General features: G+C 36.3%; 1 long non-coding RNA gene across 2 annotated transcripts; it reads left to right on the top strand.

Annotated features, from left to right (window-relative positions):
- The first annotated feature begins 26878 nt into the window (after positions 1-26878).
- Positions 26879-121475, top strand: LOC121659705. 2 transcript variants are annotated; one of them, XR_006014422.1, is made up of 3 exons: positions 26879-28797; positions 31237-31315; positions 32583-35062. It is a non-coding gene; the product is annotated as an uncharacterized LOC121659705 (long non-coding RNA). The 2 variants fall into 2 exon arrangements; XR_006014421.1 differs by lacking the exon at positions 32583-35062 and adding an exon at positions 120878-121475 and having other exon boundaries at positions 26882-28797.
- Positions 121476-144179: the final 22704 nt, after the last annotated feature.

The raw sequence follows: 144179 nt of genomic DNA, 5'->3' as shown, positions 1-144179 counted from the left end.
AGGTCAAAGGCCATGTCAGCATAAATCTCTTTGTGAAACTGAGGGAACTCTGGAGAACCATATAATTCAGAGGTGGCTCCAAATATCTTCTTCAGGCATCCATGTTATTCAACCAACTGGTTTGCTGCTGAATGTGAAAAGCCTTTATGCCTCAAAACATCCAAAAGTTTCCATAGTGGTGCTGTTTAGCTGCTTTGGGTGTTACAGAAGCTTTTGAGAAGGTGCTGGCTGGATTCCATTGCTGTAGGTACATCCTCAAAAAGTCTCAATCCATGTAACAGCTAAAAAAACCAAAAGTTTTACACTGATGTGTGTGTCCTCATCAGTCAATGGTTATTTTAAGACCCCAGTTCAAAACTTTACATTCTTTGATGTCTGACAACCACCAGTTCAATCTGCAACAAGCCAGTAACCCAGATAATGGCACATTGTTTCTCATCATGATGCAATTTGTCGGTCTGGTGTGAGTGTCTTTGGATTTTCACTGCTGAAGAGTCTTTAATGTGTAGAAATCCTATTTATTTGTATTAGCAAGACAGTCCTTCCAGATTCTAATGGGTAGAACATTTATGTGGATATATGGCATATAATTTAAGTCTCTTTCAAAAAAGAAGTATCCATGTGCACAGAATGGATCAGTTTAAACATGAAATTTCTACACACACGATCTTGGAAGGATTAATATAATAGTCACATTTTGAAAGGGAATGTGAATCTTAGTGCTTGTCCTCAACATCTCCTCCTTATGAGTTTATAAGATTCCTTGTTCATTTTGACCACCTCATTAAGTGCCTGCCTTGGGTATGTTTCTCTTGTTATGCCTCACAGCTCAGGCGCCTTTCAGTATTGCAAATTTTTTTGCTTAGTCCAGTCAATGTCCACAGTTCTTAGCACTCATAAAACACACTGACAACACTACAGCTTTAAGTTCACTTTAAAGGTATAATTGTCTGTTCCTGAAAAATTTCTGCTTTAACAGGATGTGGCAAATCATTACTCTTTGATGTAACTAAGTGCACACAGCTTTCTCATTTGTTGAGAATGCTGTCATCAGATCACAGAATCAGAGAATCTCAAAATATCTGAGTTGGAAGGGGCCCAGAAAGATCATCAAGTCCAATTCCTGGCCCTGTACAGTACCATCCTCAAGAATCATACCATGTGCCTGACAGGATTGTCCAAACACTTCTAAAACTCTGTTGGGTCTGGTGCTGTGACTGCTTCCCTGGGGAGCTGTACCAGTGCCCAAACACCCTCTGGATGAAGAAGGATTTTTAAGTATCCAACCTAAACTTCTCCTGGCTGAACTTCAGGCCATCCCTCAGGTTCTGGTAATCACCAGTAAGTTTTTACTGTCAATTTGTATTTATGCTTGTCACAGTAATCAAAGTGAATTTAGTCAAGTAAGAATGTTGAAATAGGCTTCAGTGATAGACTAACGTTGGTTCCAATTTGTGAAGTTGCAATCCTTACCTGTAAGGCTTTTCAGTCTATTTTTCATAATTCTGCTTTTTATCCTATTTGTCTTCACATACACTTTCTACCACCTAGACTGTAAACATTAACAACTCAGGCATTGTTTAGATATATAATTTTACCATATGATACAAGCAAGATAATATAAAGCTGACATAATCAATGGAAGGATTTATTTACCTTTATTTACAGATTACAGGAGCATCCATCTAGACTTGCACCCTTTTTTAGAGTTAAACATGGTAATCACACAATTCAAATTAAACTACTGAAATCTGTTATCATACCGGTGTGTTTTAAATCCAGTTGGAAAATGTGCTCCATGTAGCCACTGCCCTCCACCCACCCCCTTGGGTGAGAGACAAAAGGCAGAGATTCTGAGCTAAGAACAGTGTACTGGAAACAGCAATGAGATAAGAAAACAAACAGTAACAGCAACAATACTAATAACAACAGTGTATAAAAGAGTGTGTTTACATGCAAAAATGCCAATTGAGACTAACCCAACATGATCGAACTGCCACTCCATGCCTCCATTTGCTGCTTGTTTCCCCAGAAAAAGGAACAAAATGGCCACGACCCCTCCAAGCAGCACCTTTTTCTTCCATCCAAAGCAATGCCCCCTTTCATTGCAGAACTGAGATTCCCTTACCTCTGCCCCCCTACCATGAGTGAGTGGTATTGAATAGCAACCTAGGCATACCCACCGGGCTCCAAGCTCTGTCCCCTCACAGCAACAGTGAGAAAATTAACTCCATACTGGCCAAAACCAGGACACACATTCAGAATTTTAAAAGGACATGAATTCTGAAATCCAAATATGCTTTATAAATTAATGAGTTCTTCTAAATTTTAATTTGTTACCTCCATAAATGTTCATGAAAACAATTAATGAGCTAACATATCTAGTCACTGTCTGTCATCAAGGTACATTGCAAAAGCATTTCTCTTGCAAATTGAATCACCGCACTATTAAAGTTCTTATTGATACAAATTAAATACATAGGAGGCAAGCAGCCTCAGTTTCATAACTGAACAGAAAAATCACAAAGATGTTGATTGTATCTTTTGAGAAGAAAAGGTAAAGATTCCACGGAAAAATGCAAGCTGGTGATTGTGTCTCATTTGAGTTTTGTTTATGACACCTACATTTACCTCCAGAATACAGATGGAATAAACATACAGGTAACAGGATTGGGTTGTTCTCTAGCATTTTTGAACTATTCTGATAAAAGCTGCCAGTCAAAAAGCTGACAGAGATGTTTTCAGCTTTTCAAAATGCACAGGAAGTATGGGGGGTGGTGTCACTGAATCTGTGTAAGTGAGATGCTTTTCTGTTAAATATTTACTGGTCCTGATAACATTCTGAAAAAGGTTTCAGTATAACATTTTAGAGAACATCCCTGTTTTTCCCTGCTTCTACCCCCGCAAATGATCAAAGTGCATAACAGGATATTAGTGTCTTCACAAACTTTTACTGGTGGAAGCTTTACACCATTAAAGGCAATGTCATTAACATTATTCAGTCTAAGAGTGCACTCTAGTTCTTTAGAGCTTCATCTAATGTGCCTTGCGCTGTTAGGTAATAGCAGAAGCGAGGTGTCAGATGCCCATGCTTTTTCCCCAGCATGAATGGCATTTTGATAGAAAGGGGCAGCAACCCATTTTAGGTCAGGAGAAGAACAGTCTGTGTGCTGCATTTGCAGAAGTGCTTTAGTCTTGTGAAACACAACCTTAGTAAGTCTGTCTTGCTTGTCTCTTATCTGTTAAGGCAGTCTGCTTGTTCTGCTACTTCCTTTTAAATGTAACTGTCATATCTTTCGGTGTTTAAATCTACATGTTCACAGTCAGCCTCTTTCATGCACTCACACAGGCCCTCAAGCTAATTGAAAATCTGTGCTGTAAATAAGCACTCAAAATCAAAATTACAAATGCAAATTGCAGTCTGCATCTTGACCAGGTATGCCTTTTCTTTTCTAACAGAAAACCAGTGGTGGCTGCGCACCAACCTCCTAATATACTTACATAGTGTGATAAGAAAACTTGGAAATTTGCATTTGAACACATATTTGCTGGATCTTTTCTGGTCCAGCAAAATTCAAATAACTTTTTAAAACTGAAACAGTGATGAACCACGCTGGGAAAACACTGCTCTTGCCAGACACCGTCACTTCTGCTGAGTTGCCTTTGGGATTTTCACCAGGAAGCGTGGCTTACTTGTACAGAGGAGAAAAAGACTAAAATGATTTCACAGAGACACCTGTCAATATGCAGACTTTATCTTAATGTTTTAAAGTGTTTAAAAGATCTGAGGTCTTCATAAGTACGATATATGTTAAAATACTGAACTGAGAAAATTGAGATATAAGGAAGTGAATGGCAACAGAAGATACCATTTTCACCCCCCCCTCTTTCCCCCCTGGTTTTATACAGCAGTTTAGAGGCACATGTAACTATTGTTTTCATATGAGCACTCAGTAGCAAGAGATGATGTCAGAGCCAGGCTGTCCTGCTGTGGTTTCCAAAAGATATTGACAAAAGGAGTTGCAAAACATGAAATCTTCTGAATGAATCTGAGTGATACTTCTTTGTAGTTTCAAACATTTTAATTGACTTAGTGTTGGAATTGAAAAAAGTCCATGGACTCCAGCAGGGGGAGAAATTGCAGTCCAAAACCAATGTGGTTGATAAAAGCAAGCTCCATTTATTAGCAATCCAGAGGCACTTATATAGTATACCAGCTTGTTAACTCTTAAGTGGCTTAAAACTTATCAAAGCACATTTCTACTTCTACATAATTGGACTTACATTGGCAAGCTTCTACAGTTATGTTATGATTAAAAGAATTCAGAGTTCACCCTCCTCCCTCTGGGTCTTATCTCCACAGCTGTACCTTCTCAAACTCCCTTCTTGTTCCCAGCCCTGTTTTTACACAGGGATTTTCTCATGGAGAGTTTTTCTCACACAGGCCTTTTGCTTGCAGGCTCTTGCTACAGTTCTTTTATTGATCCCATAATTCTATCAATGATCCATGTCCCTGATCCTCTAACATTCCCAGCAACTTAGGTTTTAACCTGAAATATTATTTTCTGTTTGGATCAATAAATGGTGAAATTTTTTTTAAAAATATTGAAAGTGTAATATTTTTGTACTAAGTTGGCTGTCTAAATTGCTAAAAGGAGATTCTTCTCCTGTCAGTTTTATACCAGTTCTAAAAAATCAAAGCAGGAAAGCTAGAAGTTTTGGAAAAATATTTTATTATTTAGCTTAATGTGAAAATTATAACCAAGCTCTTCAGACTTTGAAAGCTAACTGATCAGGAAGTGATGGAGAATGCTTTTCCCCCATCTAGACATTTTCTTTAATTTAACCTTCTGCAATTTTCAACCTTTTCCCATCCTTTACTGTATGTATTTATAGATACATTCACATTCATCGCAACTTTCATTTCTAATATAAAACTATTCTTTTTACTGCATTGCTAGAATTCTTAATATTTCAATATCTTTTTTCCTCTTTTTTTTATTTCCTGACAGGTATCCTATCTGCTGCATGCAACTGTTATCATCCCTTAGTTTAGCAGTCTGCCTCCTGGTTCTGATGAACATTTTTCCCATGAAAAGGTGTAAAAGCTTATGATGCCTTTCAGAAAATAGAAAGAAGCAATCCATTTTTATTAGTAAAGCATCACCATCTGTACTATCTTCCTATAAAACAGCCCTTTTCTACATCAGAATTTTGCACCTTATTTTCAAATAGTGTTTTCCTCAGCAGATGTTGAGTGTGAAAAAATGACAGGTTTATTTTGTTATAATCAATGAAGAGGGAGGGAGCAGTGAGAGTTCCCATGTATTACTAATTTTTAGATTGCCAGTCTGCAGTAATGCTAGAGCTGGAGACTGCAGACGGAGCTAGGTGTTATCATAGTAAAACAAAACCCAGATATTCACTTTGCATCTCTTTTGTCTTTTCTGCTAGAGTATCAAAGGACTTGTGTTCAGTCTTCAATTTTCAGCAAATCATTTGCACAACACTGTTAACCAGCAGATACACTGTGACAATCGCTAAAATCTTATTTTCAGCAAAACATGTTTTGCTCCCCTCCACATGCAAACATTTCCACATATGCTTCTGCTGTCACATTTACAAAAGATATAAATTAGTGTAAAATTAACATATGTTCCTGACCGGAGGCAATCCTTCCTAGTAACTTTTCACTAGATTTTCAATTTTTGATACTGAAATCCAAATAATACATGTCACAAAGAAGAGACATTGTTTTACCTGCTGTTTGGCTTCTCAGATGTAATCCCTAATAGCTCAGAGGTAATCCCTAATAAGCTAGAAGAGAGTTCCATTGTAAATTTGCCATTGCACTAAAATAGGGTATATCTGGGTATTCCAAGACATTGAACCATATAATTCCATTGCCTATATCCTAAATGCATTGAATCTGAATATTTAGTCTTTTCTCTAGATATACTTTTCTCAAATTTGCATTCTGAAATAAGAAGGAAATTATATAGTAAAACTAGGGACTGAAGCCATTGCATGAGTCCCTAATTCTCAGCAAGGAAATTAAAAAAGGGCTCAATAAAAGGTAAAATAATCAATTTCCAGTCACTAAGGGCTATAAACAATCTAAAGACACTACTGAATATCATTACTGCATAAAGTCATCATTAAGGACTTAGCTGAGCACCTAAGAAGCTGCTATCCTGTTAGAAAACTGATTAGAAGAATTAAGAAGTCACAAATATGGCATTAATTAATGTTAAATGTGTGTTAGCAGTCAAGTGTTCACCTGCAATTTTGTCTGTACCATTATGGTATTTATGGCTCTGTGAGGATTCAAGAATGCAGTTAATTGTCTCAAAACCCTGACACAAAGGGGGATGTTCTCATAAAACAAGGTACCACAACAGGCACAGATGGCAAACAGGAAGGTGTAAATTTCAGGCCTACATGGAGGTGAAAAGTTTGGAATGAGCACACTGGACAGGATTCCACTGTGCAAACTGTGGGAAAAGTGCAGACAGCAACAAGAAAATGCCAGGCCTGGTGAGGCAGATCTGGGTAGTCTGTCTGGACAAAAATTCCCACTTCGGGAAGCTGTGAGTAAAGGAAGAAACTGCTTATACTCATGCCATTCAAAGTTAAGGGATTGGTGCCTTTGCCTCATGGATTTGGATAGTATAAAAGCGGTACTGCCAGAAGAACACTTTGGGATCCCCACCACCAAGAAGACAAGGACCAGCAGGACACTGCAGGGACCCACGTGGGATATCCTTTGCTTAATCTTTCCCCCCCACCTCCTCTCTCTCTTCCTCACCCCACCCCCTACCCCTTTCCTATTTCTGTCTGTCTCTCTCTACCTCACATTTGCTGTTAAATGAAATCTGTTCTATTGACTTCAGCATATGGTCTCATTTGCATCTTAATTCAGGCAGAGGCATCTCTTAACAAGTGGATCCTAACATTATTTCAGTGTATCATAACATTATTTTGGTGTCAGAAGTGGGATAATAACAAGCCTGAGTTTCACATTTCAGTCCTCACCAGTGAATAAGCTGAGGCTCAGCTGAGTCTCAGTTTACTTGAATATAAACTGCCCCATGTAAACCATGGGGACAATTTACATATAAGTCCAAGTTAATGAAGGGCTCATCAAAGAGAGATACCACTTTCATGATGCAATGTCATCCTCAAAACTAAGGCCCAAACTGTAACAGAATAAGGAAGCCACAGGTAGAGAAACTTACCCATTAATTCTCACTGCCATTTTCTGAATTTATTCTTACACTTCCAGTACAAATCATTCTTTACACTGGGTGAAAACTATAAAAGCCTACACTATATTTTACAAATGTTTCAGCACATTTTTTGAAAAAGCCAAGGTTAGCCATGCTTTTCCTGCAATTTCTCCCTTCCTCCAGCCCGCCTTCCCCACCCCAAGGTCCAGGTAAACAATTTAAGGTAATGTCTTCCAGTGAAATTTTTGTTAGTTCCCACTCTCATGAAGCCCTGTGTGAAAGCTGCACCCATTTAGTTGGTACTAAATAGAATCTAATAATCTCCTTTCTCCCTAGCAGCAGCAGCAACATCTTCCAGCTTGGTTTGCTGCTGTTCTTACACAAAGCATCCAAAATACAGAGAAGGTGGAAAGACAGAGGGAACAAAGCAGAAGCAGTTTTCACTGGTGAAAGCAAAGGCAAAAATGAGAAAAGGAAAAAAGAACTGCAGTTAGAACTGATGCTAAATGATACTGTACTCTCTGTCTGTACCCTGTGTCTTCCATTCCCCCTCAAACACTGATGCCACTCATCACTTAGTGAAGTAAATGGTTTATTAATAAACTAGACTAATTTGCTTGCTTAACTTTACTTGTTGCAAGTAATCTTATACCTAGTTGTCCTGTAAACAGGCAGCAGAATCATTTGTCATTCTATAGCCACATACAAAAAGGAAAGGAAGCTAAAACAGAGGAAGATATTATCTACTCAAACAGAATGGAAGAAGGTGGAGCTTTACTGAGGTCTCTGAACACAAGCCTGCTTAAAGCTAACAAGGCTGGATTGAGCTACTCTGCTCTTGTTAAAGAAAAAACTTGTATTTCTGAGTTAGTATTCAGAGATCATTTGCCATTTCAGACCTCCTCTGAATTGTACTGATCTTTTCCCTTGAAATTAAAAATATTACCATAAAATCTTCCTTCTGAAACATAGAAGTTTGGCATATCCCTGGTGAATCAAAAATTCAGATGAGAGCATTCATCAGCTGGCTTCACTCTATTATTTTGTTATTAAAACCAACAATACTGGAAAAAAACCTTGTTATTTAAATAAGTAAAATAATGACTTAATATTATCATCCCTTTGTAATTATTGATGTGAGATTGCTAAATTCTAAGGTGCCATCAACAAATGTAAAAATGGATGTTCTTCATACCAAAAAGAGCTTCCTGGTGCCCATTCTGTTGTCTCGGAATTAATTCCAGAAGTAAGACATTCCTTTAATTAGCTATACCAATTGGGAATTTGTTCTGCTTCAAAAACATTTCTGATCCCATAAAATGCAGATGATCTTTGTTGATTCTTCTTTTATCTTTTTGCAACCCAACAGATCTCAGCTGAGGCTTCTTGTATGGAGCAGTTCTGACTAGACCAAAATGAAGAGAAGGACAAGGTGGCAGCAGTCCATCACTGGTGTTACTATAGCTTACATACATGCAACTGCCTCCAAAACCCAATTACCCCAGGCTTTAACATCACTTAAAACTGCAGGAAGTCCAACAGTCTATGTTGCTGTTGACGTGTTCTGGCTTTTGTCTGAGTTAATTTTCAGTTTGTTGTTGGCCATTAATATCTGACTAACCTTTAAGGAGAGACTAACCTTTAAGTTATTGGGCAGCTATAAGCTGCAGTACTTTTTTCTTAGCCGTTGGCAGATCTGAAATAGATGCCACGTCACAATTAATACAACATGATGATGACACTTCCCCAGGGCATTCCCAAACAGTATATTCAAAGTTCGCATTGTTTAATGGAACAATTAATGCAACAATTTTGGCTCATATATCTTCACTTGTAAATCATGAAGTCATTAACCTTAAAAAAGCCAACCTGTTGTTATTCATCATGCTCATCAGAAGGGCTTGATACTGCAATAACAGAATACCTCACAGTATTAAATGTTTGAATGCCCAAATGAAACCTGATAAATACAACCTTAAAATGCACTGGGAGTATTTTGTAAAGAACAAAGGCAAGGCAGAAGGATATAAAAAAGAAAAAGGCAAAAAACTCCCTGGTAATATTAAACATAAAAAAATGGAAGGTGCTGATGGTGATCTTTGTGCATTATAACACAAACCAGATATGTAAAGTACAGGAAATGTAGGTAAAAAGAGTATCTTGGCTCAAAATAATAAGTTGAATCAAATAGCTAGGGGGTATAGACAATATGTGTAAGTATTCTCTTGTGACTGAGCAAAACAGGCATGAAGACAAATATGATTCGGTAGCCAGAGTATGCTGTGTTTGTCACATTATAAAGCAGTGCGAGACAATGTTGGGAATGATCTTCTATTACAGTAATTAGTGAGAATTTTGGCCAGAAAATTTTGGTCGTAAGAACTAAATCTCTTAATTATAATGTAGCTTCTACCTTACCTCTTATCAGGTAGAACTCCTTTTTACTGAAAATGCCTAATCACAGCGCAGGTTTTCTATTTCAGTTGCTTTCCTAATGATGAACTAATTCTTATTGTGTTTTGTCTGCCAATAGTTTTTGATTTATATATTCAAAAAGGACTAAATAATTCCCAAATGAAATAATTAGAAGCATAACAACACATAAGAAAAGCAATTAGAATTTTTTTCAGTAAGTGGATGGATAAAAAAACCCTCGAATACTGTAAAGAATTTAGGGACTACTTAACAGCATTCTGATAAATAATTTCAGAACTAAATGACCAGAATAAGGTTTAAAAAAAAAAAAAAAAAAGTTCAAAAGAAATGAGCAGATCAGTACAGGGATGTATGTCTTTTACATACAAAAATGTCAAAGGTGGAAGTGACTGTACTCCACACTGGTCTGAGGGGAAACAAAGCTCTGAAAGCGAAAGTAAAATGCCTTGATCATACCTTTCATTTTATCTCCCCTACTCATCAACTGTCAGCATTATCTAATTTCATGCTCATAAGGCTATACTGGTCATACACTAAGCTGAAACAAAATCTTGAATAGCAAGTTCTAGAGGACACAGAATACTATTTAAACTTACTGGCCCAGATCAGCAACTGGCATATATCACTGAAGTTCTGCTTAAATCAACACAACTTAGGTATCTGACTCAGATTTCCAGAGGGAAATGATCGTATATCTATGAATATCAGCCTGACATTGTCTCCTGGTTTGTAGGAAAGGTCTATAATTGAGAACACTCCCAATTTAGGTATTTTAAACTTTCTGAGATACTGGCTCAAGTTAAAAGTACATCTGCTACTATCTATAATAGCACTTGGCAAACTTATCTCAACAAAAATAGCAGATTTAATATTTCATGTGAAATGGTGGTTTGCAGCAGTTCAAGGCAGGATAATCCCCATAGTAGTAGGAGAGAACTAATATGTGAGTTTCATTACAGGTTAATTATGTGCAATAATCATAAACAGATCTTATTTTAAGCTATATATTTCATAATATTTGGTGCTCTACCAGCACTGATCTTCCACACTTGCTCCGATCTAATTTGTCCATGTGTCTTAGTTAAATAATGTGTGAAAAAATAAAGTATATAAAGTATAACCATCACCCATAGACATCCAAGCAGACTGGATTTTTGTCTCCCACATCTCTTATCACCAACAGATTAATAGAATTCACTTCATAAAACATATGGGGAGTGTGGGGTGTAAATTAAACCAGCGTTGCATACATAGCTCCTTTTCTTGGCAGTTCCCAAATCTGTTATTGAAACCCTTGGTCTAAGTACTTAATCTGTGTTAGAAGGCACAGTGAGAAAGACCCTTTGTGGGGTTAAAGCCATAGGACTTTTTGTTGCATTAGCCAGTTGTACCACACAGTTCTGCTTTGGCAATGTAATTTAGCATTACACTAATTATAAATAAATGGTTTCAGAAAAAGAGGCCCTTCCCAGTGTTCTTCAGTGATTTCACTAAATTTCAACCAGAGTGTCAGAGAGTTTTCTCCAGCCCAGCATTGGCTTGGTAACAGTATTGTAATGATTGTGCATTTGGAAAAGTTGTGTTGCTCTTGCAAGTGACTTTCTACATTTTCAAGCACCCATGAAATTAGATTAGAGGCATAATGCAGACCTACTCTCTTCAATGGAGTAGGATGCAAAACAAGTATTGATTTGGCATACTGCAGTGCTGTGCATGCAGTCCACCTCAGTCTGGAAAATATCTGGATTACCTTAAAGCAGAACTGCCTGTTCTGCTAACACAGACATTTTCTTTCTGGCCAGCTTAGTGTGCGGTATCAACACTGGTAGGTCCACACATCTGAAAACCTGCAGATACAGCCTAGATCTGCTTATCAGGGCACCAGTCCTGGGCAGGGCAGGATGAGTTCAGGCTCTAAGTCAAAGACATTCTGGGCTGGTGAGGGAGCACCAGAACACCAAGAACCCTGGAGCCAAGAGCCGACAAAATGCTGCTGGGTTCCCTGGACCAGAAACATGGAGCTGGAAATCTCCATTTTCCTGTAAAAGTTTAAGATCTTCCAAGGAGATTCTAATTTGACAAATGAAGTATTTCAATAAGTATGTTTCCAAACCTGGTCAAAACTTAGAACCCCATAAGTATAAAACAAAAACAGATGTTAATTCTTAAACAGAAGTTTTGGTCTGGACATCCATATTTTTGATATACATTCCTCTACTTTGCCTGTTAAAATACACAAAATGTAACCACTGATAAATATGTGCCCAAAAGAAAAGTGAGAGGCAAGTAAATAAAAAAGAACTATAAAATTCAATGTGTAAAGGTGTTAAAATGGAAAGACAAAATCAGAAGTTAAAGAACAAATATTCACAGTTTATAAAACATAATAAACATACATAATAAAACATCCATTTCACCACATTTTCTAGAATTTCTTGTGTTTATGGTGGCAATAAATATTATTTGTATTCTAATTATTATAGTGCCTCAGAGATACAATTTCATAACAGCATGGGTGATATTTAGATATTAGTTTGTTATATATTTATTTATTTTAATGGCAATGACTTTGATCTTTCTTCTTGTTCATGGCTTGGAAATTTTACTCCTAAACAGATATTGTGTGGGATTCATCATTCCCATTTATTTTACTCATATTTATATATGTTTGCTCTTTTAGGACTGCAGGATACTTCTACTAGAATGTGCATACCATGGGTATATAGTATGATTTATGTTTTGTTTTCACTGTGCAGCTGTCTTTAGTAAACTCCTAATTCCAAAATTGCTTCCACTTTCGATTTCCAGTTTGTTTCCTCAATGTCATTAGAATTAAAATAAAAAGTAATCATTTATTACAGTTAAAATGCTATACAGCTATGTAAAGAGAATGATCAAATATAAATATAAATTCTATACTATGTTGTATGAAAATGTATAAAATTGTATAAAAATATGGACAGTGTTTCAAAGGCAACTCAGAGCAATGACATACTCAGAATCTGATGAAATTCCACTGCAGCAAAAGCCCATTTATACTTCTGAAAAAGTTTCACCTTTGTGAATGTCACAGAGAACCTACATCTGCTCTTTTTTCATGCTCATGAATGTGTTAACTTCACAAGCAGTTCTACTGATTTCCTATTCCCTTGAGAAATTCTCTCCAAAAGTGCCTCATTCCTCCTATATTCAGCTGTCTCCTTCTAAATATCTCCGTATCATCTCCTATTTGCTACCCAGCTGCTCAAATTTTGGAAATCCTGCCAACTTCATAATATGCCTTGTTTCTTAGGACAAGTCTTGAATTTCCCTTTTGGTTTTTTTTCCATACATCTGCATTCATTTGCTCTTCTATGTCCTTTGGACTGCTTATACTGAAAATGGTAAATTCTAATAGGTATTTTACATTCTGGCTACCTTGTTTTGCCCTGTAAAATCTATGGAAGTTCATGTCTGATGATGGCAGTCTCTGACTTACCTATCAGTGTTTTAGAGATTATGATGATCAGTTTCTGTAAGATAGGAGTTTGCACACTTGAGGAAATAATGGGAAGTTAGTGGATAGCTCAAGCAGTTTCTGAAATCTTGAAGATACTGGCATTAAAAACAGAATAACTATAATAAGTTTAACAAATAAATTGATCATAAATTTTAATGAATCTGTTGATCAATAGTGTATTTTCTTCTATGATAAACATAAAACCCCACTAGTCATGTGTATAAAAAAAAAAAAATAAAAGGGCCAAAGCCCAACTAGAACTTAATCTGGCTACTGCAGTTAAAGAAAATAAAAAATGTTCATATAAATACATTAGTAGCAAAAGTAGCACTGACGAGAATCTTCATCATTTATTGGATGAAGGGGAAAACATAGTCACACAGAAGGAAGAAAAAGCAGAGGTACTTAATGACTTTTTTGCCTCGGTTTTTAATAACCAGACCAGTTGTTCTCAGGGTACCCAGCTCCCTGAGCTGGGAGACAGGGACAGGGAGCAGAATGATCCATAATACCCCATAATCCAAGGGGAAATGGTCAGAGACCTGCTACACTGCTTATATACACAGGAGTCTCAGGTCAGATGGGATGCACCCAAGGGCCCTGAAAGGGCAGTCAGAAGAGCTCACTGAGACTCTTTCAGTCATTTACCAGAGGTCCTAATTGACTGGAAATTAGCAGATGTAACACACACCTAAAAGAACGGTGGGAAGGACGATCTGGGGAACTGCAGGACTTTCAGCCTGACCTCAGGACCAGGGGAGGTCATGGAACAGATCATCTTTAGTGCCATGATACCACACATGCGGAGCAACCAGGCCATCAGGCACACGCAACACAAGTTTAGGAAAGGCAGGTCTGCCTTTACTGACCTGATCTCCTTCTATGACAAGGTAACCTGCATAGTGAATGAGAGAAAGGCTGTGGATGTAAAGTCTACCTGGACTTTAGTAACACCTTTGGCACTGGTTTCTACAGCATTCTCCTGGAGAAACTGGCTGCTCATGGCTTGGATGGGCACGTTGAGGAATACATTTAGTGCAGGTAGTTCAGTTTGCAAGTTGCCATGCAAGCTGAAAGTTGAGCTTAGGTGGGCAGGAGCCTGAGCCCAAGACTGAGCCCCAGGCCGTGAGCCACCAACATTTTTGTGCAAAGGGCACAGGGACCTGTGGCACTGGCCAGGGGGCAGGAGCCAGGACTGCAGACTTTCTGCACCTAGACTTTAACAGTATACAAGCCCAGGCATTCCTTTGTTTGTGGTCCCTCCCAGAAGCACCCAGCTTAAGCTGTTATTTTGTTATTTAGTTATTGCATCAAGATTTAATTATTTTAAGGAAAGAGATGTCTAGGACTCTGCTATGGGAAACCCGGGCTCAAACCAGTAAAAGAATCTGGTCTGACTGCGTGAGATGTAGCTACAAACAGGGCATGTATCTGCAAACAGGCCTCAGTCCTAGCTCAGGCAGTGCAAGTGTGACTACCAGAGGAAATGGTGGGACAGGGAAGTTTCCTTAACACATGCACTTCATTGAATAAAAATCCTGCTGGGTGGCCAGGTCCAGAGATTTGTTGTGAATGGAGTTATATTCAGCTGGCAGCCAGCCACAGGAGGTGTTCCTCAGAGATAAGTATTTCATCCAATCCTGTTTACTACCTTTACCAATGATCTGTACAAGGGGTTGAGTGCACCTTCAGTATCAAGCTGGGTGGGAATATTGATCTGCTGGAGAACAGGAAGGCTCTGCAGAGGGATCTGGACAGGTTAGATCAATGGACCAAATATGACGTATGAGGCTGTATGAAGTTCAGCAAGGCCAAGTGCGAGGTCCTGCGCTTGGGTCTCAACATTCCCAGGAAGCTCTACAGGCTGGGAGCAGAGTGACTGGAAAACTGCCCAGCAGAAAAGGACCTGGGGGAACTGGTTGGCAGTGGCTGAATATGAGCCAGCATGTGCCCAGGTGGCCAAAAATGCCAATGAGATCCTGGGTTAGATCAGAAATATTGTGACCAGCAGTACCAGGGAAGTGATCACCCCTCTGTACTCAGCACTGGTGAGGCCAAACCTCAGATTCTGTGTTCAGTTTTGTCACCTCACTGCAAGAATGAAACTGAGGTTCTGGAAAACATCCAGAGATGGGCAAAGAAGCTGGTGAAGGATCTGGACCACAAGTCTGATGAGGAGTAGCTGAGGGAGCTGGCGGTGTTTAGCCTGGAGAAAAGGAGGGTCGGGGGGACCTCATTGCTCTCTACAACTACCTGAAAGGAGGCTGTAGCCAGGTGGTGGTTGGTCTCTTCTCCCAGGTAAGAGGCAGCAGTACAGGAAGAATTGACCTGCAGTTGCAGCAGGGGAGCTTTCGATAGGATATTAGGAAATATTTCTTCACTGAAGTGTTTTCAAGCATTTGAAGAGGCTGCCCTGGGAAGTGGTTGGGTCATCATCCTGGATGAGGTATTTAAAAGATGTGTAGATGTAGTACTTAGAGACATGGTTTAGTGGTGGGCTTGGCAGTCATAGGTTTATAGTTGGACTTGATGATTTTAAGTATCTTTTCCAATCTAAGTTATTCTGTGATTTGGTCTAGCTGAGAGACAATGTGTGTTTACTGCAAGATTTCAGTGAAAATACCAAAAATCTAGATTAACAGGAAAGATGAGAGTCTAGAAAACTGTATTTGTCTTAAGTTCAGAGTTTTTTTTGTTTTCTGGAAGAATTATTTCATGGATCATTAATTTGAATATCAGCCTTTTTACAAGGTTTTATTTCCTAGACATTCCTACTTACTTCAGAGATGGTCTATGTTCAGCATGATAGCTCTGAATGTGCAGGATGGGATATTAGTTTCTGTGCATAGTCTTCTGCCTTCTATAAAAAAGAATAAATCATGTCGGAGAAAAAAAAAGTTATGACTTAATGTGAACCTCAGAATTAAACCAAAGTGTTTTGTGATGGGTGTTTGAACACAGCTAAGAAACAGTTTTCGAAGTTAAATGGAACTTTCTTTTCTTAGACTTTACCACAGTGATTTAATAATATGATACTTTAATGAGCAGAAATGTTCTGAAGCACATAGAAACAGAATAAGTAGTCACAGTTAGCAGTCTTTTCAGTACATAAAGCCACTTTGGATATTAAGCCATTGTCTGGGGTAAAAAAGCATAATCTGCAAAATATGTAAATTATTCTTTGCTGTGCGAATTAATGATTGGCTTAGAAAAAAGCTTGAAATTGTAATGGAATAATCCTACATATAGAATTTTACAAGTTGAAAAAGGCTTAAACTTTACAATTTAATTTCCAAGAAACTGGGTAAAATTTTCCTTGGGATATAGAAAATAATTTTCAGAGACTCACAATGAGTTTTCAAGATACTTTGCTATCCTGATTGCTTCTAGATTTTTGAGCTCAAGAAATTCTAACAATTCAGAAAGTTCAGTGACCCAACTATTCTATTTAAAATACACTTCACAAATATTGGAATATCTTCCCCTGAATCATAACAAATTATCATGAATATTAGCCTGAATTGATAGTTAAATGCATCCAATCTCTTTTTTAATGTTTAAACCTCTTATAACTGAGCTCAGGAGCTCACTTTCCATGGGTCTATTAACTGCAGCAAGGTGAAGCCCATTTATTTGCCACTACCCCACATAAATCTATATCTTTTAGAGATCTCAGAGGAGTTCCCTAATGACAGAATTGGGGTTACTACCTGCAGGTAGTAACAGTAACAACCAGATTGACCCAGGCTTTTCTGCAGAATAAAGCCAAAATTATAATTTGACTGACTCGAAGAGTATGTAGAATAGAGTTTCTATATAGCTATCAGTATTGATATCTAAATCAGTATAGAATCAGAGTTTCATAGAGAGATGATAGACCCTCATTTTTCCTGTCTCATGGAGAGACTGAACCATCAAATCCCCAAAGGCACAGCTTTTGTGCAAAACAGGACAAAACCACACATATTTCACAGCCCCAAAACAAAGTAAAAGTGACATCCTCTTCACTTGAGTCAGATTGATTCAGGAGTTTAGGCTTCTGAAAAAATACCAGCTAAAGGAACTAGATTTTCTCAAAAAAAGTCATCTTAGAATTTGGTCCTGTTCAAACAAGATGAGAGAACTTTGAAAACAACAGAACCCCAAAATGTGCAATGCTATGACAAATTACCCGGCGCCAAACTGAAATAGTTTTTCCTGTATCCATCATTACTCACTGCAATGAGCAATGGCATAATCAATCAGCTAGACAAATAAACATTAAGAATAGTTCAAATGGCCTTAGAGAAGATTTAAGAAAGATACTGGTTGGTATTTTATGCCAGCTTGCTCATTTAATATTCGAGAACACCTACAAGACCATAGTAATTTATATTAATTGACTCATTTCCATGGCATCTTTCTGAAGGCAATCATGGGATTCAAGGCTATGATTAAATCAAGTAGCAAGCACAAACAGATATTCTTAACCAACACAAGGTAACTGGCCCTTATTTTCTGAGCTGTTGCAGATCACAGAGGAAGCTGGCATCAAAATACCCTGGCTACCCAAAGACTGAAAATTTGCAGAAATTACTAAAATGGCAATGATTAGTCTAGTCATTCAGGTTTTGGGGCACCAGTGACTGCACTTATTTGCCCATCCAGATCTACAGCTGCAGTATAAATGCCTGAAGTAAGTACAGATCTGAATATGTGTGCTCAAAGCAGCCCACATCTTTCAAAAAAATCAGCAGCTTTATTCTGCTTTAAAAAAAAAATCTCTGATGGTATTCTAAAGTAGATCTAACATGAGTATAATACAAAAATCTGTTTAATATTTAGAATATAAAGTGACAGTTTTAAAGTCATCACTTAATAGGATTAGCTACATTTTTTCAAATGCAAACGACATAATCTAAAATCTTAGATAGTATAATATTGACTTTGTATCATTTACATGCCTGCATAGAAGGAAAATGATAGATGTTCCAAGATTTGTATTGGTGAGTCCACAAGCAATGTTAACTCTAACATCATCTTGAGGTTGTAAGAAGTTCTGTATATTGGAGGGTACTGACATTGAAATGTAATCGAAGCACAACCTCTGCCTATATATTCTCTAGAAAAATTCAGTATTTCTTTGGGATTTTATTTTACCTCTTTCTCAAGTTCAGTCTTATTTCTGTAGTATGTAGAAAGAAACAGTTTAATTTATTTACTTCAAGCTCTGCAACAAGCTGGCCTCAGTAAGATAGTACCAGTTATCTAATGACAAATTCTCTTGCGCTTATTTGACAACAGGTCTGATGAGGACCTAGAAAAATATGGTTGCTTTACTAATAGGATTAAAATTCTTATCTCTCCAAAATCAAAGAAACAGAACACAGAATTCAACTTAGTATACATTGTGAAAACATAGCAACTTTGATTTCTGAAAAGTCCTGAGTAGAGGCAGATGACACAGAATGCAGCTTGAATGACAAATTCCAAAACAGGTTAAGAAAATTAATAATGGTAAAAAGCTGTGGGGATTTGAGGTTGTTTTTCTCCAGGAAATAGTTAAAAAATGGTTTACACTGTGTATAACTCAAATGTCTACATTTTATAACTCTATATAAGCTTCAAGAACAAAAGGACTCCCCAGTAATATACCTCAGACTTAACAGACACTGAGATTAAGCAACAATCAAAGATTAATTGATAACTTAGCTCCTCCCTTCTTTTGGCTATATTTCATTTATAGAAGATTTTCTGCAGTCTGATACTCTGTGACAGCCATCCAGAAACTAAATTAGTATCTTGTCTTACATTGCCAGTGCCAGAACATAAAGAGCAGGATGTGTCTTGTAGGAAAACATGCTGTTTTGTGCATTATATGCCTATGAGTGTTTCAATTCTCATATTCTTCACAGGACTTTTCCACAACATTAATAACTAGATAATATCAATTAAACATTAAGGCTCATAGAGAAAATCCCGAATTTTATTGGAAAAAAGCATAATGCTCCAACCAATGATCCAGTCCAAGCTTAGTGCCATACCTAAAACATGAAAAAATCTTAACTAGTGTTTTATTTCTTAATAATCTGTAAAGCTCTGCATTTGAATTGTTAATAAGATTATTTTATGCATAATAATGAATCAAAATTTCAACACATTGCAGCTGTGGAAAACTTCCAATTTCAGGTATATGAAAGCAAATCCTGTAAGTTACGCTTAATTTCTAGAATTTTGAAGTGGACATAAGTCACTGAACTGGAAAATTAATTGACAATTCATTAATCTTAATAAGATATATTTCCCATGTTTGTCTGATAGACAGAAATTTCAGGGACTTGCATGCCACCATTCATTTCAAACATAATACTATACCTCCAAATGTCTTCATTTATTTTTGTGCTAAAAGCCATCACTGATGAACTGAATTCAATGATTTTGCCATTTTCAGTTTTAGACAGATGCAGTGGAATAAATCCAATGACTTTAAATAGTGAAATACAACACCTAGTGAAAGTAGGATGAAGGTTGTTTCAAGGAACAGATATCTTGAACCATCTGTGTGGGAGATTGATATTTTTTCTCTTTAACTATACTGGTAATTAATTGCATCAGTAGCCAGAAGAATTCCACATTCTCTGCAGAATGTGAAGCAGCATCTCAGCAGACAACTTGTTCTCTGAGACAAGTCAAATTCCTTGGGAAAACTTGACTGCACATGATTATTTACAACACTCCCAGGCTGGCTGGTTGTTTTTGTTCTATTTCGTTCAGTCCCCAGTGACTCAGGATATTGTCACTGTTGCCTGAAATTATAAATTCCATATTGACCAATTATTTTTTAAAACCTCTTTTAGGTATGACTCTTATAATTAGGAAGCTTTCTTTTATAAAAGCAGGCAATTTATATGTGAGGCAGGACTCCTCCAGATATGTACACCCACATTTTCAACCATCTCTGTATCATCCTTGTTTATCCAGAGTATCTGCATACATTTTTGCATTGCAAACATTTTGTGACTTCCTTGTGTATTGCAGCTGTTGTTGGAACTAGCAGCAGTACAAAGGTGGCAGTATTTTGGTCCATTTTGCTTGGAGCTATAAATATAAATATAAATATAAATATAAATATAAATATAAATATAAATATAAATATAGCTCTGCATATATGTGTGTTACAAGTGTGAGAATTTAATCTTGAGGCCTAGATGTGCAGAGAGTGGGATGTAATCTTCCCTCTTTTTTTGCCAAAGTTCTTAAACAAATGACCTGAGTTCATCCTACCTTCTCTTAGGTACTTAACGGAGACAATTAATTTAGAAGCTTGGTACTGAAAGTGTCTCCTATGGAGAGTTATAGACATCTTGACAGAATGATTCATATCTTACACAAGCTGACTCACTTTTTGGAAATTAATATCTTTTTGCAGTAATGATGGAGAGAAGCCTAAGGTGAACAGACTCCTAACTTAGGCAGCCAGCTAAAGACTCAAAATTAGATGAGTGAAGTTAAGTTCACATAATTCATTTCTAGCTATCTAAAGAGGTCTCAATCAAAATTGTCTCATACTGTTATCACAAAAATGAGGGCATTTTTAAAATCCAGGAATAGATTTAACACAATTTGAACAAGGTATTTCTGTTTTTGAGAATATTTTTTAGCTCTAAAATTCCTGACTCTTTTAGTGATGAAAAGGTTTCCTTTTTTTTCTTTTCTAGTTTCAAAAACTTGGATGAGAGAAAGAACAGTACTTTAGTTGTGGAAGTCCTACCATTGCCTCCAGTATATATCAGTGATTCAAAAGTCTCTGAGCTGTCAAAGTGATGAAATGAAAGTAGAAGAGCTAAAAAGGAGAATAGTATCAGGGGACTGAGTGATTTCTCATTTGGAACTGTAGAGTTGAGAGTAAGGTTTAAATACTTGAAAGCAGGAAAAGAGGGACTAATCCTTGATAAGATGTGCATAGGTACAGGTAAAGACAAAAGGATAAAATCATAGGAAAGAGAACTTTTCTGAGTTGTTCTAGAGTACATTTGGTTGACCATCTCTGGTTACTGGCAGTGCTACAACTCTGGCTCTAATGTCACAGCCTTTCTTGTTCAACTTTCCAGGGAAAGTTGAGTTGAGCACCAGAATGTCATAAAGATTCAAGGCTGTTTTTAAGGTTCAATATTATGCTCGACCTTTCGATACAAGACCCTGTATATGAGCAAGCAACAAATGTTACTATGGATAGGAGTCAAGGTATGGAGATATACTGTTCAAGCTTTTCCCCCCTTGCAGTCCTAACTTGAAGCCCATTTGCCATTGATTTGTAAGAGGAGACAGTGCAGTGTTAGTTCAGATTGCATGGTTACTCTAAAAGATGTGTGAATGTAAAAATTTATGCAAGGACCTGCAGTTATTTGCATCTATATTCAAAACCGCATTTTAAACTAATTTTTGGATCATTGTAAGAATTTCCAAACCACCTTTTGCTTACGTTTGTCCATAATGATCTGTAGGATAAGATTTTTAAATAAAACTACAAATTTTAACACCAAACTGGCAAAGAACTCACTGTGAAGCACAGTTCAAAGCAGTTGCAGAAAGGTCCTGAAAAAAAGAAAAAAACAACCAACCAACCAAAGTAAAACACTTGCAGTAGAGGTTGAAAATACATGCTTTTATTCCTTATTCTGTTACTCTGAATTATAAGGGAAAAATCAAAACCAAATAAAAGAGCAAATCAAAATTCAACTTACTTTTAATTCAGTGCTTTAAAGCAAACACTCTCTTCATCCAAGCAGCAGTGTTTCTTCTCTTAAACACATGTATGAGACTATTTTGGTTCTCTACTGGCTGGTCTTTTATAAAATAGCTATATTATTTTACAATTTTTCTTACAGATTCTTCTCACAACTCATCATTTAAAACAATCAATTCCCTTCTGTAAATGCATTCACTAAATCTTGGATTTTACATTCCCCATTACTTAGTATGTAGATGATGTAGGCTATTCAGGACATACTTTTTTGCCTTCTTGTCTTTAATCTAATAGTATAGAAACAGACTTAAACAAAATTATAACCTTCTAACCGGAAACTTTCTGAGAAACTAAACTATTATCATCTCCCTATACTTGCATACTCCCATACAGCAGTGTGTGTCATAAATTGATGAGAGCTAATTCTTGGGACACAAACTAATTATATTGTCACATCTAGCATGCATCTGTGATTATCTAAGAATTTAAAATCTTATTTACTATTTCCCTCATCTTTCCAAATTTAGGCCTTCTGTAATGGGAAAACAAATGCACTGCAAAGGCCAAGAAAACCTCCATAAACAGCATGTTTGTATTTATTTATTTATTGGAATCGCCTTTTTTTTTTAATATGCTATCAGAAATGTTATACTTATATCCATTTAAAAAACATTAGAAGAAGAGTAGTATTTTTGTTTACCTTAATAAGAACAGTACCAGGAACACAGTACGTGCAAAGAACACTATTGTTTAATATATGCCTGAGAATTTAGAACTCCCATTTGCTTGTAAGGATGTAGAAGGCAAGAATAGTCACTAATATTCACTATATTCACTAAATATATTAGGACATAATATTTCATTTAGTCAGTAGGTTTTCAATGATTATAGGACTGTCTTCCCCTAGGTACTTAAAGACTAAAATACCAGCTGAGAAGTATATTTTGGGGATCAAAATACAAGAGTAAGATAACAACATCGCATTTTCTGTGAGTGACTTGAAAAAAAGACAGACATTGGACTTGTATGCAAATTGGGGTTTCATGTTTTGCTGTTTCCTCTAGGGCACAAGACACAACCTAAAACACAAATACTTGTACATCAGGATAATTTTAGCCATATATAGAACTGCATGCAATGAATATCCATTCAGGAAAACCATTTGTGTGATAACAAGTTACAATTTGCAAAATGTCATGCTTGATGCTCCATAACTTTAGGCTCCAGTGAAGAATTTAGGTGCTCAGGGAGTGGAAATAGGTCTCAAGATGGGCAGAACTTTAAGGAACTGTTAGACATACTCCATAATTCAGGAGACCACTGCAGCAGTCTCTAAAGTTGTGGTGAAAGAGCAAAGCAATCACTCTCAATGAGAAAACTCATATCTCCTGGGAAAGTCTTTGCCTGTCTCTTGCCAGCTACAGCACTAAGTCAGGAATTTTCTTCCACTCTGTTATGATCCAGTTTTAAGGTTCTTAGAAATTCCTCTGCCCAAATTATGGTGCAAACAAGACCATATACTAGCAACAATAGTAAGGGTTTTATTTGATGATAAATATGAGAGAGAGAGAAAGAAAGAAAATAGGCAGTGGGGACAGAAAGAGTGACAGGGACAGAATAAGGAAAATATCACCACTCTGTGGATCCCAAGATGCTTCATTGATCCTCTCCAGCTGGTCTTCTTGGTGGTGAAGATCCCCCCAGAAGGCACAGAGTTCCATGGGTATATATGCTCAGGCTGGGTGGGCATGTCTGGCCGTGGCCCCCTGGGGTGGGGTCAGTCTCTCACAGCAGACTCTGGGTCTGTTGCACCATGTGCAGCCCTGTGGGGCCAAGCCTCTCACGTGGAAGTCCCGTGGATGTGCCCTGTGGGGTTGGGGGTTCCACAGCTGGGCCAGTTTGTGTAATGGAGGATGGGTGTTTATTGCCTCTCACCAGAGGTTGCACCATGCACCCAAAACCTCCTCCTCCCCCCTCGGCTGGGGGGAGTCTGTGTAAACCTGGCTTCTGTGAGCTGTGCTCTCCCCCCACCCCAAACTCAACCAGGGATAGTTGCAGCTGGTGGCTTTGGCCTTTTGTGGATGCATTCCTTTCCCTCAGCCTGAGATGATTGAAGAATGTATTTCCCTTTATCTAATCAACAGTTTGACTTTCAGTTCAAAATCCCTCTCTTCAGGGAAGCTTCTTCGGTTGTAGCTTCTTTATAATGAGCAAAACTTTATATCAATGTTTGAGGTATGAACTATTTTCAGTCTCTGACACACTCTGACTTTCTAATTGGCAGCTTTAGTAACTTCCTGAGTCAATCAAACTAGTAAATCCTCCAAGATCACTAGATCACCTCTTTCCTTGACTACTGAGAGCAATCTGTAAGCCTGATCTCTTCTCCCTGCTAATTCCCACCTGAGCCAACTCAGTCCCTCCCAAAAAAGGCATTTGCAGGCTCAGTCTGCCCACTCTGGGAGACCCTCTGTTGAAGTCTTTTCTCAATGACGTTACACAATGAGAATGATTCATACCTTCAGTCCTTGGGCATGTCTTTGTTTTGATGCTTGCCAATCAGTCAAATTGGCTCTACCAAGAAATCAGAAGTTACTTTTCCTATCTCTTTCTAGTTCCTTTATTGGTAGGTACACTGACAAGGTCTAACAATGAATTGGTTTCTTCTGCAGTACAAATTTTGTTCTGTGATACATGTTTTTCTTTTGCTTTGCAGCATTTACAATACAAATCTCCAATTTGCATACTTTCAGATTTTGTCTTTTATGCATTTTGTTGGTACATTTACCACTCTTGATTTATTGTTTTCAACTTTGATATAGTCTACATCTTGAATAAATCTATTTTTCTTATCTGGTTTGGCTGTTATTTTGAACCAAAATATTGCCTGTAATGGATGTTCATTCTTTGAATAACAAAGGAAAGTATATTTATTCTCTGCATTGTCATGCAAGTTTTCTCTGAAAAAAGGCTTTTTTTTTTCCTCTCTCTTTCTTTTTCAGCTGAGATGAACCCTTGATAAATTAACACTTGTATTGCAAGCAGCCTCAGGAAAAGAAACACAACAAACCATTATGATTAGACTTTTGGGATCAAAAATTAATAAATGAAATTATTTCAGTTTGTTTTTAATATTTATGAAGACGCAATCTGTTTGTTAGAGTGCTTAAAATGTAGCAAAAAATTAACAAAATATGAAAATGGTCTGGAACTTAAATTACTAGCCATAATTATAGTATGACTTTGCATTCACGTGAAAGGAGTAGGAGACCGCAGAGCAGCACACGGGGCCTTTTATCCTCAGCTAAATGCTCCCGCTGAACCTCCTTGCTATTTCCTTCAGGGATATGTTATCCCGCTGCTAGGTGGAATAATGGCTCAAGATCTAGAATACGGTGCTCATGTTTACTGGTCTTTTGTGAGAAGGATCCTACTTTTCTCCTTTACACAGATACTTTATGACAGAATTTATTACTTTTTATTCACAAATATAGCTTCCATTTTTTTTCCTAAGCAATATTCACATACCATTATGGTGTTTCTTGGACAGCAGCAATAAAAAAGAGATTTAAAAAATCCCCAAACACCAGAGCATAAGTTTTTCACATTCAGCTGATTATAAATGTGCAAATGATAAAATTAATCTTGTCAGTATGTGTGTGAATTTCACAGAGGAAAGTACCTTACATTCCATGAGGCATAGGTGTAAGTGCAGAGAAGCTGTCCCAGGAATCCTGACATCCATGCCCAGTATAAATAAAGGACATTAACAAGCCATTCTTCCACTCGGCCTTACTATAGGACTTCACTATGAGTGCACACATTTAACACTATATTTTCCCAAGATCTTTTTATGATATATACATTATATCTGTAGAATAGATCTGTATGTGGAACTGTGCTACTTAAATGGTGAAATATGAGGAAATGACAAGGTAATGTTAGACCTCTAAGCTGTGCTGTTCCTTGAAAAAAGTTTAGGAATCTCCATAACTTGAGTATTGGGGAAAAAAAAAAAAACAACAAGCCACCAACTCTCTATGAAAACTTGATAGTATTCTTTAGAAATATTGCAGCAAGTAGTTAAAGTAAATTTAAATTTTGGTATGAGATAGACTGGTGACTCTATTTTAAGTCCAAGTCTCAAAGTTATCTGAACACATGATCTGCTATCATTGCATTTCTAATAAAGAAAACTGTGAGACAGCATGATTAATGACTTTAACTGTTTATAAGGAAAAAGACCCCAAAGAACTACAAATTACAAGTAATTATGCAGTAATATTAGTATTAACAGAAATTGCAACATATTTTTCTAAGTGTTTACATGACTGAAGGAATTTCATGTACTCATGCAGTGTCCATGATCCATTTGCTAAGGTTATAGGTCAACAGCTTGGTATGCTGTTAAATACAAAGAGTGAAAAAAAAAAAGGTTGGTATAACCATGCAGTGGAAAGAAGATCTGATGCTGGCTTTAAAACACAGCCTCTGAAAAACATTTGTATTTTTGTCTCTGATAGAGTTTTTCTACATGATATTGTTTATTGCTCCCACCAAAAATGTTAGTCTTACTGCAAATTAGCTAGTTTGGTGGAATTATGCCAGCTGTGACTTTTGGCACTTTTTCTACATGTCTGTAAAATATGGTTTAATAACAGAGGTGCAGATAGTGTATTAAAGAAGACATTGATTATTTAACTGAAGATTTTCTATGACTTGCTATAGTTTATAGTAGTAGTAGGGATTCTGAACTGTCGTTTGAGATTACTTCTCAAGCACTCATTGGTCACTATAAAAATTTCTTACACTCCAGTTGAGGTACTCAGTGTTCCAGATTAGGTTCTCTTGTAACAGCAATATATATGTCACTGAAAATGGCATTGACTGCTTCTCAGGGAAAAAAAAAAATAGAACACCAAAAACCCAACCAACACACACACACACAAAAAAAAAGGCCCCCCCCCCCCAAAGAAAAAACCAAAACAAAATTTTAAAAAATCAAAACGCCACTTCCACTGGGATGCAGTATTTCATTGAAATAAAAGTCTTCTTACCTTATTATAATGTATTCTAGAAAAGCTTTGGAAAAATGTTATAGACACAGTGAATAATTGGAGTGAGCTCTTGGTAGCATCACAAAGCTGCCTTCTCTATGAAGTCACACAGGTTTACAGCCTGCCAAGTGCTGTAGGAATGACAGGGAAGAATAACAAATACTTGAATAATGAAGTGCTTGGATATTAAAATGCCTGAAAAAGGAAAATAATAAAAGAGATGACTAAGAGTGAGGCAATTTTAAGGCCGTATTTGAGCTCACTATTCCTAAAATAACCAAGAGTAATTTCTTCTGTTCTTTCCATCTTTGTCATTTACATAGTTTGAAAATTCCCATGGAGTATATGTATTTGGTATGGAAAGGGCTGGCAGGAAAAATAAGATTAAATAAATTATTGTACATGTTCCTGGATTTTTCCTGTAATTAGTAAAGGGTGTGATCGAGTGGTGGTTTAATGACATTTATTTAACTATAATGGCTGCTTAAGAGTAGTCATTTTACATTTAATTTTATTTGGACTCTTCCAGATCATATAAGAAGTGGTTTTCTTTGTAGCACTTCTGTTCTTCCTACATAGACAGCTAGGATACTCTGAGAAAGCAAGTGCCATTGTTTATCTCCATCTTCCATGGAGACCTAAGCAATAACTCCTATTTTTATATTTTCTTTATCTGTTTATTCCACCATTACACAGCAGAAGCTCTGAGTATCATCAGTGCTTACCAGCCTTCATTAGATCATAGCAGCACAAGGATGTAGTTTACATTTTCTAGTTATTTTAGGAGTTGCTTGACTTGCTGAACGTACCTCATTTGTACATCCAGCGTGGGATTCATCTGATCTGATGCAAGCATCTGCAGTACACATCTGTCTATGCCTGAGACAGAAGTATATATTCCCACTCAGACAAAGGAGACAAACAAGTATTTCTAGAATGCAGCTCACCACTGCCTAATGTAGATTCCCAAATTAGGTCATATGAATCCCACCTTAAAGATTGATGCGCCTCTCTGTTGTCTGTTAAGCAATTGTTTGGTTCAGATAGAGATAAATGATAAGCTCTATTCTCTTTCCAAATGTGCCAAGGCTTGTTTACCTTATTTATCACAAACAAACAAACAAAACCCAAAAAACCAAACAAAATCCTATGGATCTAATTTTTAATGTCATTATTTTGTAAAATAATTTTTATCTTAGCTTTACTTTCCACAATAGTGTTAGTTAATGACATTTAATTTGCTGACTGTCTGTTTAAGTCTGGTCATTATGTTAGGTCCAGAGCTGATACATGGGAAGAAAGATGTTCAATAGGCAATTTCATAGCCTAATTAAAGACATAAATAGGTATAAATTAGAGTGTAACTCTATAAATGTTCCTTGACGAGCCCTCTCCTGAGAGTACTCCTTTCTGTGGGATAGCACCTTCCAGCTAACCTTTCCAAAACTGGAATAAAGTTTGCTTTTTAAAAACAAAGAAATTATATCATGGCAATATCATTGTTTTTAAAATAATTTAGAAGTTAGGTACATAACTGATTAGATTGAATAAGTTCTTTGAAAACCTTCAGATTAAAAAGAAAATTGAATCTGGGTTCTCAAAGTAATAGATTATTTGGTAACAGATGGATATTGCTGTTTTCTAGAAAAGAAGAGAACAGTAAAAATTGTTCAAAGTGTCATTGACTGTTCTTATTCCTGGCACATGTAATTGAGGAGCCAACAAGGAAAGGATCTGTCCTGGACCTGATACTTACAAACAAGGAAGAATTGGTTGGCGTGTGAAAGTCAGAGACAGCCTTGATTGCAGTGCTGATGCTCAAGATCCTAAAAGGAGGGAGCAGTGCAAAAGGTAGGTCTGCAATCCTGGCATTTTGGAGAGGAGACTTTGGTCTCTTCAGGGACCTGATTGAGAATGCCATGGGATAGAGCCTGAGCGAGAAGAGGGCTTCAGGAGAGCTGGTTGATATTCAAGGATCACTCCCTCCAAACTTCAGAAAGAGTCATATGGAGAAGTAGGAAATAAAGACAGTGTGTGGGCTGAATGGGTGAGCAAGGGGCTTTGAACTTGCATAAAAAGGTATATCAGAGTTTAACACAGGGGCAGGTGACCCAGAAGGAGTTGACAGTTTCTGTCCAATCATGTAGGGATAGCGCTTGGGAAGGCAAGAGCTGGCTTTCCTGGAGCTGAATCTAGCAAAGCCAAGAAAGGATTCTGCAATTCTGCTGAAGTGGGTATTGGAATTTGGTGACAGATAACATGGAACATACAGAGGTACTCAAAGGCTTTTCTGCCTCAGTCTTTGCCAGTAAGAACTGCATTCAGGAACAAAAATCATCTGAGATCACAGGGAAATTCTGGAGCTAAAGAGACTTCCTTACCCTCAGTGAAAAATGACAAGATCAGGGAGTACTTAAACAAAGTACTCCCTGAAGTATATTGGAAGTTGTGAAGTCTCCATTCAAGAAGATATTAAAATCCTGATTGGACATGGTCAATTTGCTCCAAATGAGCCCTCTTGAGAAGAGGTTTGGACCAGATGAACTCAAGAGGTGCCTTCCAACCTAAAGGATTCTATGATTCTGTTATTCCAGCTATAAACATCAGATTTTAGGGATGGTGGATAGAATAAGTATATGTTTGAACCAAATCTGAACTGTAATGATGCAAAGAGTTCAGGGTGTGCACAAAGCACATCTTCTAGACACAATAACTAACCTAAATTGGCTGGACCTGACCTGTGTGGGTTTCTGACACAGTCAATGAAAAGGCAATTTTCTTCAGAGATAATTCAGTGTGGACAATTAGTTGAAAGTGTTGTGACCCCCTTCTGGAAGGACTTTCTTGCTTCTGTGTCAAGAAGACCCCCTAAGAAAACATAAAATAACTGTGGAGGTTTTACAGCAGCTCCCAACCAGGGCTTTTCAGCTGGTGATTTAGACTTCATTGTTAAATCTCACCAAGCCCCACTTCAGGTCCTTTTTTTGGATCTAACCCAGAAAACTTTCTTCAAAGCCTGAATGGTGAATGACAGAAAATCTTTGAGAACAGTTTTCTCATTAAGCACCAAGCTGCCAGAGTTTAAGTTCAGAAATATCAGTCTAATATTCTTTTATCTGCATAAATTCATTTTTACAGGACATTTGGCCTTTTTCATTCCCACAATTCTCTAATAAATATTGAACTTCACAGGAGCAATGAAGGGCTGTTCTGATTGTGAGAAAAGAGTAACACTGAGAGTGTAACTCTTTCTCTATAAATTGAATCCCTCTGACTCAGATTGTTTTATATATATATATATATATTATATCAGGAGCAGAATGATTGACTTTGCAAAAGGAGAAAAATCCAGAAACACCTCCAGAATACCACAGCAGTCCCTTGCTATTTTAAATTACATGAGGAGTCTTGCTTCAGTTAAGTAAGAAGCATGGTTCAATTTTAAAGGGATGCAATGAAAATGACTAGAAGTCAGAAGTTACATTTTACATTGCGATTGTTTCCCCCATTTAAAAATATGCTTTTCATTACTATTATAGCTGGCATTTATTATTGGGCAGAAAAATAGACAAGAAATACTTGGACCTATTCCTTTGCTTTGAGCATTTCTGAAAAAACTCACAGCGAAACATGCCTCCATCAGCCTAATACTTTTGCTGTCATAATCACCCCACTAGTCCTACATTATTACGGTGCCTTTATTTGGTGGTCAGTGTACATATTTTTTGTTTAAAATTGTAATTTTTTTTCCACAACAGTACTCAAATAATTTTAATTCCCCAATTTATATTTTTTGTCTTTTTCTTTTTGTGGGGTGGGATTTACTTGCCCAGTGACAGTGGTAGAGCTGAATAGGGACTTTAAGCAGTTCAAAATTGAATTCGTAAGTTAGCCATGAAGAAAATGAGGTTGAGGAAAGCATGAGTATCTTTAATGGATTTGTTTTTAACTTCTTTGATTTAGCAGACATGGAATTTTTTTAAAGAATGAGAGTGCTTCATACAGACTCTTATAAAGAAGATAATTAAATGAGAGAAGAAGGAAAACCAGCATTCATAAATGTAAAATTTACTTGGTGGTCTGTTGCTGGCTGGCAGCCAAGATCCCACACAGCCAATTTCCACTGCACTGGCATGGGTCCTCCAGAGAATGTAGTTCCTTCGGGGCTTGTCCATTGACTACGGCTCCTCTTGGGATGTTACCAGTTCCACTGTGGATCACCTCCTACAGCTCTGCTTGCACTGATATTTTTAATTGGTGTTCTCTCTCCTTTCCTAAATGTTTTCACAGAGGTGCCACCGGCCTGACAGAAGGGCTCAGCTGTGTCCTGTGGTGTGTCTGCTGAAAGTGGCTGGAACCAGCTGCAAAGGTAAGTGCCCAGTCAGTGACTGATTACTGAATAACAGAGTTTAAGAGTCAGAAGGGGATGGATCAGAACAACGTGCAGTAAGAAGAGAGGGAGGATGGAGTAGAAAGGATATGAGAGAACAAAAAGAGTGAATCCATAAAATTTTAAACTGCTACATTTATTCAAAATCTAACAGGAAAAATCTATCTGCAAAGAAGCTGACTTGTATTGCTTCAGTAAAATGCTTCAGAGTAGTGTTTGAGTAACTCCATAGCAGGATGCCATAGTCCATGACCCACTGAAATAAGCAGCATTTTAATGTTTCATGGACTAGTTTTGGCAGAATTTTCTTGTCCAGTGTCAATTTCATGTACTATGAGTGAACAGAGGTACAGGGAACCACAGGCACCATTCATTGCTGCCTTTCATTAGAATTCACACTTTTCTCATATACAGCAACACAAACACTTAAAAGCCTTTTCCTCAACATGGAAATATGTGAAGAATGTTCATTCACAGAAAGTTTATTGTCTGGCTCAGAAGTGTGGCTGAAAAACTGTGAGGTTTGCTTCATTTTGGTTTGATAGGGGAACAAAAGTCTGTTTTCTGTAGGATTTTGCTCCTTTCAAACCCTGACTTAGTGACTTTGTATTTTAAAATATGTCTGGTTGCCTTTTAGATCAAGTATTTCAGAGCCACTTACTGTCAGACACACAAAGATAACTTCTGATTATTAACCCTTGTGTTGGTAACTTTCAACAGCAGAAAAAAAATTACTGTTTAAAACTTCTTCATATACCCTGTTTATTTAAAAAGTGTTTCAACTCTGATGAGGCCTTGTGCTTCTCCCTTATTTTCCCCTCATTTTAATTTATTGCTAGACAATGTTCAGGACATGGTCAGAATCATGGTTTCTGATTCAGAATCATGACAGAGGTTTGCATTCCTTAGTAGGTGAATTCCACATAATCAGTTGTAAACGCTTACATAAAAATCAACCCTGAGTCATGTCAGAAGCTATATAACAAAACAACCAGTCCACATGATGTTCATAATAACCTCTCAAACATGCTCAGAGCAGAGTTGTGCAAAGCTGCTCAAAATGAAAATTCATGTATCATGGAAAGCACTTGAACTGTTTTGTGTTTGCTCTTGAATCGAGTTGACAAGACGACAAAAAGTACCTTTCTTTGTTCCTACCATATCTAGAGCTAGTAATTTCTCTTGTACACTTAAAAAACTAATAGAAATCATCACTTCCCCTCAATCTTCTGCCTGTACTAATCAGGTCACTGCACAGAATACTACAACAATGTTTCTACCATGCATCAAGTTAATATGGGCAGAGTTGGAACAACAGCTCCAACATTTACCTCAGACGAACCTATGGAAATGTTCCAGTGTTGTGTAACCATTTTAGACTGGCAAAAAACCCAAAAACCCCAGGAGTTATGCAAATACATATTCTGCCTGTTTGCATTTAAGCACAGCAATGATGCTACAAAGATACAATGGAAAAATGCTACGCTAAGCAGCTTCAACTGCATGTTCAAGAACTCTTTTGAAAGCCTCTTATACAGCTGCACAGTTTAGAAAAGTAATACAATTAAGAAGAGCAACTGAAGTTTTACAGTCTGTCTACCAAATTTTACTTTTCAGAATTAAGATTTCATAAAAGTGCTTGAAATCTCAAAAATTTAATGTTTTGCCAATTACTAAATGAAAATGACAAATAGCTAAGTAGAGCTATTTAAATGTCCTCAACTGACAGGCTAAATTTCAGTCTGAAGCTGCAGAAATATTAACATCATCTGAAGAGTGTTAATGAAGAGAATGTCAGTGGAATTTGGGCTGGAGTGCTGGTACCAATGGCAGTTTAAGGATTTTTCTAGTGGGGCCATTTCAGAATTAATACTATTGTAATTTTAATTAATGTAGTTTCAGATTTGTTTTTAAAATGTATTTAAGTGAGCGTACTTATCACTTGAAACTCCCTTATAGCTATACCATAATCTCTGTGATTTTGTTAAAGATGTTTCTAGGTCAGTTTTCTTCAACAGTCTCTACTGCATTAAGTGCAAGTAATTTCATTGTTTCTTTTTCATTATCACATATGAAATGTCCACGGACAGTGCTCTATTGATTTTAAGCAGTTTTGCACCTTTGACTAAATTTTCTTCTTGTTCAAAAGTCAATTTTATTTCCTCCATTACTGAAGAATAGTTTTACCTTTCAGAGACAGAGAAGGGAATAAAGTTGGGATTTTAGAGTTGACAAAGAAAATGGTTAAATGTATGTGTTATCATACATAAGATGTGTCCACCTTGTGAAAATATTAGGCTTATGTAGTGATAGAACAGCTGACTAGAGCAACTCAGTCTTCTGAAATAATAGGCAATTACTTCCATAGTATTTATTTCCTGTGTTGACCTTCAATGCAGTTGAAGTTCAGAAGGCAGGTCCTATCTGTCCTATAGGAATAATATTCTGGGAGGCTTACTGTTTTTTTATAGTCTATGAAATACCTGCTCCCCATTATAGTTGCAAATATTCCTGATATAGTCCAAAGCACACTCCTCACTGTGTAAGTAATTTGTAAAGTGCTGTGGAATACCTTTGGATAAATTTTATCCTGTTAACTTGTCCCATTTCCCCTTCCTTTTCTGCTCAGTATTTTTCTTCATGACAATTTCTTTTGTAGCTTTTTACTAGTCTCCTTTCACAGTGAAAGTAATGGAACTATACCGGGCTGGTTTCTAAACTTCCCTTCTGTCATACCCATTCCTGCAGCTTTTTCGGTTGAAGTGTCTCTGTTACAGAGGATACTAGCAGCTCATTGTCAGTTGCAGGAAAACTAATCTCAGTCTTGAGTGAACACACCTAGTGATATACACAAAACTTGGACAGAAAAATGTAGATTGTACAAAACAAGAGACAAAGGCAAGCACCAGAAAGCCTACATAGTTGCAACACCTTTGTAAACTGTATGCTTAATTTCTGAAACGGATTATATTTAAATAGGATTTGTAGGAGTTTTGGTTTGGTTTGGCTAATAGGTCACAGCTGGATATGTCACTGTCTGCCACAAGTTGCCATCAGCCTTGAGATTCCCCTTACTGTCTCCATCTCTCTTGGCCAAGGCATCTTTGCCTGTGGCCTGTCACAGCCTAGGCTCAGCACAGCAAGTGGCTCACTCCACACTGCCTTGGGGCACACTTGTGCTTAGTGACACTGACCTTTTATGACAGACGTTTGAGGAAGAAGGGATTTAGCTCTCTTCTCCGCTGAAAAAGTCCCACAATTAAGTCATCAGGGTTGGCCAATGGCAGCTATTGACAATTTCCAATGTGTTCAGATGAAGTTTGCTCATATTTAGTATCATGTGCTTACTCCTCAGAGGCACCAGACCAATGAATCTATCACAAAGGACTTTACTTCCAATTACCTGTTTCTATGTTACCATACATACTTGTGAAGAAATCTCACTTACGGTAACTCCTTAGCAATTGTTGGTTGGAGTCTAAGAATCTTTCTTCTCTGCAGTGCTATCCTTACTTTTGTTATCCTGTTGAGCAAACAGTGAGCTTTGATGCATCTATATTTGGCTATATTCCTTAGAACCTTCCACATCAAAGTTCTTTTTTATTCTCTTATCAGATTCTAGTACAATGTGAATAAATCATTGTAATAATTTTAACTTGTCTTGTGTGGTTTTTAAATTCTTTGATTCAAAGGATTTATCAGAAATACCCTCCAAACATGCTAATTTTTGTCTTTTTCCATCACTTTCCTTCTACAATTTTTTTTTCATCTTCTTTGTTTTTATAGTCTCCCTTGTCTTCTCCAGATCGTTTGCATTATTCACAGTTTTACAACTTACATATTTTTTACCTGCTTACCTATAAATACTACATTTTAGTAAACTCTATGTCCCTCTTTTCAATTATTGACATGAGTTTTACTTGTAGCTTCTGATGTAATAAAAATAAAAATATAAATACAAAATAAAAATAAAAATTTGTAATAAAAATACAAATTTTCAATCTATCTTTCTCATAAATTGTAGTTCCTCACAGTACTATCTCCCTTTAACTTTCAAAAATTTCAAAATTTCTTTCAAAATAACTTTCTAAATTTCTTTCAAAATTTGATTTTCAAAAGGGAAATATTTTTTTTTGTTGAATCTCTAAGAAATTATTAGTGCTGAAAACTGAAGAGTATGTATCAGAGATGGGCATGTAATGGTTAGTTTATGTGATTAAAGACACGTGTCCATGAACCCAAAGGAGCCCAGAGGAACAATGACAGTTGGGGGAACTTCAACAACCTCATCAGAGCAAAGGGAGACCCTGAGATGGCTGCTCCCCAGGAGAGTCACAGGAGAGCTTCAGCCCATGGCCCCAGACTGGCCACCAACCTAATCCTTTCTTCAATCTGTGGAAGGTGATAACAGCCTTTGGGAATATGGGAGGCATTATTAGATGTCAGGAAGACCCTTCTGCAATCAAAGGGAAGGAAAGTTTCAAAGAGTCTGTCTTGTCATTACACTCCATTTCTAACTATTTTCCCAGGTGCAGGGATCTCTGCCCTGTGTGCACATGTCTGGGGATTTGAGTGCAGCAGCAGGAGCGGGCCCTGTGTGTCTGGGGTGGGAGCAACTGGAGAGATCACAAAAGGGGTTCATTGTGTTCCAGTGTGTGTTTCAGTGTGTAACCACCAGTGTAAATCAAGATAGACCAGCCAGTAAATAGAAGAGGTTCAGCAGCTGGGGCCCCAGAGCCTGGGCTGCATCCTGGAGAGACAAGGGAGTCTGAAAGTTGGTTACCTCAGAGACCACAGGGTCCATGACAGGTATTGGAGAGACCACGGAGTCTGAGGTGGTCATAGTTGTGCACCAGGGTGGGTTTATAACTTTGAACCAGGTAGTACAGCATGGCTTTCATATGCTTTTGTGTGGGGCAGCTGGGTCAGGGGTCTAGGGCCAGCTAATGAACAAGCTGAGTGTTCAAGAATGGTTACTGGACCAATCTGCACTGTGTGTGGGAATGTGTCAGCATGGCTTTGCATGCAGGCTAGAGTACCAGCAACTTGAGCAGGGCCATGGTCTCAGAGGTTTCTGTGTTCAGGTGCCAGCAACAAGGAAGGCTGGGATCCAGGGCAGCTGGATCTACTACTACTAAACAAGTAGTTTGGATTGTCTCAAAGGGGTAGTGAACCATGGACACAAATTTCTACCTAACCTTGTTTGTGGATTTTATCCAGTGACTCATTAACCTAAAACACAGCAATCCTAAGGCTGGGAGTTAAATGGTGGTTTTTAGCTCCTCTAAAAGTCTTTATTATATCCAGTTATTAGTTCTCTGAACAAAAGAATATCTCAATTCACTTTTCAAGAGTGTTGTGAAGCATGAGCCCACAGACATTTCAGAAAGCTTTTGGTCCTGCTATCCATCTTTCTAAATTTTCATTTGCACCATACTCTAGCAGTCTATATTTTAGTGATTACAGCAGTTGTTGACTGGCTTGCCATGTGTTATACAACACTAAGCCTGGCCAGTCACCATTCACCTCTGTGAAGCAAGGTATGTGTCCACAACTGTATGACTGTGTTAGATTTCCTGTCCACTTCACATGACTACTCAGGACTCCATGATTAACAATCTAACACATACCTCTGCCTACTGTTTCTTATTTTGAGTGCCAGAATATTTTTATATTGCACTGCTGATGAATTTCTAAAATTTTGTGTCTTTCAGTAATATCATTTAAGGTTTGTTAATCTTTTCCTAACACTTAATGTTTTCACTTACAGTTAACATTTTCAGAGGTGCACTGATTTCATCATGTATGTGTAAGATGCTGGCACCTCGTTTTGAAACAGGGTTTTGCTGGATAGTGATTTTAAGGAAAGTAATGAACATACACCTCTCATTTCTGAAATCTCTGTCCTTGAATAAATCTTTTGCCTTTTTTTTAACTTCTGTCTCCCATTTCCTAGTGTTATCAGGGAGGTAGTTTTGCATCCGATTCTAAATGTATCTGTCCTGGCTAGTTTATTTCCTTAATGGCAGTAAAGATGAAATATGTAATGATTTTGCAGTTTTTAACAGTGGCGTGAGAGGCAAAAGTGTGGTACCCATCTATTAAAAGCAAAAAATAGAAGGATCTGGATATTTATAAATCCACAGCTGAATTTCAGCTCCTAGAAAAAAATACTTGCGTGAGTTATCAAACAATTTGGTAAACTCCTACAAGAGAAAAAGGTGATGAGCGAGAGCCTACATGGATCTGCTAAAATCAGGTAGTGTCAGACCCATGTTATTTTTGGGACGGGATAACACATTGTGAGTCCTGGAAGAACAGTGGATGTCAAATATCTTGATGTTAGTAAGGCTTTTGGCATTGTTTCACATGACATTTCATAAATAAATTTAGGAATTCTTGTTTTCAGAAAAAATGACTGCAAACTGGTAGGAAAGACAGGGATTATCAATGAGAGAGGCAGGTTACCACAACAATTTGCTCTAATTTTCAGCACTATTTTTAAATATCTATGCTTTAGATAACAAGAATTTAAGAGGGGCTGCATGTTGCAGAACACTAGTAAGATAAGTACTGGAGAATAGGCTGGAATATGAAATATTTTCAAGAAAGTGGAGATATGGTCTTGAAAAGATTGGATGCTGCTCAAATAAGGACAAGCAGAAGATCATTTACAAATAATAAAGAAAAGATCTGACTATTCTAATAGATCAGACTGTGAAAACATAAATGACAAGTGACATCACAGATTGCATCCAGGAAAGGCATTTTCAGATGGGGCAAGTGTAAAAGAATGTATATGAGGAACGCACTGGTGATGTATACAGAATTGGCCCCCCATGTTTTGAAAATATTTATTCATACTGAAGTAGATTTGACACAGTAATGCTTCTAGAAACATGTGGAGAAAAGGCTGACTATTTTGAAGAAGAAAAATGGGTTTTCTTTTTTTACCTGCAAAACAAAGGGTAAGAAAAGATATAACTGAGGTGATAAATCATTTTCCCACTGCCCACATTATAAGCATAAACGTCAGGGTTAAAAAAAAAAGCCTTATTTTAGGTAAAGGGTGATGTTGATACAAGAAAATGATGAATTTAATCTGCCCATAAATTCAATTAGGTTGTAAATTATAACAGTTCTAACCATCAGAGGAGTGACATTTAGGGGGAAGAGGGGAAGGCAGGGAGGGAATTCAAACCTAAGAAGCTGATTAAGTTCTATTGAAGCTAAAGGAATTGTGATGAAGCAATTGCCTGCTATAACAGCTGAGACTGGTCTTCATGCTTCAGGAGAGCCCTTCCTGTTCCAAATTCTTCATCTTAAATCGAAATTTAAAGTAAATATATACAGCAGCTGTTAAACTTCTTTTAGCAGTCTGCACCTAAATGCCCTCAGTAATAAAAATCTGTGCTCTTTGCTACTCCCTAACACCACCCTGTGAGATCAGTCTGGAATCAGGCCTCTGACATGCCACAGACTTCAGGGAAGCATCCTTTGGCATCTCACCACCATCCCTGCATTGACTTCAGCAGCCTTGAGTAGCAGCTCTGGCCCCCTGTGCACTCCGTCCCATACCAGTTGCTGCATTAATTGCCGTGTATGAGTTGTCAGATCTGATGGCAGCACTCCTGATTGTGTGTGCACCCTGGACATGAGTTAAATAGGAATATGGATCTGCTAGGTCTGGGAGAGGCTTGTTCAGTACCTACTGGTTCAGTAGAATACTTCTCACATTATATTTTGGTTCCAGTTGCAGCTAACTGGGTCCAGCTCCTGCTCCTGTCTCCTGTGCTGTGAGTCAGGTGTCTGAGTGTGCCTTCCTGGGCATAGATTACACACCATGGAGATCTGTGCTACTGCAGGTGAGCAGGATACACAGATTATAAGTGAGGAAGTGAAGGGTGTCATAGAGGAAGCTGCTTATTGATAATGTGACCTGATCTTCTCAGTTCACATCTCTGCTGTCAAATTAGCTGAACATTTGAGAGGGTTGGAACAAGTGTTGCCATTGCAATTAAAGAAGAGCTCCTTCAGCTGTCCCTTCAGGTCAGAAATTTACAGTCAACTTTTTGTTACTTTCGTTTCAATTTTGAGAAGAGTGACTTGTGCAAAAAGTATTTTTTTTATTTTCAGTTCAAGAGGCATTAGAAAGTTCTGAGAGATATGACACTTTTGAAGTTGAGAACTTTCTGAACATTAATGAATAATTAGTATCTCAAATAATATACACTTTTAATAAGCATTGATTGTTAAGTTGCTACAACAATGAAAATATTAACTCTCCTTTTTACATCTAAATGCAAAACTTCTTACTAGATATGTAACTTGCAAATGTAGAACTCAAATATATATTCTTGAAAATATAAGAAGTAAAGAAAATGCAAATACACTGGACATAGCCAAAGCATGTTCAATATACTCAGTCTATTTTTAAAAACAAAGACATTGAAATAAAAAAGAATATTCAATAAAATATTCCTGAAGTCTTTTGGAGGAATAAACTAATATAAATAATATAACTCAAAGTGGAGGACACTATTTTTGCTTCTGAGACTACAGTTAGAAATTATTCCTTCTTACATTCTATACCTCAAGCACTTCAAAGTTTCAATTGCAGATTTATCACTATTTCATGCAAAGTTGTTCCCAGTAATGAAAAATAATACGCATACACCCTCCCCCCCAGTAGTTATGTACATATTTCAAAGTATAAATGGAAAGCATAAAGAAACTTTAAACAAAACAGTTGTTCTGAACTTGTATTTCTGATGTTCTAGAACCAGGAATTTTTTTGACATACCAAACCTCTCTCTGATTGACAGAAAATGGAAGACTCCAAGGATATCTAAAATTAGACTAACCTCTTATATAGTTAAATACGGAAAGAAAATAATCATTTGGAGTACCATAATCTTCAAGGAGAATACATGCATATGCCCTGGAAAAGAAAGAGAAAGAAGTATCTCTTAAAACTGTCAGTAATGACAGAGTGTTGCAATATGCAACAATGTAAAAGATCAGATTAATGTATAATTTTATTTTCCTGTTTAGATTTACCATCTGTAGATGCATTGAAAGCAATGCCAACACCTCTGAGGATTGGTTGGTCACTGGAACAGGCTCCCCAGGAAAGGGGTCATGGCAGCAAGCCTGCCAGAGTTTAAGGAGTGACCAGATGATGCTTTTAGTTTTTAGTTTTAGGCAGTCCTTAGAGGAGCAGGGAGTTGGCCCTCATAATCCTTATGAGTCCCTTACAACTTGAAATATTTTATGATCCTATGATTCCATAGTGAATTCTTATGTTTTCCAGAGAATGAAGAGAAATTATTTTTTAATCTTTGCTAAAAAAAGGTTATCTCATTTCTCAATATATCCTTTAGTGCTGATAAAAACAACAAAGGAAATATATAGCTTGGAACATCTGAGAACACTGGTGGTATTCATATGGCATAAATACAGTGTGAATAACACCAACATTCTTGTAAAAACCACAGATAACTAAACACCTGTTATTGTCCTGTTTAATTAGTATACACTTTTCATCAAGAGTTAATAGAAAATATAGATGAACTGATTATTTTAACAGATATGCTGGGGTAAGTAAAGAATTGTTCTGTTATATACCACTTGTAAAATAGGTCTGAAAGGATAGTAAAGTCCAAAATAGTGTAACAGAACAGGGTGTAAATGTGGGAGACTGCATTTTGAACACATAGTGTATTTTCACAGACAGGTGGTTTTTTTTAAAAAAAGAGTACTTTGAAAAATCATTTGATTCTTGGAATGTTTATGCTCTTAAGACTTCCCTTGTTGGAATCCACGCCTGTTGAAGCAAATGATAATTTTCCCATTCATCCAACCATGTACTAAGAGTTTTTGCAAATCCTACTCAGAACACACTGTTCTCAGATGTTACTTTGAGGAGCTGCCTAATCTGGCAGCCTGACAGAGGGAAGGTGCTCCAGCTTTGTGCTTCCAAGTCCAGCTTCCCAGTAGGCACACATGCACACATGTACCCAGGACATGCACATATCTGTGCATCCCTGTGTACTTGCAGATCAAAACAGACAGAAACCACAGCACTCAGGAATCATAAGCAGCACAGAAGGACTCATCCTGCTCCCCTTTCTGGCTAATCAGGATGAAAGCCTGTTAGTGAAAAATGGGCATGTACAACTTGGAGCCCTCCAGAAGCTGGGCTCAAGCACTCAGCCTGCGTACCTGGACGTTCCCACCTTGCCCAAGCATATATTAATCCATTGGACTCTATGTTTTTGTGGGTGACCCTCACCACCAAGAAGACCTGATGGAGACAATCAATGGGATGCCATTGGGATCCACAGAGTGGTGATATTTTCTATTTAATCTGTCTCGGTCACTACCTTTGTCTCCCCCCACCTCTTTTCTGTGTCTTTCACACACTCTCTCTCTCTCTCTCTCTTTCACATTTACTGTTAAGTAAAATTCATTCTATTGACTTTGGTATATGGTCTTGTTTACACTCTAATTTGGGCACAGGCATCACTAAAAATTTTAATAACCAGATCTCAACACTGGGCAGGCTGAGTAAATGCAGCTGCTGGAGGGACCCACGTCGTACATATGGATATATATTTCTCATCACTGGACCTCCATTATACCCAGCCAGAGGGAAGGAGGGTGTTGGTGCACCCTGTGTTCATGTGGGTGCTCTGTGGATCTGTATGATCTTTGGCTGATTATGTATATGTGTATATATATGTATGTATGTAGGTATGTGTGAATGTCTATGTAGGATATATATGGTATGGGCTCTGTGTTTGTGTACACCTGCTGGGAACACATCTTCAGCCTTGCCACTGTTTGGACATAAGAACAGCATTGTAATAAAATATTGTTTATTGCCTGTATGTTTACATTGTTTTTAATAAGCCAGTTAATTGTGGTTACATTGCTCGTCTAACCATTTTGTCCCCTAAGACAAAGAAAGTAGCAAAAACAATAGTGCTTCAACTCTGGATTAGCATTAAGAGAGTTGTTAAAATTTATTTTGTTTCTTATTTTTCTAGACCAGTAAATTTTGGAATGAATTATTACTTGGCACCCAACAAAAACTTCTCATCTGTTCCTTTTAAGCCTATCTTAAAGACCATCTGTGCCTTTGTAACCCAAGGAGGGAGAGAAACAGTCCTTCATTTATCTCATTTTTCAGCTGCATAAGTCAGTTTTACTTGTAATGATTTTGTTATTGAATAAGAAAACCAATCTTTGAATTATACTGATAAGAAATTATATTTTGCTATATTTTCCACATTATTTTTTTCCTAGGTCATGCAGAACTAATAGAATTTAAGTAGAAGTCAATTATTTTCCAGTTTACTTCTATTATTCTGGAATATGTATTTTTGTTGAAAAAGAATCTGTATCATTTGATATAATCTTTTTCCCAGTAGATGAATGAAAATTCTTAAAGATATATAAGACTGCAACTCAAATATTACAGGTCACTATGTTCATTCATACAGCTGTTTTAATTTGTACGTGCAATTATCACAATATGGGAAGAGCAGAGACTGTATGTAATCCTCTGAGCAAACTCAGACCGCAAAGATGTCACAATTTGAAAGCCCAAGAGAACCAAGGCTGTAAGAAGAACTTAGGGAATAATGTATTATTACAGTAGCAAGTACATTCAAATGAAATTGGTGTTTGGTACAGCCACACGCCTTCACAGAGCTGCATGAACAAAAGCTGACAGTGTCTCAACAGACTGGAAGAACCAAGAGCTTCCCTGAAAGGAAGTTCTTAAAATCGTCTTAAAACAATCCCACATGTTTCATGTGTCCTTCTGCAAACTGTTGGTAGATTTCAGTTATTTTGCCTGTTAGTTTAATCATATAAGATTATTAACATATTCTGATTTTTCCCGTAGATAATTTCTGATATCTGATAATCTGATAATTTCCTATAGAATTATTCTTCCTTGGTTCAAAAATCTAATATTTTTCTTATATCCTCTATACATGTACTTAATTTTTTTTGCTCATCTGAGCAGTTCACAGTCTCACAGCTAATTGTTCATAAGCAAACCTTAATTGCCTCATTTTTCAAGCCATTGCTCAGCACTGCATTTAAAAAAAGAGATACTAGTTTATATCCATCTTCTGTATTTTGTCCAGCTTCCCTCTCTGAAAAAAAATTGTTAACTCTGTTACACATCAGATTTTATAGAAATTTGAACAGGCATGTTTGCAAAATATCTGTAAAAACTTGAATATTTTCATTACATATTGAGAAAAAATTTCTCAATGAACATCACCACCTTTCTATTGTCTGATTTCAATGGATGTGTCAAGCATTGTTACACAATACAACAATAAACTAATTTTCTGTTCTTCGTGGCAATAGATAGTGTAGTTTATCTGTAAATAAAATACAGTAAATCTAATTCAAAACAATTTTCTTGTATTCATATGTATTTAAAGGAATCAAGCAGATAATGGGAGTTTGAATTTTATTCTCCCAGAATTCTGAGACAAGGCTTTCTACAGCTTCTCAAGGAGTTTGTGTATCTCTTTGCACTGGATTTGCTCGCCAGGGGGTGCAGGGCAGTCTCCATGAGGAAAGGCTGGGGCTGCCTAGGACTGGACATGGACACACAGGGCACAGCAGAGCCTCTTGGACACAGTGGTGCCTCCTCTGTGATACTGTATTTGAGAGAGGGCAGAACACCAAACAGAGAGGGGAGGAGGGAACAAAAGTCATGCAAAACAGCAGAAGCACCAAAGTCAGACAAGGGGGATGAGGAACTGTTCCATGGCAGAGCGGTTATTCCCTTCCACCCAAGGAAAACCTGCTCTAGAAAAGCATTGCAGGCAGTGGACGAACTCTGACTGAAGCAGAGGAAAGGTGTGAGAAGATGGGAATGTCACAGAGAAAACTGCTAAGTATAGACCATAGGATGCCCTTCCTCACGTTTGCTTGCTGAAAGAACTGAGGATAACCTGCAGGGATAAAAGAGGGGTTGGAAATAAGGAGTGAAGTTAAACCTGGCAATGCAGAAGAAAAGGATTTGAGACCTTGTGCTTGGCCTTATTGGACCTCATGAGGTTTCCATTGGCCCACTTCTTGAGCTGGTCTAGGTCCCTCTGGATGGCTTCCTGTTCTTTGGGTATGTCAGTTACACCACTCAACTTAGTGTTGTCAATCCATCCACATGTGGATTTAATAGGAAGGGGGGAATGTCTATCTTAGTGTGTTTGTGAAGGCTGCTGCAGTGTTTGCATCTGAGTTATCTGGAATTGCTGAGTTTTGTTAGATATTAACATTTTTATTCAATTAAAATTTATATTTCAATACAATTAAAATTACAAAAATTCTTACTCTTGTAATATATTTTCTAAAATTATTGAAGGATATATCTTTTTTACTTCAGAGACTGGGGAAAAAATGTGAACTCCTTTCCCTTTTTCTCTCCCTCTGTCCCAATCACCCCTAGCTAGTATAGAGCTCTCCACAGAGTCACTCCTACATCTAAAATAGTTCAACTCCTTCCCTGAAAAATGGAAAGAATAGGATAATTGTCATCCTAGAAACCTTTTCTATTCACAGATGTGCTAGATTTGCCCTTACACAAATTTTTCATCCATGATGTCAATATAGTTAATCATTCTCCTACTCACTATTGCAAGACCCAAGTTATTTTTAATGGGTTGCACTTCCTACTTCTTGGTAGTCACTAATCAAAAATAATGTTCCTCAAAGTACTTAGAATTGCTAGCATTAAGTGGAAGATTCAAGAATAGGACTTGTCTTAGTCAATAATCTGAAACCATATCCTTTCTTCATCTCCTACTTCTTTTTATTTTGACAAACATATAGTTTAGCATATTTACATATTACTGAAATGTTAATTAGCATGCAGTTAGTTCCTGTGTTTGAGAGTTGACCTAAAATTCTTTGGAGTAAATGGAAATGGTACCGTTAATTTCACTGGATGAAGAGACATTGCATAGAGCAGAGGAAAAAGACAAGCCTGACAAAAGTAATAAAATTTAAAGAAATCCATCTTGGTTGCTATGCTTTGTCTACCAGGCAGACAGAATTAATTCCAATGCTGTCATTTTGGCACTTTGTAGTGATGTTTTTTTCACTTCTGAAAAAGAAAAAGAAGAAAATATATTTTAATAAGTGTCTGCTATGCTTTTAAATTAGAGATAGTAATCTGATAATGGAATTCGTATTATTTTGGTAATAATTTCATAATTTAAGTTCAGTTACTCACCTTTCTGCATGTTGCTTCTATAAGTATTTTTGACATACATCCAAGAGGAATGTACTCTGGAAATTCCTCTAAAACCAAATGACGAGAATTAAGTACAGGTTGGAAAAAAAACCCTTGACAAGACAACAAATTCTTTAGCCTCTTCCAGCAGAACATGTAGTTATTATACATCTGAAAAAGGAATAAGGATCATTACTGAAGAACTCACACGTACAACAGGTCTCTTACAGCAAGAAAAAAAAGCATGTGCTGGAATAAATTTCTGCAAAAGCTGTAAAAATAAATTGAGGTCTCCTGTTTAAAGGTCTGGGAAGAAACCAATAATTACAGTGTATTCAGATAGTAAGACAGGTGTATTTTATTCAATCAACATTTTTTGTTCAAAATTTTAAGATTTTTGAAAACCTTTAGAAGAAATAGAGAAATTGATGGTATATATTTACCATGAAATTTGTAATACCATAATACTGAATAAGCTATTTCAATACATACCTGATCAAGTTGGCCTGTGAAATTTACCAGGGCTCAGCATCTGTAGGCTCATGGGCACCATCAGGGTCTGCAGAGTAACTCTCAAGCACCTGTTCCAAACAGATGGGACTCTCTGTGTTAGCCATCTACATCCTGATCCCATCTCCTCTTATGCCAGTTCTGCTGCAAAGTAGTTCTTTCCTGCTTCCAGAGCTCCACCAAAATGTGATTCTGAAGATTACTTTTTAAAAATACTCTCAGGGATGAGACAGCAATGAAATAAAGATAAGACCAGAGTAGTCAAAAAACAACCACAGATAATTTATAGAGAAGCACAGGAAGTACATTGTTTTTTGGAAAAGCAATAAAGGTTTCCACTCAAAATCCAATCTAAAAACGTTTACATTACTTTTAATTTTTATTCAGTCCTTTCAAGATCTTTGGGTCTTTGGAGTGTCCTTCCTTCTACTCTCTTTTCTTTCTTCGAGTATCACTGTGAAGGCTTTCCTTTGTAAAGTTCTGGATTTCTCAGTCAAGTAATTATTGACAGACTTGAAAGGCTTCAAGTCATTCAGCAGGTGTTCTGTCGCTTCCACATAATCTTCCCTGAGAAAACCCTGTTTCTGCTTCCAGCTTAGTCATTGAGATAAGGGGCTGCAGTTTCAAAAGTAGCAACAATGCTTTGTTATTAGCTCTCTGCTAATAGTCTCTCCAACCCTAGAGAAAAGTAGCAAACAAACAGCCTCAGTGGAAATCCTTCTATACCCCAATGAAAACATTTTATATACAGAATACACACAAATAAAAATTTGAAAGGTAGTATGCATATATTAGAATCCATCATGTAATCTATTAAAAACTTATTAGAATATAAATTTTAAGTTCTACAATAAAAAATTTCCACTAATAAATCTGGAAAACATAGGTAGCAAACATTCTATCACACTTGTTCTAAAAAAACCAATACATAAATCACAGAGGAAAAAGCTTTTAAGTTGCTGATACCTTCATCACATTTCTTAACAGAGAGGAATACAAACTGACTTCATACTTCACCTGTCATATATATGGCATTTCTGAAATCTTAAATAAATAATTTAAATTTTAAGTAGTATCATGATTTTGTAAACATATAAATCAGCCATAAATTTTAACAGACACAAAATCATAAACACTAGAAATCTTTTCAGAAAAGCACTAGTGAGTGTAGTAGAATGATCACTTTTTTCAGAATTTCAAGCAAAAAAATTATTTAAAGCTGAGGTAGTCCTATGAGATGCAGAGTGGGTGACAGCTGATTTCCTTAATAAGTCCCATGGTGCAATACCGGGCTAGCTGTGTCTTTTATTTTTTAGTGTTCCTGTGTCAGGATGTATTACTGGTACCTCAGAGCATATATGTGTTGATTTTCTTCTTGGAATTACTCAGTGGGCCAAATTCATACCCTTAGTTTGGTCTCCATCCTCTACTTACCTTGAAATTGCCACAAAATGTGTCAAAATCTTTTGTCTCTGAGATTTCTATCTCTTGATTTTCTTAGAAATTGCCCAGTTAAATTATATGGGCAGACACACAGTCAGAGCAACCCAATATACTTAATTTTCTTAATAAATCAGGCTTCAAGACTCCACTACTGGATTCCACTACTGGCTCTTTCTCAAAACATTGTCTCACACTGTGAGATTCTGAATTTCAGTTGATCCAGAATAAGGACCAAAAAAAGGGACCAAGAACAACTTGCTGTTTGAGAACTGTGGCAAATAGTACTGCTCTTTTGTACTTTGTTGGTCAGAGAATTTTACTTTTTTTAAACTCCACCCATTCCCTCCACTGTGGTACCATTTTATTTAATTTACAGGGAAAGCTATCAGATATTCCAGAAGCAATTGGTTTATAGCAGGATGACCTGACATTTCTGATGGCTATATTAGAAAAAACACTTCTCAGTTCAAAAATACCCAATCATTTCTTCACAGCTTTCAAATTATTTCCTTCTAAGTGTAGTGTGAGTATAAGAGAACATGAACTCAGCTCAGTTTAGTGCTATCACATGTTCTGTACATTCTATCTTGTGCAATATCAAGGCAAAGTATTTCAGTAAATATTCAAACATGTTGGACAAATGAAAAACTTTCTAGAATTGGCAAATTAATTTTCAAAGCAAAATTTGGAAATGGCCTTGAAAAAAACCTGATAGTGGTGCGTGGCTCATGTGTGGCATGAAACGAAAGCAAAAGTGACCTCAAATGATCGTAAATTGCATAAGTAAAACTGGAAAAGGCAGAATTGTAAAGTGAGTGTTTGGAATGCAGAGCTTGCACATCCATTTTTCTAAGCAGGATTTTAACTTTCATATGCTTTTTGCTTTATATCTTTCCAATACTAAGCGCCTTTGGAAATGCAGCTGATTCTGTGCTCTGCAGATTAGCATATTTTGTATTAAGAAACCTACTTACATTCTTTTTAGGCCATTCTCTCTAATTCATGTTGGTCTCTACCATACAGCTTTGAGGACAGAATGGCAGAAAGACTGCTAATGCAATGTGTCTTTTCTCTCTTTTCTTTCAGTGTTTGAAAGAAAGAATTCTTGGTTACTCATTTAGATACTTGCTTTTCATTTCTCTGTGTCTGTTTTCAGGAAATATTGTATGGACTTGTAATCTTTATAATCTTCAGAATAATGAGGATTTAAAGGATTGTTCTACATTTAAAGTCTAGATAACATGATCTTATTTTTTCCTTCTGGCAAAAAAAAAGAAACAAAGATAAAAAATGAGTGAAGATTTTATCTGAGTAGTCCTTTAATCTTCTCTTTATAAAGAAAAAAGAAAAACCTTAACTACTTCTTTCTCATTTTTTTTATCTCAGGAAGAAAAATTGACTACAAAATCCTACCATTCAAAAGGTACTTTCATATATTTAAGAAGCCTAAAAGGACAATCTATACAATACTCTTTTCTGGAAATCTACACTCTTAAAGGTTAAAGCAATTTTTTTTTTTTTTTTTTTTAGATTTGGAAAGATCATATGTTTGTTTTCTACTCTTGTTAGATGAAGTAAACATAGTTAGACTGGGATTGACCTAACAGGCCTTAACTGCCCTTCAATATCATTGCATTCCCGTCATGTCTTGATGATACAAAAAATCATGATCCATCTCACCACACTTTCTAGCATAAATTCTACACTAAGTTTTCCTTGAATCGAGATTTGTCTGAATAGGAAAACAAAGTGGCTCCATAATTTCATTATCTCGGTAAACACTCTTTGAGCCTTCTCCCTGTGACATCTGAGTGTACAAACATGTGGGTGTCATTGTATTAAATAATATCTGCTCAAATATTTCAATAGCTGAACCTTAGGAATGGGTAAAAATTCTGTTGTTCCACATCTAAGGCCTGATGATGTACAACACGTTCCATGCTGATCCAAAATTGCATTTTTTACCTTCCTGGGGTACACCTCTTCATGTCAGTTCACACGCTCAGAGATGACTCCACAAGCCGAGCTTGGTAAAAGGGCATAATTAGGACAGTCACTTTAACTGTGTACTATTAAACAAAAAAATTTGTTATTTCTGAGAGAATCACAAATATTGTATGCTGGATGAGTTATCAGACTTAGAGAAAACAATTTTTTTTCTACTTTCCTACTGTTGGAGTTATATAGGTAAAAATTTTTACAGTAAAATTTAGGACATATCTTAGCTAATCTTTGCCCACAATACTGCAATGGTCCTGACCACGTAGCTTCACCCTTCTAGCAGACTTGAACTAAATCATTGTCAGGAGCTGTAACACGTGTCAAATAATAATTATTTTTGCACTGATATGTAATGACTTTTTGCCATGAAAACAAGACAGTGCAACCAAGCAGTTTTTGGGAACTGTGAGCTAACAGCATTGACACAACAGGCATTGCATTGTTTTGACATGAATATAAAAGACAATTTATTATAGTTCATGATAATAAAGAAAATTTGTTATGGGAAATAATGGAAAATCTAAATCTCGTAATTTCTATATCCAATAGAAGAATACTTTTATTTTTGGATACTTTTGTTTCACTGAATTGTGAAGCACTTTTGGTTTTGGTAAAGGACAATAGATGAATTCACTAAATGATGGGTTTTAAAGATTTAACATTTGTTTAAGTGTTAACAAATAATTTTTCTTCTCATCATAATAGCAATAATTTAGGATTTAAGGAATTTAGTATGTAAGGTAAATAAAATTTAAAAATCTTTACATCTACTATAATATATCATTATGATGCCTTGAAGTGGCTACCTGAAAACAGAGGCCAGAGAAGATTAAGAGAATAAAAGCAGGCATTTATTTGAAGAGCCTTCAAATGTACACCCTGGGCAGTCATAAGCCTCTGAGGGGCTCCACCCAAGATGGACACTGGGTCACAGATTATTCACATTTTTATAAGTTTGGTCCATTTGCATATCAGGGTTAATTCTCCAATTATAATTTCAGGTAGTGATGTAATTACCCGAAGTTTGCTCCCCCTGTCAGAGGTTTTAGTTTATAAATTTTGGAGCCTGGAACAACAAGGTGTCCTTGAGTTCAGGCCCAGAGAGGGTTTGTTATGTCTAACCAGCATGAGAGGACAGTAGCTAACAGACTGTGTGAAGTTTCAGAGTTGCACACTAAGCCGTACAGGATTTGAAAAATATAAAATTTAAAACCTAAGGCATCAATTATGCCCTATTATAGCAGCAGACATGGATAAAAAAATCAAAGAAGTAACATTTATTTCATGTGCCATTATCTAATCTAATCTCATGAAATCTGGTCTAAACTACTCATAATTATAGACCCTTTTAACACAGGACTACCACTTCATAGACTCCTTTATTGCAGAATACTTTCCTTCTTGATAGATGCAAGTGATGTATTTGTAACTCTTTTTTTTTTCTATTTGAATGTGTATTTGTTCAATAAAGTGAACAAATATATGCAAAGAGTAAAAATTAAAAAAAGATGGTGCACATGAAGGAAAATACTACAGAGGTTTCCTCTCCAAGTCCATATTAAGACTGAGCATTCCATGAAGTCTAAAATGAAAGAACAGCAGTTTGGGTTTAAGAGGAATCTGCAAAGGCAGATGATCAAAATGGCATAAAATATGTAATAGTCTTAATGAATGAGATGTTTAATGAACCAGGAGGTACTAAAAATGAAATTAATCACATTGACATCAGTTTTAGGGTACCACCCTTAGAGTTTCATTAGCTCAATAGGAAAGAAATTAATTATATGGATTCATATATAAAGAAAGTAAATTGAACTCTTGCTTGTAAACACTTGCACTATTTGTTCTAATAACTTGCTTTCTGCAATTAAAGAAGCCAATTTATGTAATTTTATATGCCCAAAAGCTCTGAATGAGACTTGTGAACAAGTATGTTTTCCTTTGAAAATAACTGAAGAGGAATTTTATCTTTAAATGTCCCTGAAAGCCATACTTTTTGCAATTCCTGCTACTTCAATTCCTTTATATAGTATTACCTGTATAACCTGGATTAAAACTGACTAAGATGTTGCCTTTTGAAATTCTTTGGAGCTTCATTTATGAGAGACCAAATATCAGAGAGCTACAGAAAATGTACAGAAAAGTATGTGTTTCACATACTCAACTAATCCAATCTTGTTACAGTGGAATAAGCATGTTTTACTGCTGTATGCTTTCTTCTTATGTTTTTCAAAAAACATTATTTAAATACAGTTTCAGGAGTTTAGTATTAATAAACAACTTTCATAGTTAACTTTTACCTTGTGGTTTAAAAATTTTTGGAGAGGAAGCTGAGATAATGTAATGATTGCAAAATTTCTTCTGAATTATGAAGGATATTGTAATGTATTGAAGAGTTAATACAGAGGACTCCTGATTTAAAATCACAGATTAGATCCTCTGGTGAAATTGAATTATCAGCTTAAATGAAGTTCCAATTCAGATTCTCTTTAGCACATTTATATTTTATGTGTGGAGTGATACTGATCTTTTCAAGTTTATTTCACCTAAAAGGCACAGTCTAGCCTAAGGTAGCTGGACTCAGCTCTTACACTCACGGAAAAGAGAAAGGCACCCCAGCAGATAATTAATTCTGTCTTAAAACAGAGCACTAAGGTAAGAGAAATGACAGTGTGATCTATAGGTGTGCCCCAGGGGATATTCTGTAATGAGACTAATAACCCAGAAGATCTCAGAGTACTCCATGATGAGCTAGAGACTCCTCTAGAAAATTATTCAGAGCATCCAAGTTAGGCTGCAGAGGAGCCTCTGCCTTTCCATTGGCTTCAAAGATATTAAAGAGCCAAAAACGAACTCTTGACAAATCCTCTCCTTTTCCACTGGTTTTATAAGACAGCCTTGGTGAACAACTAAGGAGAGATATTCCTTTTTTTTTTGAAGGCTAAAATTAGGAGGTATGAATCCTGATCACAGTTCCCTCTTAAAGAAGGTTTACATTCCAGCTGTTGCTCTTTCCTATGTATGCATTGCAGAATTAAGCCCAAAGTTTTAAACTATAGCTTATATCTAAGTTTAAATTCTGCCTGTCTTGCAAAAACAGAAGAATCCAGGAATTCAGCTTTCTGTTTCTTGGGTGTATCCTTGCATCCCTGCAAGTACAAGGAAGGCTAATTTTGGAAACTGGTAACACCAGAATTATAGGAAAATCATCTCTAGGAAGAAAAAGAAGCATCACTCTCTCTTCCTCCATTCATCTAGTTATCAGAATCTTGCAATATCCTTTCAGTTGCACCCTACAAGCCCTTTTCTTTAGGGACTGTCTATCACATCACTGTTCTTTTTGCTTCTTTTAAACTTTCCACCATGAAGTAAGTTGAAGAACACCTTGGCAATTTTAAGGGTTGCAAAAGAAATTGCCATTATATCACTGCATGATAACATCATTCTCTGAGTTTTCATTTCAAATGTTATGGAAAAGAAATACAAGAAAACATTGTTATAAATTACTACAAAGTAAGAAAGTGAATGGCAAAAGAGGGGAAAATAATGATCAATAGAAGACAAAGTCATATAAAATGCTGCTTTAAACATACCTTTCAAAAACTCATAATCACTTGAAGCGTAAAGTGGTTTTTACTCCAATTGGCAGAGTTCACGTGGTACAGACATTCTTCCTTGGTTGATGTTAGAAAAACAGGAATAGGTTTCAGTAATTATATAAATGTGAATAAAAGACAACCTTGATTCAAGTCAAAAATAAAGCCATAAAATGTAATGAGATTTTATCAGCTAGTCAGGTTAATATGCATTAATATAAGCCTGCTGAGCTATTTGTGTGATGGTTTCATAATCTCAACTCTTTACTTTGCCATATTCCAATTTCAGAACAAAAAAAATGAACCAAAATCAATATCACTGTTGTCTTTACATCTTTCATAGGTTTCATATTTATACTGTATTGAGAAATCAAGGAGAAGGAGTTGGACTGATCTTAATATAATTTAATGAAATCAATGTATTCAGTTAATTACATTTTTATGACATTGTTTGTGTGCTTTTCAAATAACTGGTTTTGCATCCTGTTGTTCTTTTCTGGTTTTATGCTCTATAATCTATTCTCATAGTTTTCTCTTTAGAAGTTCTGCACGATATGATTTTCTTTTGTTTGTATTAACTCAGTAAGTGGGTCTCCAAACTATGCATATGCAAAACTTGTGTAACATTTAAAGCACAGCTGGATATGGTCCCTTTTCACTGCTTCATAATACAGCTCTACTGTACATGACTGGGACAATAATTCCCTCTTTTTATTGTTGTTTTTTTAAATGAGAAAAGAGGGAGAAAATGCACCGCAGGACAGCATTATTGAAAAAATTAAATAAGAGAGCTATGATTAGTAAATGTGACTACATATAACTTTTTTCTTGGAGGAGTTAGATTGCACAGTGATGTATCCCAGCAGAGGAGCTGCCTCCTGTATAGAAGGCAGTCTCTGGGTAGCAGGAGGCCTCTGGAAATATATGTGTATAAAAACTGCAACTTATTTGAGCAGAAAAAATATTTGAAAAATTCCAGGTTTATCTTAATTAGACAGCAAAAAATTCTGAATCCTTGCACAAAGACAGGTCTTGTAATCTTTGATATTCAGGAATTGCTTTGAGTCTGTGGTTTTAAAAATGGCCTGAATTCCATTTGCTTTTACCTAGTAGATTATGGCCTACTATACATCCTTTTCTCCATTTCTTCCCATCCCTGGCTCCAGACTTTCTTTGTAAAGTGAAACAACTCAATGATACAATTTCTAAACTTTCTTTCCCCAAGCAAATCTAACAAATGTTTTTTATGACATACATTTTTATATGCATTTTTTTCATACCAGTAAGTAAATAGTTTTAAAAATTGAACAAAACCCCCAACTCAGTTACTTCAGAATTGCCTTTCATGTTACCTTGTATGTTACCTTGAAATATTGCTAAAAGACAGTAGAAAGTACAATTATTAAAATTCTTTGATGTCATAGTACTTGGACCATTTACACTATAGTAGTTCATAGCTGACAGATCTCTCCAGAAAAAAAATTATAAACTTAACTATCTTCACTTGTAATAGCTGAAATATTTTCAATAACTGTAGAATGTGGTCATCAGCTGTTAGATTCTAATGAGACAGAAGAGTAGTGTAATGTCATTCATTCATATTTGTGGACATCAATCTTTGCTGCAGACATGTACTTCATTTGCACAAAGACAGCAGGGCCCAAAAAACTGGGGCCGTTAATTGTACTGGTTTTTTCAGTACAGTTTTCTGTCACTGTCTCTTGAGTCTGAAAACCTCATGGTTCTTATGCTCTATTCTAAGGTGCAGAATTATGACTTTGCCTAGACTTGTGTTCATAGTATTCATCTTAGAATATTTGGTGCTTTATAGAGTCTTAGATTCCCAGAGAGAACATCCTATCCAGCTCTTGTTTTAGTCTGTTTATTAGAGGAAAGAGAATTTACTTAAAGGCATGAATTAAGTGGTAGCTTGAATTGCAGGTGATTGTTTTCTGCTTTTTGAGTCCATTCTATTTAACAAATGCTTCTGTAGAGAAAAACTTCACACATTTTAAATTTAAATGCAAGGATTGTTTTGTTGGCATAAATCCTGTCTTCGTGTTTCTATTTGTACCTGTTTCTTCAGTTCTTATCTATGCTGATATACCTAGTTCATATGATTCATAATGATCATAAACACAACCCTATCATCTTCCAATTTTATCATTTTTTCATTGATTTCCTAGCATTGCTAAGAAAGTGACATGCTGGCACAACCTAAAAGGTTACCTGGCCTGAGAGTGTGTGGACATCATGACTATGGGTTCATAGGACTCAGTAATACACAAGAAGACAGAGGCTTTATTTTCTAAATTTCTCTACCACAGGATAACACAAATACCACAATAATGTCTCTAAGCAAGTAAACTACCACAAATTCGGCACTAGTAAATATATTTATGATTAATAAAGCCAATATATATGATCTACTATATCTAATAGATTATAGTGTATTTAATCTGTATCAATAGGTATAGCTTATTGTAATAAGTTATTAACAAATTACTATCCTCAATCAGTAATATAGTATCAATCAAACAGTATGGCAGCAATCAATAATAGCAACAACCAGTAACATCAAAAACCAAATAGGTATATACAGATATATATTACAGACTACTATAAATATATCTTTAGTGAAGCAACTTGTCAACAATGCAGACATGATTGATTGCCTACAGAGACCTGTGATGTGTAGCAAGTGAATTAGACAGATTTCAGAAGGGCCAAATGATCCCAAAGGGTAACACAGCCATCCCAGAGATGGGAGGAAAAACCAAACCAAGCTGTTGGAAACATGAAACAGTGAAGAAAATGCAAAACTCTATATCTGATAGGGTCTGCGATGCAAACATGAAAACCAGATAGAGGTCTTGTGGTTGGTGTTGCTGTGGCATCCGGGAGAAACCTGGAGTGAACTAGAAGGGGCTCAGTCTTTTCTTCATATTGGTTTTATACAAACCAAGTGCACCTCCTACCAAGAAATATTCCATAAAATGCAACTATGGAGAATGGAAGGTTTGACCACACTCCCATCCACAGCAATGTGCACTACAGTGGGTAAAAAGGTAAAAATGTACCCCAATTTTATACCTAACTGGTGATGAGAATTTGACACAAAATTCATAGGCAGAGATCAATGGGTTTGTCATCCTCCCCTTGCCCAAAAAGGGTGCCTTTTGGTAAGTCTTACGTCCTTGGGTATGCTGAGTGTTGACCCAGGAAATCAAACTTGTGATTGCAGTCGTATTATTAATGCTCTATATTCCGCAGCTACTGCATTTGTCACTGGCAATCCAAAAGAACAGTATATGCTGCATTCAGTAAATATAGTGCTATTTGTGAACCTGACTGGCTCTTCTGAATGCAACAGGACCTAAAGTTGATAGACTATTCATGCATCTGGGGTCAGGCCTATAGTTATGCTTTTGCAACACAAACCAACCACAAGGAGGAGGGAAACAGAACAATAACAAGGTCTCACTTCACAAATTATCTGTGTCACAGAGTCTAGAGTCAGTCAGGAAGCCCCAGTGACAATCCAAAGTCTTCTGGAAAGTTTGTGCTGAGTGTTCGTATTTACGAAATTAATACTATGTGCAGCACAGTAAACTCTTAGAGAGAGAGAGGCTCTATTTAGAATAAAACTCAAATCCTTTATATATCAGAGACGTGAAGGTATAGGACATCACCATTTCAAGCAGCTAACAGCTGCTGTTAGTTCTGATTTTTCGTCTGTAACTGCCAATAGATGATGGTTTTTTTGGTTCTTGTTTCTGTCCAATTTTGTTTTCCCAGACTGTTCTCACTTCTACCAATGATAAGTGGCCATTACACTTCCTTGGGTTTGAACTTATAGATGGTATCTCAACATGTCTCCAGTTTCTAGGTACCCCAGCAGTACTGTGAAGAGGTCAGCTGCACTTTTCAAGGATGTTTCTTGTTTGAAGGCCTAGTTCCCAAGTCCACAGGTCCCAGGCTAGCCTGAAATTTCTGTCAGTGTTTCTCAGCAGAAAATTTCTTCTCTTCACTAATTTTCCCTTTATAATCAGGACATCTTTATGGCTGCTCACATCACATGGTCACAAGTAATCAGTTTAAAATATGATAAGTTTCACTGCTTTCTGTTCAGCTGTCTATTTGTCTTGTGGTCCAACATAGATGTGGCCCTTAGGGACTCCATGATCTTAGAGCTCCTTTTTATCCTTAACAGTTCTATGAATTTATGATTCTATATTTTGTTTTGTGGGTGGGGAAGGCACAAGAAACAAAAAGTAAAGCACTTTCCGTAGTAGTGTTGTTGTAGTCTTGACTACAACTGAACAAGCTATCCTGAGGCAGTAAAACTTTCAGCATTAGATATCCACGGCACTTCTTACAAGCTCTCAGTACACCTCACATTAAGTTAGTTGTGCTCTTTGTTAGAGTGAGTAGGATTCCACTCAATTTAGCCTTAAGAATTTTTAAACTGAAATAGTAAGGGTGGCTCCTATGTCAAATGAGAGAGTCGAAAAAACGTGGAGAGAGACTTGGCCATGTATAATCATTTACTAAATGGAATAGTTGGAATTCCTTTCTGGTGATGCATGTCCTTCCCTTGAATATAGACTAAATGTAGTGTAATTTTCAATCTACTAGAATCTCCTGGTTCTGATATAACTTTGGTAAGAAGTATTATATACCTTTTCTATCTTCCTGGTTTTTCTTACAGGTTGTCTGCTGTGGTATTCGATAATCTGAAACTCCCAGTCAAATCAACGTTGTCAGATTACACTGCTACTCTCCATTCTTTATCAGCTCCTTTTTGGCCAACTTTCAGTTGCTTGGAAAGCTCTCATTCAATTGTTAAAAGATAAATTGAGGTCTCACTGATTTTTTGTTCCCCATGTCTATTATGTTTGTGTCTCCTGTCAGATACTTAGATTTTTACTGGGATATGTATCTCTAAATTTGTGTCCTTACCTGTGTGGGATTTCTCAGTAGCAATGGAATCTGGCTGCAACCCACATCAAAAAGTACTGAATTTCTGCCCATCTATCAGATAGAGTAAGGTTCAGTTTCCATCTGAGCATTTTCTTCAAAACCCACCTAATATGGAGGATATATATCTGAACTAACATATACACTTTATATCCATTGCAGGAAAAATACAGAAAATAGAAAAGTACAAGGAACCTTGTGAAATTCTGGAAGGATAAAAAGAAATAATAAAAACAATTGAAAAATGTACAAAAATAGGCAACCTGGAGAAAAAATTTGAAGGATGTAGTAAAAATACACTAAGCTTTTTTAAATATTGAACTATACAATAGAAAAGATTTCACTGAATAGGTGCCCCTAGGACAATAGATGAGAAGATCTGTTTTGAATTTGAAACTTACAAACATTTAGTTCTACATGTTGATGAGTCCAGATGATTGGCAGACCCAGTAGAATTATTGAATATAATGGCCTATTTATTTAATATTTAATATTTAATATTTAATATTTAATATTTAATAAAATATACTGTTTATTGTATTGCACCTCATAAAAATTAAGTTAGATTACATTTGATAGATTTAATTTGGCTATCCAAGTATAGATGATATATATTTGATTTAGATTGTTTTTCTAAGTAATTTTTGAGACAATATCATACACTCGAATTTGCCTCTTGTTGATCATAGCTGCAAATCTTACTATTATTTATGATTGGCAAATACTAAAAACCAAAATCCACTTTTTGGTAACCAGCAAACCGCTTTCTAGCCTAGAGAGTAATTGTGTAGGACAGGCTGTGGCAGTAACCTCCAAATGATACTTTTGTTTTGAAGTCATTTAAGAGCTTGAATCCTTTGTGTAGACCATAAATAGCAGCACTAAATGTTTTCTTGTGATGTAGCTGTGAAGGGGTCAGTTAGCACATCTATTCATTTCAAATTGCTTCCACTGACACCAGACCTGTCCCTTCATCACCACAGAGGGAGATGAAGAAGAATAATGAATGAACTAAAAATAGAGGAGTGGATCTATTTGAGGATGACCTGATAGAAAGTCACAGAGAAGAAAGGCAGAGGAAACCATCTGGATATTTTCTGAACAGTAACCTAGGGTGACATTTGCCTCTGTTGAAGACATGGAGTCTTTTGGCTGTCCTCACTGTCCTTAGAATTTCCCCTTTGTTTTCTCAAGTTTTGAATCCTTTTACTCATTATTTTTCTCCCCACTGCCACAACTTGCTCTTTACTCCTTGACATGAAAAATTAAACAAATGTAATTAAACAGAAGTATGACTCTTCCTAACAAGAAAAGATTTTAGGTCCATTGCAATGCAAATACATGGTCCCAGTAAAGAACTTAGATAAGAGTTGTGGTGACAAAACTATAACCCATATTTTGTTCCCCTAGTGTAACTTAGATGGAGGCAATATTGAAGGACAAAAGGATCATGGCTAAGGGGCAGAGAGGTTTGAGTTCAAACATGATTAATTTTGGAAATTACAAATAAATCTAAAGCAACGAAAGAAGCTTAAGAAGTTGGAATTTGATTTATCTTTTATAGCATTATTTAATCCTACTGAGAGTAAGAAGAAAGGGGAAATTGAATTTTTATTTATGGTGCAAAGCATTCCAAAAAGTTATTGAAAAAGGGACAAACCTCCTGCATAATTTCAGTTCAGAGTAATTAAATATTGGAGAGGCTCTGATTTCCAACAGGAATTATAATGTAGCACTTTGAGACTTTATTATGTACAGACTTCTTGCAAGTATGTGAATAAGATGTGAAATTGAGAGGAAATACCAGAGGATGTGGGCAAGAACAACTGTTTCAAATGTCTGTTCATTCTTGTCAGAAATAATTTCTTAATCAGAGCTCATTTTGTTGCTGGTAACTTTAAACACTCTTAGGGTGAGTGCATGGTCCAAGTAGTGACTAAAATAAATATTAATGAACCAAGCCCCCAGAAAATGGTCATGAAATAGCATCTCAAAAGTGTCAGGGACATTGGGCTGAACCCAGCAGCCCAGCAGAGAGAAGGCAGCTGCAACTGCCCTCCCTTGGGTCCATGCTGAGCCAAGGGGAAAGATCACCTCCCACCACCTAGTGCAACCCAGGATGATGCTAGCCTACACTACCATGTGAGCAGAAATAGTATCTGAGTTCTTGTTAGAGCTGAAATTATGCACTCCTGTAATGTGTCACACTTCAGCAGAAAATAAAAGTCCAGAGAACTGTTGTTAGGAAGGGTGGAAAGATGGAAAAGAAACTTGATGGTATTGCTCAGGCTAATAGACTGTCTCACAACTTCTTTTTTAGCATTCTTTTCAAACATTATTTTTCTAACTCAACTTTTGTGATATTCTCTAAAAAAAAAAAAATCCTGAAAAATCTAGGAATTAAAAGGACAATAATCTAAGAGCACAGAAAGAGAAATCTCTGAATGTTTAAAACATAATTAAGTGCCAGATAACATTTTGTATTAAGACGTTTCAGCAGACTTCAAGTCTTGGCACTCACTGAGAAAAATGTGGGAGGAAGCTCCCCAGTTCAAGAAGACAAGGAACTGCTGGAGTGGGTTCAGTGAAGGCTACAGATATGATTAAGGGACTGGAGGATCCCTCTCATGAGGAAAGGCTGAGGATGCTGGGACTGTTCAGCCTCGAGAGGAGATAACTGAGGGGAAATCTCATCAATGCACACGAGTATCTTCAGGCTGGTGTCAAGAGGATCAGGCCAGACTCTTTCCAATGGTGCCCAGTATCAGGATAAATGGCAATGGGCACAAACTGAAACATAGCAAGTTCCATCTAAATATGAGGAAAAGCTTCTTTACTTTGAGGGTTACAGGGAACTGGAAGAGGCTGTCTAGGGTGGTTGTGGAGTCTCCTCCAGACTCACTCAAAACCCACTTCAACATAACCCTGTGCAATCTGCTCTAGGTGAACCTGTTTTAGCAAGGGGGTTTCCAGAAGTCCCTTTCAACATCAGCCATTCCACTGTTCTGTGAAAGCCTTTAAAACTGCTTGGAAGGCTTTCTAAAGTAATACTTTTAAATGTGCACATAATTTTTGTGGTGACTGGAAGGCTATAAAGCAACTCCAGTGCAAGCAAGTTTTTACTTCCACCACTAATATTTCTCATGTGACATACACAGGAATAAATTGGGCCCAAAGTGTCAGCTTAAGTGTTTGTGACTAACATGGGAAATTTAAGAAATATAAAGCCTCTCAAACCATGGAAAAGAAAGCCTGGCTCTTGGGCAAAGTATTTGATCTTTAATTTTGCTTTACTGTACATCTAGAGCAAACACTATCTTCTTTTTTTCCTGGCTATGAATAATTTTTCAACAGAGGGAAGCTGTTATTACTGCTTCTAAACACCTATATAATGAAAATTTTAAAAAATAATAAAGAAAACAGGATCTATACTTCCTTCCTCTATTCTCTGACATCACAGAAGTGACACCTATATAATGAAAATTTTAAAAAATAATAAAGAAAATAGGATCTATACTTCCTCTATTCTCTGACATCACAGAAGTGTAGAATCAGTTGTAGAGTTAGCAAAAGTTTGAATGTCTGACTCAGAGCAGAAAGCTGTTATTAGCTACTTGGCAATAAAGAAAAGTTAGAGCACTCCATCAGCACCCAAATGTTTCAGCTTCTAGAAATTGGTCCCATTGGAAGCATGGACTTGATGTTAAAAGACCTCTGCTACATGTTTTGAGGAAATGAAAAAGAAAACAAAGCAACTACTCAGGCAGTGTAGTTGGAGAAAAAATATATATTCTGGTCCAAAATGAGTTAACAAGCTTAATTGTGGAGATAAGCAAGGAGTGAGCACAGCCTAAACTAGTGCCATTTTTCCATCCACCTCAATATTTCTCTCACATTTCTCAATTTTAATATGAACTGTTTTCCTTTTCATTTATAATTTCGTTAGTCATGGTAATTTTATAGAACTGGCAAAGTAAAATACTTGAATGCTAGGAGAGTAATTCACACTGTCAGGGTTTGAGGTGAGATTTTGTTCCACTATCAGAAAGCTGTGGGAAAAGAATGCCAGATAAGTACTAATTCATTGCCGATTACATAAAAAATCATACTGCATGTACACTTTTTTAGTCAGAAGAGCAAAAACATGTTTCCAAAAGAAGTGAAAAGACTGTCAGCTAGAACTTTGGAAAGTATACTGGAAAGCCTGGTTGTAAGTATATTTTGAGAATCCAAAATTAACAAAGATGACCTACATTAATTATTTTTTCAACTTGTTTTCTGTGAGATTTGAGTTACTTTGGGCTATTCATAAACTGCATGAGCACATGGAAGTAAAAGGCCCTAAGCTATAGTGCATTTTAACTCATGCATCCTGTAACCATGAATGAAGAATATGTGTTGTAAATTAAGCCATGTGGTGGCCACATTCATCAAATAGCTCTTGGTGTCCTTCAGTTTGTGCAGATGTTAAAGATGGTGTTTCTCAGCAGGTTGGGAAAATGGCAGAGATTATCAAAATGGATATCAAGATTATGCACATATGCAGCCATATGGGTCTGCCAAAATCACATTGAAATTAATGAAAATAATTATATTTAAAAGACCCTCTTGAACCTGAACTATTAGAAATCATAACTGCATATGGTTCTCTGCCTTTGTGAGTTCTCATTCAGGAATCCTCAAGAAAAGCTTTGACATCAAAAAGAGTTTGAGTAAAGATTGTGTCAAACACTGTAAGGATGCAAATTATGAATTCTATATTATAACTAAAAATCCTAATTTCAGTGTTACTAACATTCATTCCCACTAAGAAGAGTTAGAGTTCCAGATTTCTGTTAAAAAAATTAAAAATGTATCCTTAGTTAACCCAGCCTTCTAAAAGCACAGTACAACACAGCAAAAGTGAATACTAATAATATCTAAATATTATCAAAAGGAAAAGTATCCTTGCCAAATATTAAAACTAATCACATCTTAAACAAAGAAGCAACCACGATGCAGTGCAATTGCTATAAGGGTCTTCTCATTACTTACTACTAAAAGCTGTGCTTTTTCACCACAAATATAGTCTCTGATCCAGAAAAACTAGAATAAATAGTTTCTTTTCTTTTTTTCTTGTGGATAATATGTTGATAAACACTGGTAGCCTTACAGCCATATTTTCAGATTTCTATTAACATCATAAACGAGGGATTTTTCCTTTTATATAAATTTAAAAAAACACCAACAGGATGAATAGAAGTATGAGTAACAATCCCTTCAGTAGTCAGGGTTCGGTGTTTGGATTGTCAGTTTAATTGTAGTAAATATTTTTGGGGTTTATTTAGATTTTAAAGGTGTTTTGTTTTGTTTTGTTTTGTTTTGTCCCCCAAGGTTACATTCTGTTACATTAAGCACTTTAAGTGTTAGAGTAAGGATTACAAAGTGAGATTTTTTTTTCTCTGTCTATATGATACAACAAAGAGGAAATGGCAGGGCAGTGCACTCTTTAATTAGTACACGTTTTAAACATATTGAGACAGAACTGTTTCACTATTGGCATCACTTCTTGGCTTAGGAATTACAGTCATAATTCTCAGGATGATACTGGTGGGCTTTGGCAGAGCTATGCAGTACTGAGACCTCCAGACAGTGCAGAGGACACAACCTTGCCATGGATCACCTCATCTTTCATTGTTAGAGCTAATGTATACAAGCAGAGGTCATAGCCTACGTGTGAGATGTATAATTGTTGAGCTGAATGAGGCCAGTGCAATGTCCACAATTCTTCTGTGATGCATTTGGTTAAAATAAAGAGCAATGCAACAAATAGGCACATAAAGAGCACATTGATGAGCTTTTTTAGTTCCAGTCAGCAGCAGCATTTATTTTACTGGTTAGATACGAGGTATAAAGCAAAGAGTATTAGCCATGTTTTAAAGGTTGAGTGGAATGTGATAAGAAAAAAGCTTGTGGTAGATCATTTGAGATGAAAAGCTCAGCACTTGTAAGAATTTAGTGTCTATTTTTCCCATTCCTCAGCTGGGAGCTAAGTGTCTCCTAAATCAATAGCAAGAGACCATTAAATTACAAAAAAGGTGAGATTAAAAAGTGTATATGGAGACATAATCCTGAAGATATGGAGCAGGTCAAAAAAGTAGGAAAGGCCCAAAAGGAAGTATTTTACCAATATGCTTGTACATGAAGTACAGCATTCTGATCTCAAATATCTTTCATACCTGCATCAGATATGCTGAGGAAGTAACAGTGATCACAATTTACAGTGACCGAAAGAAAAAATGTTGGGACCCTCAGATGTGGGTGAGGCATGAAAAATTTGTACTGTGAGAATTATTGAATGATGGGTTGTGGGCCAGAGGACTGTGAAGGAAGAATTATATTAATCGCAATATCTTTATCCATGTTTCTAACATCTTTTATGATGGCATTTTTAAAGCTTCATATTTACAACCAATTTATAATCTGTATTACTTCTCACACTTAAAATAAATGTATGGCATTTTTTCCTATGTTTATATCTTTTAATTTGCACCAGTTTGGAAACTTCAATTGGATAAGAAAAGGTCAGTATTTAGTCCATATTACTTTTATACCATTTTCTCTGGCAATGGAGTCATAGCACAAAGGGTATTTCTTTTTGGCCAAAAACTTGTTGTTTAAAGTCACTGTTTTAGCAAAGAAATGTTTTTTTTGTGTGTTTGCAAAGGTATATCAATGTCTATACTGTTGATCTTACTAAGAAAAATATATTGATACTCAAGCAAATGTATTTTTAGCACGCAGTTAGCATTACTTTGATCCTAGTATGCTTACATGTACAGAACTCTTGCTGCAGCATCCACTTACCTGTAAATACCAATCTTGCAGCCACATTTCATTATTTTTCTACATTGTCTGCATGCACATTTTTCCCTTCTTAGACTCAAACAGAAATTTTTCCTTTTTTTTGTCTGTCTTTCTATTTATTAATTCCTTGATCTTTTCTTTTTTTTTCATGGTGTATATCCCTATTGTGTTATAGAGGACGGCGGAGATGAGGAGAGCCAAAAATGTTCTTTTAATTGGCTAGCTATTTATAGATTAATATGTATACACATGCATGGAAAAATCCATTTCAACAGGTATAATACTTTTCCCTGGGGTCTTTGGTTTGACGATCTGTACACTTCTTTCAGAAACTTAGGTTACAGACTTAAAATAGGTTTATAGGATGCCTGAGTATCCTTATATACAAGGTTCTGTGTCTAATATTGGATATATCCAAGTTTTAAAAATAAAGATTTTAACTGATTCTATTTTGATCTTCTTGATGACATCTTGACAAAATGTATTTTTTCCTCTGTTCATGCAAACTTTCATTGAGGCAAATTATTTTCATTCCTGTTCCCCCTCACCAGCAGAATTCAGTTTGACTAAGCTGGAAAGATCTTTCTTCCAATAGGAGACTAAAACCAAAATAAACCCTTATCACATCTTTTGGTTCAACTCCCAGATTATGTAAACTAAGTATCTAAATTTTGATTAAAATATCAGCTGATTGTGAGCTGGATCTGATTCAAAGATACACTTTTTGGAATATAGCCAGCTAATTCTTCTGCAGAAATGCATGTTGTTTTCAGTCCATTTTGTAGATGATTGGATCTATGGGACTCCAGTCAGAAAAGGCATTTGCAAAATGTTTATCTGCTTCTATTTGATATCACAGACTTTTACATGAGTCAGGGAAGATTTAGATTGGATATTAGAAAAAAGTTCTTCACCCAGAGGGTGGTTGGTCACTGAACAAGCTCCCCAGGGAAGTGGTCACAGCACCAGCCTGACAGAGTTCAAGAAGCGTTTGGACAGTGCTCTCAGGCACACACTGTGACTCTTGGGGATGGTGCTGTGCAAGGCCGGGATTTGGACTTGATGATCATTGAGAATCCCTGTCAGTGCAGCAAATTCTGTGATTCTGTGATTTCTCTGAATTTAACTCGGATGTAATAGCAGTGGGAAAGTTAGAGCTGTAAGTTTTCACTAATAAGATCCTAGACCCAGCGTGAAATATTCTGAAACCTGTAGGGGTTTCAATGCTTGTGCAAATTCCCTGGTTTAAGGATTTTAGTCCTACATTAGTTAAAAAGGAACTACAAGCCTGAGAAAAGGAGAAGATTATAAATATATTAAAAATAGATTTTGGATCAAAAAAAAATTACAAAAAGTAGTTTTCAATATATTATTTACAGTGTTTAAAAAAATTACCACTTAAAAAGGAAGGTACTTTAAAGACATTGCTTTTTGTAAGGAAAATGTATAGTTATTACAAGAAACATAATAGGGTAACACTGAAGAGTTATTTAAAAACTTGAATTATCCTGATAAAAAAAGAGGGTTTTTTAATATTATGGGAGAGACATGCAGGAAAATGCCTAATGAAGAGGAATAAAGATGGATATGGTGAGCCGATGTCTCATTTTAGGCAGGTGTTGTTAGAAAATGAAATTATTGAAAATTACTGTTACAGTGGTATCTAAGACAGTCTAGCTGTAAAAAGATCTATAGTAAAGAAAGATGATTCATGGATGAAATATTGAGTACTATACTTATTCACTTTAGATCTGAAAATGGAAACAAATATGCAAGGATATTCTTCCCTTCTTTCTACTGGGAAGAGTTGAGGAACAGTAAAATGCGTTGGTGGTACTCTTACTAAGTTTATCTAGAAGTTTTGCTTTCACTGTATGAAGAAAAGTGGTTATCTGGGAGAAGCTTCCTAATTTAATGAAGGGAATGTAATCATTTAAGCAAAACACACTCTGTCCAGAAATTTGTGAATGAAGCCCATACTCCTGGTAACGTCATATGGTACAAGCTGTCATAAATATTTGAACAACAACTGATTAGCTGAAAGAAGAAATTGTAGCAACAGCTACCATAAATTCAATTGTAGTGTGGTAACTGGAAAAAAACAGTAAGGCTCCCACATCAGACAATATTTTTTGGACCTTCTTGTGTTCACTGTGAGAATGTCAACATCAGCACACAAATTGAGAGTACAAGAAAGTCCCTCTCCTAAGGAGTTTTCAGTCTAGATACACAAGGTAGCAAACTATCTACTTTACTGTTAGGAGTTGGAGGCAAAGCACTATTAAGGTTATAATTCAGATAACCTAAACCCTGAGCCTTAGCAGTATCAAAATATATGCCTGAGACTGTGACCACAAAGATCACTCTCCAACTCTGCCTAAAACCAAAGGGTAGCAACATCCATAGTCCAATAATATGAGGCACTGATCTTATGACAAAAGCGTTCTGGTCTGGAAACAGAGGCTACTGTGATCATTTATCCCATGTGGCAATCCAGAATTCTGTCAGTTTTCTACACAAATTTCCCCAAAAGCAGGGTACTCACAAGCACAGTGGTAAAACCAGATTCATTCAAGACCAGAGGAAGAGAGAATAAAAGCTGCTATTCACAGCCCACCTAGTAATTTGGCGGTGACACCCAAGGACCTAGGGCTTCCTCACCCTACTGTGAAGCCACAGCAGTTGCATCTGAGCTGTCATCTCCAGTGCTAAAGTCATCTCTTCCAGAAAAGGAGTGCTGATTCTTTGCACACTTCCTGAGAAAGCTGTCCTGCTGCCTGGCAGAAATGCAAAAAGCCACATTGCCAACCACAAGTGACCAGGTTTAGCAGACAGAGACTGCCCTAAGCTTCAGGTCTTTGTTGTCTTCAGGTCTATTCATTTCATATCTTATTTCTATGAATGCTTGCATGACAGTCAAAGGAAGGAACTCAAAAAAAACCTCAGAAAAAGCCAAAACCAAATAAACACAAAACCAGAATAAGACCTTTGTTTTACACTACAATAATAAACTAAGATCCACTTTAAGCTATAGTTTTCACAAAGTCCTCTGGCTTTTCCTGTGAATTTACTGCTTCTTAGCCAACTTTCTCACTGAGAGATAATTAAGTCAAGGTAAGTAAGAAGAAGCATAAGAATACAACTTTTCAGCTACAAAAGAAGGTTAAATATCCCTTCATGACCTTTGACAAAACCGTCACACTGAAATATTTTCAGAATGGGCATTGTGCTTTTTTCTATAAACTGCTAGTGCTTGCTAAAAAAAACCAAATTTTGTCTTGATTTGAAAATATATTGTCTCCAGAGATCCAAATATAATGGAAAAAGATGAATTTGGGGGTGTGCTTTTTTGTGGATGCTGATTCTCAATAGCTTTACCTTGTGATGCTTTGTGTGAGACAATACGGCTCAGCAGGAGCTCATAAGTGATCAAGAGTATTTAATTGCATGAAGTCGGACATGCAAAGATAAACTGAACCAAATGAAAAGACTTACTAAGTACAGCAATCAAGATCTGTGAATTGAATTGCCTTGATTGTGACAGATGAATGTTTCAGAAGTAAGTTTTTAATTTCAAATGAAGCAAGTAAACGCTTTTGTTGATTTGCTAGAAAGTCTGTGAAATCCAGAAAGTCTGTGAACCCTACGCATGTGACATAAGTCAAAATGAAATCTTAGTTAAAATGAAATCTTCCTTTTCTTACTTCTAAGGAACCTCTCAAAACATGAACAATTATATTTCAGACTTATGTTAAATGGATCCATGCATCTCTCAAATTTACATTGGATTGAAATAACTTCTAGTGTCAAATGGCAAAAAATTGGTTATTAAATTAACTCAAAAGAAAACCACAATTGGGAAGTTTCAAAATAATCTCCATCTGTAGTCCTTTACGTATGCTTTCAATGAATGCAAGCTGATGGAAGGAGAAGGGAGTGGGGAATGACTGAGTTCCATTCAAGGGCTCAAAAGGGGAGAAATTCTTTCATGCTCAGGACTACTTTGGGTATTTGGGACTATTTAATGAATTTGTGGCCAACAAGTGTCAGCACATGAAATCAGTTACAAAGGATAGCATTGTAAAGCTAGTTGTATATTAATGCCTCAAAAAAATGACTTGTGATTAAAGGTGGATAATTTTAGTGGAGTGAGCTAAGTAAGACATTAGCAGCTAGCCAGCAGTTTAATCAATTAACCAGATTTCTAAAAATACCCTGACCTTTTTATCTTCTTTTTAATTGGGAAGATAATCCTCTGATATAAGAATTATAATTGGTCTGTGCAATGCATTTGAGCCTAAGCTTAGAAGGGCTTTAAACCCACTTCTTTAAAGACAGAAATACATTAGAATTCGATTTTTATGTTTGGCTTAGCACCAGGAAGATCATTCTCTGTAGCTACAAGAAAACGTATGTCACATGGTTGCATTACAGCAGTTCAGAGTTTTAGAAGTCTGTTCCGGTTTGGCCAAATTTAGAAATATATCCTCTGAGAGAAGGCACAACCACCCCTTCCCCACCAGGTTCAGGAAAAAATGAATTCTCCTCGAAGGAAAGAGATAAAAACTATTTATTTACCAAACACACAGGAAAGGAAAATAATGCTAAAAATAAAATCTCTCTCTGTGGAGAAAAAACCTGGGAAAAAGTGTCAGAGTCCTCCCTTTGGTCTCCTGGGAGCTGGGGCTTGGCCCAGGGCCAGGCCCTCTGTGCCCGGTGGAAAGTCCTCCTGATGTGCTCTGGGTTGAAGCAGTCCAGTAGAAAAGGGAGAAAATCCGAAATTCCAGGGAAGGAAAAGCAAAGTTCAACTCTCAGTCTCTCTCCGGAGAAAAGGAAACTGAAACAACTGGTCAAAAGCTGACTGGAAAGCAGCAAGCCGGGTGCTTCCTCCCTCCCCTGCAGCAGCTGGGAAAAACTGCTATCTCTGTGTGACCTTGAACAAGCTGCAAACTGCTTTGAAAAAGTTTTGCTCAGTTTTTCCTTCTCCCTCTCAGGCTCAGTTTAGAGGCATAGAAAGGCACAAAGTTAATTTCTGGGCATAGAGCAGCGACATGGGATACACATCATAAAGTCACCCCAAGACAAAGTCTTTGCACAGTCTTCATTCAGGCCCCAGTGTCACTCACTCAACTGTCTTGTACAATCACCTATTTGGATTTCTGACAGTGCAATCCAGAAATAACTCAAAAGAACTTTCTGAAAGTATTATTTAATATGTAGTACAAAAATATCAACAGGCTGAGACAATTACCATGCAGAATATTTTTGAATCTGATTACACCACAGTTTAAACAGTAAATGTAGCAACAAATGGCTAATGTTTAGAAAGGGTAGAGGTGAAGTGGTTTTTTAAAATCTGGATACGATTATTTCATTATAATTCTGTAATTAATATTTAAGTAAGGGACTCTTCACTTTTCCATTTTAAAGACTGTTTTTAAAATATTATGACTCCACATTAATCAGCCACTAATAAAATGTTAGCAGTGGCATAAAATATATTGCATAAAAACATCTGATGCTTTCTATTGTATTCTAGATACAAAACATACTCTACTCATGCTAAAGCAAAATGTAAGGGAAGTAAAATTGTACAACTACAATATTAAAGGGAGCTTGAAAAATCACCTGAGTCATCATCTTAGGATGTGAAGACATCCTAACAGATATTTTTCTAATTTTCTCTTGAAAACCACTGTGGAAACAGTTTTATAGCAACATGCAGTAATCTGGTTCACTCTTTCATAACATTGGAAAGAAAGTTAGTATCTTAACTAAAGCTTCTTTTTACAAAAGGAACTGATTTCTGCTTGTCCTTTCCTATGATCTTCATTACTTCTTCATAGCAACCCATAATAATTAAGAGACTGTCTTTCTGCTTCCTGCCTCCAGCAAAGGCAATTTGATTATTTTTTGCTTCATGTACTCTCTAACATGCTTACCACATATATCATCCTCTTCTGGGCTCTTTTTTTTTTTATCTTAAACTGTGGTGCCTAAAACTGACTGTGGCACTGCAACCAAGGATCACCAGTGCTAAGTGGAGCTGAATAATTGTATTCCCTGTTGTAGAGGGATGAGAGAAAATTTCTGTCAAACAGTGCTTGGCATGCAGTTGTCTGCTTCGCTCCACTGCCCCATTATGGTCAATGGCAGGGTACACTGTGTCCACATCCTAGCCTTTTGCATATACAGATTTCTTTAGTTTAGTTTAAATGTACGTTTATTGAAAATTTAAGCTAGGACTTTAACATTTAAATATTTCCCTTAACTACTTTTCAATTATTTGTATGCAGAAATAAGTTAACTATATATTCTAGAACTGTCTGGAACCAAACCTGTCCAGTTTACAGCTCTTTTGTCCCTCCTTTTCTTTGTACTTTTGAAGATAGGTCTATGAATTTTCTTGTTCCATTTTCAGCCCTCTAAGGATTTCCTACACATATTTTCTAAAAGTTCATAATAAACCATTCATGTTTCAAATTCTTCACACAGTGTCACAAACACTATAATGTGATTTTGAGAAATGTTTGGAACCATCACCGACGAATTTTTCTTTCCAAAATCAGACCATCTTCTTGTCAAATTACTGAGTTTCAACTCAGACTTCAACAAAGAAGGAAGAGAAAGCTCTGGTTGCTATTTGCTCTTTTCTTTTTCCAATTAGACTTGGATCAGTATTTCTTCTAGTCTTCTCTTATGCAGTTTTAGGATCTCATATTTTGTTTTTTAATTTCTCTTACTAATTGATACTCATATGCTCTGTCCTATTTCTGGATTTATCCTTATAACTTATAATTATAGGTTCCTTCTTTCTAATCTTCTCAGTTATATGACCCACAACCATAGGACCCTTTTATATGATTTATTTTTGCTTTTCAAGTCACTATGAAAATGTTAGATGAACATTTTAACTACACCCTGAGTAGTTAAAATGTTCCTCCTACTGTGCTTACCATCTTCTTCTTGCATTAACTAGTTTGATACTGTGCATTAATATCGTTTCTTCCAGTAACTGCCAGATATGCTGCATTTCTGTCTCTTCTAGGTTATCTTCCCAAATGATCTATCATATGAGTTTCCTGAGATCTCTATCAAAGCTTGACTTCTTAAACTACCCTGGTTTTAGTTCTTCTATCATTTGTTTCCTTAGGGTAGTTTACTTTATTGTCTTGTGATTACTTTCACCCCATACTACAATGCACCTTTGCCATCTCAATCAATTCTCTCTGTTAGACAGCACTAATCTAAATTATTTGGTCCCCTTCTAACCTCGTAAACAGAGTTTTTTCCCAGTACATATCATGAGCATGATTGTCAGTCTATAGCCTATCACAGTACTATGTCATAGTAAAACTCTCTGCTGCCACCAAAATCTAATCTTTGAGTAGGCTAAGAAATGCTTCATCAAGCTCTTCAATAAGGGTCTTTATGGATTACTGCCATTATTCCTTTTTTCTTGCTTTCTTTTACCAGGATAAAAAATATTAGTTTCTCAATCTTAATAAAGTCTAGATATAAATATGATAAACAAAGACAATATTTCTTTCCTTACCTGTCTTTCCTGGAATATCAACTCTCCAAAGAAAACAAATTGTTCCCCAGAATTTCTGTGATATTATTCATGTCATATGAATAGTTTTACCAAGACTTCTAGATATTCCAATCAATTTCATGTTCGTGTTTTTTATTTCCAAAATATGGCACCTTGGTATTTTATGATCAGCCTCAGGTTCGCTCTATGATTCTCTAAACTCTGTACTATAGTAGCAGTTGGTACACTGCTATTTACACAGGTGACATTTCTAGTGGGCACACCACCTCTACTGGAAATTCTTTAGTTGAGAACCCCTTCATCATTTCCAAAAGTCTTTTATCTTAGATGGAGGTTACTCATCGATAAAGAGGCCAGGCAGTCAGATACTTCCCCCAGCACACAAGAAGCACAAGAGTGCTTGCTAATGAAAGTGTTAAAGGGAGCTGACCTGAACTGTCAGACAGAATTTCTGAAATTTTGTGATAAATATTTTTCATAGAGTTATTGAAGAACAATTTGCTAGCTTATGTAAATTATCGTTCCTCAGTTTACTTCACAGATAATATTACTTAATTTCAAAACCTGTTATATTATTTTTTTATGTTATATATAAAGGTTTGCAATCGTATTGCATGGTAGTTCCTCACTTAAATGAAAATTATTTACTTGCGTACAACGTGGTGATAGACAGCAGTGACCAGGACTGCGGTTTACAGATTTGAATCAACTCAAATTAAATCTGACAGATGCCCATTAAGTACAATGTGAGTTGGATCAACTCTTTGTCTCAAACAGGAAACAAAAATACTCTTCAATAACAAGTGGGGAGTTATGTCTAGTGATAAAATACGACTGTAAAAAGAAATGAGCTGAAAATATCTTACAACTAAAATGCTCCCAAGAATGACTTAATAGTAATACTTTAGTAGAAGACCATATCACTTCCATTTCATAACCTAACCCTTGAACAAACTGGATAACAGCATCATCTTTGTGGGCCCTAGTAGGATGCTTTTAAGTGAGTGTTCACTGATGTGAAAAACATCATCCTAAATGTGTCATCTTGGATATTTCGCAAATCAAACAAACTGGTGTTTCCACACAGTAAGATGCTAATTCTAACTCTGTCATAAACCTCAGCTGTACATAACTGTGTCTCCTGAGCTGGAAAGCAAGAAGCAGATTATAATTCTTACATAAAAATCTATTTTCTCTTTGCTGGGCAGACAAAAAATCTGTGCTTGTCTTATGCTTGTTTCAGGAAGATTGCTCAAAAGGGCATCACAGAACCTGTGCTGGTGTTCATACTCAGTTCTGTCTCTACTTTTCATCTCTTTAACCACTTGCATATATGCAGAAGTTGTGGTTTGAGAATGGCTACTTTTCCTCCACTCAACTGCTCCTGTTATAAACAGCAGCAGCTGGGGAGCAGAGGAGGTCTATGCAATCTCTTTCATACTTTATTAGGTGAAAAGTGTAGACATGAAATGTGTGTGAGCTAGAAGTGACCAAGGAACCTGAATCTCAGGTATGGAAGTAGAGAAATTTATTAGTGCAATTACAATTTGTGTTCTCAGTCTGTAATATTAACAATGAAACAATTTCTAGTATTGACAACAGATCGAGCTGTTCAAGAAAATATGTGAGTGCCAGATACAGAAAAAAACCCCAAACAATGCGCAAAGAATCTTTTTCTGTAATCATAAACGTTTTGAAACAAAGTGACAACCAGATTGCAGAATCAGTTCTGTGAAATATGCAGCCAGTTCAAATCTTTAATAATGGGACCAATTACAGCTTGTTGTGTTCAAATAGCTGTGGTACAAATTGTGCCAGCATTTCTATTGTAACCTCTGTTGTGGACTTATAGCTTAGCTGTACATGTTGGGAGCTTTTGCTGGTTTTGTTTTGCACTGAAGCTTGTCTTTCTTATGCACTTTCACCAATAAAATATTTAACCTCATAAAGTACATAGGTTTAGAAACTAACTATTATACAGTCAGTGTGGTCTGACTCTTTTCAGCCATATTGTGCTTTGAGTACATAAGGTAAGAGGTGAAATGTTGGTTTCAGACAATAGTAACTTGATATCAAATGAAATTTTGTGTACGTGTCAGTGCACTTTTACTTAAGTCAGTAAAGCATGTGTGATTTCAATTTAAGTGCATTTTAAGGTCCACTAAAGTAGGACTAAAAGGTTGGGCTGAGCCAAGTCTTTATGCAGGTCTACAGATGGATAAAGCAGAACCATGGACATCTTTTTAAAATGCTGATTTTTGAGGAAGAACATCTAGAAATTAACGACTGGTCAAGGTACAGGTTTTCCAGATGGAAGGCAGTTAAGAAAGCTAAAATGCATATTTCCCTCACTTCAGTAGCCGTGGCTGGCACTGAGTATGCCTTTTCCATTATGTGGTACAGAAATAGCTGTGGAACTGTTCTCCTGTAGAGTCTGTAAAGCATCCTATGATCATCTGCAAGGCTTGTCTAATCAACTGTGTATCAGAAAATTTATCATGTATTCTAGAATACACACTTTTGGATACAGTTAATAGCTGTTTTGTCTGAAATCTACATTCACTAAATGTGTGTGATAATTTGAATATTTTTTAAAGGTATTTCAGACCCTGAGATTGGCTCAGTTGGTCAGATCATGGTGATAATAACACCGAGGTTGTGGGTTCAATCCCCCTGGTCCCTTTATTTACGATTTGGACTGGATGATTCTTGTGGGTCTCTTCTAATTCAGAATATTCTGTGTATCTGTAGTTGTATTAAAAATACCTCAGTTGTAACATTCTGCACAGTATTTATATTAGCCAGAATTGTGGTGAGAATAACAATTTATATTTGTATAGTTGCTTTTACCCTATGAGATCTCTGAGTTGTTTACAAGTATTAATACTATTTGGTTTAGCAGCTGTTTATTTTAGTTTAAAAAGAACCTAATCACATGTTTACATTACATTAATTTTGTACTTTGAGACATTTCTGGTGTGCCTTGCTACTGATAAAAATAACCTGTATAGTTTAATTTAATTTGTTGCTGCTTGCCATAAGTAACTATTGTAAAAATAGTTTAAATCAAATACTTCTAATTATACAATATCTCCTAGTTTATTATTTAGTTCCATGCTAGCAGCAGCAGTGGCAGCAACAGTTCTTGCAGCATGCCAGGAAGACCAGGAGGTTTGTGAGGTCTCTGGAGGCTGACTGTCCCCATGGCCAATTCAAACCACAGAAAGATCCAAGGAACTGGCCCTTGGGGACTGCAAATGACCAGGAGTGACATGGCCAGGTTGTACAGAAAGGGAGAGGTGCCTGGGAGGAGTGGCACGGCATTTTGCTGCACAGTTGGTGCAAGGAGGACAGTGCACCCTGACAGCTGCCAGGCTGCAGCCTGCTCTGCTCCTCCGCAGGTGTAGGCTGCAGCCTTGACAGTCATCCCAGCCAGCTACTGCCTGCACGAGCCCACCCAGCAGCTTGAGCATTCCAGGGAAGTAGAAGGGCTTATTAGGCAGTGATTTGACATCTTCAGAAGTATAGTGGTAGAGACAAAGCAAGGCCTGTGCTCTGCGGCAGCCAGAAGCCATCTGCTGGGACAGGTGGGAGCAATTGGAGGTGACCATCAAGACAAAGCTTCCTATCAGGGAAGCTGCTGCCCACGTGGAGCACAGCAAACAGCCCCATGGTCCGAGATGGAGGAGAGTGCCAGCTCCACCTGTGCTAGACACTCAAGGGGGGGTCACTCAGGCTGAAGCTGGAAGAGATCATACCTGTTGCACATACTAAGAGATTAAAAAAGAAGCAGAGAGTGTAACAGTGGGTGACTCTCTGCTGAGGCACCCATCTTCTGGGCTTATATAGTCAACAAAAGTTTACTGCTTGGCCAGGAGCTGAAATCTGGGGTGTCACAGCGAGACTGCCACAACAGGTTAAAAGCACAGACGACTATCACCTAATTCTTTTCCATGTGGACACCAATGACACAGCAAAACATAATCCAGGCAAGTTCAATGAGGACTTCAGAGCCCTGGTGGCACAAAGGAAGAGGAGGGGCCCAAGTGGTTTCGTTATCTCGCTAGTCAGAGACAGAGGTATGGGCAGAAGTTGACACATCATGCACATCAACATGGCTTTGTGGCTGGTGTCATCACCAGAGCATTGGCTTATGTGATCATGGGACATTTTTTGATGAATACAAATTACTAAGGAGAGATGAGATCCCCCATCTAGAAGAGCAGGTGAATCTTTGCTGGAAAATTCATTGACAGTGAATTGCACTATACACTAATGAATTGGGGAGTGGGTTGCAAAGTCACAACCCTTGCGTACTCACAAGCAACAGAGTGGATGAACACACCTACCACAGTAGTGACACACAGCCCCAAATCCTCCAAAAGGGTTCCATGAAAAAGGTGAGACAGTCAACAGTCCAACCAACTGGGTCTCTATACCAATGCACAAAATATGGGTAACAAAAAACAGGAGCTGGAAGCCACAGTGAAGCTGGAAATCTTTGATCTGATTGCTATCGCTGAAATTTGGTCAGATCAATCACATGATAGGAACAATGCAATTGATGGCTATAAACTGTTCTTGAGGAACAGAGGTAGAGGGACTTGCTCTCTACCTAAACTGATGGATTGATTGCACAGATCTTTATTTGAAAAGCAGTAATGCAGAGGTCAGGAGTTTATAAGCAAAAATTAGAGCAAGATAAAGGAAACCTTGTGGCTGGTATTTAGCAAAGAGTACCTATCAAGGGGAAGATGTCAATGAAATGTTCTTACTTCAACTACAGGAAGCATCATGGCTGCAGGCCCTGCTCCTGATAGAGTATTTCAGCCACCTTGACATCTGCAGAAAAAGCAGCATAGCAAGCTGCAAGTAGTCCAGGTAACCTTAGGAATGCATGGAGGACAACTTTCTAATCCAGGTGATAGTAAGCCCCGCCAGAGGAGATGCATTAGATCTGTTGCTCACCAATACAGATGGACTTATTAGAGAAGCCAAGATTGGTGGTATCCTGAGTTACAACGATCATGCTCTCGTGGAATTTGTGATCTCAAGGGTTATAGATTAGGTGAATAGTAAAGACCCTGGCCTTTGTGAAAGTGAACTTTCAGCTTTCTAAAGAATCTGGTGGATGCAAACCCTGGGAAACTGCCTCCAGGGATAAAGACATTTTTATTAGAACACAAGAAGTATCAATTCCTATGTTTGAGAAGTCAGGCAAAGAAGGCAAGAGATGAGCATACCTGAGTAAGGACCTTCTAGTCAAACTGACGCACAAGAGGGAAATGCATAGGCAGTGGAAGCAGGGACACATATTCTGGGAAGAATGTAGGGATAGTGCCCAAGAGTGTAGGGATGGGATCAGGAAAGCAAGCGCATAGCCGGATCTAAATTTGTCAAGTTATGTGAAGAAAAAGTGCTTCTATAGGTATGTTAGTCAGAAAAGAAATATGAAAGAAATATTACACTCTTCACTCGCCATTAAATGATGTAAAGGATCTGGTGGCAATAGGCATGGGGAAGGGCTAAGATACTCTGGAACATTTTGCCTCAGTTTTAATCAGAAACTGTTCTTCCCACATCTCTTGAACCCTTGGATCACAAGGCAGGGACTGGAGAAATTAAGTCCCACCAATTGTTGAAGATCAGATTCAAGACCATCTGAGATACCTGACAGTGCACAAGACCAGGGGACCTGGTTAGACACATTCCAGGGTCCTGAGGGACTTGACCAATGTAGTCTCAAAGCCAGTCTCCATCATACTTGAAAGGTAATCACAATTAGGTGAAGTCACCTGTGGCTGGAAAATGGGAAATGTTACACTGATGTTAAAAAAAGATAAAAAGAAGGACGCTAGAACTACTGATCGGTCAGCCTGACCTCTGTACCCAGTACGGTTGCAGAAGAGCTCCTCCTGGAACCTGTGACAAGGCATAGAGATGACAGGAAGTGAATAGAGACGGCCAATATGGCTTTGCCAAGGACAAATGGTGTTTGACTAATCTAGTGGCCTTCTACAATGGAGAAACTATGTTGATGAATAAGGTAGGAGCAGTTGTGTTCATCTATCTTAATTTCTTCTAAGACTTTTTAAATGATCCCACATAACATTCTTGTTGCTAAATTGTAGAGATATGGGGTTTATGGACATACTGTTCAATGGAGAAGAAATTGGCTGGACATCTTAATCAAAAGTGTTGCAATCAACAACTCAATGTCCAAATGAAGATTAGTACTGAGTGGTGTCCCTCAGGGGACTGTACCAGGACTTGTACTGTTCAATATCTTTGTTAAGGGACAAGGGAAAATGGTTTTAAATTGAGAGAGTGTACATTTAGATTGGATGTAGGGAAGAAATTATTTTTTTATGAGGGGGTGAGACACTGAAATGAGTTGCCCAGAGATGTTGTGGATGTCCCATGACCTGATCAAGTGAAAGATGCCCCTCCTCACGCCAGGGGATTTGGCACTAGGTTATGTCTTTAGGTTGCTTTCCACCCAACCCATTCTCTGATTCTGAGTTTCTATGGTTCTAAGCTTACAAGAACCACAGACCTAATATTGCTAGGAAACAGCTGTATACACTTACACTTCAATAAATTATGAGCAAGAAGTTCTTGGGCCTTAAGCACGAACTTTAAGTTTTTGCTGAATCTCAGCATATTCTTTGTGATACTGTATTTTAAGGTTGGTACTGCTGCTATTGAAACAGCAGACTTTCACAATTGACTCTCATGGGAAGTATATTCCATGTATAATTGCAAGCACCATTTAGGCAAAAAAAGGATCTGGAACAGCACATTCTCTATGATACTGATTTCCACCAGTGCCCTTAATACTGAAGGCTCCTTTCTGTTCCCACTGGATCCAATTTTGCTTGTCTTAAATGTTAAGAGAACTCCTGAGATTTTAATATTTGACTAATTTAGATGACTGGTCTTCAGCTGCTGCATGAGACTTTTGTCTTGTCTTTCTTCTACCACCATGTTCAAATACATCAGACATGAGAAAAATACACCATTTTATTCTGTAATGAAGTTTATGTCACTTACAATGCTCTGCTGAGATTACTTAAATTGGAGAGATGTACCATTTGTGATATTATCTACCTGGTTTACAAGGAAAATGTCCATGCTGTGGTAAAGAAGCAGGAAAAGAAGTTCTCTACAAATTATGGCCCTAGAGTGGTCACTCACAAGAGTAGTACCATGTGTACTCTGTCCTTTGGGAGTCTCAGGGATTGATTCTACACAGTTTCCACAGGATGAAGATAATCTTGTATATACCCACACCATCCTACTCCTGCCCATCTGGACTGTAAAGATTTTTACCTTTGTTATTCTCACTCAGACCTTTAGGTATTCATCAAGGACTCACATATTTCCAAACACTAAAAGCTGCTGTCCCCTTTCCTGACACTTTCATAAGTGTTGCAGTCTGAGAAAAGCGGACAATAGTATACTAACCAAAAATCTAAACCCATTGCAGCCCTCTCAACCACCAGTATAGCCCATAGCTGCTGAGCTGATCCTTTAATAACTATGTAAGGATGGAAAACTGACAAGGCCAGCTATGACTTAAATCATTATATATAGTCTGTTCATTCGCAAAATGTTGCAACTTAGATGTTACAACTTGCAAATATATTCAATATTTTAATATTGTTCAGCACAAATTATACTAAACTCTAGTATGATTTTCATACTAGAAAAAACCTTCCTTCTGAGAATTTCTTATAATGAATGTCACAAGATGTTCAAACAACTTCTTTAAAGAGATCATCTTTTCCAGGACCAATTTAATTACCTTAAGGTGTGATGTAACACTTTGTTCTGCTGGCGGATTCTTCTTCATTTCCTCCTCACTGAAATACTACTTCCTTCAGAAACACATCATTATAATCGACACATTTACCTTAATGTGAAAACAAAATACATCTGGAAACAATTTATCTGTTAAACATTTCCTTTTCAGCTGGTCCAGAGTATTTGTTGTATAATATTCATGAGGTTCATGAGGTTATCTTTCAGTAATGTCAGATGCTTTAAAAGACTACAACATATTCACTTCATTTTTTTGCAAACAGTCACGGATGCCACAAAACCAGAACAGGAGAGTTGCTTTTTAATTAAAAGAAGGTTTAAAGATCAATAAAAAAAAGCAAAGATACCTGAGCACAAAACCTTAGTTTTGCTACTAAACTGAACCCTAGTACAGTTATTGTATTTTACTATGTGTACCGATAACAAAGTGGGATATTAGTTTTGCTTAGCCAAAGTATCTGATTGATATGAATTGGATAATGTCTTGATTTCCCATGGATTTAATAGCCACCATTACAGGAAAGATTGGCTTGTTGTCAGCCAACAGCATTAGCTTTCCCTGAATTGTTGTTAAAGGTCATAAAACAGCACTTAGTTTGATTTATTTTATTAATCAAAGCCATACCTGTTTTATAAAGGTCTCATGATCTTGCATTTGATATCTGCAGTCTGATATGAATCCATCTCATCAGCCTTTAAAACTTTTAGCACCTTGAGGAAGTGATCTTGGATACTGCTGGCATTCTCCTCAGAGAACACACTTTAAAGGTACCCTTGAAATTTTGCAAGTAGAAGCAAAGCTTACTTAATTTCTAATAAAAATAAGAATGATAAGCAATATGTAAGGCTTTGCAGAGACATGGTATTGACAGAAAATTGGAAGATTTGGACCTAAAGGTTCACTATTCTATATCAACGTACCAACAGCATCACTGCTTAAATTTCCATTGGCCTATGCAGAACACTTTGTACCATTAAAGGGTTCAATTAAGTCCATTTTATTAAGATAAAAGGCATTTTTACTGAATTATAAAGAACATAAAGTTTGCCCTGTACTTTTGTCCTGTACTTTTCCCTAAAGTCACACTAACATATCTCAAAAAAAATATTGCAAGTAATTAAAAAACTTCTGTTCCTTGACTTAACAACAGAGATAATTGAGCAATAAGCCTATGGTTAGATAATACTGCTGAGTCACAAAGCTTTTTTTTGAAGAATGGAACAATAGCTGAAGTCCTGAATTCAATAGGCAGCTGTTCTGAGGAAAAGGGAAATTTACATGGCATAATAGGAATTTAAAGCAAAACCCCCAAAACTTACAGAAAGGAAGAAATAATTACCTCTAGCCTGTTATTTATCTGAGAGGAAATCTTGAATATGAAAATTAATAACTTTTAACATTATTTTGCCCTTCACTATAATGATATCTACGGTTTTTCTTCAGTCTGAAATGTAAAATATTAATTCAATCATGGTGATCTAAGACAAAATCCTAAATGGAACACGGCTAAGCAAGAACTGTCATTCTGATTTTGCAATTTCATTTCTTAAAGAATCCTGTATATTATGGAGTTCTCAGATTTAAATGACATTATGCATGGATTGAGTGGTTTCCTTTGTAGACAAAACTGTGAAACTGGAGCTTGCAATAAGGAAAAAATAGGAATTCCCAGGTGCAGCATCCAAGAGAATAATGAGTGTATCTACTGAGATATTTAATTTCTAATATTAAGGTAATAATACCATTTCAAAATATTGAACATTAATTACCTAACGCATAGCTCTGAGAGAAAATAATAGTTACAGAACTGTTAATTGTCTAAAAATATTAGCTATGTTTCAATTCTTGCTCAGAAAACAGTCAGAAACCATTTAAACAATTATGTTGTATTTTAATCCTTGTTTAGAAAAAAAGGCAGTAGCATACATTGAACTAACATTTTATCATTTTACGATTTTTCTAAAAAAATGTGTCATGTTCGTGAAGCTGAACAGTTATCTTGTGGAGGGGAAAAAAGGAATATTTTGCAAATTACAGTGCAAATATTAACAGTACGCAAAGTCTTACATTCAGTGCTAATACAAATAGTGCTAGTACAATTTCCAAGCCACCTGCTCAGAAATTGGTTTGCTACATGATGTCAGTTATGTCACTTTTAGTTTCAGTAGTTAGTCAGACAAAAGGCAAAGAAGAAAAGCAATTTCCTTTACAAACTATGAATTTGTAAGGGGTTTTGTTTCCAGAAGGTAAATAGAGATGACAGAAGGAATCAAGTATCTGAGTTCTAAGAAATTTGTTGCCTAAATAATTACATTATATTTTTGAGCAATAAGTTCCTTTTTGTAAGACTGTAATTTCTCTAGGCAGAGGAAGCTTATTGATCCTTTTGAATGTGTTTAGTCTTATCTAACTATTCACTTGTTTCACCCACATTGATGTAAGCAGTCTATAAAAATTTTGATGCTTTCTCAAGTTTTACATTCAAATTTATCATAAATTAAATCAATATAGAAAAATGAATACAGAGATGTGAGGAACAGATTATGTGAAAAGATGAAAAGTTCCACTTTAAATTAGTCATTGCTATAGAATGCTGCAGTGCCAGGACAATGACTAAGATGGGAGTAAATGAAAGGGGGGGAAAAAAGCAAACTGAAGGGTATCAACACCAAATGTACTGGGTTTGACTTGGTTTGACTGGGATGCAGTTAATTTTCTCCACATCAGTTCATATGGTGCTGCTTAGACTGGTCACCAAAACACACCAATGTTTTCCTTATTGCTGAACAGCCCTTGCCCGGTGTCCAGGCTGTCTGCTTCTCCCTCCACCCCTCAGCAATAAGGCTGGGAGTGGGTAAGAATTTGGGAGTAGACACAGCTGGGACAGCAAAACTGACCAGAGATACCCCATGCCATGCAACATCATGTTCAGAAATCAAATGTGTGTGTGTGTGTGTATTTTAAAAGAGAGCCATTGCCTGGGGACTGGATGAGCATTGGTCTGGTTGTGGTGACTGAATGTTTTTGCATCCCTTGTGGGGGAGTTTCTTCCTCCCTGCCCCCCCACCCCTACCCCCCTTCCTCATTTACTAAACTATCCTTATCTTGACCCATGAGTTTTCTTGTTTTTTACTCTCTTAATACTCTTCCACATTTGAAAAGGAAGTGGAGGGTGGTGGTGCACAAGTGACTTGGTGGGGACTTAGCTTAGCCAGCTGGAGTTAACCCACAACACCGAGGTAAGACTAATTGCAAAAAAAGAATAGACAACCATCAAGGTAATTTTTTCTTCTCTATCTCTTAAAAAAGGATAGAAGTCAATGCAATATAACCATGCATGAGTCCCAGAACTCTTGCTCTGCAACTACCCATGCTATTGGATCTAATCCTTTAATTTAAAGAATGAAGGACTTGTCTGCAAATATAGGGCAAAATTACAGATTACATTTTAAAAATTTGGATGTGATGGAAATTGGATTTCTGGCAATTTCTTTATGCTTAATTCCATTGACAGATAATATTAAAGCCATGGTTTCAGTGACCAAATCTATATCACTAAAAAAGGAACATGCTTCAGCTTTGGGATACTGGTTATTCATACTACCTAAATTTTTACTGTGTTGGGTTTACTGGCATTTACTTTCCAAGAAGATTCCCAAGCATCAGTTTGGGAATACCACATGACAAAGATCATTCACAATGGGCAGCATGGATAAGTTTATAGAGGTTTGTTTCTCTCTGTTCTGTGTAAACGTTCAACACTATTTCCACACTCAAACATAAAAATATAAGCAAAATGATATTAATGTGTAAGAGCCACCTGAAACTGAGGTGAAATCACATGAGTGAGTGTTGTGTGAATAAGATGCAGCCAGGTTATGCCACTTTCTAGCCTAGTGGTAACCTAATCCCATGCTATTTATCAGTATAAATGGAGCTGACTACTTTCCACTGACTACTTTCCACTCACGCAACGTCATGAGTATTGCAATGTATCAATAGCAATATGACATTTTATCAGGTTAAGAGACAAGTTTGTAGAAAGAATTGAAAAATTCTGATGACAGCACAACTTCTAGTTTCCAAACTGTGCTTTCCATAAGAATGAATTCAATTTTTTTTTTAATTGTACTGAGCAACACAGTTGAGACTAGTATTTTAATTTATTTATGAGGTAACCTTATAATACCTAGGCATTTACTGCTTGCTTCCTTTCTTCATTTCGATAGCTTCTTTCACCTTTTTATAGACCTGTCTGAAAAGTAAATTTGGTTTAATTGTTGCTTCTGATTAGAGCCATAATGCTACCAGTGGCTATTTTCAGGTAATCAAGTTCGTTTCATTAGTTCTGCCAGGAGGGATATAGTACTGAGTGTTAGCCAGTCCTCTTCAGGATCTGAGTTGGTCTGATTGTCCTCACAATTTATTCTGATTTAGAACTAGAATGTGATCCAAAATGCAGGTGATCTGGACTCAAGTGTGTACTGACTGTATAGATGAGGTCACCAGCTACTTCTTTATTCAACAATGCTTCTGTGTTATATATGTACAAGTCAGAGGGAACCTAGTCATTTCTAGTCAGCAAAATATTATGTACAACAGAACAAACACAAATAAATTTGCTTACAATTAAGCCACACCAAAGCTTGGAAATATCAGGCTTTCTTTGACCATTTCAGAAAGCATAAATTATTTTACATTTGTTTGTTCTCTGATAATATAAAAAGCATCAAGACCTGGTAGAGTATTTATGGGGGTTTTCTAAATTTTCTTTCTTTATGCGTGTATTTCTTTCATAGTGATAATTCTCTTTTTTTGTTGCATAAGCACAGTTTAAGCCAGCAGCTGGTCCAGTTCTTAAAGCACTTTCTACACCTGTAGAAAGTACAAAGGGGAAGAGCACAAATATTTTCCTCTTTGTAAAAACTGCACACAAGTCTCTCTTTGTGGTGTATCTCATAGGCAACCTCTTCATGGAAAGTGAACTTTACTTTGGCTGCTTGCAAAGTTTTTGTGGTCAGAAACAAGTTCCTTCTCCTTCTTCGGGTTCTAGCTTTCCTGTATCACTTATTAAACTACCTGTCAACTTGTATAAGATAGAACAGCGATCCTAGATCACACATCTGAGTATCACTGCCCCTTTTTCTCAGGTTCCCAACTGGTCTCTGATGTGTCTGGTTCTGTTTTTAGTAATGCAGGTGGTTAAAAATTTTACTGTTCATATTGTTACTGTACTGATTTGTAAAAGAGAATAGTATTCTTATACCTAACTTAAATGTCAGTTTTCAGGAACAGAACAAAAGTGCTTTCTCACAAGAAAATCAAGAGCTGAGTATTTTGCATACTGATATATTATTACGATGATTATTGCTATTATTTCAAGTGGTTGTTTACGTAAAGGTTTGCATTCCAAATGATATCCTGTTGACAATTCTTTTTGTAGAACATGGGGAGTTTTTTGTAATAGCAAATGCTTCTATTTATGTATTTAGCACAGCCAGCAGGAAATCGCTAGTAAAGGGAAGAATTGGCCTCTCGGACCTAGATCAGACTTGACTCCACTCAATTTTGATAGATGTGAACTCTATTCTAAAGCCCAGTGAATGTGGTCGCAATTAATAGAAAGCAGGAAACAGTGATTTCTCAGATTCCCTGAAACCCAAGTGGTTTGGAAGTGCCTGAAATAAGGGTGACCCTTGCACAAATCTTTATTGTACTGAATTTGAGCAGGAAGTAGGTCTCTGTAGCCCTCCAGCCTCCTACACAACTGCAGCATTTCTCATTCTCTTGTGCTGAACCTGGTTCACCATGTACAATAATTTAAATATTGATTTGGAGTATGGACTTTTATCATTTCACATGGTTGCACAATCTACTGAATTGAAGTGTTTGGCTGCCCTGGTGAATATTTAGGTTATGTAATATGGAATAACATCACCTGGAAACACTTAGAACAAACTGTTCCAGAAACACCTATGAAGTGATGGTTAGAGCACACAATATAAAAGACTGCATTTCAAAGTCCTCCTTTAAATTAGATTGAAGTCAGATACACATGAAAGTGACTCTAGGATGGACATGAAAACAACTGACTCACAACTTCAGTGGAATGCAGTAACCAATGGATTACTTGAATAACCAGAGAGGGTTTAAATGACATATCCTTAGAAAGAAGAATAGGTGAAGGGATTGTCAAAAGTGGAAATCTGGAAATACCTGATTTACCTAAATGATTTAGTGTCTTTGGGACGCTGGTTGTAAAGTAGATACAGAACAGCATAATAGCAAGGACATAGGATATTTTGTTGGTGGAAAGTCAAATTTATTACAATAAAATACAAAAAATTAATTTATACATCTTACATGTATATATATATATGGGTTGGAAGTATTCAAAAGTGATGAGGTGATTAAGAAAATTATGCAGGAACATTCAAGTTCAAATCCTCAATCTAAACCTGAAAGAAGAAGTACTTAAACTTCTGCCTCCTATATCCAGGGTGAATAGTACAACCATATTTACTGGCCATGCTGGATTTGCTTATGTTCTTTTATTTTCCCTGTGACTGTCTAATGCATGTTATTTCTAACACATTGTGTGCATACGTTTATGCTTTTCTTTATCCAGCGCTGTGTCTGCAAAATCATTACTCTCTCTCTAATATTGATGTAATATTTAGAACACCAAATATAATTAGTAACTTATCTTCTTCTTGAAGTCAAAACTAGAGTAGAATTTAATATTGCAATTATATTTTAAATTGGTGAAACCTGAGGAAAGCAGGTTTATGAACTGTTCTACTTCCATTCTTTGATTCTACTACAAGATGTCAGCTTACGCTTCAATTCACAAACAAGCACAGTGGAAATTGTAACATAGCCCTTTCTGCTTTCTTCCAGTGTGGGCTGAATACCAATAAAATCACACAAGGTGAAATAGGTGTCTTGAAAACCCTCAGCAGAAGTATTAGCTTTGTGGTATTACAGATAAGTCTCACTATTCATTTGCTTGCACTCTTCTATCAATTGACTTTCTTTACTCCAAAACCAAAGAAATTAATAAGGCAATTATAAAGATAAAAGAAAATAAATCCATTGTCTTACAATTTTCAGAAGTTTGAAAAAAAATATAAAACACCGTTATCTTTCTTTTCCACAGTAAAATGTTTTGAGGAGATTCAGAAATCAATTTGCACATTTTGCTTTTGAGAAGGTTATCTTTTTGATTAAAGATACTCTTCTGGTTTTCTCCTGGCTCTTCAGTGGCAATTCTGTAAGTCAGGGGAGGTAATTGGACTGGAGGAGGGCATACTGAAAATTGGCATTTGCTGCCTAACCAAGATTTGTGAATGCAGGAGATTGACTCATCATTAGACAGCGGGTTAGGAGATTCAGCTTTGAAATATGTAAAAATATATTGTAAGGGAGAGGGAGAAGAATAGCAGAAAATATTTTTGGTATGTGCATTTGATGAAAAGGTTCATTGGTTATTTTCATTTTTACTGTAGGGGGGAAACCACAGGAGGGCAGATGACTCAGGTCGATTAAACCTCCTGCTCAAAAGAGGGCAGCCCAGGGTCTTGAAAAGTTGAATTTTGGAAATCACTAGGAAGAGAGATTCCTCCACTTCTTTGTGCAGCCTTTTCCAGTGCTTGACCTCTTTCATATGAGTATATCCAAGGAGAATTTTTCTTCCTTGTGATTGTGGCTATTAGCCCTTGATCTTTCATTGTACCAATCCAAAAGAAAAATTGGGTTCTGTCTTTACTATAACTCTCTTTTAAGTAATGCAAGACTGAAATTATATTCCTCCTTATCCTTGTTTTCTCCATGCTGTTTCAACAGCCTTTCCTGATATGTCACGTTCTTCAGCCTTTCCAATCGTCTTGGTGGCTCTCCACTAGATTCTGTTTGTTGATATATCTCTTTTACCAGGGGTCCAAAACTAGGACACAGTACTCCAGATACACACACTGAACTCAAAATCACTGGATGGAGAAGAATAACCATTTGCTTCAATCTGCTAACTACACCCTCAATCTGCTTACTACATCCTTGCTAATACAGCCCAGTAGGGATTTGGTTTTCATTGTTGTAAACATATCTTGATCCCAGGTCAGTTCCTAAAGACTTGCTACCCAGACAGTCTGTTCCCAGCCTGGACTGATGATGGACTTTCTGTATGCCAAGTAGAAGACTACTTTGTGTTTATTGATCATTATGAGATTATTAGTTCATTTTTCCAGCTTGCTTATTCTTTCATCAGTTAAGGACAGCTCAGCTCTCCAGCATATAAACCAATATCCAGCATATCCCCAATTTGAAATAATGCAAGAACCTGATAGGATAAATTGTCATCAAGGTCACTGTCAAAGTTGTTAAAGTATCATCCCTTTAAATCAGTTCCAGAGGAACACGCCTTATAATTGATTGCTAGGTACACTTTGACTCATTGACCACTACTCTTTGCTTTGATTGTCCAAATTTTTCACCCAGAGATCAGGGAAGATATTTCAAAGAATCTCAGATGGAAATAAATACATGTACTTAGCAAATGGAATCATTCCATGGACAACTATTTTGAATCTGAATCACCCTCTTGGCTTCACTAGTCTTTGTGGGTTGTGATGGAAGCATAAGTTATGCTTGCAGCATAAATGAAAACATTATCTTTTGAACTAAATTTTACCCTCCATTGTCTGTACCTAGTTTTCACTTCCACAGCATCCATTAACAGGGTGTCCAAAGAGAAATGAATTGTAAAATATTAAGTTTTAAGCAAGTTGTAGAACTTCACTGCTTGTGTTTTACAGAGGTGTATATAAATTGGAAGATTTCCTCTTGTTCAGTATGACGAGAATCCAAACAGATATGAACTGCACAGAGAGATCTTCTCAGATCTCTATGTGCCAGCAAATACTGCCAACTGCTTGTATTTTTACTGTATGACCTCCAATATACAGCTAGTTTTTGCTAAGAACATTGGGAAACTTTTGTCAATGAGGGTCACGTCACTGATAAATTTCATTATTTATTCACAGCTCTATGAGAAAGGAAAAAAAAGTGTTCTAAAGTTTGCCATTTTTTAGTAACATGAATACTGTATCCTTTAGAGCATTTATGTTACTGTTCTGTTGTTTAGTGGTTTTTTTCCACTTTTCCTTGTCCTTCTTTATCTTGTCTGAAATTTTGGAATTAAAAGAATATATATAAGTACAGGTGAGACCTGAAGAATGTCCTTGAAAATGCAAGTGTGAAAAAGTTTTGTAGGGAAGAACAAAAGTACAACAGTCATTTTTGCATCTGCTATAACATACCAAAGTTTTCAAATTTCCTAAGTCACTCTAGGGCAACAGTTAATGCTACCAAATTCTGCATCTCATCTGTACAAATGTACAGTAAAAATAGATTTTTAATTGACTCAGTTCTGCCATAAATTTAATTGGGGTTATAACCATGATAACTTGTACTACACCACTTAGAGTGTTCTTAATAATCAACCTACTTTCTCACAACAGATAAGAATGACTATTGTGATAACTTGTACAACAGATGACTATGGTGATAACTTGTACTACACTACTTAGATAATTTCTAATGATAAAATTCTTTTCCTTATAGCAACTAAGAATTTGCACTGTGTTTTTATCAAATCAAAACAGGGTTAAAAAAAATATCACCACTATATAGAAGTCACTGTTTACTTTGTGAAGTGTGGTTCTGTTGGAAAAGAGCGGTGATTTTTAGCCTAAATAAATAGAAGTCTTAGATTTCCCCTGAAAAAAATGCACAAGATTATATGCAATTTTAAAAGAAAAAAATAACAAGAAAACAATAACATGAAAATTTTTTGGAAACTTTATTTCAGAGACAAGAACTTAAACAGTTTTTGAAATCTTAGCAATTTATTGAGACAAAGTAAAATGTCACTGAAAAAATAACAACAGTTTTTTAAAAAATTAATGTTCCTGGATATCAGCTTTTAAGATTTTGCTTGCTGCTGAATAACAAGGAACTTTGAAAGCAAGCAAAACTAGCAATGCTTATGAATTAAGAGAAGGAGTGGAGGAAAGGAAACAAAGTATATTTCTGAATCATGTAAAATGTACAGTGTTTTGTTGAGCTGGTTCTGATAGCAAAACATAAAATGCCAGTTCTGTCATAATTAGCAGATAAACAGAAAACATGTCTCCATTTTATTGGAAAGATGATATAGTGCGATGAATAGGTCTATACATCACAAGTCATCCCTCTGAGTCCTTGAGGCCCTCAAGGCCTCCTTGTACAAATAATGTTCTCTGTGGCAGACTAAGTATCAGAATTTTGTTTTCAAGATCTGACTCTGGTTCACTCCCATAGATATCTATAATGCCATCTTTTTAAATCTGCATTTAATTGCTTTAGTAGCAAGAGAAGAGAGGAAATAAGATTTGTCCTTAGCATGAAACAAACATATTTCAAGAGTCTTTGCATTCGATTCAAACTGAAATGAGATTCTATGAAAATGACAAAATTAATTTTTGTCCTCTGCTAATCTCAAATATATACAAATCAGGAACTGGATAATAAGTTCTTGCTCTTCTTCACAATTAAAAAAACCACAGCACTGATGATGAGCTGAAATCCTGGGCCATAGTGAAGAACATTTGAATCCAAAGTTAGATGTTTCTTCAAAATGGAACATCAAATAAACACTCAAACTATGCATAGGCAGCAGGTATGATACTTCTGTCATCAATGACTCATTAGGAAGGTGTGTGTGTATGTGTGTGTGTGTGTGTGTATCTATTATTGAGTTGTGAATTATGGACTGCAATTGCTAGCAGTCACTGTTTCCAAATACACACTTTAGGTATTAAATCTCTTGGAAAACAATTTTCCATAAGCACACTCTTTCTAGAACCCTACTAAGTTTAACTTCTGGGATTTAATTATCAGGGGCTTGAAAACTATGTTGGGTTTGCATGGCGAGGCTTTGGGATTGGTGGGCCTACAGCGGTGGCTTCTGTGAGAAGCTGCTTCCTCCATATCTGGCAGAGCCAATTCCTGGCTGCTCCAGAGACAGATGTGATGCTGGTCAAAGCTGGGTCGATTAGAAATAGTGGCAACACCTCCATGACAACATATTTAAGAAGGAAAAATAAAGATATTGTGCAGATGCAATGGTGGTCAGAGAAAAGTGGGGTGAGAATATGTGAGAGGAACAACTCTGCAGATGCTAAGGTCAGTGGAGAAGGAGGGGGAGGAGCTGCCCCAGGTGCTGGAGCTGAGATTTCTGTGCAGGCCATGGTGCAGATCATGGTGAAGCAGCTGTGCCCCTGCAACCCATGGCATGGGGATGCAGAGATCCATCCACAGCCCATGGAGAGGACCCATGCTGAAGCAGGCGGATGCCTGAGAGGAGGCTGTGATGCTGTGGGAGGCCTGTGCTGGAACAGGGTCCTGGCAGGTACTTGCAGACCCATGGGGAGAGGAGCCCATACTTCTGGAGGAGGTTTCCTGGTGGAATTTGAGACCCCATAGGGGACCCATATTGGAGCAGGCTGTGCCTGAAGGACTGCACTGCATGCAGAGGGATCCACACTGGAGCAGTTCATGGAGAACTGTCACTTGTGGGATGGACTCGTGTTGGAGAAGTTCATGGAGAACTGTCTCTCATGGGACCCCAAAGTTGAGCAGGGCAACAACTCCTCTCCCTAAGCAGAGGGAGCATCAACATGTGATGAACGGACCATAACCCTCATTCCCTGTTTCACTGAACCACTGGGGGAGAAGGTAGAGCTGGGAAGGAGGGAGAGGTGAGGGGAAGGTTTTATTAAGGTTTATTTTACTTCTCATTATCATGCTTTGATTTTGTTAGCAATAAGTTCGATTAAAATATGTCTAATTCTAATTGTAGCCTGTTTTACCTGTGACAGTAGTTGGTGAGGGATCTGGGATCTGTCAGGGTCCTTAATTCATGAATGTTTTGTTCCCCTGTCCATCTGTGGAGGAAGTGATAGAAAAGCTTTGGTGAGTGCCTGGCCTCCAGCCAGCATCAACCCACTACAAAAACACATATGACATTAGTAAAACACTAAGATTCACCCACTGAATTACATGTAGAAAACTCTTCAGGATAATGCAGTTTGAGACACATAATTGCTGTTCATACTTAGTAAACTGTTGAAGGAAGCTCTTGTTTTCCAAGAAACTGTTGTCAGCTTCTCAGACGTCTCACAAAATTTCATCAATCAAATTCATTCATCAAATCAAATCAATCAGGTTTAAAATAGATGTGTACATTCACTCAGGTGACAGGCAAGCAGTTCCATTACAAAAAAGATTCATTACTAATTCCAGTTAATTTTAGGGGTTTTCTTCAAGTTTAATTAAGCTTGTGTTTCCACACTCCACTTTACTGTGAGCTGCATAGCTCACAGTATTTTTTAAAATAATCTACATTTCATCAGTCTCATTTCATATACAGTTAATAAGTAGAAAATCCTCTTCGGAAATTAAAGAGCCTTTTTACATTATCTTTATAATTAACTCAGTATTAAATTAATAATGGAGACATAGTAAAACTTTAAACTGAAGCTTTGAAATACAGAATTACAAATAGCTAATCTAAAGAAAATTACAGATGAAAGAAATATGAGAAATGGGCCCACTTCAGGGGAAAGTATCATGAAACTAAATCAGTGAATTTTGTCTGTGCATGTTTACAAATAATCTCCAAGCTACTGATATTTCTGAATTCAGCCTATAAATATATTGTGCTACTGTTGCAAGCTGTATTGCCTAAGAAATTATGAATATTGTATTTCACATGTAACCCGACTCTGCTCTAAGGGAGCAGATGAAATTATAGCGTCCCATTAGAGGCATCTTCTAATATTTTTTATTCTGGCAGAATAAAGGTTTAATCTCCAGGTAGTCTCAGCTGTGTGATTTATAACATGGCTGAGTGTGTGTCAAAGAGCTCACTAAAGCAGCAAGGCTGGCAAATTCTTAGAGCCCTTTCTGACTCTCTTATATGGATATGGATTTTGCTCCAGTTGAAGTCAGTGCCTCAGTCTGGAGAAAAAGGAAATTATATACTCCCTGGGTTCGTTGCTGCACAGATTTGGACATGGCAGCTGTTATGTGTATCCAAACAGATGATCTGTAAGCCTCATTCCTCAAAACAGGCATTCTCACCAATCCTGTCTTTACCTCTACTTTTGCCATAGTGGAACTCTTCATATTATATGGGATTAATGACCTAAAAGATCACAATCAGCTAATTTTTCCAGAGGAGTTTTCTAATACTGAATCATACAAATAATTATTTTTATCATTCATTTCCTAGTAGCATTTACAGTATTGGCATCAATCCTAAGAAAATATCAGTTTATTCTACAGGTAATTTTTACAACAAACCTTCTCTTAACATTTGTTTGCCAATACTGCAATACTTGTACTGCTGAAAAGTCATCTATGTTTTAAATTATTATGTTCAACTTTTTATTTCTTTTCTTGTATGTCAATAAAGCTGGAACAATTTTCAGATCTTGTCTAGGTAGAATCCTAATCCAAACTTTAAAAGGAACTCTATAACATAAGAGGCAAACCTACAACATATCCAGAGAGAATTAATTCACTTCTTTCTAACAGAATAAACAAATCTCTGCATGAATAAAAATGTATTATATTTCTAAATGGAAAGTCAAAATCCAAGCCCACAACTTATCAAAACCAATTCCTGAGAAAAACTCAGTTGTGGATGTAAATTGCATGCATAGTAGCAACACTTTTCAAATCTACATCATCACCTATTTCCTCTTAATACATATCAGTCTTTTTTTTTCTCTCTTGCCAAGTGACATGGGTTATATAAATTTTACAATTGAAAGGGAAGTATTTAAAAGTGAAGGGAGAGCATAATTTGAATGTGAGAGAATTTAAACACATCTGAGGGATGCTTCTGATATAAAAGATGTTACAAAATGAGATTTAAGTTTATACAAACAGTGTGTGATTGGAATGTAAAGACTTAAGGATGTTCATTTGCCATTGATAGGATATCAGAAATAGGCCCTGAATAAAATGCCTGAAGACTTAGGGTTTAAATTATGACTAACAATAGTAACTGTTATTATAATTGCCATAGCTGTTATGAGAGACTATAAAATAATGATTGAATATGAAAATTAAAACATTGGATTATTTTAGAATTAATTTTACAGAAAATTCTAGTAATCAAACATCATTCCAATTGACTTTCTGCACCTAGGTCCCTTGATGATTCTTTCTTCAGTCATGGTTTCTTTCACAGAAACTTCTAACTCTTTGAGTAATATTTTACAATGCAAAAATGCCTAGAAGCCTCTCAAGGTCCTGTTCTGTTATGTATAGTTCCACTTGTAGAGGACTTATTACCTCAGACAAGAGACCACTGTTGAGGGAAGAACAGGGTCAGATAGAGGATAATGTCCTGTACACGCTCATTTAGTTTAGCCTCACTTAGGTTAAGACCTAATGTGCCCATGATGAGAAAGAAGTTGTCATAAACTCCCTCCATCGCCAGCTGGAAGAAACAGGCATCTTCTTCTCATTTTGGGTTGCTGAACCCTCAATTACCAGGAGACTACACAGAGAGCATGGGGAGAATATTTTCCTACTGGGATTCTTAATATCAACATGTTCAAGTTCTCCTTATTTCACATTGCATGTATAAACAAATAAACATAATCTTTGAATTATTCATGATAATTATTCCAGTGCAAGCAAAACCTGAAGAAGGGGAAACTGGTCATTCTGTTCATCTGACTGCCAAGTGAAAGGCACCTTGCATACCCCAAGCTATTCATGGGACATAAATTGAAACTCAGACGCTCCTTGCAAAGAAAAAATTTAAAAGCTGCTATAGTAAAACTGGAAAAGTAAATAGGAGCAGAAGAAATACAAGGTACTATGAAGGCTGAGTGGTTTAAAATGTCAAGCATAAAAGAAAATATTTTATATTTCATACTTGTTCTCCAAACTGAAAAAATCCCACCAGACAGATATAAAATGTCTTGTCTGAAAAAACATTTGTGTGACATAATTTTATAAATATACCTACAAATGTCACTGCAGTCATTATTTTGCCATTAATTTGGTACAGTCAGGCCATTATTAGAGAGTTACTGTCTTGTAATTCACCTTTTTTTTTTAATTCTACTTTCACAGTTATTTTTGTTAAATTCCACTGTACACTGTGCTTTACTCCTTCATAAGAAAACAGTATTTCAAGAAATTCACAAAGTGGACCAGAGAATAACATAATTCTGAGAAATGTGCTGCATACAGGTTCAAATTCTGAAGTTGATAAATGCTTTATGTGACAGAAATATTGAGAGAATTAGATATATGTAATATAATGTCTTGATATTAGTGGAGTACAAAACAATATTTCTTTGAGAAAGAGATCTGGAAAGCTCCTATAAAAGCTAGTGATTCATTTTGGCAGGAAAAAAAATTACTTAGCTTGATCCGTGTATTAGTTTCTGGTTTGAAAATCCAACTAATTTCTTTTGAAGCCATACAGCTGATATTCATATTGAGAGTGACTGATAACCCTGAAAAGAAAGGAAGTAGAGGGGCTGTAACATACCCAGTGCAATATTATCAATAAAATTTTTTCATGGAAAAACTCCTCAAAACAGGCTCATGCCTTAACTATAATTTTCACCCTATCTTCCTTGTTTTCTTTTTTTTTTTTTTTTCACCAGAAAAGTTGCATGTATTCCATTTTCTGTTTACCTCAGTGGACAATATCAAATACTGGAAAATAAGATGCAAGATACAAAATGCCCATGATATTTTTGGCATCACATTAACATTTAAAGATACTTAGATCCTTCTAGATACTTAGCAAAGTTTAGTTTATTCTTCAGGTAATTTATAGTTTCAAGAAGAAAGAGCTCCTTTTGAAAATGGAAAAAGAAATATATTGTTTCTGTATAAGCCCTAGTACTGAAATCAGTACTGTAAGATTGATAAGGGTCCTCATTATCCAGTTAAGGCCTGTTCATTTTAGCTTGCATCTGAAGTGCTTTACTAAACTGACTGTACAGAGAGAGCAGAACAGATGTAGTCAAAGATATAGAGTTAGTATTTCTCCTTTTTTCATAGAACACTCAAATATAGACCATTGCCTTTCAAGAAGTTTCTAATCCTGATAAAGTGAATTACAGAAAAAAAAAAAAGTGTAATTTAGATAGGAAAAAATATTGCACATTTTCCTTATAAATGCTAGCATCTTTAAAAAATTCCTGAGTAGACAAGTTTCATAGCTTAGTTCTTATGCTATTTTATATTTGATTAAATATAATAATTTTTTATGTTAAAAAAATTATTACAGAGAAACAATTGCATGACAATATATACTTATGTGGTGGGTTAACCCTGGCTGGATGCCAGGTGCTCATCAAAGCGTCTCTGTCACTCCCCCTTCTCAACTGGACAGAGAGAAAAAATTAAGACAAACAGCTTGTGGGTCAAGATAAGGACAGGGAGAGATCACTCACAAATTACCATCACAGGCAGAACAGACTTCACTTGACGAAGAATTAATTTAATTCATTGCCAATCAAGTCAGAGTAGGATAATAAGAAATAAAGTCAAATCTTATGACACTTTCCCCCCACCCTTCTGCTCTTCCTGGATTCAACTTCACTGCCAACTTTCTCTACCTTCTTCCCCCAAGTGATGCAGAAGGATGGGGAATGGAGGCTCCAGTCAGTTCATCATGCATTGTCTCTGCTGCTCCTTCTTACTCAGGGGGAGTATTCCTCCCACTCTTCCCCTGCTCCAGCATGGTGTTCCTCCCACAGGAGACAATGCTCCATGAACTTGTCCAACATGACTTCATCCCACAGGCTTCAGCTCCACAAACTGCTCCAGTATGGATGCCTTACTTGTGTTCTTTCTACAGAGTGCCATCCTTGAAGAAGAGAGTGCTCCATGCATGGCCTTCCCACAGGGTCACAGCCTCCTTCCAGTGCAACCACCCGCTCTGCCATGGGGTCCTCCAGGGACTGCAGGTGGATCCCTGCTCCACCATGGACCTCCAAGAGCTGCAGGGGCACAGCCTGTCACACCGTGGTCTGCACCACAGGCTGCATAAATATCGAGAAATCTCAGTTCCTGCAAATAAACTGCTCTTTGTCCTGTTTATAATGTGCTGAGTTTCAGGAAGGCAAGCTGAGCTTTAGAAAGTCTATTTTGAGTGGAATATTATTGAGTGAAATAGCTGAACATTTAAGGACTTTTCTTGAGTTTCCCAAGAATTCTATTAACTAGGGTCTAATGAATAAAGGAAATAGTTTACCCATTTTTTGTCCTCAGAGAGCTCATTTTGTTTATCCAAATATAATCTTAGTTTGAATAAAAACTGATATGGTAACAATGATCATATTAGACACAATCTTGAAATTTATAATTTTGATAGTAAAATGTTTTATTGTGGAACTTCAGCTTTCAGAACGTTACATTGGAATTTAAGTTAAAGCTTTTAAACTGTATAGCAGAGACTATATGATGTAAGAGAGGTGAGCTCCATTAAAGACAAGACAAAAGTTAGGTTCATGGTATTAAGGGTTCAGTATGACATTTATCTAATGAAGCTGCAGACGTCTACCAGAGAGACATCTGTGCTTGCTGTAATATGATCTACCTCCATATGTCCAATGGAAAGGAACCAACACTTTTATGGTCTTACACTCACAACCTCTTTGAAATCACTTCTTTACTGACATAAATCATACATGTTCTCTTCAGAAATTAAAAAAAATTAATTGTGAGGTATCTGAGGCGTATTTCTGTGTCTTGCAGTATTTTGGAGATTTGAGGAGCCTTTTTGGAAGATATATGAATCCTTCTTATATAAGTATCAATGACAAAGTTATCTGTGACTGAGGAAGATGGAACTGGATGACTTATGCTGTTTCATGGGTAATGCCTATACAAGTAAATAAAATGGTTCAGAATGTGAGCTTGTAACAGCCTGTGATTGTGGACACTGTTTAAATTTTAACACAGCTTTAGTCCCTGGCATGGTTTGTGCCAAACTGTCTCCCAGACAATTGCTGCATTGTCAAGGTAAATACATGTGTCAGGGATCATTCTCAGTTTGGATCTGGCCATCCTCCTTTGAAGGGAAAAAAGTGCTTAATGATACACCATTTATCTGACCTTATGGGCCAGAGGGTGTTCATAGCATGGTTAAATTTCTACTGTAGGCATTCCCTTTCAGTCCAAACATAATTACAAGATTTAGGGCAATGTAAAGACAAAATGGTTCCATTTCTTCTAAACCATTTTTGTACAGATCTTCCTAGGAACTTCAAGAAATCTAAGGTCTTATATAATTTCTTGTAAATTTCTGTAGCTGAGGGTGTAAAAACCAAAACTAATAACAATTTTTTTATCATGCATGCACAAACTGATAAAATGTAGTGATACTTTAAGAGGGAATGAAAAATTAATATACAGGAGTTGTTAAAATTGTTAAGCAAAGTGTTACACTATTTTATGAAATTAAACTTTATGCACATTACTATGTTATCTATGAAATATACTATAAAGAAATAAAGAAAATATCCCAGCAGAAAATATGGCCTATCCTGGCGTTGGCTAACTGCCTGAAACCATGATTTGCATCCAAGGAAATTTAAACTGCCTAAGCTAGCTCTGCAATCGACTGTGTCATTCCCTACGTTGCTTTTATTATTACTTAAAATATATCAGAATCTCACCGAGTAGTGTTTCAGTTGAGAATTGACAATCTATTACCTTAACATAAAATCAGCCAATATATAGAAATCAAGGTGGTGTTGCAGTAAGCGGTGTTGCAGTAAGGAAGCTGTGTTCAGAAAGGCAAATTTACTAAGCAATGAAGAGGAGAAGGAGCACAGAAATGTCTGAATCATCACATGCAATTCATGGATCTTAGCATGATCCAGCATGAATTCAATCCCCTTCTTTCTTTTGTATGCATATTTCCTTGTGGAAAGATTCTGACACATTTCTTCTGGCAGTTATATATATTGTATAATTTCTGAAATAAATTAATGATCAATGTGAAGGTATACATTCTTTTACCTCAGTAGTACTCTGTAGCTTAAGCATTCCTCTCTGTCTTTTGTGCCATACCCCACACTGACACATTCACATTATTTTCTTGAGATTACTAAAATAGTAATGAATATGCTTGGGGTGGGTTGACCTTGGCCAGCTGCCTGACATCAAACAAGCTTCTCTCTGACTCCCCCTCCTCAACAGGACAGAGGAAGAAAATAAGACAAAAAATCTCATGGGTTGAGATAAAGGCAAGGAATTAATTTGCCAATTACTGTCACAAGCATAACAGACACAGAAAAAATGAAAGCACCTTACACCCACCCATACACCTGTTAATCAGTCTCAGCTGATAAAACTTCCATTTTCTCTACCACCTTCCCTTCTAGCCCCTGACAGTACCAGGGAGAAAGAATGGGGAATAGCAGGCAGCTTATAACAGCTCTCTGCTGCTCCTCCCTCCTCACACTTCTTCCCTGCTCCAGCAATGGCTTTCTATGGTCAGGTGGCCTGTCAGGTATGTTTATTTAACTGGAGCTCAGAGTTGTTGCAAAGAGGCTTCTCTATACCCCAAATAAACACAGGGGATGTAGCCTATCTGACTGGAATCTCTCCTACCATTCTTGGTAGGATCATGTATTAAAAGTTTTGCTCCCTTCAACTTTTATGGTTTTATGTTTTGACGTTCTGATACCCATATTTATTTCCAGATCCTCTATTAAGGATAACAGCTCAGTAATTCAATAGTATATTTTTTGCAAGAAAAGGTGACTAAAAGATGGCTTTCAAGCCTTTGCGTTTTGCCTTCACTGGTAAAGATTTTGCTTATAAGAAAATTGATGCTTGCATATATACCATTTGGTCCCCATCATCCCAAACCATATCGACCTTATTTATCCCAGGGGGATGGATCTGATCTAGTGCCAATACAGCCAGGCTGACAAGTTTGCAATCCACTCCCCAATGCATCTGGTTCTTGAAGAAGTTATGAGATCTGACAGAGTACCACGAAACTGAATAGATGAAAACTGCAGCAACCATGTGATGGTCTGCCTGAACAAATGAGTCTTCCCAGAACTGATTGTGCCGAGATATCTGAGCTGTTTTTCTCTGGTGCCAAATCAAGTTTGACAGGATTTATTAGCTTAGTATCGAGGCCATGGTAATATAGCTATTTTGCTTTAGCTTCAATTCTTAGCTTGAGGATTGTGCCTGATCTAATAAATTCTATAGAATTGAACTGATTCTTCATAATGCCAGCTTGGCTGCCTTTATGTTTTACATTGCTTTGTTATGCTCTGTTTTTAAGCTTGATAATCCACCATTTTAAAGAGATGATTCATGATTGTATCTCTTTGACTATAGCTCACACAGTTTGGATCAGGCAGAAGCAAGAAACTGCTTTTAAGAAAACAAATGCTTACTGGTAGCAAAGGGCTCTACTTCACTTGATTTCTCCTTTTTAGCTTTTTCCCCTTCAATGAATCAGGCTGAGAGAAGCCAAAAATCTTTACTGTTAGGCATCCTAAAACATGAGGTAAGTAGATATTTACTTTCTCTTTACAGTCAAAGGTGCACATAGCAGTGTTGGTTCTTACCTTTAGTATGCCCTCTTGTATATAGAGTTTAAATTCTCTAAATCAGTAATTCAGCCAATGTGTCTTCCGACATAAGTTACTGCTTACTACTGCTTGCTTGAGGCATAAAATTACCACAAGTCAGTATGGAAAGCCAAGAATCAAATAATCATATTTCATAGTTAATAAATATTTTTTTTACATTTCTGTGTTAAAATAAATCTCCCTCCACAATCCTTATCTCATCAAACATGCTCATTATACTAAAAATATTCCCTGGAATTATTTGTGGAAATTATTCTTCAAGCAGTTTGTTCTAAAGTTTGGGGTTTTTTAAATACAAAGCTTTTGAAAGGATGCACAGAAACAGGGTCTTTTCTAGTTCTATGAATGTCTCTAAGAACTAGAGATTTGTGGTATTAATAGCAGTGATTCGAGACATAGAGATTGTCTGCCTTTCATATTTTGCAGTATCAGCTTAAAATGGCCTCCTTCAGCAAATAATGATGACAGTAAACTCAGCTGTGAGAAAAGATGAAGAACTGTTTTGGTTTAACTGGGCAGACACACAGCTCGCTCCATCCCAGTAGGACGAGGAAGAGATTGAAAAAGAAGGTAAAACTTGTGGATTAAGATAAAAATAGTTTAACAGGACACAAAAGGAACAGCTATTCAATGCTAGTCTGCTAATTCCTACTGCTCACAATTCACTATCAAATTGTTGTGTTGGAGCAGGTAAGAGTGGCATGGCAGATATTAAAAAAAGTTTTAGTTTAAATCAGTTAAAAAGGCAATCAAACAAGCTAGAAGTCAAAAAAAACTCCAGCTCTGTTAGTCCCAAGGTTTGTTAGTCTACTGATTTTCAAAGGCATTATTTCTCTGGAGGAACTCAGAGGCACAGACAACTTAGAGGTAATTAGCACAGGGAAACACAATAAGGATCAATTTGTTTAGCTCTCAAGCTGTTAAAATGCTTTCCATGTTTTGTTCCGTACTGGGGTACCTGAAAGCCTTTTTCTTTCATTCCATACATTATCACTGAGGGTCTTTCCTCTGAGTTTTTGCTTAATAGCACAGTAGAGGTGTATCAACAGCAGATACTTATGCAGAAAAAGCCAGAGATAGTATTTTTCATTTGATAGGTGATGAATAACAGTAACTATGATAATATTAGGCAGCTGAACTTATTTCCTATACATTCTGATAGTGCCATATGCTTATAAGTTAGAACCAATAATCACAGGTACACCTCTCTTGTTTTATTAATAAAAAACAGTCTCAGCATTTATTATTCATTAAAACTGTGGTGGAATATCTAGTTAGTGCAGGAACTGATTTGTTGCAGCTTGCTGCGGGAAATTTAATTGATGGACACTGTTTCTGAAACGTCTGCTGAACCATGAACCTATTGAACAACTCCAAAGGTAAGGGTTTTAAATACCCTAAGACTGGACCAGAGTTATTTCACTGCACTGCAATTGGGATGAATGTATCAGATTCACAGAATATTCTGAGTTGAAAAGGACCCACAATGATCATCCAGTCCAACACCTAAGTCAACAGGCAGTACACAGATCGAACCCACAATGTTGGTGTTATCAGCGCCATGCTCTGACCAAGTGAGCTAATCTAGAATCTAGTGGTTTTAGAAGCTTTGTATTTCAATAGAAATAGCCTCATGGCCTGTCTTAGATCAACACTACTAAAATTATTTCTGTTTAAAATGCACAACTTCACTTTCTTTCTAAAATTCAGATCAATCAATGGAAAGAGTAAAGTCAAATGAAAAAGTGCTAAGGAATCTATCTCTGGAAAGCTATGATTTTTTAGCTATGCCCTTAATGTGAACATCTGTGACTATTTTAGCCTAGCTGGATGACAGTGAGAGAGAAAAAGTGCTGTCACACTCATCGCTGTGGAAAACTTGGAGACAAAAAAGCATTCTAATGCTTTCTAATGCTTCTTGCATCATGCAAAGACAGGCAGATCTCATGTAACATACTTCTTTGTATGCATGGCATTTTTAAAATGCATTAATGTTTTTAATTTAAATACAGGCATTGAGTTTTGATCATTTTGTCTTGGAGAAGGCCAGTAAAATCAGTTTGAATTATGTCAGTGGTGAATTTAACTGTGAGCCAAGGAAGTCTTAATAATTCAAGCTGGGACATACAGAGAAAGGATATGGAGAGAAGAAGTAAATGTAAATAATTTAGAAAATATATACAAGTGGCAACAAAGTTTATAGCTCATATAGCTGTGGTTCATTGCAGGACATTTTTCAGTGAGTATCTTATGGTACTGACTCTTAGGAGAGGCACAATGGGATTATTTTTTTACTGTTTAGTTTAAGTTGCCTGATGTCTAAAAGTCCATGTTCCTAAGTCACTGTCTAGTCCACCTCCAAACCTCCTTCTCTCTCTGATGTGTTGGGGCAGCAAAAACCTTTTGTCTCAGTTCAGCATCCCTAGTCAGTCCAGTCTATCAGAAATCCTGGTTGGAAGAGGACCCCTTACTATTTCCTAAAGCTGCACAGAAAATATGTATTGCAACTCATTTACTTCCCTCGCGTTGTGAAAGCTGGAGACAAGAGGTCACCTTCAAGTTGCTTCTAGTAAGATGGTAAGACAGCACATTTTTTCTTACAGTCAAGGTATAGTAAAATACCTTACAGGTAGCTATAGTAGAATCTGATACAAGAAAATGGAGAGTTTCTCAGATAAAGTATCCAGCAGCAGTTTGGATCCTAAAAAGGGAAGTTCACTGTCTTAAAGACATGGTTTCAGAATGCTTTCTTCACATTTGGTACAGATTTTCATAGCTTTGTCTTGTATCCATAAATGGTGGAAAAAATATGAAAAGAGAAACAATCTAGAACACAGTATTTTGTGTTTTAGAGATTCTGAACTCAGTCAAAAATAGCTTATTCCAGTGTACATTATTTGAATTTAAGTGTATTTTATGCTACTGATTTAGAATGGAGATAAAAAACTTGTTGTTGTCATATTTTTCCCACTGATTTATGTCACTTTTTCATGGATAAGTTTGAGAAGGTCTTTTCTGCATTACAGTGATCTCCTATAATTCATTTAGCAGTTAGAGAAATTACAATGACAGAGCAAATCAGTAAGATATAATGTTTAGATCTGACTCGTTTCCAGCTCTGAGCGCCCTGATCAAATGCTTTAAATTTAATATTTAATGAATAATGGCTAAAATAAGAAACTAAATGACCTGAAAAAAGAGCAAACGAAAACCACTCAGGAGAGCTTGCATGTTAGAAGGAAAAATGGAGTAGAGATAACTTTAAAAGTTTTAGTTTCCACTTCCTGAGATGCTTGAAATGTTGATACATGATCTCTTAATCATGATCTCAAACACAGCACCTGCCCACTAGGGTGCAAACCTAAGAGCTGGCATTGCTAACCTAGGAGTTAGCAAGTTAGCCTGACTGTTGTCAAAAGGAGTGTGAAAAAACAACCTTTTCAATTAAAGTACAACAACCCCTGATTAAAAAAAAAAAAAGGAAAAAGAAAAAAACACCATCATAGAACCTTCTTTTATCATGCAAACATGGTGAAAGAGTTATATCATCATATTCTAATTGAATTAAACATCATTTTACTTCATTTCAGGATTTGTTTGTGTTATATCAACTTGACATGTTTCTTAACCTAAAAACTTTTATTTTTAGTGTTTTGGAATTCTGTACCTTTCCACTCGTGTTTTTTCCTTCACTGAAATGCAATGCTCCCTTGTGTCATTGTTATTTCCCTGCATGCTACATGACAATTCCAATCTTTCAAGGACTTTGACCACAGCACAGTTTCCACCGGAGTTGTATTTCAAGGGAGGAAATCCTTTACCATCCCAGAGATTTTTGCTTTTACTTCCTTCTGCATATATTGAGCATACATAATACTGTGAATTTATATTTCAGTTTTGATATGGCACTGATACATAACAATGTGACACTGTTGACCTGAATGGATTCTGCTTTCATTTTGGTTCATCATGAACTGATGGCGTTTAAGTGGTTTCACAGTGTGTCAGAATTAGATACAGCCCAGCAGGATAATTCACAGCACCACAAATAGGCACATTCATTCACCACCAATTTGATAGAGAAGTTCCTTAGAAAGATAATTCGCAAAATCTGTGTGTGATGACAGAAAGCCACTCAGAGCAGGTATAAAATATAGTGGTAACTGAGAACTCTGGAATTTCCCACCAGCTTTGATGAGTGACTCGGGACTTGAACCTTTAAGCTCTTGGATCATTTGAAAGCTAAGATGGGTAGGCACCTAACTGGGCAAGGCTCACTCTTTTTAAAACCAGAGAAGCAGCCTTAGGTCCCTTATTTTGAAAAAATAAGCACTTTTGGAATCAAAGCAGTCTTCCTAAAAGCAAGGAATTAAGGTTCATCTCCAGTGACAGCCAGAAATTATTCAGATGCACCCTGCTACTTTCCAGAGGACTTTCCAAACTTCCAGACAGGATATGTCATCTCTGCAGGCAGGCCAATAGAGGGATATCTGGTTGGTGTTTGTAGTGTGTCAGTCTCCTCCATAATGAGGTTCAGACTTCAAGTGTCCAGATAGGGATATAAAGACAGGAATCTTTAGGACAAAGAAGAGTCAGATCTGGTAAATCCTGACAGCTGCTTGAGTTGAGTGCTGATACCAAAGTGGTGTCTCCTCCCAAGTAACAAGCAATAGAGCAAGAGGAAATGGCTCCAAGCTGTTCCAGGGGAGGTTTAGATAGGATCTGAGGAAGAATTTCTTCGCTGAAAGGGTTGTCAAGCATTGAAATAGGCTTCCTAGGCCATTGGTTGAGTTAGCATCCCTGCAGGTGTTTAAAAGACATGTAAGTGTGACACTTACTGACATGGTTTAGTTTCGGATTTGACAGTGTTAGGTTAATGGTTAGACTCGATTTCAGTGGTCTTTTTCAACCTCAGTGATTCTATTGTACTCTTTTCAGATATAAGACATATTGTGGAAGCAATGTGAAATCCGTTGACAATACAAATACTAACCTACTCAGAGAATTTAAAGGCTTCACGAATTAGCTGGCTCTGACACATCTCACAATTAGGATCCAGCAGCTCTGAATGCTGCTACTTAGAAATGTACTTCCATGGCTGCCCACCCACGCTACTGTAGGAGACTATCAGTTTCTGATGCAATAGACAACAATGTGCTGTTCCTCAGTGGCACCATTCACAGCTCAGGATTCACCAAAACAGACAATGAACTTCTGCCAATTTGTCACTCGCTGTGCTCTGCTGCTCACACAAGTTCTATTTCTGACAAGAAAAAAGACAGAACTTCTTAGTTCAAGACAATAAAAAGTTTTGTACACTACCACTTCTTAAGAACCAGAGAAGGACTTTAGGATCTCAGATTTACAGAATGAAACTTGGTGTTTAGGTTACTTTCAGAAATGTCACAGGTCCTATTTAAAATGCCTGAAATATTCAACTGCTTGATATAAAGAAAGTGACCTAGGTCCTCCTCAGTCCCACAGAAATGATGCAGCAAGTCATAATAGAGAAAAACTCGATTGATGCCACACATAGAACTTGTCTGGATCTCATGTTTGCACTGAAATTGTAACAAGATAAATTTGGAGACTATCTGTCTCCAAATTCTGATCTGTTACCTCCACTTTGATGAGAGAGTGCTCATTTTCCATTGCAAATGTTTTGTTGTTCTGTTTACAAATGAAAACAGTTGGAAGTCAGGAAAAATGCTGTTTAGCTGACAAGCTGCTCTGTCAGAGGTCTGACACAATAGTAAAGTATTCCTCTGTCCTTGACTTCTTGGTACGACAATAACCTTCCTTTGCTTCAGATGAGTTTTACATGGAGCTCTTGATACCTGTTGCCTGAAGTCAGAATTTAGATAACTATTAGGTGGTGTGTGAAATTGTAGTCAAGATTATGACATAGAAAATTTCTAAATAATGCAGACAGAGCCTATATGAACAGCACAGTATGCTGCAACATAAATTTAGCCAACTCTGTAAAGCTAGGCACCTTTCTAAATATTTAATCCTCTTAATGTATTTTTGCAGCTAGATACTCTGTAGAAACAACAAAATATATACTACTCCATACATATTTGAAAATGCACCGAATAGAATTTAATAATAATGTTTCAGACTGGTACACATGAATCTTTAGAATTCCCCTCTGTCACAATATCACAACATTAAAAAGCACGTTATTAAAACACATTGACTTGATGTTTCTCTTACTGGCCTGCATACATTTTTCGTTAAGGGAAATAGTAAACTGCTGAGGTTGAATTTGATTTACATTTTCAGTAGAGGCATGGAAAATTATAATACCAGGTGCTTCTTCTCAGTTGGATTTATTCCGTCAACATGCTCAGCACATGAAGGAAATACTTAATGATATTAGCTGCGAAAGGACAGTACCCAGAAATGTCATAGCACAGCAGGACCAAGCCACCCTACCAGTCTCAGGAAGATGACTTTTAGTCAGCAGCCGCCAAGGAGAGGAAACTGCTTTGGCACTGGTGCAATAATATTTAGCCTTTCACTTGCCATATAAACATGCCTAGGAGTGTAGCTGGCCAAACCCCAAATACACTGCAGTGTTTGGGATCTTTTCATCAATAGTGCTTTTGATAAAAGAGTGAAATGCATGCCCACTATGTTTTGCTTTCACAAAGGTCCTCATAGCAGGGCTAATATTACAGAGTCACTGATAAACATTGCAAGAGCCAGATCTGAAAGCTACAGACTCAGTAAATTAATCAAGTTTTTCAGGATCTAGTAGTACACAAAGAAAGAGGGCACTGCTAGAACATTCATTCTTTCCCTGGTTGTTTACTCTGGTCCGGATGACAGAAAAATCATATGCCCCAGTGACTTGTGGGGAGGAGAGCTGAAAGCACAAGTGCAAAAAAAAAAAAGAATCAGATTTTTTTGCTACCCATAAAGATTATTGAAACAACAGGAAACTAAACCAAGCACACTTTGTACATTTTTAATGTATTTTCAAGATGATGTAGAGCATGCTGCCTAAAAGTTTAAATTAAGAAACAGTAAAAAAAGACACCTCAAGTCACACAAGACCTACAATATATGGAACAATATAACCACCAAGTATTTTTCTGTGGGAATTAGAAACAGATTAGACTCTGTTTATATATTATTTTATTCTGAGCATTTGTTTGAATATTTCACCTTGAAAAACTTTAAATCTACTCAATAAACTCATGCAATTACAAGTGCTTAACCTTTATATCAAACTATTAGCTTATGTATTAGCAACAATTTTTTTTCTCCTTTTGTCTTCTGCTATGTAAAACTTGAAGCATGGCTCTTTACTGTTCATGGTGAGGTTGGGTAGCAGAAGACCATTATATTCTCAAGTAATTATAATTTGAGATATGGCAATATTTTATATAATACAATTCAAGATTGAGTGAACCATAAGAAGAAAAGTGAACCTAGCAAAATTCCAGTCATTTCAAAAATCTAACTAATGATAGAAAACCCTTCCATACTGATCAGATGCATTACAAGTAAGAAAAAACATTACTAAAATTTCAGGACCTTTTTATTTCCCTCTCTTTCTCTACTTCTTTGCCAGGTCATTGCAAAAGCCTGTGCTTCAGTTTGTTAAAAAAAAGGTTGGATAAAACTGGGCCAAACATATATGACATTGCTTTTCCTATATGCATTCAGTACATAACATAGATTTCAGACCACAGAATTAAACTGAGTTTACCTTCATCTAATTTCTACATGCTAATGTGATTGATCAAAAACTGCCTTGGGATGGATAATTTCTTTTCTGAAAGTGACTGTAACTAAAAGAAATGAGAAAATTTTTCTAGAAACTTATGTTCACTATTTCAAATTTTGAGGTAACATCTGGTGTGAAAAATTATGTTAATAATCTGTTGCCATCTGAAAGTTAATGATCTTAAGAACAGTAATATATGCTCTAACCTACCCACATATATGGTAAATTCTGAATAAATAGTAAGATTCCTGAGATTCTGCATTTAATAAGGAACTTTCATGTTGCAGAGTTAAAGAATTTTCTCAGCTTTTAAGATACCTTGTAAGAAACTTCTGGAACTAAGATTAGATTACTATGTTTACAGACTCTGACATGAATGCATGTACCCGAATACAAGAAAACTCTTCTTAAAACAAATGAGGCATGTATAAGAATCCAAACCTCAGTACAGTCCAGAAAAAATACATCTTAACAAAATATAGATTACTAAATACAACTTCAAAACTGTCAGATAAAAATGAATGTGTTTTCTTTTACTTTGATTTGAAAACCTCAGTAATTTTCTAGTGTGATTCCACACAAATCACCTAAATTATTAAAATTTCTTATCAGAAAATGAACTGCCCAATAATATCCACTTTTCTGTACTTAAACCTTGTCTATTAAAGAAATATGAAATGGGAAACATACCACATAATTTACTTTTAAGTCAGCTTCAGAATATTTGAGGAGATACATAAACACAGGAAACCTAACTAGACAGTTGAAAATACTAAACATAAATATCATATAACTATTTCCCAAACTTTCATAATTGTTACTATCAATATTTTAATTGGAGGGATGGTTTGCATCTAATATTTTCTCTGCAGTTTTATGAATTTTTCAGTATGAAGATGCTAAGAAGCTCAGCAGAGTTTATTTGGATTAAATATTCCTGATTTATAAGGAAAAAACTGTTGGCACAGTATTTTCAGCCTTCAGAGATTAACAGATGTGAATTTCCTAATCTGGGAAATTCTTCTTCAGTGTGGAGATTGTCTTAGCTATAATAGGTTCGGATCAAATCATTATTCAATTATCTAAGTATTTAATTGTTTAATTATTGAAATATTTTCCTCTTTTACAGGTGTGTTTATAACCTTATAATTTTGTGCAATATATTGCCAAATTCAATGGTCATTGAATGTCAAGGGTAAGTATCTTCATGGTACAGAGTGGAAGCTTACAGCTTTATTAAAGCTAATGGATTAGAATTTATTTATGCTACCTCAAGATCACACGCTGATTCTTTTTTAGGTAATGGGACATGCAATTAAATGATACATGTACAGCACTTTCCACAACATCACGATAAATGATTATGGCGAAAACAACTCAAGCAGGCAATGAGAGATCAACACTAGAGGAGAGACTCCAAGAATGCCACAACAATTATACACATTATTACGCAGTTAAAATTAACATCTCAGATCCAGAACTGAATCATCTGTCCTCAAAATTTGTGAAAAAACCGTTGCTCACTGCAGACTGTGTTTTTTTTATTTATAACAACTTTGATAATGCTTCCAAGTAGGAAGTAGAGTGTCAATAAATACTTCCATAAAATAAAAAAATATGTGGCATTTCCTATTTTTTTTTAATTTAGGGTGAATTTATTGCTCCTCATTATTTGGAATGCAACAAACCCACAAAGCTGTGATGTGTTTTACTGGAAGGATTCTCTCTTTCTTCCCTTGTAAAATTTTGGGGTATTGATACTAGGAACAATAGCAACTTTACTAATACAGTCTAACTCTTTTGAAAGTGAAAAAGTACATTTTACTAAAATTAGATTTGATGAAGGAAGGAGAGAGGGGAACAACATCATTGCAGCATATAATACTCTCAAGGGAGTTCAAACTGAAATAGGACTTGCTAAAATATACCTAGGCATTCATACTGCTATGAACTCTTTAACAAGTACTTCAGCTGCTGGCAGAAAAAGCAGTAACGTGAGGCTTGATAACAATATTTTCTGAATTATTATTTCTGCCATTCACAGAGATAGATTTTCCATCATTTTGAGTCCCTATATCTCATCTTAATTTGAGTAGCTGCTTGATGGAAATCGTGTAGACAGAAAAATTGGCCTTTTCTATCAGTGTTTGGGTGTAGGAGGGATTGCTTCTGTTTATTGTGTCTGGAGTCTAGACAGGAAGAATGTTTTATAACAATGCTAACATTAAAAATTCATTATTCTTGGAGGGTTAATATAGCTCTTTATGGTAAAAGAACCATGTGTCTCTGTGTGTGTGTGCATGTATATGTGTCCTGAAGGTGTGGATTCATTTTACCTAAGTTTAACAGTTTAATTAAGGTCCCTAAGTTAGTAAGAGCAAAGGGTTGCATCTGGTCTAAACTAGGTCTTTGAACTGAACAGGATTAATCAAGAAACCGGAACTAACAAACTCCATCTTTCTTACAAATAGCAAGTAAAGAGTTTCAGAATATAGGCATGTTACAAAGTGTCTACTTTCTCTATTGACTATATAGATAGTCTAGATGATTGGATGATTTCACTGAGTCAGAAACACCATTCCCTCTAAAAGTGCACCATTATTATCAAACAGACTAATAGAGACAGTGCAGAACTACAAAATGCAGGTACCAAGTTTGGTCAGTCCAGATCCTTCCAATATATCGTGGTGAAAAAGGAAATGAAAAATAGTGTCTGCAAAGTCCATAGTCCTGTCTGGAAAACAATCTCTTGAGAAAGCATATTAATGACTAACACTGAGGAAGACTACTGCTGAGTGGATAGTCACTGTTGTGTGCTTGTGAGACAATCATTTTCTGCTTTTTAAATCATGACCTCGGAATGCCATGTATGATATGTATAGTCTACATTACTGTGTGACTCCTCAGCCTTTGTACTTTGTGTTATGGTTTTTATCTGTTGCCTCAGGCCTTAGCTGAGAATAACAGGCATGGAAGAGTTCCTTAATTTTAGTATTATCTGAAGTCAAAATAATTAAATTGCTTACAGAAAAGACCTGGCACAATCCAAAGTGTTTTACTCTCACTGTGGATTTCTGTTACACAAGCCCCTAAAGTGAGTGAATATTCTGCTAATGGGAATGTAAAGTAATGGATCACTGGAATCTATGCCTTTGTCACAGAACAAGGATGAATCAGCTGAACTACTATCCCGAAGATTAGAAATCTAGAGTGATGGTTATCATTAGCAAAGTTAAAGGTTTCACTGTCTGATTTGTGTACTGTAACTCTCAAACCTCACAAAACTGCCTACAGTTGAGTTCTCTGGGGTCCAGTTAATAATTCTGACTACCTCACTAGCTTGTTGACAGCTTCTTGCTGAAGGTCATATTCTGATGAAGCAGATAATTTTAAATACTCCTTTTTCCTTTTGAGACTTAATCTAAAATACTTCTAAGGGAAAAAGAAAGATGCTCAAATGCTTATTTTTCTTGATGAATGCATTTGAAAAAATGTATATATAAAAACTAATGATATTTCCTCACTGAAAGGTTACTCAGATATCTGAAATCTGAAGGTAAATAGCTGTATGAATCTGGGCCAGGTGAACTTCACTGAACTTGACAGAAAAATGAATTCTGTGTCCTTGAAGATTTTATCATCCCTTTTATTTGATTACTGCCACATACTATGAATTTTGATTCAAGAAAATGCACAGTGCTTTCTTACCCTTTTGCCCCATTTGTAAGATGAAAATATTCCTTATTTTAATGTGGGGAAAAATGAAAAGACACTGGAGAATTATGAGCCCACCAATGAAAATATCTACCCTTGCTGTAAAATTTGAAACTTAAAGTCCAAGCTTTAAACTACATTTCCAGTCTTGATATACTACTACAGGTTTATTGTGGGCTGATCTTGGCTGGCTGGCTGGCTGATACTTATCTAGCTGCCTTCTCACTGTCCCTCTTCAGCAGAGCAGGAGGAGAAAATGATAGAAAAGTTAGTGGACAGAGATAATGATAGGGAGATAACTCACCATCACTGGAAAACAAACTTGACTTGGGGAAATTGAATTTAATTTATTGAAAGGAAAAAAAAATTAGAATAGTATTGAACTACTGAACTAAATGACCTTTCTGCCCCCCTCTTATTCCAAGGCTCCAGTTCACTTCATCATTCCCAAAACTTCTACCTTCCACATGCTGCCCCAGCACAGATCCTCTCAGTGGAGTGTAGTCCTTCAGGAACAGACCACTCCAGTGTTGGTGCTCCACAAGCTGAATTTCCTGCCAGCAAGTGGTTCCTGCATGTGTTCCTCTGCACAGGCCACTGCTCCTACCAGGAGCCTGCTGCAGCATGGACTCTTCAGGGGATGCAAATTCACTCAGGGCATTTCCACGTGCTCGTGTGGAGTCCTCCAAGGCTGCTGTGCAGGTATCTTCTCCACAATGGTCATCCATGTGCTGCAGGGGAACAAGAGCTTCTCTATTATTTTCTCCAGTGGCTGCAGAGGAATTTCTGCTCCAGTGCATGGAACACCTCCTGCCCCTCCTTTTTCTCTTACCTTGGTGTCTACAGCATTGCTCCTCTCACATTTTACTCACTTCTCCCTCTCACAGCTGTGCAGTGGTTTTGCCCTTTCTTGAACATCTTTTCCTATCTGTACCACCACCTTGGCCAAGAGGCTTAACTGTGCCCTGTGGTGGGTCTGTTGGAGTTGTCTAGGTATGGTTGTCTCCCACATGGGGCGTCCCTATCTACTTCTCTCAAGGGGCACCCCTAAGGCCCCCTTACAACCAAAACTTTGCTAGAGACACTCAATAGAAGGTTTAAAGCAAATAAAAATCTGTATAACATCCTTGAACCTGAATAATAAGGAGATTTGGCCTAAAACTTGCAGTAATAGCATCTCAAAGGCATATCCTAAGAGGCAAATCTAGTCCTTAATAACTAGCATTGTTCTGACTGACAGGCAGCCCTTGCCTTTTCCCTCTCAGTGTGTGCAAGGACAGTCCATTCAGCTACAGGTTTGGGGTTATACAGATAATCCTGCTGCCCATGCTTCTGTACCAGATTTTAGACTCTACAAATTCAGAGGCTGGAATCACTGTATCTTTAGATCATTATTATTATCCCTCACAACTGATTTAAACATCAAATCTGCTCATAGGAATAGAATGAAATAGAACCAATAACTTTGTGAAAAATGAGTAAGACCTAACATTTCAAAACAATAGCGCAGACAGCTCCAAAAGAACCAGAAAATCATGGTTAACAGGACTATACAAAGAGAGACTGAAGAAAACTTTCCTCACTACCAATAGGTTTAGAACCTGAATGTCACTGGATGACATATGACTTCATGGGAGTTATTTACCCATAGCATCATCTGACCTAGAATTAACAAAGAGCAATCTGGTGTAAATAATTGGTGATGAGCACAATATCAACTATATAACTTTAAGGACTATTACCTGTACAAAATTGAGTGCAACATATCTTTAGTAGGACAGAGTCCCTTATAATCTCAGAATTAATTTTCATGTGATGTCAGCTATGCTATATATATCTTTTCATTGTTAAATAAAAAATAATATTAAAACTCCTCACAGAGTTCATATATTGGAGATAGAGTTGTGTGCTATCACACCAAAGTACTTTTGTTTCAATGTGTATTTTCTTAAGAGTCCAGATAAAAATGACTGAGGACGTACACGAAAAGTTAGATAAGCAGTACAATATTTAAGTTTTTAAAGGGTTTTTTGTTTTTTTTAATTTCTCCCATGGTCTATTGAATCATTCCAAAAAAGTAAAATTTGTTACTTCTAATGTAATTTAAAACTCACAAAGAAAGCAGTGGTTTTGAATACTGAAGAAATATATTTTCAATTTTTGTCCATTTTCTTTTAAGGCATTGCTGCTGAAATATTTACAGAGAATAGTTCTAAGGTTAAAGGAAAAGCAGTGAACTGATTTCAGATAAACCATCAAAACATTTAGAGCCCTGGAGACAAAGGGGACGAATATATTGATCTGAGAGACAGCAGGCCTAGACTTCATAGAGGTTGCCAAAATAAGTAAATTAATTAGAAAAGAGAGTTCATGAACCATAAATTTAATTCTCAAAAACTTACAAGAGCTTTGGAAAGAATGTTAATTTATAAATTTCTGAACCTTACAGTGGAGTTAGATGTTGCAATTTAAAGTATACAGCAAAGTTTCAGATATAAATTTAAAGAAATATTTGGCCTGTGACAAAACATCTTTTTCTCTTAAGTTTTTGATGAAGATCTGAGTCGAACAGCAATTAATGACATGGCTCCTGATGTTCAATAAGATAATGTGTTTGTATATGTAGGCAGGGACTAGTGAAAAGATGTAGGCCTTTAATATGAATTAACAGAAAAATGGTAGATAATGAAAAACAGGGGTAGATGGAGATGTATTTATGTTTCCAAAAAATTATTTTAAAATGTCCAAAAAGTAGTAACAAAATTAAGCAGCCATCATCAGTAAATAACTTGCACATTAACTTAACATAAATCCTAAGAGAGACAATGGAAAAGGTGAAGTATATGTTATGCTGTCTTTCTGGGGCAGTGTCAAGTCAAGATTTTCAGGAAAAAAATTAACGTATTTTATTATATTTACCAGTGTAACTGAGCAGGGGAAAAATTAAATAAAAGAAGATGTTGTTCAGTTTCATATTTCAGTAGAGTAGAGTAGAGCAAAAAAGCCTATGGGCTCCATACAGCTTTTTCAGATCTGGCTTGTCTGTCACAAAGTATGACTGTGTTTCCCATTCAATTTATAGTAGATTTTAACTCCATCTGTAGATCTTGTTTCAGTTTTTTATTATGGCATAATGAAAACCCTTGCATAACTTAAGTTTCCATAAACGTTTCAATGTGTGATGACATTGAAGTCAGACTAAGATGTAGCAAAATATTTTAGTTACTCAGAAGCAGTAGACCCTGAAGAACCAGCAGCACCTTTAGAAACACTAGGGAAATTGATGTCATTTGACTAATGAAAAGGGATGCAACAAAAAAAGTGAATACTTGCTCAAAAAAAAAGTTCTACAGGAAAGCAACATTTACTAACATTTACTAACTTATTGCTACAGTTTTTGAGGTCAAGAAATTTCCAGACTCAGTGTATATAAATTGCACAGTGTGAGATTTTTCCTACCACTTTAAGAATGCATTTTAACTCCTGTGCTTCAGGACTTACAGAAAACTCTGATAATTGAGAAAAGACCTAAGACTGAGGTAACATAGTCTGCTGTGTGTTCTGTGCATAACTTCTCTCAGAAGAGACAGTATGGGCAACTTTTAGACAAGACACTCAGGCAAACAAATGAAAGATCTGATATACCATAGGAATTCCTACAAACTGAGAGATGCAATAGAGTTCAAAGCTCTCAATATCACTTCTTGCTGTCTAGCTGAGTGCAGATGCTTTCATGCATTCAGACACATGCAGTCAGCATTACCTTGCCTTTCTAGCTCCCACTCCTTACAATATAAATTGCTTCTCTTTTCGTTTTTGTACTTCAATCTCTTATGAAAATACTGATCTCTTCTTATAGGATTTTTGGTACTATAATTACGTCTTTCTCTGCTTGCAAGCTCCTTATTACATTACCGGTTGAAATGATCATATGTTGATATTCTTGTTGATTCCATGATTGTCTTAATTTCTTTGACCTCACATTTCCTTTCATTTAGACTTTCTATCAAGACTGAAATATAAATTCAAGAAAAAACAAGAAAATCCATGTGAAAGCAGCAAGATCTCTTCACTTGCAGTCTCAGATGTTTGGAATGCAGACTGTGCATCAGGAAGAGAGAAAAAAATGACATTGAGATATTTGGAGAGTGAAAGTATAATCAGATAGGAGTATAGAGAGATATACAAAACTGGAATGAGACAGACAAGGAGACAGCAAAATGATAACCACATATCCAGCCATAATTACTTTGAGGTTATGATATGTACACTGTAGTGTCAGCAGCTAGCATTGTCTATTGGAAAATATTTACATATGTTATTCACCGCATAAGAGAAGAGTTTAAAGAGATCAGAAAATCAGATGACTCCATATTTATAATGTAACTGGAATAATCTCATTGGGTTTTTCATAGTGAATTTCTATTCATATATAATGTTAGATGCTGACCACTAGACTTCTAACTGCATACCCTTCTTATTTCTGTCAGTTTCTACAAAACATATAAAATGTATTTGTCTACAAGAATAGAACCAGAAGCTGAGAGTATGAAATCACTGATTTTGTCTTCTATCATATGTTAGATGGGCATAACTGCCCAATAACAACATGGAACAGCATCTATGGGAAACCCACTTTATTTTTTCCCGTATTTTGAATGAATTCTCAAATTAGTCAGTTACATATAAAGCATCAAACTACCTGCTAAAGGCAGCCATGAAGTTTTTGACATGTTTTCTACCACTAGAAAATGCAGAGGTTTTTTTTTAATTTATGTCAAAAAAAGAATTTTTTGCTGCTTCAAATTTGCCTTATTGTTAAGAGTTCTAGGAACAAAGGAGCTTTGTCTTAAGCCAGAGTTCATTTCAAGGAGAAAGGGATCTGAGATTTGGGAGCTGTAAGGGCTTTCAGATTTCTTGTGCCTGAAACTCAGCATATCACACAGAGACTTGGGCAGTCAGGGCAATTAATCTTGTTTATTTAAGAAAAAAGTTAAAATAGACTAGTTTATTTTTTTAGCAATAAAATGTTTGAATGCTTTCTAGCATTCAAGATATTTCAAAACAACAAATTTTAATTTTGGTTTCTAAAGATGCTTAGCTATATCTATAAATAGACAAAGAATTTCCCCTATGTTAAAATGAAAAAATTCCATTTTTCATGCGGCCATCATTTCGCTCTTTCAGATCACAATTCCTCGCTCTAATTAGCTATCTCCCAACAGCAAAAAACTGCTGGTTCCACTAAGAGTTTGTCTTCTCTTCGCCCAGTCCCTGATATATGGTAGAAATCTTATTGGGACAAGAGTAGAATTAAGATCTCTTAAAATTATTATTTCAAAATGTGTATAACTTATGAGTGAAAGTTAACTGGTTTTTATTGCACTTATTCTTTGATCTGCTCTGTTATGATCAGTTATGTCAGTAATTCCTCAAGTTAAGGGCTCCAAAATACATCTAATTAGGTAGTGCACTAACAGCAGATGTCTTAGTTACCCTACGCAAGACTAGTCACAGGAGAAGGTGCAGTTCTCCTGTGAGGTTGTGATCACTCTTGCAATAAAAATTCTGCATTTCTTTCTGTTGTGTGTTTGTGTGCTTGCTAACACTATCCTAAGTCATTGGTGCATCCTCAGGTACTTACAGAACATTTTGAGAACGTCTTTCCAAAACTGATGTAGGCTCGAATCAAATATCACACTTCAAAGAATTTTCTAAATAGTGTCTACTTTCAGAAGTAGCATCACACTCAATTTTAACTTTCTCTAATAACATGAATGAAGACATTCTTTAAGAATTATTCCCATGCTATAGATTTTGCTTGCTTGAGTTTTTAAATTAAAATTTATTTATCAGTACTCTATGTTTGTTATCATTAAACTGAGGGCACTCATACTTTGGAGATTTACTTACGGTATTCAGAAAGCCTGTGTAAACATCACCATGTTTATCTCTAAGCATGTTTACCACTTACACATTGGCATCATGGACATCAGATCATTTTTAACTATGCAGAAAATTACATGGATCTACAAAATAAATACTTCTTATTCAGCTCAGTATTGCAATTAGTTCCGAAGAATTTTCAAGTAGAACAATGTAAATGAATTCACAGATTTGGTCCAGAGTAAAAAGCTGCACAATGTAGATACTAACGCAAGAGGTCTCAATAACCTAGAGAAATTCTGGAAAGTACCTAAAAATACAAAGTGTTTGCCTGCAAACATACAGTCTCTCACAAGCTTTAAAATTAATAAGAAACTTTGCAGTAAGAATACTGACCAAGGTGCAATGGGATTTTCCAGAGAATAACGATATTATGGGTCCATTTGTTCTTTAGAGATGCCTGATAACTCAGCCCTCATCAGGGCAGGCAATGTTATTCCCATATCTCCCAAAGGTTATGTATTTTATTCCCCCTATTTCATAGTGAAGGCAAGTAAGTGAAAAAAAAGTCAATTTTGTTTGGAGTTTCTTATATTGTCCTTCAGAATAGTGCTGTAACACATCACGTAAAAGAAAACTAAAAGGACAGTGAACAATGCCAGATGCTAATAATGCTAACAGTGACCTCTGAACGATTCTCACACATAATTGAATGTGTCTCTCTACTGACTAATCCCAGCACTTATTTCAAACGTGAATGCTTGATAGATATGCCAATATTTGGTCTTGTTCTTGTCCTTGACCTTCTCCAGTATTAAACTGTTGCCTGTGTTGCTCTGTCAGCTGCAAGATGAACAAAGTTATGAATGAATTATGATGCCACTGGAGCAGCTTTTATGAATATTCTTTTGCAAAATTAAAGATTATCAATGCCTCACATCTCGATCATCATTCCATTATAAGACCATGCTACTGGTGCAAAATGTATATGCCTTCTCTAAGCCAAATTCAACTCTATGTCACTCTGAATCTAAAATAACTCTATTAAATTCAGTAGATTTCATTTCTGCATATAAATACCCAGTATAGCTGCAAGCAAAAAAAAAAAGAACTGTATTTGATGTAGCTGTCCTATATAGATCTTTCTGTCCTATATAGATTTATCTGACTGGACTTCCTGTTTGTTACTTAATAGTTAACAGGTAGAAATACATTTTCAAGAATTTTCAGTATGTCAGACTTTTTAGGATATCCTCACAAGACAAATTAATCTATCAATAAAGGTGCCTTCCATTTCAAAAGTACTACAGCCTCTCATTTTTGTGCGCTATAGGAAGTATATAATGGCTTCCAGTGGAATATTAATTCCACTTAAATGAAAAGTGCCTTTTATATTTGAATGTATTTATGAAACTGTGAAAATGGGGTTGTGCCTAGCATTGCACAGTAATCCATTGAAGGATTATATCGAGGCACAAGACAAGTACAAGTGCCTAAAGTAATCTGGGCACGTGAAATAAAAACAGGCAGAGGAAAATGAAAATACTAATAGCAGTTCCTATTTCTTTTTCTCCCTTTCAATTTTGGTTAACTGCACTGTTTGACTAAAATCACCTCTCAATTTTGGTAGGAAACATTTTCATCAAAAAATGATACATAAAAATAGAGACATTCTTTTTTTTTACTTTTGAGCATTGAAAGATGGTAGCTGTGTTTGTTCTTTCTTGGTAGTCTAACTTATTTTCATACAAAAACACTCAACAATTGGAAACCAACCAGCTGGATATAAGGAAAACATCCAGGCAAAATTTTGTGTTCTATTAGAATTCCTCTTGGAAACCTTAAAAATTAACTTTTGTCCTTTCTCTATTATGAATCATTTAAAGACAGGTTTAACTTCTTATTTATGTACTGATTTCAAGTTGGGATCTCTCAAGAGTTTACAAAAACTCTGGATATGAGTGAATTTCTTGCTGAATATTTGTTGTATCAATTATAGACTGAAACTATTGATGTAACTGATGATCTGTTTTCTACATTACTGGACTACCATATTTCTTGGATTATAGGAATAAAGATTGTTTAAGAGAATTCCAGTAGAAGAAATTGCCAAGGCCTTGTATGTCAAGCAGCAGTTCAAACACATTCACATATTTATAGGACCTTAGTCTTCTGCAAACATTAATTCAAACAAAATCAGTCTTTATCTTATTGATAACTGAATATCATGGGCTGAATGATATTACTGAAAACAATACTTTCACATGTGAAATCAGTAGAGCAGTCATCCGTACCAGGACTTAAGGATAACCACGTCAGTTGTCCAAATCAAACTAGTTTTATGGTATCTTCTTAATCATGTATTGCTGAATTCTGTTCTTCATTACTGATTCCCAGTAATGGAAAAGTCAAATGAAGGTATAAATACACTTTTTTATCAATGCTTCTACTTTTCCTTCCCTCCATTATGCAGCTGCCCATGAAAGAAGAGATGGCCAATATTCCTATATCTGGCATGAAGGATGATGCAGAATTGTGGAGTGAGGAAAGCTGCTCTCCCAGTTGGAAACATCACATTTGAAAATGGTGATGACTGCTTGAAACCAAGTGTCAGACCAGTCACACAGATTTGGAGCCGCAAAGAGAAAGAAGAATGAAGAACAAAGGAATGGCTTCCCACACCTGGAACAAGAGAAACATAATAAGCAAAATAACAAAAAAAGATATTTTTCTACAGTATTTTTTTATAAGATATGGGAGTGAGTCTATACTGAAAGTTGAGGGTTTGGAATCCTTTGTGATACTATTCCTCTTTTCATTTATTGGCTTGCTCTTCCCTCTGATTCATACTGCAGATCACTAAGATCTCTGGAGAACTGCAAGCATAGAATCGTGGAATATCCTAAATTGGTAGGGACCCACAAGGGTCATCAAAAGTCCAGCTCCTGGCCCTGCAGAGGATCACATGAAGAATCAGCATGGTCCTGAAAGCATTATCCAAGCGCTTCTTGATCTCTGTCAGGCTTGGTGCTGTGACCACTTCCCTGGGGAGCCTGTTCCAGTGCCTAACAACCTCTTCCTAATATCTAACCTAAACTTGCCCTGATACAGCTTCATGCCATTCCCTTGTGTCCTAATGCTGGTGACCAGAGAGAAGAGATCAGTGCCCACCCCTCTTTTTTACCCTCATGAGGAAGCTGTAGACCACAAAGAATTTTCCCCTCAGTCTCCTTTCAGCTGAACAAGCCAAGTGACCTCAGCCACTCATCATAAAGCTTCCCCTCATCCCATCGCCGTGGGTGACCCAGATTAGAAAAGTGTGCAAAAAATTGACTCTCTCCTGTCGAAAACCACAAAAGGGAAGAAGAAAAAGAAAGGGGGATTGTTGGGAGTTATGGTGTTTGTCTTCCCAAGACACCTCAATGCATTATGGATCTCTGCTTTTGTGGGGATTGCTGGACACCTGCCTGCCCATGGGACGTGGTGAACATTTTTTTTTTGCTTTGCTTGTGCACAGAGCTTTTGGTTTACCTATTAAACTGTCTTTATTGCAATCACAAGCTTTATCACCTTTCTGATTGTTTCCCCCATCCCAATGCAGGGGAAGTGAGTGAGTGGCCAGGTGTGGCTTAGTTGGTGAATGGGATTTAACCATGACAACTATGGAACAAAACCCACATGAATGTCACACTACCTGTTGCTAGAAAACTTTAGGATTACTAATTTATTTTCTACTTCATTTGTTATTTGGAAAGCTGGGCTACAACACACAATAAGTTGCAGTGATAAGTGCATTTTTCTACTAAGGAGAGAAGGAAAACAACAAAATGGCTGAAGTCAACGGTACAAAAAATCCTTTGTTTGGGACTCGGCCCAAAGGGTAAGACTAGATACATGATCCCAGATGTGAGGAACAAATAGCCCAGATATAAGCACCAAATGAAATCTAACTGAGTGAGAGTGGAGACCTTCTTCAGCTATGTTCCAAAATTAATGTCATTCAAATAACTTCTACAAAGGAAAAGGCAATACAGTGCATATTTTATCTCATTTCTTTCTTTAGAGATCCTGAAACTTCACTTTGCAGTCCCATTTTTATAATACCTTCCCTTCTAAAGATATGGTTGATGCCTGGACTTGGAGAAAGGAATTGTCATTTGAAGTAGAATTTTATTTTTAAAACATGCACTGTTTGTCAAAAGCACATCCACAAACAGGAGAAAAATATAAGAAAAGAAAATAATATTATCAAATGCATGCATCTTACTTCACAGATAGACTTTATAGCAGCATAAATCCATGCATCAGAAACATAAATTACACACAGTGTACCCAATATCTAAACTTTTAAAGTAGATACGTAAGAAGTTTGAAGTAAATGATCTAGTAAATGGTCATCCCAACTACATGAATTTCAGGGAACCAAAAAAGGTACATCCAATGTAATCATCTGCAAAATGCCTTGACTTTCCAGTCCAAGATCCTGGCTCACAGAAAGTTATTTTCATAGCTGGATTTCTATACTTAAATGCAGTGGTAGAAGGTATAAAATTGATCTGCTGCTAGCTAAGGGTGCTTTGGAGATTTTTTTGGTTTGGAACTGGACAGCAATGATAGTACCAGTTGTGGCTGATCTTGGTATGGACGTTCATTTGTTTGACATAATCCTGAACAAAGCTCCACTGTAAGTATTCTTCATAATACTTTGTACTAAATTACAGAAAATGTATTATTTGATTTGTATGTATAGGCACTGAAAGGTGGTGGCTCTGTTTATTCTTTGATCTGTACTTGAAATAATAAAGAAAAATCTAAAACCAAATCAGAACTCATCAAAGGAAACATCTGAATTAAGCTTTATCTTCTCCTTCATTTTCAAAAAATAATTTCTTTTCATAACATAAGAAAAAAAGCTGGATTCTTTTTGTTTGCAAACTTTCTAATGAGAAAGTTAATTAATATATCAAAATATCTATTTTTCAGTTCCCATATTTTTCCCATAGAAAAAATAAATTTATGGATTACTCAGTGTTTATTTGCCACAATAATTACTTGCTTTGAGTGCCTTTTTTCATACTTCTTTTATTGCATTCATTACTCCTGAATAAATTTTTATTTCATGAACATAATGATTTCTTTACTTTGCCTTTCAAAGCAGATACATATGGTTCCAAATATGTATCAGTCTTAAGAACTATTTGTTTAAAATTTCCATCATTTCATTTGTAACACAATAAAGATTGACACACAGCAACTCACTGTGTGATTATGGCAAATTGTCCAGATGTGCTTCTTTGAGCAGTACCACAGCAAATATTCTTTTATGATTGGATGTTGCCTCTAACCTCTCACTAATTTCTTTTCATTTGTAACTACTCTAGAAAATAAAATGGTCAGCAACAGCCATTAAAAAAATTGGATCACTGAGATCCACTGAAGTTTTAAGACTTCAATGCTCATTTGCTATACGCAAACAGTATTTAGAAGTGCAACTTTTGAATCAATAGGTAATTATTTCTTCCTTTTTTTCTAGGGGGGCAGTGACTGCCTTTGTAAACCAGTAAAACAAGGTACCTCTATGGCAATGCAAGGTGATCAGTGTGACCGTATGCTCAGTCAAAATTTCCACATTCCCACAGGACTTGGGCAGGCTTCCTTATGCTTCCAAAACATTTGGAAACATTTTGCAAAGATTTTATTCTCATTAATTCAGAATTAAATTTTAGCTTAAACACATACAACTGAAATAAGAGATAAGCAAAGTCCAGCAAATGTCTATTTAATAGTTATCGAGAGAAGTGTGAATGTTTCTTATTTATTAACATATAAAATCATTTCAATAGCTGTAAATATTTAGTGAACTTGTTATATATTACCAAAGAATAAAATATGAGCTTAAAGTTGTGAAGAAGTACTACATAAAAAACCACTCATTGCTGAAGTCGGAAGCAGCTTACAAAGAAATTAATTTTTTTCCTGAGAAAAATAGGTAGCCTAGGAGAATAAATACAAAGCTTATGAAGTAAAAGCTAAACATATTTTTTAAAATGATTGTAATTAAGGGTAATTTAGGTACTTTTCAAAGTTGTTGATTATAAGAATTATAATAAAAAACCTTCAATTATGACAGATGAAGCACATAAAATATTTATTTATTTGTAGTTTCACTCTATAGTAAATACAGCTTTACTCAAGCCCAGATTGTTTTACTTAGTAGAAAAAAACAAGTAATTATATCCTTTTTTAGTAAATATATAAAACTGATATTTAAATATTTAAGAAGACTCATCAATTTCACAAGAATTTTAAACTGGTAGAGCTGTTAGAAAATATTTACTAAAACTGTTATTAGAAATAAAAGAAATGGCCTAATTTACTTTGTTAACAAAATAATTATACAATCCACAAAATTGTGGTAACAGCAAAGAAACTAAAAACAAATCCACAATGAGAACATAAAACTGAATTCATCAAAAGTTTATATCCAGGATTTTGAAACCATAATATAATTCAAGTGGAGAATCTCTTTCTACAGTAGTCCAATGTCATGACTGTAACCTCTGACAGAAACAGCCACCAAAAACCTCAAGCAATGACACCTAGATGAAAATAAAACCTCCTGCACTTGTTAGGCAATGGAAATATTTTAAAACTTTCCTCATTTACTGTATCAAATAGACTGTCCAATGGCTGGTAAACCCATATCAAGATAAGCAGTTCATAGAAGCAGAGAATATCTCAAGTACAAAGGGACCCACAAGTATCATCAAGTCCAAATCCTTGCACCTTGCAGGACTGCCTAAAACATATGATTAAGAGCATCATCTAGATGCTCCTTGAACTCTAATAAGCTTAGGGCTGTGACCCTTCCCTGGGGAGCCTGTTCAGTGACTGACTACCTTCTGGTGAAGAACCTTTTCCTAATGTCCAGTCTGAATTTTCCCTGATGCAGATTCATTCCATTCACTTGGGTTCTAATGTTCCTCTTGAGGAAGTTGTAGAGTATGGTGATGCATCCCCTGCCTTCTTTTCTCCAAGCTGAACAAACTGAGTGACCTCTGCCGCTCCTCATAAGTCTTGTCTCCAAGACATTTCACCATCTTGGCCACTCCCTACAATGTATTCTAATAATTTGATGACCTTCCTAAAATGAGAGACCCAAAATTTCTCCAGGGGATGCCAAGGTGGAACCACACTAGTGCAGAGTACAGCTGGACAATCACCTCCCTTGACTGGCTGGAGATGCGGTGCCTGATGCATCCCGGAAAAGGGTTGGCCCTTTTGGCTGTCAGGGCACGCTGACTCAGGGCACAGGGAATAATTTCCAACCTGCCATTGACCCAAACCTTGAGATCTCTCTGTAAGCCAATTTGCATGCACTCACTCTTGTTAAATTTCTATGTTGATTCCCTCTTGACAGCAGTATACTATCAGTGATCCTCTCCAATCTCTTCCTGAATTTTTGCTCATGTACAAAATCAGAAAAAAAAAAAAACAACAACAGAAAAACAAAACAGAAAGAGTTTTGTCACCTGAAAATTGTCTAGTGCTTTTAGGAACAGTAGAAAAAAACTGTACTAAATCTGGAATTTACTTTGAAATATTAAGTGCTGTGGGGAGTATTCTGCTCTTGGATGTGAAAGGCAGAGCTTGATCATTGAAGTTTTCATTTTCTGCATGCATAATACTTCCTTTAATATCTTATATAATTGTATATCCTTTGTATTTTAAAATAAAGCCTTTAAAAAGGATTTCTAAGCAGCAGAGGGAAAAAGTGCATTACAGGAAATAGACTGCAGAACAGTATTAATTTATAGAAAACACTGGATAATTTGAAAAGGGAACTGTTTTTCATTAAAAAAGTAGGAAAGATATGCAGGACAAAAATGACAGGGAGAGACAGAAACAGATAAGCAAATCTCTCATATTCAATAGGTTCTGTATAACAGCAATCCTACAACAAATTGTTGAAGATCAGTTGTAGAGATCTACACTGAGAGCTAAAGTAAAGCCAATTCCGATACAAACAGTGGCTCAAATCACAAGCATGCAACTCTTAAATGCAGATTATCCATCAGCTTTCAGTTTGTACTGATGATACCTCTTCACATAACATGTCTTTCTGAATTATTGTTGGACTCAGCCTTGTGCTGCTTAATCTGCCAATTTAACCTTTGGCTTGACTGCAAGTTTTGTTTTGTTTTCGTCTTATGTTTTTTCTTTTTTTGTTTGTTATTGTCTATCTACTTTGTGTTTGAGCATTTGAGTTCCTTCAATATTTCTGTTTCAAAACAACCAGTACCTTTTCTCATCTTTAATCTCCCATCCTCTTATCTTTAATCTCCCCGCTCCTGCTGGTCCTGTGTTGCTTCTTGCTGTCCAGGAATGAGACTATTGAAAGGGAAACTGCTATTCTTATAAACGAATGAAAAATGATTTAACTTTTTTTTCTTTAGGAACAGTATTTTTATTTTTACAGTCCCACTATATGAAGATAAAAAACATTAATTCAGATTACCCTGATAAAAATCTTTTTAACATTAAATTCTAAGTTTAAGAGTCTGTTACAGAAATGAAATTTCAATTAATCAGGAGTATTGATTAATTCAGTTTCAGATACTGGTTATTTAACACTGGGTATACCCACAAAATGTGAATGTGAAGGAAGTAATTTTGTTTCTCGTCTTTGCTTCAGAACAAAATTAGTGGAAAAAGTTAATTGCAATATTAAAAAATCCTTCCTTTGTACCAAAATCATTTGTCAAAAAGACTGTGAGAAAAAAAAAGTCTAGATTACACAATTTAAAATTATATAGTTTCTGAAAAACACAATAAAATATATCATAATTACAATTATTGCTTTCATTAGAAGTAGTATGGGAAGAGGGCAATGGGGACACTTCCAACCAGCAGAAGAACTGTGGCTCTTTCCTTTTTCCTTAATATTATTCCTTGTCATCTCATTGCCTTGTTTAAACACATTGTTCATCAGAACAAAAGATCTTGAGCGCTGCTCAAGTATGAGGATCTCCAGATATTATTAGTGAGAGGTATCAACAGCTATGCTTCCAAGGAACTTACTTGCCTTTGATGTAGCTCTGAATGATACAGCACTGTTGGATACACACCGAGCTTTCACATGAGTAATTTATCCTGTCATGCACTTCTGAAAGAGTTGAAAGAGGTACTTTTTCACTGCTAAGTCAGACAAACCCAACAAAACCATAGATTTTCTCAGAGACTACAAGGTTTTCTCATCACACTTTGTTTTCAAATAAATTCCCAATATTTCTCCTCATGGGGCTGGGCAGTTGTAACACCTAGACTTTTGGCACTGCCTCTCCTTCTCAGATTAGGGCATTTAGGTGCTACTGAATCACATAAAACCTCAGCCTCTGTACTCCTGGGGACCTGCAGAAGTCATCATCTCTCATGACTAGAATAGAAGGCAGTAGAAGCACAAGAGCCTTCAATTTTTGGGATAGAACAGAGCACTGCCAACACATGGGAACAGAATAGAAATAAAAAGGCAGAGTGAGACATCAAAAGGGATTATCTTGAGACAAACATGGGTGATGTGGCATTTGCAGTCTTGTGACACAAGGCCCACACTGATTTAGCATCTGCACTCTATTTTCTCTATCTAAGAACAATTCCTTATCAGTTTAAGCAAAACTATATTATGGAAACAACATTTAAACATTCATCTTTTTGTTCTCAAACACTGGCAAGTAGTTTAGCACAAGCCAATATTTCATACCCTGGAAGTGCTTAAGTACTGAGCATTTTTGGAAGTTTATGAAAACAGAGCATTGCAAACTGAAATTTTTCTTGTTTGCCTGGTACTAGAGTGATACTCATAATAAGAAACAAAACAAATTCCTAATTATATTACTTATGTTCATGATTTTTTTATTTGCCTCAGGTGGCTGGGGAAATAAAATGTTATAGACGTTTGTGAGATTTATTCTTTCAGTACTCTACTTGCAACAGGGCCTATAAACAGAATTGCCACAAAACCCTGTAAGAAAGCTTTCATGTGTGAGTTTTCCAACTGATTTTTCTACATGAGAAATTCACAGAAAGTTCACAGAGTCACAGAATCACAGAATGGGTAAGGTTGGAAGAGTGGTGTTTCTGGTCCAACCTCACTGCTCAAGGGAGAGTCATCCCAGAGCACAGGGCACAGGATTGCATCCAGATGATTTTTTAATATCTCCAGTGAGGGAGACTCCACAGCCTCTCCGAGCAAACTTTTCCAGTGCTTGGTAACCCATACATTAAAGAAGTTCTTCCTCATATGTAGGTGGAACTTCCTGTGCATCAGTTTCTGCCAGTTGCATCTTGGTCTATGGGTTGGCACCATTGAGAAGAGCCTGGTTCTTTCCTGTTGACACCTACACTTTAGATATTTATACTCATTGAAGAGGTTTCCTTTCAGTAGGCTCTTCTTGAAGCTGAACAGGCCCAACTCCCTCAGCCTTTCATCATAAGAGAGATTTTCCAGACCCTTGCCCATCTCTGTAGCTCTTTGTTATGCACACCAGAATTCCATGGGCCTTCTTGGCCACAAGGGCACTGCTGGCTCCACCAGTTTTTTGTCCACCAGGACCCCCAGGTCCTTCTCTGCAGAGCTGCTTTCCATCAGGTTGGCCCCCAGCCTGTGCTGGTGCATGTTGTGTGCAGGACCCTGCATTTGCCCTTGCTAAATTTCAGAAGGTTCTTCTCTGCCCATCTCTACAAATTATTAAGGACCTTCTGAAGGGCCATACAACCCTCTGAGATATTGGCTGCTCCTCCCAGTTTTGTATCATCAGCAAACTTGCTGAACTTGGATTTCATCCAAGTCATTGATGAATAAATTGAACAACACTGGGCCCAGTAGAGAAGCCTGGGGGACTCCATGAGTGACAGGCCTTCAGCCAGACTCTGTACCACTGATCATGGACTTCTGAGGTCTGGCACCCAGCTAGTTTTTAATCCATCCCACTGTTCACTCATCCAACCTACACTTCTATTTTTTTTGCCTATGAGGATTTCATGAGAGACAGTATCGAAAGACTTACTGAAGTCAGGGTAGATAATATCCACTCCTCTCCCTTCATCCATCTAGGTATGTTTCATCATAAAAGACAGTCAGGTTGGTCAAACATGACTTACCTTTAGTGAATGCATGCTGATTACTCCTGATAACCTTCTTGTCTTCCTTGTGGGCAGAGATGTATTTGTTTGGATAAAAACTTCTGTGTTCATCTGAACCCTTCAATTTTGATGATTCCATTTTATTTTTCAGAGAACATCAGTAACATGTTCAATAAAGTATAGAATATTTATTACTAAATTTTGGTTTTCTTGTTCTTCCTTTTCCCCTATCCTCTGTATAAAACCAAGAAACAAACAAAAAACAAGACCAAAAAACCCCCAAAAATCTCAAAGTAAACCATATTACATTGGCCTATATATGTCAAATGTGTTTCACACATTGAAGGTTTTATGAAGTAATTTAGGTAAGTCTTTCTGGGCCTTGTTATTTGGACAAGAGAATGCTCCTAAGCTTATCATCAGAAAATGGCACATAGAAGGACTATCCTTATACTAGATTCTAGAAAATACTTTAATTTAAGCAACTCTAAAGGAACAAGGACACTCTCCTCCTGATAAGGTGTTTCAAAGTAGTTCCCCATTTCTTCAATATTTTCACACATTTCATTCACTTCATCCACCAAAGAAATAATTTAAGTGAAAGCTGTAATTTCCTTTTAAGCTAACAAATTCACTACAGATTATCTGACAGGTGTAATTAATACAAGTTTTTTTTACCATTGTTCCAAACTCTATATTTGGATGTTTATCCAGCCTTTTATTTACCCTTATACAGATCCCTACATCTGTTTTTCCTACCATTTGTATTTCAAACAGCTATTCTAGTATGAGGAAAACAACTTTATCAGACAGTTAAGGGAACTCTAGTCTCTCTCTGATCATTTTTACCTGGTCACAATGCAGAATCCTTCTGGCATGCAGAATCCTTGTCCTGCCTAGCAGTAGCAACCCTCCTGCTGTGCAGTTCCTTATTTCCTCCCACATCCACATCACAGTTGGTTTGTAAGATGTGCCAGTTCGCAGTGTCAGAAGCAGCCTTTAGTGAGCAGACGAGCAGGAGCCCCTCATTTTGGCTGACAAATATAACTCTCCAAATCCTAAAAAAAATTATAGGTAAGCCTCAAGTCAGGAGTCAACTCAGCTCTTAGTACTGCTGAAAGTGTTAAATTAATGCATGATTTCATTGACTATAAAAAGGCAAAAAGGCAATTAGCATGATTTGTCTTTCAAAAGTTTCAAGTATCCAGAGTCTGTACAATGGGTCAGATACAATGTAGAACAGAAGATCTTCTCAGTGGGTTTCTGCAACCAGTTAGGTATTGCAAGAATTTCTAGATATCTTCAGGATTGTTGCCCCAGAATCACTTTGTTGTAGCCAGGTATGTACCTACATCCTGCCTATGCACTACTACAACGAGACCCCTGAAAGAGAAGCATCTGTGTCCTTTAAAGGACCCATGTAAGAGGTGTGCTCAGGTCACAGATAAAATAAATTAGACCATGAAGTTATTAGTACTGTATAAAAACATTGAGTTAGACACCATCCATAAAACAGCATTATAGTATGATAGTCACCCATGAAGTAAAAAACAAGCTGAGTTGTCTTCTCAACTTGAGAGACTCAAACCTGCACCCTTACAATTGGAATGCCCTTAAACAAATTGAAGCTATTTGTATATATATAGCAGGGAAGGGAGGTAGACAGTCCTGGTTGTTACCAACCCTTCATCTGGTGAAGCTGTGCAAAACTCATAAGCTCATTAAGTCATTCTTCTAATTGAAGAATTCTATTCTTCTGTCATCTAAAAATTTTTTAGTTAAAAATATTACATTCTGCTTTCTGGCCTGTTTCTATGTTGGATAATAAATGCTCACACATGAAAAGATAACTACTGGACACTCTTAGAGCAGGGAAACACAGACACACCTGCTCTGCCTGACCCAAGTTTTCAGGTTCCTTTTAAAAGAAAACTCTCTTTAACAACACAAAAAGAGACTTGTTTCCTAAATGGACAGACATCCCCTTGAGTCTAAGCATCATGGGTCTGGAGATGACCTAAATAACAAAAGGCCACTATATATTAGCAATATATATTAGCTATTCCTATTACAGCTGAACTATAAAGGGCTTTTGGGGATTGTGAGAGACTGGACTGTTAATAGTTAATGACTCAATTGACCACTTAACCACCCAGGTGCAGAGGTCATGCTCACCCATCACTGGAGGCTACAGCTGGGTGCTGAAAAAGACAAGGGAAGAGGCTGATAAGAGGCAAATCCTGTGAGGTGGGATAGCGCTCTTTATCATGACAAAGTCCTCACACAAGTAGATCAGCTGTGAAAACCCCACTCCAAAGGACCCAGACATTCACACATAGCCTGAAGGTATTCATCCCTGCTGATGGGCTATCATTGACCCAATTTCACTGTTGTAAGAGGTAGCTGTAACCTCTTAAAAGATGTCATAAACCATTACATCATTTAGTGTAAAACTCCCCACCTGGTTATTCCCAACTGAATTTGAGAGGATGCAAACCCAGGGCACTCTGGTGGGCTTCTCTTACTCCTAACAGATCAAGATAGTGGCCATCACTTTGACAAGACTGGGACCCTCACCACTGTGAAGACCAGAAGAAGAGGATTAATGGGATTCTGTCAGGATCCACTGAGTGGTGATATTTTATCTACTTAATCTGTCTCTCTGACAATCTCTTTCTCTCCCCCCTGCTCTCTTTTCCTATTTCTTTATATCTTTCCTTTCTACATCATGTTTACTGTTAAATAAAAATCCATACTATTGACTTTGGCATATGATCTCATTTGCATCTTAATTTGGGCAGAGATATCTCTCTAGTAGTTTTAATAACTGGATTTTAGCAGGGATTAGGATTCAGACTGAAAGCCAAGCTTTCGCAACTTCAGCATTGTGATATCTAGAATTTCTACTTCCTGGAGTTCTCTGACAATTTTTAATACATAAATTAAAAGATCTGTAAATACCAATTTCACAAATTTGCCTTGTACTCTGAGACAAATAGCATTCTCTATACCATTACTAAGAAAAGCTCTGCAAATTATATTAGGATCTTAATGTCATTGGTCAAACCCCATAATCTGTAAATGTACTAGAAACCTATCATAGAGTGTTGCTCCTCAACATGGAGATGTAAGATTCAAGATACACATTTATGTTGAAGTTTTTTGGGTTTGGGACTGATTCTTAGGAGAAATATATGCACATATATGTAAAATACTCAAAACCCTAAAAGTTCTTGGAATTTTAGGTTTAATTTCTTGGTTAAATTCAATCTTTAGGTTTTAATTTCATGTACCAGATAACCTAAAGAAATGCTTTTGTCCTTCTATCCTACGAAATGGATGTTTGGATTAGGAGCAGAAACTTGGATTTGGGTCTATTATTAAGTTCTACTGGCAGGAATTTGTTTAGGAAAAAAAAAGGAGCAGTTTAAAATCTCAGTAACAGTATAAGTTATATTAAAAATCTGCAGGTGAGATGAAAAAATGCTATCTAATTTCTATTACGCAGAGCTTATTACAGCTGACTTGCAAGAAAATTTCATGTCATATCTCTTTTACTAACTTAGTAAAATAAGTGCTGGATGAGATTAACTCCAGTTAAATACAATTTTGATAACAGAGCTGGCCAATGTTAATAAATATGTGTCATAATCATTCTCTGTTACCAAACTGACTGTGAAGTGACACCAATATGCACTTCCAAATTGTTGGGTTTAGTTATTCTTTCAGTAGTTTCAATAAATAGTTTCCTGTGACAAGATGACAGTGAATGACTATTTTTTATGTTGCCATGCAAAGTCTGCGGCAGTAGTTCTGCTCTTCGATTGATGGCTGAAGCATTTTAAATAGGAGAATAAGAGCTATTAAGTCGTGTATTAGCAGTAACTTTGTCAGCAATCTTTACTATTTCATTAGATTTTGTGAATAAAAATAAGGGTCTAATATTAACTGTAAAGAAAAATTATAATAAAAGACAAATCTTTGAACTCAAGAGAGTCTCCATAAAGCTGTTCAAATGATGATCAAACAGGGGATGAGAAAATAAACAGGATCAACTTTCCAAGATAAGTTTTAAAACCTAAGCTGGAATGCACGTAGTTGATTAAAAGTTCCTGCTACTAGTTTGGTCCTTCGCCTAACAAACATTGATTTTACAGAAGTGAGGATAAAGACCAAAACATCCAATCTCAGTTTTTCTCTCTAAAGACTTGAATTTTGATCCAAAGATAATGCAAAATAAATGGCAGACTTTTGTTGTCTTTTCAAGGACTTTTTGGCATTCGTATGTGTGTCTATAGTGAAAATAATTCTCATGGAAGAAAAATTTCAATATAAATATCAGATATTTTAAAAGCAATCTTACAAAGTAAAACTTTTGCGAATTTTTATGAATAGTCAGAGAAAGTAAATGGAAGTACTTCAAAGAAATACTATCTGAGTGCTGTAAAAATAGACATAGGGATTTATGACCAGAAAGTACGAAGAAGAAAATCATTATGGGGTTAACTGTGATGCTTATTTATCTTGGGAACTGTCTTCACAAGATTTGCACTGATAAATATGGGAAATTATCCTATTGATCTGAGAATAATATTGCAACATTTAAGAAAAAATAAGATTCTAAACTTTTTTAAAGTAACAGAAAACTCTCCAACATTCAAAGACATTTTTGCCTCATCGGAAATCAAAATTACACTGTTAATATTACAGTGACTCTATATAAGAAAAAGGCAGAAATATAGTCTTTTTTCTGTTGCAGTATATAATTTGTTACAGAATTTTTTTCACACAGTGGGTGAAAAAAACCAGTTTTTTGAAACAGTGGGTTAAGTCAAGTAAAACAGACCCCTTTTAGGGGTCTTCCTGTTTAGAATTATTTTTCATTTGTCTTAGACAAATAAAGGGATATTAATTTTGAATGGTAATATGCTTTTGTTAAACAGACTTAAAAAATCCTACTTTAATCAATATGAACTTTTAAACACAAAATAGAATAAAGAAAATTAATATGCAGAAACAAATTTTGCTTTGTTTTAAGAAACATGATAGTCTAAACAGAATCAAATTAATTCTACTACTTTTTCATTATGGACATGGGAAAAATATTTTTAAGATTAATTCTCATGTCAGGCTAGCTATTTTTAAAATTTTTGGTGAACAGTGAGTGAGGTTGGCTGGTTCATGCTATGTAATGCAAAAGCAGTTCTTCAATAAATATTTAAAATATTTTGTCTGAAATAATCTTTCAGCACAAGATCATTTGCATTCAATCTGTCCCTAATTTCTTGGAAGGCTTCCTCTTCAGAAAAATTCCAAAGCTCCTATGTAGAGCACCTCTCTGTATTTAACAGTATGGTTGGTATTTCATGTGACCAATAGGTGAGCATTGATCCTCTTAATAGGTTCTTATACATCTATTTTAATATCTATATATCTCTTTTAATATCAGATAGAATTTCCTATTATCCAAAATATTAATTAGAAATGAATTCAGTGTCCTTATTTTTCATGGCAATACTGTGCTACAAAATAAAAAAAGATTCAGAATCATAGAATATCCTGAGTTGGAAGGGATCCGCAAGGATCATGAAAATCCGGCTCTTGGCCTTGCATCAGACAAGAACTACATCATGCACCTGAGAGTGTTGTCCAAATGCTTCTTGAAGTCTGGCAGGCTTGGTGCTGTGACCACTAGGTTAAAAGTAGTACTGTAATGAACTTTACATCTGATTGATAACAATTTTTGCTCCTCAATGGCACTGTCATTTCATTCATAAGGATTCATTCATTCAGTCATATGTAACTTGTGCAAAGCACTGCATCTACTAAAATGAAATTCCCCCTCAAAGAGTGATGTGGAAAATGGAATCAAAGCATCTGACTATTTCAATATTAAAAGGTTCAGTAACAGACATAAAACATATTTTTACCTTAAAAATGTAGTAACTAGTAATTAGGAGACCTGAAGAGACATCCTCTAAGCTTGGGAACACTGCTCAGTAGTAGTCAAAACATTAGTGTGTTATCAACACCATTCTAGCTACATGTACAAAGCACATCACTATGAGATCTGCTGTGGGAAAAGTTAACTCCATCCCAGCCAGACCAAAGAAAACAAGGAAAACTTGTGGGAAATGAAGTAATTCTAAAACCTGCGTATGAAGCTGTTGATAGTGTTGCTCACTACCAGTGAATTTTTTTAATATTTTGGCAAATCTGCATAATGTTGAGGATATATTATCCTCAAGCATTCAACACAACATATGTAAAACTAGACTGTCATGCTAGTCTTCAATATATATTCTTAATTTGCTGCGAACAGTGTTCAGGTCACCATTGAAGTTCTTACCACTAGTAATATCTGGAAGTCAAATCTTGGTATTAAATTTTGATTTGTATTTTGAATACAAGATAAAAAAATAAGTCATTAAATGAACTCAAATAATAAGTTTGGGTGGCTGCATAAAAATCTTTCCTGCCTTTCTAGATAATGGTTAAATTTGTGCAGGACCGAAGTATACAGATGCTTTAGAGGCCATGTTGACAGGTGCAATTCTCTTCTACAAAGGATTAACCAGCTTCCTAAGAGCATTAACAGCTGGGCTCCAGGTCATACTTTCATCCCTTTTGTAAGGGTCAAAATGTAAAGTATGGACAGAGGCATCAGAAATAAAACTTTTACAGAGAGATCTTTGTTCCAGATGGCAGGTGTGGGGGGGGGGGGTCTAAGGTACCATATGTAAGAACCTTCAGCATCCATAGACTTTTCACTTTGATCTCTTATACTCTCAATTCACATTTTATCATATTAATGCATCACATAAAAAGATTAGTCATGCTTATGAACCTCCTCTTTTGTGTGACCTAATGAATATTATGTCCCAGTTTTGGCAGGGTCCTCCAAAATTTATTTATGAACATACCCTGCTCAAAGCATGATCAGCTACTGAATGTTGTTGATGCAGATGTTTGATTGCACTTTGTTAGCAATGGTCCAGGGGTGAAGTTTATGAAATTTGTAACCTTTTTACTTGCCTTTTCTTATGCTTGCTGCATGGTGGATACAATTTCTTTTGGAAGCTTTCCCACCATAACAGAAATTGCTGGGTTCTTTCCTTCTGAGACAGCAGGAATCAAATGACAGACTGATGCTTTATGATACATCTGTATACCAGACGAACTTCTCTCTGTCTCTTCCTGATAGGAACTGCAGTAACTAGTCCTAGTACACCACAGTGCAAGGTATCCTACTTCACTTGAGCAATGTGCTTTGCTCCTCCCTTAAACATGATGTAGGGCTTGTTACGTTTCAAAACATGGTGCCTTCACTGCAGATCTGAAGAGGCTTCCCAAGCAATCTGTTCTTCAGCTTCACAGTTCCTTTCCTCTTTGCAGAAAACTTTCATGCATTTGAGGGCTGTCATCATGTTGCTTCTTCATTTTTGTTTCTCTCTCAGAACAATTACAGTCCATTTATTCTTCTCTTACAGTTCATGTTTCCTTGATCTTGGATGAAACTTTTTATTCTCCACCAGACATTCTCCAACCACTCCACATATTTTTGGATTTAGGGACTCAAAACTGGATTCAAGCCTCAAGCTATGTTTTCCTCTTGTTTATCAGTTTTCCAAGTAGACAAATACTAGGTCATGTGAAGAGATTGTTTTTCATTAGCTGACACTTGAAACATGGGAACTCAGCGCTGGGAACCTATACTTTGACAGACGTTCATTTCAATTTTCCTGTGTATAGTTGCATTTTTTCTATTGGAAAGAAACTCCTACTTTTATCTTTAGTTTTACTTTGGGACAAACATCCAGCCCATCTGTTCAGTGCATGCTCCCTAACATCACTACTGAATGGCTTTAAACAATCCATTTACTGGAGAAAGCTGGTGGCCAGCCACTTTTTTACCCTAAGGAGCAGTAGTTTGACAAGTGACCCTGAATTTCTTCCAGTAACGTATAAAGCAAAAAAGAACTGGCCCAAGCCCAGCTGTCGGGCTTTGATTCAGGAACGAAGACTTTCCAAGGCAGGAGTTATCTATCAAAACGGCAGCCCCATACTCAGGGAAATATATCTGATCTAAAGCTGATAGAGTGTGAAATCAAAGGTTGTGAATGGCTACTCAAGGGGAACCAAATACATTTCTATGGGGTTGCAGGACAAATGGTGTTGGTAATAGGTTGTGGCAGGACAAAGAGCAGCTGAATTAAATACCAAGATCTTGCACATTAGCTTTACTGAATCAAAAAAGTGTAAGATGGCACACTGACATTATGAAAATTATCTCTTTAACTTTTCTGTACTAAGTCACTGATTATTACTTTACTTTGTCTTCATCTCACCTATTTATCTGATAAAAAGAGTTCATCCAAGAAATACCAGGAGGAAGCTCTGACTATATAATTATTCTGGATGAAGACACTTCTTTTCTAACAGATTCCTACCGTGAAGGACTAGTTCCCTTAGAGCAAATTCTGTCATCCAGGTAGCAGGTTAAGTACTGACAAATGTTCATTTTACTTATGGTTTTTGAAGACCTGGAATTTCAAATAATATAGTCTGTTCAGTGATATCTTCAAAACATTGAATGTAATGAAAGACAATAGCATGTTAGCAGTGGTGATTAGTAATCAGCCCTTTCCAAATGAACATTTAAAACATGGATTTTGAAGAAAGATGAATATTTTTCTAGGTTAATGCTGAGTAATGTTTAAAGTTATAAAATTTAAATTTAATTTTAAAAATTTAAGATTTAATTTTATTAAATTTTTCTTGGATTTTATGGGGTTATTTTATAAGCACTGAGATCACTATTCACAAAATTCTGGGCCAGAAATGGCAATTTCAAAAGCAAGTATTTTAGCTAAACATATTAATAATTGAGCCTATGTGTATGCAAGTAAAGGATCTGCTCTATATTAAGCAAACTGAAGAAAAATATTTCTTCTTCTTCTAGTTCTTGTTAAACTGTTGTATTGTAAATAGATTGAAATACTTCTGTACATCTCTCAGGTATAAAAGTCAGTACTTGCTTTTACCATCATTCATTTAGAGAGCCAGGAAAGGCGTTTCTGAAACGTTGCAGTTGCTCTTTTAAATCGTTATTTTAAATCATTATTTTATGTGGCCTAATTTAATATACTATAAATTAATTATGTTGAAATATCTAAAACATTGCACAGGTGTACTTATTTTTATTCAATATAGCAAATCAAAATAAATAGTGTCATATGACTACTAAAATTTTATGGTTCAATACAGTAATAAGGACATTGTTTTAATAAAAAAATTTCAGTGGGACACTAAAAGTGCAGTGGTTATCAAACTGTTTAAATATTAATATATAGACTGTGAAGGAAGGAAGGGAGAAGTACAGAATTAATGCATAATGTTCTTGCTATATAGTATCTTAGAGTAAGATTAACACATTAATGGATGATGGTAATTGTACAGCATATGCATCATCCAGTGCAGCATTGTTAGTATTCAAAATCACTGTCACTAAATTACCTTTGTAATGATGGGATAGAAGCTCTTACTACAGTGTCAATATAATACCCATTATTATTCCTTTCTCTTTTTTTTTTCATTATCATTAAAATCAATATTGCAAAATTAAAACAGAATTGGGAGACCCATACAAACTGATAATACAAAAATTTCTGAATGAGATTTGATTGCAACTCCATTAAAGAAAATGTCAGCATTTTAATGATCCTTCCTGAAGTCATCTTTGCAATTTTCAGAAGGTGCAATAATGCATCGTTTACTGATGAGGTGTTAGATCATAATATTTGCAAGATTTTATTGTATTATTCACTAGGTTATGTTCCAGTATTCTGAGACAAATGCAGAATAAATAAAAAGATACCAAAGGAAAGATGAGATAGTGGCCATGAAGATTTGTTTAATTGAAACTTTTTGGGAAAATAAATAAATGAATAATGATGCGTCAAGTTAATAAAATTCTTTTTTCCATTGACTCCTGCAGAATAATGCCGTCTTCAAAATCATGTCATTTAAATACCTTCCAAATAAAAAACATAAAGTGCCCAGGTTAAAAGAAAATATAATCTTAGCATTATTTTACTCCTTCTTTTCAGCTGTCTCGGCTCTTAAATTGTGAAAAAACTATTTTGGGTCTCACACAGAAAATATTGTTATCACCAACCAAATATCTTAGTTATTCAATTTATGATCCACTGCTCATTGTTCTCCCAATTCCCACTTTCACCAGTAAAATAACAAAAATAAAAGCTTTAGGAAGACTCCAAACGATTCTCTTAGTACAGGAAACTGAAGAAAAATTTAGTCATGGAGAACTTCTGATGGTATCTTTAAACTTGAGCAGCACAGTGACCACAACCGGCTAAGGAGAGCTTCACGAAGACCGTCTTCTAGCCCTGAACAGGCTATTTGTCTGAAGTCATGCTGGAGATTAACTTATTTCAGATCTTTGCTGCTTCTGCTCTTTGATTGGCTTTTTATGCATCTAGAATGTGTTTTGAACAGATCTTTTGGACATTTGGTAGAACATCTTGGTCCTAATATTTGGTTCTCTGAGTTTCATCCTTTTACAAATAGCACTAATAGTATCATTCTAGCTACTAGGAGTAGGAGTAGCAATTGTGAGTATGTGGTATTCCCATTTATTCTAGTCTTCTTTGTAATAACTATCTAATGGATGGTTTCTGTAGCATTTATATTGGTCTTTTTAAGGGTGGCATGGAGATAAATCTTCTGGAAAGAACAATTTCCTTGGTACTACTGCATTAAGAGTATTTTCTTTCCTGAATGCTCAAATATTTGTTTTGTTGGTCTGATTTTTGACTATGTCTAGAGATTTAATGGAAGGGATTATTGCTTCCTAATCAGTCAGAATAGTATCTGGCATGTTTTCTATACTTTACCTGCATACTTTACCTGCTTTTTGGCAGTCAGTCCCAAATTTTTCTCACTCCATTCCAGAATTTTTTGTATTATTGGCATTTTCTGGTATAATAGCAAATAATAGTAATTCCTTGCACACTGTTTAGCACCTGGAATACAAGAGTTTCTGCTTATCATTTAGGGAATACTTTGCAATGCCACATTCCTTGTCATTCATGAAAAAAACAGTAAAAGCAGTTTCTTCACCCCTCACACACACCACACAAACATTTCACAAATATTTCCCTGCTAATGTCAAAGTATACCTATTGTGTTAAAGTATGTGTCTTGTGAAGTGACTTATTACTGAACACAGTAGATTCTAGACATGGTGGACTCTCACTATGCAGTGCTCTGCTAGCAGCATATTTTGAAGATAAAGACAAAAAAAAGACAAATGCAGAATAATCAGTGTCTAGAAAAGTCATAAACTATACAACACTGAAAATTATCCTTAGAAAAATAGCTAAAGAGTTTCAAATTTGCTTACAAACACATATTCTACAAGTGATTCCCTTATGCAACAGATGAATTCTATTTCAAAAACTGAAAATTTGATTTAATGTAATAAAAATGCTAGTTTCTAATCATGTCATTATGGTGCCCTTCATCATAAAGATGATGAGCGTGTTTCCAAAATAAAAACTATTGTATGATGTTAAGATAGGAGATCAACAGTTATTGTGAAAGATAGAGTGTGATAAACCTGAATAAAGATATAATTTTAATGATGTTAAATGCACCAAGGTTGTTGAATGCCTTTCAAGATTCCAGTTAATCCCTTTTAAAATGTGCACTAATCCCCGAAAAGTTCTGAATCTCTCAATTGCTTTTCAATATATATCGCCTTTTTGTAGAATCAGTACTGTGCAAGCTATTCACAGATCAATTTGAAAACAAATACTGAGGTTTATTCAATTCATTTGTTTTAATGATTTAAGATAATGAATTTTATTACACTAAAAATTGGATGGTTGAAGTATCTATTTTCATCCCAGAATAATGTTATTTTAGGGAAAAGAGAGGCTTGTGGGTTTCTTTGGGGTGGAAAAAATGCATTTATAAATATTAGTCACAGATAAGTTTTCTGATTAAAAATAAATAATTACCAGAGTGCTAGAAAATGTCTTGTAAGACTACTACTATACTGTTAACATAAAATGGGGTTATTTGAGTATACATGATGGTATGGAATGATTGCAAATATAAATTTTTAAGGTAGTTTCAGAAAAGAAATAGTGTTCTCATACCCTTAGATTATGCCTGTCTAGGCTTTAATATTGAAACTCATAAGCATAAGAGCTGAAAAAGAAATTTAGAAATTTTTTTATCAGAATAAATGGGATTTCAGTTATCCAAAATACAGACTCTAGAATAAGGAAGTTTCAATCTGGAAGACAAATTCATATTTAGTTTTGCTATTTATGCTACCATGTGTTGTCTGGAGACATATTCTCCTCCCCTCCCCCCCTTAATTTTTTTGTATTGCATTATCATTCTCAGTTGTATGGCTCTGGTTCTATACTACACTCAACTACTAGAAATTAGATTTAAGCCATCAAGTCATTGATTTGCCTTGCCTTGAAATATGTTTCTGGGAATCACCACTAGCCAGACACAGTAGCTCTGGGAATTAAATTGAAAAGCAGCAGGTCAAATAGGAATATATGAATAGGAGTAGAATCCATATCCAGAGCTATGAGTGCTTCTCTCTTGCCTTGTAGAGAACATCTATTCTGAAGGTCCTAGAACAGTCAAGATGTAATGATCAGCTTGCAAATATGTATAGCGCAAAACCTCAAGATTCTTCTAAAGTATAAACAAGTCAATCTATAGACTAATTTAATGAGGATTGTACATCAGCAGAAAATGCATCATGTAGGACAAATGTATTTTAAATAAGGATGCCAGAGTCTCTAAATCCATGACCAGAAACAGGAAGGATGCACACATTGCCTGTTTCTAATCACTAACATGTCTGACTCTTTGTTAGGGATAGTTTTCTTTGGTTATTACAGAGTCAATCATATGTGCTATCCAGGCACACAGAATGAGAAATGCTTCAGCTTTAACTGGCAATACTAAGGACATGTCCACACATATTTTGGATGGGGATGAAAGACATTACGATTCATTTTCTTGTGGCCAGCATTACTTCTGTTCTTTTCTATATTCATTTTATTACATCTGGGTTCAGCATTTTTTCCCTCCAAAATTTTTGAAGATGCGTCTTATTTTAGCTTCATCTGTAATTATCTCCAACATTAGTATTTTGTATGTTTTATATATTCTCTCTTCACATTATGTTCAGCTTTATGAAATCAAATCAAGCTTGGTTTCTATGTGATCATGCTGTTTGCCTATATTCTGCATTATTTCTACAGCCTTTTAACTCTAATACTCTGCCACAGTGCTTCTAAATCACTTTATCCCAAAATCAAATTATAAGAAAAAGCTGGAGGAAAAAAAGCCCCCTCTCATTCTCTTGGATGATTCTATTTGCTTTTCCTTATAATGTGTATCAGTTTTTAAATATAGCTCATAGATTTTATAGCCTAGCTGTGTTTCTTATAAATAAAGCAGATGAAAAATCCTGCATGAATGCAATAGTCTAATTGTGCATTTAGAGAAACACAAGAATCCAGGAGATAAGCTTCTCACAGGAAAAGTAATCCATTTACTCTGCACTTTTATGATATTTGTGATTTAACAAACAGATAAATAAATAAAACGAAGCACTTTCAAAGGATATAGGATATCAAATAATTTCATGGCTCACTTAAAAGTTCATAACAAATTCATAACAAATTCAGTTCTCATGAAACACTGTAAGTTTTAGCATCGGCACTGAATGACTATGGAAGTATCCCAACACATCTGTCAGGTAGCAAGTAATATCTTTGTCTTGCAGGGTAGACCATGTCGTAAGAGATGTTACATGAGATAAAACTTGCACATAGGAACAAAAAAATGTTGGAAAAATACCAGTACTAAAAGCGCAAGTAGAATATGTATAATGGTTTATGTGCATATCGTATATTTACATAAACACTTAAGTATTTAATGAAACATAACACAGAATTTATGCATATATATGTGCATAAGTATATATGTGCATGCTTTTCACTGTTTTGCAAAAATATTAGATGATTCAGGATTTGTTAAAATTAGACATCTTCAGTTATTCTGAGAACATTATTTCTCTCCTGTATTATTTATTTTGACAGGCTTTCTGAAGGATTTTTTTCTTTGTGCTTCAAATGCAAATTCAGATGCAAATTGTCTCAACAACATGCCAAGATTAGCAGCAACCCCACACAGATTGTGCAGAGGGAATGCACAATTTTCCCAAATTCCTTAATAAATCCACTCAAAAAGCAAGCTTTTTCTTGGCTGAATTTGAATCCCAGAAGAGATTGCTCAAGTCATTTGCAGTATCTGACCAAAAGATTTATTGAGTTATGTTCTCTCTTTTGATTCCACCACCCTACAAATTCTGAACATCTTGCTTGGTGATGCAGAAGATACCATAAAGTAATTCAAACTTCCATTACACCTTGCACCATCTTTTTTCTTGTCTTCCATGAGTGGTACTCATGATTCAGCTACCCAATTTTCAGATCCCTCATGCTGCATAAAACTGCAATGTATCTTTGATAATATGCAGTAGCAGAGGAACTCATGCAAAACTGCTCCCA

Source organism: Corvus kubaryi, unplaced genomic scaffold, assembly GCF_017639235.1.
Source record: "Corvus kubaryi isolate FWS band 111438036 unplaced genomic scaffold, C.kubaryi_AGA036_p1.0 137, whole genome shotgun sequence".
In the NCBI taxonomy this organism is placed as follows: domain Eukaryota; kingdom Metazoa; phylum Chordata; class Aves; order Passeriformes; family Corvidae; genus Corvus; species Corvus kubaryi.
Note: the sequence above shows the minus strand (reverse complement) of the source record. Positions and strands in the feature narration are given on the sequence as shown.